The 121896-nt window shown below is 49.7% G+C and overlaps 2 protein-coding genes across 8 annotated transcripts in view; one reads left to right on the plus strand and one right to left on the minus strand.

The window, feature by feature from the left end:
• The window catches only part of UBE2H (ubiquitin conjugating enzyme E2 H), a 52970-nt gene extending 23185 nt beyond the window's left edge, over nt 1-29785 (plus strand). The window contains exons 2-7 of one of the 3 annotated variants that reach the window (XM_063323758.1): nt 4779-4855; nt 5546-5620; nt 17501-17540; nt 18249-18301; nt 22620-22748; nt 28865-29785. In XM_063323758.1, the coding sequence (XP_063179828.1) occupies nt 4779-4855; nt 5546-5620; nt 17501-17540; nt 18249-18301; nt 22620-22748; nt 28865-28989 (499 nt within the window). In that variant the 3' untranslated portion in view covers nt 28990-29785. Of the gene's footprint in view, nt 1-4778; nt 4856-5545; nt 5621-12042; nt 15184-17500; nt 17541-18248; nt 18302-22619; nt 22749-28864 lie in introns of those variants that run through there. The other 2 variants (XM_063323760.1, XM_063323761.1) reach the window with 2 other exon arrangements.
• A 16829-nt stretch (nt 29786-46614) lies between these two features.
• On the minus strand, nt 46615-121130 carry NRF1 (nuclear respiratory factor 1). Of its 5 annotated transcripts, XM_063323765.1 has the most exons (12): nt 120988-121078; nt 106074-106293; nt 101790-102021; nt 99167-99281; nt 96796-96922; nt 96083-96223; nt 88556-88714; nt 86594-86791; nt 84793-84894; nt 81394-81551; nt 77106-77230; nt 46615-48892 (listed from the first exon to the last, which is right to left on the minus strand). In XM_063323765.1, exons 3-12 carry the CDS (start codon nt 102010-102012, stop codon nt 48729-48731), a joined length of 1512 nt encoding a protein of 503 aa, XP_063179835.1. In that variant the 5' UTR covers nt 102013-102021; nt 106074-106293; nt 120988-121078; the 3' UTR covers nt 46615-48728. The 5 variants fall into 5 exon arrangements, with proteins under 5 accessions (XP_063179835.1, XP_063179834.1, XP_063179832.1 ...); XM_063323764.1 differs by lacking the exon at nt 106074-106293 and having other exon boundaries at nt 101790-102018; nt 120988-121130; XM_063323762.1 differs by lacking the exon at nt 106074-106293 and having other exon boundaries at nt 120988-121130.
• Between the last annotated feature and the right edge of the window lie 766 nt (nt 121131-121896).

The raw sequence follows: 121896 nt of genomic DNA on the forward strand, positions 1-121896 counted from the left end.
ACGAGGATGAGGGAATGGGAACTCAACCCTGGAACAGGCAAATCCACAGCGGCCAGTCTGTTTCTGACTGATGGCTGGGCAGTCTCTCACTGTCCAGATTTGAAAGGTTTTGTGTGTTTTTTGTCCCAACAGAGAATAGGCAAAATGCTTTAAATCACTTTTCATTCTCACCAAAGAAACAATTTCCTACGAGCTCAACCCTGAACAATAGAGCCTTAATCTTGATAGGGGGCTCTGGATGTTACTGTAATGCTAATATGTGTCGCGGTTGGCCTTTGCGCTTCTGGCACATTTCAGGCACTATATAGGGAGTCTGTAATCAGCTGCAGAAAAATTCCCTTCTGTCTCTCTCCTAGCAACCCCTTCTGAACTGATATTTGAAAATAAGCTTGCTTTCCATATCATCATCTAAATATTTTCGACGCTTACTGTCATTAAAATTCTCTTAATAATCTTGGGACTAAGATAATTTATCTTCAGGTCCTCGGGACTCCCTTCGAGTTTCTATGGTCTTAAGGTAAAGCTTTTGAACTTCTTATCCATGAGAAACCTGACTCGTATCCAGATTTTTCTCTTTTCTCTTGACTTTTACACTGGCTATATTTGACACAAAGTCAAATTAGTGTACTGAGATGATAAAGAGATAAAAGCAGCAAGGCCATAAGTCACCTACCTAGACTAGTAGTAGGAGCAAGCTGAGAGTCTTGAAAGGGATTTGGTTGTATTTTTGTTAAACGTTCTAGCGCATGTGATGTTTTACAGGCTGGTTTTGTAGCTCTGTAATCTTGACCCAATATATGCACGGTGTCGCCGTGTGCCCTGCTGTGGAAACAAGGCAGACTGCTCGTACCAGTATAAACCAGTGATTTGCCGCTAGAATCAAGAACGTTAAAGTCTTTATCCATTACCTGCTTGTTCCCATTCTGCAAATCTGAATAATGAAGAGCGCAGTGACAGAGAGCGTGGGCACAGAGAAATCTGTCTGGACAGGGCGCAGTAATACAAGGTGAGGGGTTTGTGGTCTTTCCCATAAACGCTGACTGTCTCTTCCAAGTCCTGAGCACTTGCAGGAGCACTTTCTGCACAGATTTACATCAGTACCGATGCAAGAGGTGGCTGGAAATCCTGGACGCGAACGTAGATACCCTGGGAGAAATGTGCGGGGGCTGCTGTGAACAGTCTGGTCACCTTAATTGTGGAAATCTTGCTCCAAATTCTTGATGTTCTTTTCCTGGGGCTTCCTGAAGCTGTACTCTGGTTTCTGAAGACCTGGAGTATTTCTCCTTCCTGGGAGCTGCTTGGGCTTTCTGCAGGATCTGGCACCAGGCCCTGTCTAGCTCTGAAGGCAGGAGAGGGGGTTTGTTGTGCCCTAGGCACAACTTGGGTTCCTTAAGTCTTGTGGGTCTCCAAACTGGCAACTCTTTCTTGGATCTGAGACAGCTGATTAATTGCTGGTGTGTTTGGAACGGGATTCATTTGGGATTTGGTTGTAAGATTTTTGCCTTATGGAAAAAATCGGTCTGAGCTGAGAAAATAGTTGGGTCAGAGCCTGCGTTCTTTGCTCGGTGCTACATCGCCCTCAGCCGTGGTTGAGCTTTCTCCAGGAACGTGGTCTGGGGGGATTGACCTCCAGACATGTCAGATCCCTTCTGCTGCTCCCCTGTGCGCCTTCTTTTTTCTGCTAGAGGGATCCCTGCTATGGCTTTGGGGGACGGAGAAGCCTTGAGGTCTGCCTTGGGTTCCAGGTCTTCCTGGAGTCCCGCCTTGTGCAATAAATCTTTCTTTTTCTGAAGACTTCCTAGAGGTGGAAAGAGCTCATCGGATGTGAATGTTCTTCTTTTTTTTTTTTTTTTTTTTTATTGTAATTGCTCCATGCACTCCTCCCGCTCTCAATCATTTTCTTAGTGGGATTTCAAGGTTTCAGATTCCTGGGCATTCCTACCTTTAGAGAAAACTTGGTGGATAGGGGAAGATGGTTCACTCCACTTGTGTTTGAAAGTTGGGCCTCAGGGGGAATTCGCTTCATGCCCAGGAAAGAGGGCTTCCCCAGCTTCCTCGGTTCTGCTAATGCACTTCCAGAGATTTCCCCTGTGTTGATACAAGGGCTTTATTGCTGAAATTCACTTTGTGTTCAGTCTGTCCCCAAACTCTTGTATCATTTTAATAAACGATGCAGTTGTTCCCAAGCACACCATCCGCATCCCAATACATACCCCTTTCGTGAACCTAATTCACTTGTTGGGGGGGTTTTGTAGGAATTTTAGGTCCTTGCCACAACAGGGAGAATAATCAAATATGGCACCACATTGCTTACTGGTATTTTTTTGAATTTGGGAACGCTAGGACTGCGTCTGAGTGCAGAAAGCTCTGCTTTAATTTATGGTTGGTATTAACTCATGGAGCCGAAGAGTGCATAAGCTGCAGCTGCTCAGGAGCTTGGTCTGAAGGTCTGGCCGGGAGAGCTGTTTTTTATTAAGTGGTACTTGATTTAGTCCTAAGTAAAACCGTTTGCATTTAACCTGATCCACGAAGCTGCTGTAAGTGTTAACATGCTTCAGTATTAAACTTTTCACTCTGGGGCATCATCGGACACAGTGAGTTTGTGTAAGAGCCTGTTTCTCAACCTGGAATAGTTATCCATTAGATGAGTGTGTACATTTTCGAAGGAACTTAAACTCAGTCGAGCCGATATTTAAAACTTACTCTCACGGTACTGGGTGATGTGAAAAGATCTGGTGACAAGTGTCCCCTAACGTCAGGTCTGAGGCAAGCTGCAATACTTTGGTGCTAAGCTGCTCTCCGCAAACCTGCAGGGATGTCGCTTTTCCCAGAGATGCCCGTTGGCTTTTGGCAGAGAAATGGCTTGCGCTTGGGGCAGTTAGGCATCGATCTGCCCTTTGTGAGCTGCTCCTGGGTGGCTGCCAGGTGCAGCGAGCTACTTGCCATTTAACTGTAGGGCAGAGCAGCTTATGCTGAACCAAGAAAAACTCTGGAGCCAAAACAAACCGCTATAAACTTTTCTCCCTCCCCATGAGAATGAGGGGAAGAAGGTTATTGCGTCCAAACTCTTTTGGAGCTGTCACTGTGGGAAAACTCTGTCCAATCTGGGAGTCATTGTACTTGAGGAACTGTAATAAATCCTGACGGACCCCGCAGATGGGACTTGGATCTCCTGCGTACGAGTACACTCACAGGCTGTCGGGGTTGAACTGGCACTTCTGGATACAGGAACCGCTCCTCTTAAAGTAGTTTGTGATTTACCTTAAGCAGACTTCATGGGTTGCAATGTGAGATGAGGGATGGGTCTGAGCTGAGAATTATTTGTTCCTGGTGGTAGGTCCCAGGCAGTTACGATCGTGGTGGGTCGGAAATATTTAAGCGAGCGTGTAGGTGTGTGCCCAGGCACATGAGTGCCTGTTTGCTCAGTGCCCTGAAGGTGCGAGGGGGTCTGCGTAATTGCTGCAAAGCAGAGAGTCTCCTGGGCAAATTTTGTGCCTTGAAAGCGGAAAACCTTTTGCATCAGAGTGAAGGATGTTGGTTGTAAAAGGGAACCTGGCTTCAGTTCCTCTTAGCCTGAGCGTTTCTGCCAAGCTGGCCGCTGTGATGTTAAGGATCTTTTATTAGATATTCTGTGCTGTTGCCCCCTTCTCTCCAATGGGGGCAGCCGCTGTGGTGCAGAGCTGAAGCAGTCTGAAGTTCAGGTGGGAATAAACTTTTGGTTTTCTCCCGCTCTGTTTTTTTTTCTGATGCTTCCCTCGTAATTCATATTAAGATTATTGATTAAAGGTAATTGCTGTAGGATATTATTCACAATCCATTAACCCTGATTTATAGCCGAATTCGTCAGCAGGCTAGGGTGCTGAAACATCACCATTAATTGTCTTAACTGAGCCTTACTTGAAATGAAGATTTCTTGCCTTTCTGTTTGTATTCCCTCCTTCCCAAAGCGCTGGTGCTTTGATTCTTTCCTTTAAATGTTGAGAAATACAGTTGTTCTTTTTGCACTGTAACAGTGCCTCACAATCTCGCCCTTCTGCCATCTCTCCGAAGACGCAGAGTTTTTTGGTCTTGCAAGTCAAATTAACATGAGATTGCCGTAATTTGCATTGTAGCTGTGGGAGGCCATCTGACAGCGCCGAAGGCAGCCAAGGAGAATTGAATTCATCAGCTCTCGCATTTGTCAGTGCAGGGACTGGGGCGAGTTCTGCTCCTCTAATCTGGGCAGGAGAGTAAACATTTAATGTGAGCAGTTGGCAAGGGTGGCTTTCTGCTTTGTGGCTTGTCTCCCGAGCGCTGGAAAGGAGAGAGATCTCTCCGAATCCTGGCCTCGCCTCCGAGCCTTGCCCCTGGGGTTCATGGCTGTGTGCACTGAGGCTTCGGAGCTGTTGCTGTTTCTGGATTTTTAGCTCCCCTCCACAGCCCAATTATGTTTCCGAATACGTTGCTGATAGGGACTCGGCATTTTCTTAAACTGGAGCTGGCGCTCTGCAGAAGTGGATGGAAAACACGAAGCAGCTCCGAGGGGAAGGGAGGCATCATCTCAGGATTGCTCAATGCCAGGGGAGGGATTCTTCAGTGTGTAGAATTGGCTTTTACGAACGTCATTGTGGTGGTGTGGTCACTTAGATGTGTCAAGACGTTTAAATTGCATGTTGTAAAATATTTTTAATATTTGGTTTTAAACTATTTGGTTTGACAGGCTTCGAGCAAATTACCCGTAACTGAGTAAATGGGTTTTGTTTCCCGGACTAAATGTTTTCCTTTACTTGATGTATCAGTATTGAGAGCAAACACGAAGTCACAATCTTAGGAGGACTCAATGAATTTGTTGTGAAGTTTTATGGACCACAAGGAAGTAAGTATATGACCCAGCCCTTCTATAACAACAAACTAATGGCTTGTGGTGGGGAACAGTGAAATGACACATTCTTCTGGAGTGGAAGAAGGGATGAGCAAATCTAAGTGGGGGTGAGAAATCAAAGGGTAGCAGTGTTTGAAGGCTGCTCTCTCAAGGGCGGGGAGAAATACAAGTGTGAGCATTAACGCTGATGAACCACCTCCCTTGGAGCTGAGCAGGGCTGGATACTGCCGTCGGACAGCTAAGCCCTCTGCTATGGCCTTCAGCACCGCTCTTGTTGATGCCTAGCTCTTCTAGACCTGGCTCATAAGTTTTGCATCAGTCATCTGAATTTTTGCGGAGTTTGTAATTAAGATGTCTTTTCTAGTGAGTAGATCACAAGTCAGGTCTCCAGTGTGCCTTAATTTAGTAACATCTCTAAAGGTAAGTAGATTATTCTAAAGTCTCTGTTTTCAGTAAGACTCTTGTGTCTTTGTGCCAAGATCTTCTGCAGTATCAGTTAAAAATCATGTATTTCTTGTCAGGCAGCACAGGAAAAAAGCTTTTACTGTAGGAGGTTTGATATGAAATCTTACCCCCTGATGGAACTAAGTATTATTCCAAAGATGTGTTTTGCTTAATGCTGTGGTTCTATTTATTCTCTCCTGCGTTACGAAGTGTCTAATACCTGCGTTTCTTTCATTGCAGCACCATATGAAGGTGGAGTATGGAAAGTTAGAGTCGACCTTCCTGATAAATACCCTTTCAAATCCCCGTCTATAGGTAACCAATAACCACTTTCAGTCAAAATCCTTTTACTGCTTATACAGGAGAGATGTTGTTGCTTGCAGCATTGTTGCAGGTGAAGTTGCTCCAACCCTCAGTGCAATCGTAAGGTCTTTACTTCAAGTCTGCAGAATGCTTTTACCGTAGACGTCCAGATATCACGTGCCAAGCCGAGAGGAAGCTCGGTCTTTTGGCTGAAGGGCTAGGAGCTGGAAATGTGATTTGGTCATATGTTTGCGTGTTGATGAACTGAGTCTCTCTACCGTGTGCTTTTTTAATAACATAGCCATTCGTGGGTAAGGTGCAGAATACCACAGTGGGTGCTGGAGCCTGTTTATATAAAATGACTCATGTAGTGTGGAGAGCAAAGACCACAGTGCATGTTTGTAATCTTGAGGTGAACCTAGCTTTTGGGACCTCGTGCCCAAAAGTGGATAGAAGTGAAGGCAGGAGCCGAAACCTGTGTCCTCTCGGAAGAGGTGATGCATATGCAGAAGAACGTAGGAACAGGGACCTATCACCAGAAAAACTGCAGCTGACCAGACTGGTCAGGCTTGTTAGACCTTCAAGAGCAAATAGTTTGATAAAGAAATGTTCTTTAGACTGTATCCATCCTATCTTTGTCCTTGGGTAACGGTGATCTAACTCAGATGTCTTCTAGTACCTAACTTTATTCCAGTCACTTAAGCTATAAATAAAATAGCCAATGCTGCTTGAAAAACTGGAGCAGAGGCATGAAGTTCCAAGCTCTCTCTTCTGGCTTATGAAATAAGTGCTGGTAACTCAGTGACATGGTGCTTCTCCGTCAGAAGGGTGTGCTTGTGGCTCAAGCCACCGGAGGACTCTACAGAATGGAGAAAACAGCTTGAGGAGAACTGATGAGGAAACTTGAGTATATGGGTTGGACGAGATGAGTCCCTTCCAGTATCAACATCCTGATTTGGAGTTGATAAGTATTGGTTGCTGTCTTAAAATAGACTCTTACGCTAAGAGTGCCTTCTATTTAAGATGTCTCTCTCTGGTGTGAGAAATAATGTGTCTCTTTCCAAATGTGAACTGTGCCTTTTGGGAAAGAGCAACAGTGTTTTTACACCGTCCTTTGCCTTTCTTTTTTTTCCTGTTGAAACCTTAACAGAACCACAGAACTGTGCATGCAGCTGAGTAACAATGCAGTATTGCTGCAGCTATGCGAACCCTCTTCTCCTTCCTCTTGAGTCAGCTCTGAAACTTGCTATAAACCTCTTAGGTTGCAGACTGTTTACGAGATGCACAGGATGTTATTTGGTGCCAGTCATTTTTCCCTCCCCACTTCTCATGTGCCACAAACCGATGCAGATCACGATACCGTCATATTGGCAATTTTAAATGTGGGCTGGCTACAGACAACTCTCTGAAAGCATAAAAAACCCAGTTTCTTTGTTGTTAATTGCTTTGGTGCTAGTTTACTCAAGATTATTTTTCTCTCTCCTTCCAGCGTGTGTCAGAAATTAAGGTTGCTTGAATAAAGCAAACAAACTTTATTTCCAGTAGCCTGTGAAGCTAACGCAGGTAAATGTTGGCCAGGCTCTCATAGGTTTGTAGTGCTGTTGATTGAGGTTCCGGTTAGTTGCATGGAAAGTGGTAGGTTTGACCTTTTGGTGGTTTGGCTTGGAGGCTGTTCAGTGCTGGTTGGGCTACGTGAGAGTAAAAGGCAGCCTGGGATCAGAATTGGCCCAGCTGCATTTTCAGAACTGACACCACAAGGCTGGCCTTTCTCCTTGTGAACTTGGCGAGGATGGTGGGTGGGTGCGGAGGGGGTTATTTTCTGCTCAAATGGCTTTGTCCTTTATAATGTTGTTTTTGCTCTCTACCTTTTAGTACGGTAGCTTTCCCACCATCAGCTTGCTTATACCCACTGTGTTGCAGCTGTCTCGTTCCAGACTCATTGCACCTTCTAGCATGCTTCCCTGGCCCTATGAGTCTCTGGTCAAGTGGCTGGAAACCTCCTCTTCTCTCACCGAGTTCCCCAAAGGGCTGGCTCTTGCTCTAGGGCCTGCCTTGCTGTCCGTTGGATGAGGGCTGCTGGAAGCGCAGGTTCCCTCCCAGGCAAAGCTGAGGTTTCAGGTTGAATAAAGAGTCGATGCTAGACGAGAGCTGGCGTAGCACAGCGGGGCTCAGCGCTGCTGCAGGGAGGAAAGAGCTGGGGAGTGGAAGCGCCAAGAGGAGCGCTAGGACCCGGGGAAGCTCCCAACCGGCTGCAGGAAGAGGTTTGTTTTTCTTTGTCTGGTTCCCATTTCTGCTGCCCCAGCCCAGCTTTATCTGGACAGCCAGGGGCTGAGTGACGTCTTGGCCCCTTCCTCTGGGCCAGCCCGATCTCCGATCTCCGCACCGCTGCTCTCGGAGGCAGACTCGGCGTGCGGTGTCTGATACCAGTGGTTTTGGCACTACAGATAGCTCCGGAGAAAGCCTTTGTCCCAGCTGAACTGGGAGCATTCACAAGCTTGTAAATGAGACAAGATCCTATTCTCTCCGGGACGCATCAAAAGAAGTGTGGCCAGCAGGGTGAGGGGGGGTGGGATTCTGCCCCTCTGCTCCGCTCGGGGAGACCCCCCTGCAGTGCTGCCTCCAGCGCTGGGGCCTCGGCACAGGAGAGACACGGAGCTGTTGGAGCGGGGCCAGAGGAGGCCCCGGAGATGCTGGGAGGGCTGGAGCCCCTCTGCTGTGGGGACAGGCTGAGAGAGCTGGGGGGGTTCAGCCTGGAGAAGAGAAGGCGCCGGGGAGACCTTCCAGCCCCTTCCAGTCCCTAAAGGGGGCCTACAGGAAAGATGGGGACAAACTTTTTAGCGGGGCCTGTTGTGATAGGACAAGGGATAATGGTTTTAAACTGGAAGAGGGGAGATTTAGACTAGATATAAGGAAGAAATTTTTTACGTTGAGGGTGGTGAAACACAGGCCCAGCTTGCCCAGAGAGGTGGGATATGCCCCATCCCTGGGAACATTCAAGTCTAGGTTAGACGGGGCTCTGACCAACCTGATCTAGTTGAAGATGTCCCTGCTCATGTCAGGGGGGTTGGACTAGATGACCTTTAAAGGTCCCTTCCAACCCAAACTATTCAATGATTCTCCCCCAGGCCTGCCTGTTCCAGTGAGTACGGGTGTCTTAACCCAGCAGTCCTCAGCCGGCTTGAGCCCTGGATAACACAGGGGTAGGAATTAGTGGGGAAGAAATTTGCCGTGGCAATCTCTGGTCTGTAAAGAGGTGGAAGTGAAGGATTTCAGAGGTGGTGGAGCCCATAAATGGACAGAAGGTCATCTGGAGCACACATGTAGCTTGTTTGCAGCCCTTCTGTTCTCAGCACTGCCTAGCTCCCACTGCGGTGATGACATGCAGAGTTCAAATTGTCTGTGTAAGTCAGTGGCTTGTATAAAGTATAGAATCCAACAGTTTCTTTTCCTTTAATAAATTACACTTTTATGCTGAAGCTTAAAGCCAAAATGCTGTCCTTGCAGCTTTCCTTGTTCCTCTAGTACTGTAGGCTAAAATTTTCTTTCCATCTTAGTAAATCTTAATGCAGTCTTGAACACGGCATGGGCTTTTTGCAGCAAATAACATGATGGCTTGAAGCATATCAGTGCGTTCTAGAAAGCTGCTTCTGAAAAATGACTGCTAATAGTTGCTTTCTAATCCGTTCAAATTGCTTTTATCCCAGCATGGCTGTGAGTATAAAGTACATGGAAACTTGGTGTTCTCTTCTAAAGTGCAACTGACAAACCTGAACAGAAAAGGTTTTTAAAGTGGGTTCCAAATTTGTCATCTGGAAAGGTGCAGACCTTTTCTTAAACCCTCGAATGGTGGTGGTCCTCTTTGCCTTTAGGGTCTCTCGCAGAAGCCTTTGTTCCGCGCGTTGGCTCTTCTCCTGCCAAATCTTTGCTCGCTTGTCTCATCCACAGCTCCCTTCTCAAATACGTGCGGCATTTGTTTCCTGCCCTTCTCAGGTTGGTAATTATTGCTGTAGTCTATTAAGTGATGCTGCCCCAGGGACAGTGCTCTCCCGACAATGCAGGTAATGCCTCTGCTTGAAGACCTAAACCATACTGGGATCTATTTGAAAAGAGCAGTTCTGGGGAGAGCTTCCAGAGTTTCATAGCGTCCTGCAGTACTTTTCCAGTATTTCTGGCACCGCCTGTTCTTTGCTTGGTCTTTGCTTTGTAATCAGACAGATCCCATATTGGTGCAGGATGAGCAAGAGCTAGATAATTTACAATAAAAATGGAAATGCGCATCCTAGAAGAACGCAAATCTGAATGGAGACAGTTACAGGGCTGTCGTGTTGGCTCTGGGCTTCAGTGGTCCCATTGAGATGCACTAACTCTGCTGTGATCCCTAAATATCCAGATCTTCAGGGTTGAAACAAACCTCCTGAACTTGAGCGGTTTGTTAGAACGAAACCAACTCCTGAAAAATACCCAGTTGCTTTCTGAAACTAGTGAACGCTGCTGCTCTTAATGCTTTTGTCAATTAATGTAAATATCCCTGCGTGCTTATGAGGATCCGAAGCACTCCCCTGCTAGATGTTTGGTTCCATTTTTGCTTGCTCCTAGACAATATGTTTTGAGCTGTTTATGATTTCAGTAACTCTGCTGGCACTGCTTCGCTACTTTTCCCTTCCCTCTGGGATTTAATATCTTCAGGGGAACTTTCTGCCTACTCTGTTCTGCTTTTTTCAAAGGGGAGTTGTGAAGTACTTAAAGTACTGTTTTGAGCTCCCAAGTCATGAGAACACTTTGTGTAAATTTTGTATGTTTTTAATCAGTCCGTACACCTGCCAAGAGCTGCAGATTAATGGTCTTTGATGCCATAAACAGGGGAGGAAGCGCAGAGCGTGAATGTCCTGCCCTGCTTAGACGAGAGGAGCAATAGAAACTTGTGGACCCGGGAGCCTGAGCTCTTACCTGAAAGCACTGTGGCATTTATTCTATTGCTAAAATGTGCAAAAATATTAGGCCAGCACTGAGTCACTCTGGTTTCTTAATAATCAAATGTCACAGCTGCAAAGTTTGCGTACAATATGCTCAGAGCCTCAATTTCTCAAATAACTTCTGTATATTTATACACAATTCTCATTTTCCTTCCATCTCTGGCCTGGTCGTCTGCAGATATCTTGCATTTCTATTTCACCTTTCTCCTAAGTGTTTTGCAAAACAAAATGCCTAGTATGTACACAAAACATATGGAAGTGTGTGTGTATTTGTGTGCGTATGTATATAATGAGATACTGTGGCAGCCAGTACAGGAATGAAGCAGCGTTGTTTAGCTCCAGCCAGGATTTAACAGATCTCTCCTGGCCTATGCTTAATTTTTCTTTTTAACTGCAGCTGCTATTTTTACTTTCAGCTCCTCTCTGGATTGCCTTACGTTTTGCTACTTAGAATTTCATGAGTCACTTATCGCCTGTGACCATTCTGAGCTTGCTCTTCCCCGTGTGTGTTGATCCTTATTCTGACCTATAAGGGACGTGAAAATGCTTGTTCTTTCAAATGCGCTTAGCTTTGTCTGAGGGGAAAGACGAGACACCTAAAGGTAATTTGTACCCCTGTCTCCGCTCTGGTCTGACGCACAACTGTGCGCCCTCTGCAGATTCCCTGCTACAGTCGGAGAATGAGAACAGACTGACAAAATGGGGTAGGTGTTTTCAGCCTGACTTGGCACAGATTCACTGCCTTCTGTGCCAGTCTCTGAAGCCTGGGCATCAGGTGATGGTGCACCTAAGCAGTGAGATATTGGGCAATTGCTTTGTGTTAGTTCTGCATTTTTTCCAGAGATTGCTGCTCTTAGCACCAGTCTCTAAGCTTGTGGATACTGCTTTTTGCTTCCACGAAGGACCACTCGGCGATTCACACTGAGCACGAGGTCCAGAGTTGAGAGCTCTGCCACTACTCTCCATCAGCTACAGCCATATTTTTCTGTCCTTATCTTTCCCTTGTGAAGCTGCCGCAGAATTATTTATGGTATTGTTTTGAAAAGCTACTAGAATTTGAGTATGGTAATATAAACTGTTCTACTTCTGCTGTTAGCAAGCTGACGTTACGCAGCACCGCACGCCACCACCGTGCAGTGAATGCCTCCACAGTGAGTGCACAGTGTTATATTTGACTCGGTTGTTAGTGCTCTGAATGGGCTCCTAACCTCCAAATTTCATAAGAAAGAAATCCTTGCCTTTGCCGGTGAGAGCTTACTGACCTGAGAGTGCCAGACAAGGTACGCACCTCCCAGGTGGGCAGATCCTGTGCCCTTCAAATGGGGAACAGCCACGCGCTAAACCAGCTGTCCCAGTCTGCAGAGGGGAGTCATAGAATTGTTGAGGTTGGAAGGGACCTTTAAGATCATCGAGTCCAACCTTTAGCCTACCCTGACAAGAGCCACTTCTAAACCATGTCCCTCAGTGCCCCATCTACCCTTTTTTTAAACACCTCCAGGGATGGTGAATCCACCACCTCCCTGGGCAGCCTATTCCAATGTTTAATAACCCTTTCAGTGAAAAAATGTTTCCTAATATCCAATCTAAACCTCCCCTGACGTAACTTGAACCCGTTTCGAATAGGTACTAAGCTGAGGACCGGGGCAGAGGTCTTGCTCTCCTGCCCTCTCCCCCGTCTCCTACCACGGTTTCTCAACCCGTGGTGCACGGCGGGCTCGTGATCAGTTACACAAGAAGGTAGTGCCTGAAATGAGTGCAATGTGGTTTTAAAAATAAAAAAACCCAAACATGTTCCCTTGCAGGCTTTTGGACGTTTGGGGGGGGGGGAGTAATAAACCTTGTTTAGACTAATCTTATCTGGCTGTTTGGCAACACTGCAGGAGTACTTGGGAGATCTTTTTCCATTAGGTAGGTTGTCCAGTGGTTAAAAAAAGCGGAGGAAAAAACACTGCTCTTGACCTCTCTGTGCTGTACATAAGCTCTTGCGTGCTGATCTCTGTGCACATAGTTCTGCCCCAAGCCTTGGGTGGTCACCCAAGCCACCTTGATTTGGTGTGGGATTTAAAACTCGCTGCATCCTGCTTCAGAGAGACTGTAGCCACCCTTCCCACCTCGTCAGCCAGGCAGTCTGAACCGTTTCCTGATTTGGCCTTAATCTCTCATTAAAAATAAAACTTTGAGGCTTGACGGTCTCACTGCACTGGGAAGTCAGGAGTGCTCATACACACTTGTCCGGTTGGCTCTTTGTTTGGCACCATGGTGGAATCTGCTGTCACAGTTGTTCAGGTAGAGAAGTGTCCAGCTGGCCTTATTTTATGAGCAAAGAGAGCCGACACGTGGGCAAGCAGTGGTTAGTTTGGGATGGGTAAGTGGATATAAATTAGCTCCCCTCTGGCACGTTCCCCAGAGACGGTGGGAAGTCCTCTTACAGTTATCGCTGGTATGGGTCAGCCGTGCAGCTGACTCTTCGCAAGAAGACGCGAAGCCGGGAGGCTGGGATGTGCTGTGTTTGCTGGCGTGCTGCTTTGCCTCCTTCCTGCATGTTTCACCAGGGCTAGCAGCACCGGCATCGCTTTGAAGAGCTGTGCTGCGGGGGGGAAAAAAAGTCTCTTTTGGGGACGTCTCACCTAACCTACCAGCTCAGCTGGCTGTACTTTGAGCTCAGATAAACAACTGACCACCTTTTGAAGCGCCGCTTGCTGGATTGCAGCCGGTTCCTGACTTGGAGGAGAAGCACCAGGAGGTACAGGAAGCTTTCTTCCGCTGTGGAGCTGTGAAAAGAGCGAGGAGACAGTCTCCAGCCTAGGTTTCTGATCCGTCTTATCTCCAAGTTTCGAGTCCTTTTGTGCCTGAAGGGTAGATGAGGGCTCTACCAAGGTAGGGGATGTTTTTTAGATCACAGTCCAGCCCTATAGGCATAGTGATAGGGGAGCAATCGATGCGGAACAGCCTCTTGCAGGAGTTTTCTGCCTAGAGGCTCCACAGGACAACCAGAGGTCCCTTGAGAGTCCTCAGTACTCCCCAAGTTATCCAGGGATTTGGGATCTACCTCTTGGAGGAGAACTTGCTGGCAGAACAGCTCGCGACAGCCCGTTGGTGCCGGCAGTGCCTTCTAGCCCTTTCTTGGGAGCTTTAATCTGCAGTTGTTCAAGAGAGACGCTGACATCAGCATAAGTGTGAAATTCCTCCCTGGTTCTCCACTGCGGTTTTGCTCACCTGGAGACCACGTTCAGCTCTCGTCCAGCCACAGGGCCCCATCCTCGGAGTGACCGCTTGGACCAAACTGTGAGTCTGTGGCCTGGAAGTTCAGACCCGTCCATGGTTGGTGCGTGCACGCAGTGAGAGAACTTCATTTAATGCTGGAATATGTCCAGCTGCTGGAGCTTTATGAATGTTCTTGTGTTTCCAGCGTCGAGGAAGATTGACAGCCTTTCAGTTAGCTGATTTTTAATTTAAAAATGTGCTTCTCTTCAAAGATTTTGTCGACCCAAGGAGCGATTACTCCAGGGCTATTGCTGAACTACCAGCATTTTTGAAGGTCAGCATCTGCATATTGGTCTCAGCATCTTCCAGTATCGGAACAGATGTGTCTCTCTCTATTGTGTAACTCCTTTGTGGATGTACAGGTTTTTTTCTGTTGTCACCCAAAGGAAAGGCTTTTTGTCCATACAGATTTTAGGCAGTCCTGCTTTACTTTCAAAGACAAGCCTGGATCTTGCTGTCCTTTATGGCGTGTGGACTGCAGCCACTCTGCTGCTCGAATTCTTCCTAAGCGTTGGTTATTCCAAGGTTCAATGTGAATATCGTTTTAAAATGTTAAATTGTTTGCAGCCAGTCCCGTACACAGAATCACGACTGCTCAGGCTGTGACTTTGGCTTCGTGCTGCAGGCTGTGGTGAGAACCCAAAATCAAGAGCCTGTCCCTTGGTACTCTTGGCGGAGCGCTCACCTTGAGTTCTGCGCAGTGTATTAGTTGGGGTGTGCCGTGTTCAAGACTATGGCAGTAAGCCTGCCCCAATGTTTATGCCGGCTTGGGAGATCTTTTTTTACTCCTGACTTCCTCTTTAAATTGGAATTTCATTTTTACCTGGGTGCTTATGCTTGCTTTGTCTTTTGTATTTGGAGAAATAAATACAGAGCGAGTCATACTGACTTATTGGAGGAATATTGGTGCTTTATCACTGCAGGTGACTTGACATTTCAAATAGAGGAGGAGATAATAGGTTTGAGCTTCTTTCTGGGTCAAGAAAAGGAAAAACGTTGAACAGAGTTGCTCTGGGCCTGGGCAGTTTGTGTCCGTAGGAGAACGAGACTGGGAGGACCTTGAAGAATTGCAACAACCTGGAAAACAAGGAGTGCGGGAAGAGGATGTTTGTGTTCTTTCTTGAAGAACAACTCTTTCATTTGCAAAGCTTGAGACCAAGGACAGTGTGAAAGAAGGGATTGTTCCTTGCCTGGATGAATGCAAAGATCACAGGGAAGAATTACAGATCTCTAGCACAGGAGCTGCTTGCGCAGACAACCTTAATCTCTTCTCCCTGGACATCAAGGGCAGCTTAAATGCTGAAGTGTGTGTATGAAGAATTGACCAAAACCTTACAGGTGGGTTTGCAGCACACCCTTGTCCAACCAGCTGCACGTGGCTGTGGTAGAAGGTCCTAGGAAATAGGTGAGATGCTCAGAAAACCAAAATAAGAGAAGGCAGAGGGATGCGTGCATCTAGATGGGTTAAAGAGAGTCAGCCTGTGCCCCAGATACCAGAACAAAGAGTGTTTAATTCAGCAGGTTTACACATTACCATCCTATTCTTGTTACCTGGTGTCTTCCCCATCCTCTCCTCTATTCTGCTTTATCAGAATCTTAACTCTTTTTTTCCCCCCCTAAGAGAGAGACGAGATTTAGAATCAGGATTGGTGCTCGCTGCAGCTCTCCAGTGCCGGCATAATGGATCCGTGACCTGATTTAAACCTGTGAGAGCTGCCATAACGTAAATATTTGATGGAGCTATGGCTTCCCTTTTTAAGCCTGCTTCAGTTTTTCAAGCTAAAGCATGGCAAAGTATTCCTGAAAGACACTTGTTAGCGTGGAGTTGTTTATGCAGTTCCCAGTTCTTCTTTTAGAGATTGTTCTGGCTTCGGGCATCATTTCAACCTTGCGTTGTATTTATGCAAAATCCGAGCAGTACAAGTAAACATGAAATTATTTTTGTGTCATAATACGTGGAAAAAAAGGGAGTTAAATCCATATGTCAGCTCTTAGCCCAGATGGGAGCCATGCTGTCACTCAAATTGTGGTCGCTCCTTGTTTGGGCAGACATGGTACACCAGCGCTACTGCAGTGCCTCACCTGGTGTAGCTCGATAAAGGCGGTGAAGGTGGAGGATTTGCTGAACGGTAAACAGTGACGTGTTTCTACACATCTTGGACTGCTCTGGAGAGAAAATACCTGTGTGCTTTGAGTCCCGGAAGGAGCTTTTTAAATGGATTGAGTCAATATCCCAGACCTAAATTTCTTACTCGTTTTTATAAACATAGACCTCTGTCAGGAGGAATAATCGCTATTAGCTAAAGTAGATTTCTGCTTATTGCAGAAAGGCGCAATTCCTATGTGGGCAGTGTTCGTAGGGCTTTACAGGCTGCAGGATGGCAGTGCAACAGAGGAAAGAAGGTTTTATTCTACCTTCTGAAAAAAATCGGTGCTAAGATCTGGAAGTATCTTAACCTGGGACTGATGAAGGGTTGCAGCAGCCCTGCTGGGCAGAGCCCAAATGATTTGGCCAAGCCAGCAGAAGTGTGTAGGAATACTGGCTCCATTTGGCAGTGAAATAACTGGAAAACCCAGCTTTGGATCCCTGCTCCATGACCATTCTGCGCTGGGGACGTGTCCCGCACCCAGGTGTTTGGGTTCCTCCTATTGAAAGGAAAGGGAGGAGTTTGGAAGCTGGATTCTGCATCCACTCACAGCCATTGTCTGAAGCACTAAGCTTTGCTTTTGGGGTGGACGGGCTTTACTTCTACAGGCTATGGTGCGAAGTATGATGTGTTACAATTCCTGGAATATCTTTGTTTTATAAACTGTATTGGTGGGAGAAGAGGGGCGTGTTTTTTGAGGTCCTGTCTGTCTTGAACTTGAGGTTAAAGTAGGCGGCTGGAAAACACGGCTTACCCTCGATACAGCTATCAGATACAGTCTTTAAAGTGTGAGGCATCTTCTGCGGTGATGTCGTAAGTCTTGAAACCACAGGATTTTTAAAAATAATTTAATTTGCCAGTCAGGACAAAGAAAGCACTGTCAAATCTAGAAGTCTGAAATGTGGACAAAGCCAAGATGAGCTTTCTTATTCTAGGCCTTGCGTCTGAGCTGTTTTCTTTTCTAGGAGACCAGAGGTACCAACTGATGAATGAATTGCTGTATTGATGCGAAACTTGAAGTATTGGCTCTCTGCACCAGTCTCTGCCCCTGAATGGCTTATAAATGTAGACTAATGTTGCAACTTCATAGAAAATCTTCGCTGGAAGACATTAAAAAAATATAATCTTAAAGCAAATGCTGAACTTTAGTTTTGCGTTTAGAGTTTATTCAAGAGATCCTTGCAGCTTTTAGAAACACTTCATCAGATGTGGGTGTTTGATTGTGCTGACGGGCAGTTGTTTTCAAGATAATACCGAACCACGAAACCTTTGCGGTACGGTTGTGCTGTAAGCAGAGGGTTTTGCTGAATTTCGAGGGAATGACGGAGGACCCTAGGGTCAGAATGTTGCCTGTGTATTTTAAAGGTTACATAGCTATATATAGCTAAAGCTGGGTTTTCTTTGAAATGAGTGAGATGAGTCCTTGTTCAGTAAATTCCAGACTTCTCTTGTAAAAACAAAAAAATCTTTGGCTGTTTTCTGCTATTTACCAGTGTGTCTCTTTGCAGGATTCATGAATAAAATTTTCCATCCCAACATTGACGAAGCGTAAGTAAATCCCTAGCGTGTGGTTTTTTTCTAAGGAGTTTGTCTAATTGTAACTGTATTTTGGCTTCACAATAATACGCTGATGAGTTGAATAATGCTTTCATCAGTGTCAGAGTCCCGAGAGAGGGATCTGATGGAAGTAGATGTTGTCACAAGCTAACTTTCAGGAGTAGTTCAGGCTGTGGACAAGACTGGAGAACTGCGTGCTGCAGACCCTCTTGCAGATGGGGTCGTTTTATTGCAACATGCTTCGTTTACAAAAAAATTCAAGGTTGCCAGTCCCCCTCCTCGTTGGCATTGTGCCGACTTTCTAGAAACAAGGAGCAGCAATCAGCTACGCTGTAGCTCCCTCTTTAGCTGGAGTTCACATCTCTACTAAAATTCTTTAAGACATAAGATGTTTTGCCACACTTTATTTCAGTTAAGATTGTTAAGGGGAGCCACCTATGCTTCAGTCTCTCCAGCAGAGCTCCGTTTGGACCAACTAATTCAGTAAAGGCACCAATTTACTTTCTTTTGTGCAGAGTACGAAGGTTCACGTAGTTAAAGGCTGCCCCTCTATTAACCACAAGAGAGGGGTAAATCATAGCTTATCTGAAACTGTGGGGCAGAGGCAGGGCAGGGGAAGGGAGGGGATAGATTACATTAAATCCCCAGAGTATTTGTGCGTGTGACTGTGTTTAATTCCATCCTTTCCATATGTTTCAGGTCAGGAACTGTATGTCTAGATGTAATCAATCAAACTTGGACAGCTCTCTACGGTGAGTTTGGCATTTCCCCGAAAGCTTATCACGTGAACATCCATATTTGGTGCGTTAACATAACACAGCTTGCTGGAGACAGATGATCTTACGCCAACTTTTTTTTTTTTTAACTGAAGTTTTAGACTCCTCACTGAGCCACGATCACGTGAAAAATAGGATTTTCATGTGAAAATACTTTCGTAAGCTGTCTGTCTGCCAGAGAGGCAAAAATATTCCATAAAGCTCACAAAGGATCACTCAGTTCGTTGCCAGACAATACCAAGCAACTGCACAACAGCACCCCACCATGATTCAGCATTGAAAGAGAGGAGTGACTGTATCTAAAGTGAAACCTAGTTCCAGCTGCCCCATCCATGTTCCGTACGTACATTCGAGCTGGTATTCTTTGCGCACAAGGCTATGATCCCACTTCTACAGAAGATGGCACCAGAAACCATTCCTGTTTGTCATGGCAGCATTGTTTCATTGCAGGCTAGGAGGTGGTATCGCATCTAATGACTGCACTGCGTACTGCAGTTTTGGGTTTCCCATTAGGTTGTTTTCTGGCTATGACTCTCCTTTTTAGAGATCTAAAAAGATCAGCTGGTAGCTGAAGACCCATTAAAATAGCATTTAGGGAAAGCTGAAATTGTTAAAAGGAATGCAGCTGAGTATCTAGTCTGGGTTGGCTGCATTTTAAAAATGTGAACTTCTTCAGATCTTCCAATTATGCTTTGTGGAAGAGTATTCAGGGAACGCACACATCAAATCCTTCACATTCTTCCACGAAAAACTGATTTTGCCTATGTAAGTTGAAGCTTTGAAGCAGTTGCTAGAGAGACAAGCCACTTCACCTTCCTTTCCTCACAAGGACAATTTGTAAGGAAATACCAGACTTGGTGAATCCTAGGTGGGAAATTGCTATAGCAACTTGTTGAACTTTAACTCCTCATCAGAATGCTTGAAGCCTTCATTTAGTACTTGCATGGCATACACTTCACGTGGCTTTGTTGTGAGACATCAGCATAGCCGTGACCTAGGTGGTGTTGCTAATGGAGGAAGAGGATGCTCTTGTGTCCTGGGAGGATCCGATGCGAGGCGGAGGAATTAAAGCCGTATTAGCAAACCAAGCCCTCTGCTGGGGATGAGCCTGCACGGTTGAGTCGGCAGCAGAATCCAGGACAGTTGCAGCATGGGCTGCTGTTCCAGTCTTTAAATGCCACCTGCGGAGTGTGGGGATGACTGGACAAAAGAAAATCGCTCCAGTGTAACTGTGGAGCTGGTTTTTGTGCTCTGGCAGTTTGGGTTTGCTTTGGAAGCCATGCATGGATAGCCTCCTCGTTCTGCAGCACGCTCTCACAGACGGCCACCGTGGGGTTTCTGCACTATTTCCAATTTCATGGGAAGGTTTTCTGTGAGAGGTTTCCTAATGAGTGCTGCTGGGTTTTTTTGTCATCGTTGTTGCTTGTAAAGGTAGAAAAAACAGCTTGGTATTTACCATGCTTGTGATGTATTAATAACAGCAGGCTTTCAAAAATCTTCTGCGTTTTTGCTTGCGATATCAGTGATGGGTGTTAGGCAACTTGAAGGTATCAGGTGTGTATTCTGTACAGAGCACCTTCCACAGTAACGGGTGAAAATTAGCATTAGAAAGTGCATCGCTTGACAGTCATCTTATTGCAAACGCCCCTTGCCTTGCTGCACATGCCTTGCAGCTGCAGGGAGGACACTGGGGTGCCTGCATTCGCTCTGCCCCTTCGCTCGGAAGTCATCAAACACTGGAGTGCCAACATCACCCCTTCGCTTCCAGGGCTTTGCCCCCTTGTGTGAAATAAGGGGGTGGCCCATTTGTGAACGTGAAATGAAAAGGGGGAAGTAATATTTCCCGGTGCCTCTCGGCACATCTGTGTTGTTTGGAGCGTCACCCCTTTAAACCGGAGTGCTCCTGCGCTGGCAGAGGATATGGGTCAGATAAGTCAAGGAGCAACTAAGGTGGAAGAGACCCAGAATAGCTACCAATAAATTCATGAGGACCTTGTGGTTAAATTCCCTCTCCTTCCCTAATGAAGTATCAAGTCCCTAGCGCTGTGCTTAGGCTTCCCGCACACATTCAACTAGTTCCTGCTAAGCCAATGCTGCTTTGGGAGATTTGGAAGAAAGGGGAAATCACTGAGTTGTCTTAAAGAAGAAAAATCCCTGCAGTGTGTCCTGTGAGCTGTGGTGGCCTCCCAGGGCTCTGCTTGCTCAGCCTACATTAGAGTTTAGTTGTCTAATGGCCACAAGAGATACTTGATCTAAGCCTAATCCATGGAGAGACTTCACCCAGGAGCAGGTGATTTCACAAACTAAAGTCAGCTTCTTGCTGACAGTGTCTGAACCAAATCCCCGGGAGGTTTACCTGATTTACCAAAGGCAAGCCACTACCAGGGCAGAAAATATTCTTATAGAGCTTTCTCACTGGTTTCTGTCGTCCCTTTTTGGATTAGGATTCTTCTTCCAGTTGCTGTTGTGCTTCATCCCCAAAGCAGCTGGTGGCATCTGGCCGCTCAGCGTGCCAGCCATGGCAAATTTGGTCAAGGCACTGAGTGCGCTCTGAAGCGCTTCGTCCCTGTCCTCAGCCAATATTAGAAGGGGCAACAGCTTCTGTATAGCAGAGCCCAGCCCATGGCTATCCATAGCCATCGATGCCATTGCTTTTTGCAGTTGGGTGGTGCAGCATCAGCTATAATGAACTCTACGCCCCTGAGTGTGTAAAGCCACGGCCTTTCCTCTTGCTCAGCAGGGTTTATGCTGAAGGGGTGACTGAAGTAGCCATAGCACAGTGTCTGTACGTCCCGGATGTGTTGATGCAGGAGGGAAGAACTGATAAAACCTGGAGGCTCCTTTAATCCTCTCGAGGAAGCTCTGAAAGCACACCCATTGGTAGATCCTCAGGGGTTGTAACATGGGGCAGTGGTGAAGCTCTGCCTGGATCTACTGTGCAGCTCTTTCAAGGCTGTATCTTTGCTGGTGATGGAATTGGAGCCTGGTTTTCTGTGGCTGCAGCCCAGAGCCACAGCAACCATTTGCACAGGGAGAGCACTTGGAGATCTCTCCCTGTACCTGCCCACCCATTTTTGACGAATCTTTAGAAAGTTAACAGCTCTGAGGTCCTTGCCCACTGTCAGATCTGGTTGAATTTAGCAGCTCCATGAGGCTCGACAATGGCTGGGCTCAGGAATAGTCACACAGCCTTGTTCCTGTAAGAGGCAGGTTGAGATGGTTGACTGCTCCCATGGGGGATCCTAGGGAGCGTTGGGCTTCCCTTCTGACAGCTCTGCTTGGACCCATGCTAGAGGAGCTTGGTGATGCTCATCCGCAGGCAGGATTTCTCTGCCACCAGGAAGGAGTCTCTCCCTTTAATTAGGGAGGAAAGGGGGATGCTGATAAAAGAAGCGCAGAATGTTCACAAACGAAACCCAACAGAAGACCCCATACAATGACTGCTGGTCTGCCTGTGTCGGCAGCTCTCCAGTGGCTGAGGCAAAACCTGGTGCAAGCCCTGCCCTGGGGGCTTAATCTCTGCTCTGTGTGGGTGTGCGTGGTCCTCCCGAAGGTCCCGAGGAGGAATGATGGCACAGGGCTTGTTTCTGAACACCCCCACTGCTTGTCGTCTCAGGGATGTGGGAAGAGGGTTTCGTGTATCCACAATTACTCATCGGCACCAGAAGTATGTTTCCTGTTGTGGATTATTTAGTGACAGATGCCAACTGGCACCAAGGTGTTAATGCGAGCTCCTCACATCCTGCGAATTGTTTTGAGTTGGAGGAGGGACTTGTTGGTTGCTCTTTCTGTTAACATAATAATTTAAAGCGCTTTGGAAGATGCTTTGTGCTTGAGATACATCAATTTAGTCACGTGGCGTAAGACGTTTAGTGATAGAAGGAGCCAGAATTAGGAGAAGAATTCAGTGAGAGGTGAAGCACAGTGCTTTGTTTTTCTTTTTTCCTTTTTTTTTTCATCCAGGGCTGAGCCTCAGTGGGAAACAAGACAATGGTGTCCTTCCACTTCTTTGCTTAACCCACAGATACCTCTATATCTACGTTGCTGGGATGTCAAGTAGTTTGTGCAGTCAGCTGAGGAGCTGCAGCACACCTCCAGCAGCAGCAGAAGCTCCCTATCGGCCCTGTACGCGCTTTCCCTGCTGCCGTTTCCTTCATTTTACCTGGTGCCCGGAGTTTCAGTGTGTTTGCTCTTGAAGCTTTGTGCTGCTGTTTCAGTGCCGGCGCTTGCAGGATGATTAGTCGGACTGACTCCAGGTCTGTGGACATGAACAACTGTGTTCTTTCCCTTGCAGATCTCACCAATATATTTGAATCGTTCCTGCCCCAGCTGCTGGCCTATCCTAACCCTATAGATCCTCTAAATGGTGACGCTGCAGCCATGTACCTCCACCGACCAGAAGAGTACAAACAGAAAATTAAAGGTAAGGGTGTAAATAACACATTGCGGAATGAGCGACGTTACTGTGATTCCACCCTGTGTGTCAGTTCCCATTCTTCCCCATCACAGGGTCCCTGTCAATTTTGAATTGGGGTAATCTGAAGTCAGGGGTGGATGAACTCCGGCTGCTTGAAGACTAAAGCTGGCGCATGCAGTATGTGGGGCAGGATTTTTAAGTCATGAGCAGACCCTAAGCAGGGAAGGCTGTAAGCGAACTGGGTTAGGATTCAACATGATTTTGAGAAATCGGAGGAGCGATTCGGAAGAGAAGGGACACGGAAAAAGTGCGAAACTGAAACGGGAACATCCAGTTGCACAATTATGAATAGAAAGCGACTTGTTAGCAGTTCTGTGCAAAGTTATCTGAGAGCAGCAATCAAGGAATCAGTGGTGATGCTGTTGCAGAAAGCACTTTTGTACTGTGACAGAGGAGGCACTTTCTGTAAATGCCAAGTGATCCTTCCTTGCTACTTCCTGCTCCAGACGAGGCTTCCTAGTGCTGCGCCCAGTTCAGGGACCACCATTTAAGAAAGCTGCAGACCAACTTGTAAAGTCTGGCAGGGTGTAACAAGGACAGATGGTCTTGAAGATGCGTCTTAAGAGGAGAGGGGGAAAGAATTGGGGGAGTTTAATCTGGAGGACCCAACGGGGTTGTGAACTTTGACGTGTCAAAGGTGCCTTCAAAAAGGAAAAGAATGATTTATCCTGTGATCAGAGTGAGCAGGATGTGGTCACAGGTGTTTACCTCGGCTGGGGGAGCCCAGGCTAAAGATTAACAGTGTCTGGTGAGGGTAGGTGAGTGCTGGCAGAGCCAGTGAAGGTACTGGTGTGTCTGCTCCTGGGAGGATTGGAAGGACATGTTAGACAAGGCTGAGGAATGGAGTCAGTACCTCCTTGGGATCAGGGAAGGCTGCTGGTAAGGAGACCCAAATATTTTTGGATAAGTCTGGCGACAGAAGGGCTGTCCTAGCAAGCTGGTATGTGAGACCAAATTGAACTATGTAAACATAAGAAATGAAATAAAAAAAAAAAATAAAGAATTCCACTTTAAATTCATGCTCTGCCTTCCCTGGAATCAGCTGCATGCAGACAGGAGCAGGGCAGCGTTTCCTGACATGAGAAGCCTATGGCAAAGCCGTGGACTTTATATCTCCCTTTATCCAGTGGACACAATCAGCATTTAATCCAGTGGTGGGAAATTTACAGCCTTTGGCCCAGATTTGGTCTTCAACTAAGTTTTTAAGAGACCATGACCACCTGATTATTTTTCTTTTTTTTTTTTTTTCTTTTTTGGTTACTGAATAACCGTAAGACTTGTTTGTCTGTGGGAGCCCTGCCAGAAAAGATTTGCAGGGCCTGTTCAGCAAGGAGAGCCTCCATGAGCGGCACGATCTAATCGTCTTCCCGGTGGGAAGTGGGGTAGCAGCTTTCCTAACGGAGCATCGTGAAAGCTCGCTCTTGTTCGGAGGGTGCAGTTATCCCGGAAAGACGTGGGATTTGGCGATGGAGTCCTTCCATCAGCTCTGCCACGTCACTCTGGAGTGGTTAAACCTCGAGTCACTTTGTTCTGATGCGAAATGACTCTTCATCAGCTGCAATTTTTGTTTGAGGGCGGAACTACAAATGAGGCCAAGCAAAGCTGTGATTTAAATACTGAGTTGTTCAGCCCACTTTGCTTGACTCCTCTGACAGCTGCATGACAGGATTGTAAGAACTACCCTGCAGATCTGGCCTGCCTCAGTATCTGGAAGTCCGTTGCCTGTTTTTTCATATGAACAAGCTTCCAGGCAAAATGGTTTGTCAGATAAAATCTCCAGGGCCGACACGGGGGGCAGTTTGGGTGTCCTCTATGCTTTAATGAAATAGGATTAAAAAAAGATACACCCTTGGCGGGGCGGGGGGGGGGGGGATAAAAAAAAATTGATGCTAGCCAACAGCAGGTGCTCCGAGGAAGATCTGAGGACATCCCTCAGGGAGGCTAAATGGGATAGTCTGCTCCCTCGTTTCCATCCCGACAGCCAGGTACAGGCAGTGAAGATGATCTGGAAGGAGTTTTAAGTGCTTGCAACATGTCTCATGTTCCATATACCCAAGGGTCCTGCCTCTGCTGTCTCTTCCCAGGCTTGCGTGACAAGTATAAGATAGAGCTAAACACTGTCATTCTTCATACTGTAGCGTTTTTAAAAATAGCCTTGGACATGTTAAAATTGATGCAATGGATTGTAGCAGCTTCTCTGCTCTGGGAAACTCAGTAGTGCAGATACATAATTTATTGCTGCTTTTCTTCATTTTTTAGTGATGAGTGCACAGAACAGTTGTTTGACATAGCAGTAGCGAAGAGATGGGTGTAGGCTTAGAGATGTGGCCCAAGATTTGTAGTTCCTGTAATTTTTGGTATGAGACCCAAACGAGTGAGGATCTATTGTGGAACGTGTAAACGTCCATTAATGTTACCAATGCGCAGCTGGAAAGTGCGATTCTTTGCATTAGAGCTTTCAGTTAGATCAAGTAGTTCATGCACACAGAGCCAAGAGCTCCTTTAAGATCTCCTTGACAGTCCTTGGTGCAATGGCTTGCCTGATCTCTGGCAAAAAAACAAAGGGTGGGCTTCAGATACGTAAAAATGGCTCGACATCTGCTTGTGTTGAGCTGTCGGGAACTGGTGCTTAACTCCACCGCGTGCTGCTTTTCTTTCTCTGTGGTAGATCTAATATGAAGACTTCTTTTGAGAGGGTGGCGGTGGTGAGTAACAGCAGCTGAAGGGTACTGGGGGGCAGGTTGAGTGTTTGCGGCGAGCAGAAGACATCCCTGGGAGCAGTTCTCCCATCCCATGTGTCAGCTCTGAAGTTCCAGTAGAGTCCTTTGAAACACCGGTATGGCTCACAGGCACGTACCAGCCACAGGGCGCAACCACATCTTGTTCTCGTTGCTCCAGGGTTTCAGAATGGATGGATCAAGTCTTTCTCTTCTTGATGTGAACAGGCTTCAGTGGAAGACTGTCAGTATTTTTTAGATGTTGCCATTTTCTTCCCGTAATAGACTGAAGATCCAAGTTCAGTACAGCATTCAGCACAGAAGCTCCCTGGAAGTTTGATCTTTCCCAGATTAAACCTGCAGAAAAACCCAACCCAGGGGCTTGGTAGCTTTCCAGGGTAGAAGGTGGCATTTTAAGTTTGAAGTGCTTCAAGTTGTGTTTTAGCTTGGGCTCAAGCAAGCCTTTTCCAACAGTAAGAAACAGTGGCTCCCATGTCCGAATCTCCAGTGGCCCAGAGAGCGCTTGAAGTAGTCAGTGAAGAAGCGCTACTGGCCTCCTGTCCTGCCATGGTCACTGGCTTGTGGCTGATGTGTTTGGGGACTTCTGAGGCAGCTACAGTAGAGGGAATGTATTTCTAAGGCGCCCAGTAGGGGGTTGCCTTTGTCATTCAAAGGACATCCAAAGTCTTAGAGCAAAGGAACTTGGGTTCCCTTTGCTGGATTGTGCAAGGAATAACAACTTCTCTGGGTAAACGTTCCTTTTCCAGAGAGATTAATTCTTGGAAAGCCATGGGAAGGGAGTAGCCGCTGCAAGGATACGGCATGTTGGCGTCCCATCTCCTTAGCTCTCCTTGTCATCTGCTGCCAAACCCACCTTTCTGTGCAAATTCTCCGAAGACACGCTGCTTTTTTGGGTCCCTCTCATCTTTAAATTGTGAGGGCTGTCGCACCGATTCTTCTCACTTTGCAGCGTCCACCTCTTCTGGGAGATGGTCCCTGCACCAAGCTCTGCAGCTCCTGTTCTCTGGTACAGGCAGGAGACATGATCAGGCAAGGCCTAGGCTCCATGGTGACATGAGGACCTTCCAAGAAGGGGGTGTTCTCAGTGGCCAGGACCTGAGGATGAAGCACAAGGCTGCTTTTCCGTTGATGCTACGTGGGCTCCAGCAGCCTGCGGGCAATCGGAGACCTTGAGCGCTCCGTGCTTCCCGGTGTTTACATAGCTGCCTTCAATACTTTATCAGCTCTTAACAAGTTCTTGTAAAACGGATTTGAACAGCTGCTTCTGTAGGCCGAGTGAGCAGGTTAATAATGTACATTAAACAGTTAGACTGAAGCTGCGTGCGTCATGAGACGGAGAAGCTGAAGCAAACCGGGCTCAGAAGCACCGTCCCAGCCAGCTCTCACAGCTTTTCCAGGGCGGCGCAGGTCTGCCAAGGCCACCAGTTGCTCCATCCTGGGAATTCCACCAGAAAGTCTTGGCTTTGGGTTGCTCTGCCCATACCCTGCTCCTGAACTTGGAGTAACATGTTTGGGCCCCGTGTCCCTATGTCAGATCCAGAAATGTGGGGGGAAAAAACCACAATGATGAAGACTTGCTGAGTATTTTCCCTTCCAGCAGGCTGAAGGATGGAAGGGAGGAGGGGAGGAGGGACGTCTTTAAGAACAGCCAGGCTCTGCAAAGCACAGTCTTTAAAAATTGGTGTTGTAGCACTCGGTTATCTGGCATTAGACGCGTCCTCCCATGGCTTTGTCGGTGCATCCACCTGCCGACATGGTACAGAATAAAAAGCAGTGATCCGTGCTCCTCGAGGAGAGATGCTCCCTGTGCTCCTCATTCTCTGGGAGGAATGAAGGAACATACAGTTGGGACAGCGGCTGGACTGGGATGTGACATTCACACTTCAGGCTCATCTTGGAGCACAAAGAGAGGGTGGTGTTCCCTCTTTCTTCTGTTTTTTAATTATTGCTGTTTGGAGGAGGCTTTGTTGTATTTTAGTACCTTCGTATGTGGAAAGATGATGAGTTTGCAACTGAAATTCCCCAACGGCAACATGAGTACGACACCCCTCTCCTCCCTGAAGTCCGTGACCTGCGGTGTGGAGGGTGTGCTGTTGGGATACTGAGGTTACATCACTTCTTCATACCATGAAGCTACTTTTTCAGGGTGAGGTGGAAAAGAGGAGATAAACAAGAGGAAGACTCGACGCTGAGGCTGAGCGCCCCTTCTTCAGCCCAGTTTTGTGCCAGACTTTGACCCCTGCTCCGTTCTGCGGACCTGCACGCGTGTAAGGAATAGGCTCTTGGATCTCAGAGGGGCCACTGCGGGAGCCTCCTGCAGCCGCAAGGGAAGGAAAGGGATTCCAGACTCCTTGTGTTGCCTTTTTGTTCTGTCCCTCTGCACGGAGGTGACCGTGGAAGCCGCACGAGCCACTGTTGGCAGCAGTTACTTTACCTGCCTGCAGGAATCCCAGTCAACCAGTTTTCCTGCTTGCTGTACAGCTTCCTGCTTTGCTCCTGGCTGAAGTTCAAGGTGTTGAGCTGGGTGCCCTCGAGCCGGTGTGGTTTGGACCCCGCTGTGAGACATGGTTTCCATCGGTCGCCTGCAGTGTGGTGGCCCTCCTCCCCGCGGAGGGCTCCCTGCGGGTCCTTCTCAGCTAATCCTACGGCTGCTGTCTGACGCGAAGCAGGTTGCAGGAGTTGTGCTTTGAAAACAGAGCCCGGGGCAAACCTGTGTTTATTTGAAGGTTGGGAAAGGGATCTTTTTATTTAAAAAAAAAAAAAAAAAAAAACCAAAGCAGCAGCTATTCCTGCCATAGTCTTCTGCTCTGCTTTTTCTGTCCATCCTTTACGCTCTGCTTGTACAGAGTTTAGTCTGGAAGCTTGGTCTGACTCTCAGCTTGGCTTCAGTGATGGTTGTTCTGTGCTGTCGGGTTGAACTCTCAAACCTTTATTTCTTAAAGTCAGGCTGTATAATGGTGACATCTGGGTGGCTTTTAGGCTTGTTCTCTAGGTCACCACGGTAGCTCCTGTTTTGGTGTTAAATCAAATCCTGCCCTATTAAGTGAGATGCACCGTACTGGGGAGGACTTAGGTTGTTTCCAGCTACGAGTGTGTGTGATGCTGACATAGGAACCTAGGGATCGTACTTGTTTTCAAGGGTCTCGCATGTCTCTAAGGTCTCCATCAGCTGTTTTACGTTGTTAGGCAATGGTTAGCCTTTGGTCTGAGAATTATGACTTAGCAAACAAGATGTGACCCGACCAGCCGTTAGTCAGAGTTCACTCATCCTCTCACTGTTGAATATGCGCCGCTTATACGTCTTTTCTTTTCTCTCACGCACAGAATACATTCAGAAATATGCAACAGAAGAAGCACTAAAAGAACAGGAAGAAGGCACCGGGGACAGCTCGTCCGAGAGCTCCATGTCCGACTTCTCTGAAGATGAGGCTCAGGATATGGAGTTGTAGTAGAAGAGGCAACCTGCTTTTCAGAGAGACTCTAATTTCCTAACCATGAGAAGCAGACTATAATATTCATATTTAAACAAAGCAATTTTTTTTATTACTAAACAAGGTTTTTATGAATAATAGCATTGATATATATATATATATCACCCTTTAGATCTTGATTTTTTTTTTTCTTGGTCATTTCTCGAACCCGAGGTGCATAGCATATTCCCACATTCCATTTTGGTAGCAATATGCAGCCCGAATGCATGCATTCAAATTCCATTTGGCCAAGTCAACTTGTGTGCTACTGAACTGTCAGCTAAAACAGCTGCCCTGGTAGGTAGGGAGTTAGCAAAGATGTTTGCTTTCGTATCGATGTTTCCAAAGACGCCACCTTGGATGCTTAACGTGGAACAGCGTTTTCGCAAAGTCTAAAATCTGGGGGATGATATACTAACCGTGTAGATCAGAACAGTGGAATAAAAGGTGCTCCTTCAGGTCAACCTTGCTGATCGTATTTTACGTGGAGTCACATTTAAAGAAATAAAATAATAAAAACAAACAGTACAAATGCATGGAGCTATTCAGAGCATTGAAGCTTAAAAATTTTGACTTGGATTTTAAGTCCGTTTTTATATGTGGACTCCTGCCTGCCCTTCTGAACTGTAGGGACTGACAACCACTGGTCTATTTGCTTTTGGGACTTTTGAACGCCTTCATCTGGATGTTGTTCACTTTCTCGGTCTGGATTACGAGCTGTTCCCCTTTTTGGGAGGAAAAAAAAAAGCAAAACAAAACAAAAAAAAAACAAAAACCAAACTACAAACGATGCTCCCTGAACAGTGCTTTGATTTAGCTGGAGCACATGCGAAGTCAAACTCCTACTTTGTCATAGTTTTGAAACTGCTGCCCTTTAATGGCTTCGAGTTTGCTTTGTTTTTTTGTTTTCTGTTTTTTTTTTTTTTTCCTTTTTTCTCTCGCTTGAAGTATGGTTAAACACCTCGCAAACACTCGCCATCTCCTAAGAGGGTCCTCTCGCCAGATGGATTAGCCTTGCTGAGAGCTTCCGATCCAACGAAGATTGGCCCATTGGCTGTAGTCCACGAATCCATCGGCACTGATTTTATTTTCCCTTTTTTTTCCTCCCCCTCCTGCACCAGCTTGGTAGCCATCTGCTTGTGTGTGTACAACAGGATTAAAATTTCTTAAAAAGTTAACAAAGAATATGATCTAGAAAAAAAAAAAAAAAATTGAGATGAATAAAAAAAAAAAAAAGCCTAAAAGCACCACTTGAGGAAGCAAGTGAATCTGCTCTGTTTTGTTTTGTTGGGGTTTTGTTGGGTTTTTTTCCAGGATGCTTCTGAATTGAAACGTTTGATTTCTCCTGGTGTCTCAACAAGCTGAGATTTTTTTTTTTCTATTTTTTTTTTGTTTTGTTCGTTTTAATGCTATGAAACCTAATAGAGTAAATGTCTACCTGGGATGCTGGTATACTTGAATTTGGATAATTGTGCGTTGGAGATTCAAACTAAGATGGATTTTTAAAGCTGAATGTTACCTGCTGTATTCTTTTGGGATTTCCGGAGGGGTTTGGACAAGATGTTTTAATTTGTGGTGCAACCTACAGGACAGCGCGCGGAAAAAATCAACCCGCCCTGAGCAACTCTGGCGCAGAGTCTTGAATGTCAGACTGGTACATTTGCCATTTTCCCAGAATTGTTTGGGGGGGGTTTTTTGTCTTTAGAAATGCCACCAAGTTTTGAGTCGTTGGGGTTTGGGAGGTTAACAATCCTGTTTCTAATTCATAAAGCACAATCAATTTATTTTTTTGCTTTTTTTTTGGGGGGGGGGGAGGGAGGGAGGGAGGGGGGAAGACAAAACCAACCTCGTCAAGTACCACTTTGCTTTAGCATGATTTTCCTTAATAAAAATATACAAAGAATTTCCTTTATGTTAATTACGGGCATGAAGCAAAGGTTTTTCCTCTCCTTTCCCCCCCCCCTTTTTTTTTTGTTTTTGTTTTATTTTTTATTTTTTTTTAATTTTAAAGCAGTGATGTTAGGGCTGTGGCTAGTGACTGTGCTGAAGTTCTCTATCTAGCATTTGTGGCTTGTCGGAAGGGTAATATTAACTATTTAACATGTAATGGTGTACTTAACTCTTATCTAGCACGCTGTTTTTCTCATTACTTTGGGGAGGGAGGGGCCACGTTTTGCTGGCACTGTTTAACTTGCTTACCTGCTGACCTAGCAGTTTGCTTGTGCTATAACCTTTACTGTAGGTGCTACTTAGGAGTAGAGTTAAGTGCTGGGTGGTGATATCAGTTTAAAAAAAAGATTTAAAAAAAAAAAAAAAAAAAAAAAAAAAGGAAAAAAAAAAAAAGCCGGGAAAAAAAAAAACCCAGAAAAATCACAATAAAAATTTGTATTTTTTCAATATTGTATAAAAATAGTGTTCTAATTACCTCATCCCCCCCTTCCTTTGCAGGTTTTTTTTTCTTCCCCCGTCGCTCCATCCCCTAACTCGGATTTAGGGCATCCAACCGCTCGCGCGTTTCCCCCTTCCTTTTGTGAAAGGTGTGTTCTGCTTAACAGGGATTCCCAAAAAAAAACCCCCAAAATACTGGTAAAGCCGCAGCTTGCCAGGGCCAGCTCCTGCCCCGGGGCTCCTGGAGCTTGTCCCGGCTGTGTGGGCCGGGGGCTCGACGGGTCTAGAGCCACGAAAACGTGTGTCCCCGACGCTCCCGAGCTGTGGCAAAACTCACCGCCCCGGCAGAGGCGGGGGAGGAAAACCCCGGCTGCCGAAAAATGTATGTAAAGAGTAAAGATGCTCCTTGGGGGCTGAGGTGGAGGGGGGTGCGCTCTGCGGGTGGGGAGCGCCTGCTCCTGGAGGCCGTGCACCCCTCTGCTGCTTCCCCTCCGTCATTTTTTTTTTATTATTTTTTTTTTTTAATCCCAAATCTCCCTTCTTCTCCCAAAAGAAACTTCTCTCCCCAAACAGTTTGTAAATACAACTACGCCTACGTAGTCTGGAAGAAAAGGTGGAGCCATACTGAAGCAAGATTGCTCTTTTTTTTTTTTCTTTTTTTTTTTTTTTTTTGGTCATCTTGAGGGTGCGTTCGTTTTGGCTTTTTTTGTTCAGAAAACACTGTTGGTGTCACCTTGTGCCCTGTCAGGGTGACAGGAGTTTCTCCGCCAGCCCGTGACGACCCCGGGTTGAGTCGTGTCCCCCCCCGCCAATACCAAAACTTGACGCAGCCCCTGGGCGCTGGTTTGGAAACAACCTTTGGCTTCTCTTCCCGTAATCTCTCCCTTTTGCCGTCGAGGTTTTTGCGTGACGTGAAAGGCCGAGCGGTCGTGTCCCTCGATGGTGGCGCCTGGTGCCTCGGGGCCGGTCGGTGACCCTCCGTGACGAGTTTTTCCTGAGACACGGATTGATTTGGCAGAGGCAGAAGGATGCCGGCGCGGACACAGGCTGGAGCAGAGCTTTGCCATCGGCCCGATATGGCACGGGCTCGTCCTCCTGCCTCCATGGTTGAACCCCAACCCATCTCTCTCTCCTTCCCGTGTCTACCCATCCCTCGACGCATGCTGGAGAGACAGAGGTCCCTTTCTTGTCCCCGGCGGGTGTCATCCCTCGGCAGGGACCCTCCTGGCAGACCGTCGGGGAAGGCTGGGAGGTGTTTTGACAATTTTCTCTTTTTAATTTTTTTTGCTTCTTTTTTCGCTCGTCCAAGTTCTGCTGGCACTTTAGCAGGGGTGTTTGCAGCATGAGAAATGGCCATGATTTTACTGCCTGTGTTTGGTACCTATCGTGTGATACTTGAAGAGATCAGGGGTGTTTTGCCCTTTGTTTGAGTCAGCTCTTTATTATTATTATTATTATTATTTTTCTTTTTCCTCCTCTCTTTCTTGCGTTGTTGATGTAGTGGGCACATCTGCCACCCTGACAAAATGCCTCTTCTCCAAGAGTATAACCTCTCCAATAGTTGTGTATAATTAAAGAACTGTAAACTTTTTTTAAAATAAAATATGTATATACCTTGAAGCTTGCCTGGTGCTTGATCGCGGAGGGCTTGGTCTTGCAGGAAAGACCCTGGGCCTTGCGACATTGACTCGACGTCCCACCAGGTCTTCACCCATGGCCCATCCATGCCAGATCAAGGCCGTTCCAGGACATCTTCTGCCTGGAGGTGACCTGCTGGAGGTGGAAGCAGAGGTGGTTGTGCACACCCAACGCGCCGATGGTAGTGCTTGGGGTAGCCGGCTCCTTCTCCAGCTGTTTGCAAGGGGCTGGGTGATGTCCTTTCGCGCCCAGTGACGGCGGCCACAGCACCGAAGCTGATTTTTAGGGTCTTGGGCTGGAAGTGAGGGATCAGTGTGGCCATGGGGACATCCATCCTGCCCTGTCCCTCCACCTGCGCAGCCTCGTAGGGTGCGATTTCTTTTGAGGTCTCTTCTTGCAGCAGGACAAGTCGTTACAGGTAACGCTGCCTGAGATGCCGCAGCCATCGTGGGAGTCGTGTTTGGTGTCCTGGGCTGCTAATTATGGAAGAGGTGGCTGTTTTCCATATAATCATGCATATTTTTGGCTTGATATTATGTGGGATTTGGGATAATGCGTACAGGGGATGCGACCAGGAGCGGGAGCAGTTTGAGGACCCCCCCCCAGGCTGGGTGAGCCAGGGCGAGGGGACAACAGCCTGGACATGTCGCTTCTCTTCATCCTGGTTTAACTTGCTGCAGCTGCTGTCCCAGCTTCGCCGGAGCTGAGCGAGACCTTCCTCTCCATCCTCCTCCTCCCCACAACCTTCCCTTGCTCCAGCCGGGGCTGTTTGTCACCCGTAGGACCCAGCTTGGGGACAGGGTGCTGGGTCCGTGTCATGCCAGTGCCACCTGCTGCCAGCACCCAGCCTGGCAGCCCTGAGCACCTTCGGGTGATGCTGGGTGCGGGGGCGGGGGGGGACGACGGGGGGACACCCTGTCCCAATGCCACCTCCTGGGGCCACCAGCCCTCTGGGCTCTGCCCCCCCCCGGGGAGGGAGCAGGGAAGACGGGGGACACCTTTATACCCCCAGTGCTTTGTCCCCCCCCACCTTCTAGGGGAGCTTTTAGGGCCAGCTGGGGGTGGCACTGTCCCCTCTCCCCAGCAGGTGGCCCCCGTGCCACACCAGTAGCCTCCCACTCTGCCCAGTACAGGGCAGAGCTGGCCCCGGTGATGGGTTCTCTCCCTGTCCCCTGGCTGTGGCCCCATCGCTGCTCTGTCCCCACTGTCCCCTGGGTGCCAAATGCCTCCATCCATCCATCCATCCATCCATCCATCCATCCATCCATCCATCCTCCCTCGGGGTTTTGGGCTCGGCTCGGCCTGGCCCGAGCTCCCGTGGGGCTATGGGAGGTGGGTGCTGCTCGGGGCGGGGGGGGGGGCTCAGTGCTGGGGTGACATGGGAGATGGGGACCCATGACTGGTGGCAGGTGCTGCTCGGTGCTCCCAGGAGCACCCAGAGGCCTCATCCTGCCCCATCTGTGTCGGTGCCGAAGGGCACCAAAGGGCAAAGCACTGAGCCTAGGACCACCCCCCGGGCTCTGGGTGCCATCTGCACAGGGGTGACATCCCCATGGAGCTCTGGGTGACATCCCTGTGGGGCTCTGGGTGCCATGCCCAAGGCGCTTTGGGTGCCATCCCCATGGAGCTGTTGGCTACTGCTATGGGACCTTGGGTGCCATCCCCAAGGGACTCTGGATGCCATCTCCAAAAGCCTGTGGGGCTCTGGGTGGCATCTCCACAGAGCTCTGGGTGCCATCCCTGTGGAGCCGTGAGCTTTTGGTACCTTCATCATAGGTCTTTGGGTGTCTTCCCCATCAGGCTCTGCTACCACCACAGGGCCTTGGGTGCCATCCCCAAGGGGCTCTGGGTGCTATATTGTAGGGCTTTGGGTGCCATCTGCATGGGGTTCTGGTTGCCACCACCACCACAGGGCCTTGGGTACCATTCCTGTGGGGGTTTGGCTGCCATCCCCATGGAGGTCTGGGTGCTATCCCCAAGGGACTCTGTGTGCCACCACCACAGGGCCTTGGGTGTCATCCCTCTGAGGGTCTGGATGCCATGTCCATGAGGCTCTGTGTGCCAACCCCATGGCCAAGCAGACCCTGTGACAGCAGGGAACAAGCCAGCATCAGCAGGTGCTGAGGGTTCTGGTCACAGCTTTGTCCCTGTGCCAGGTGCTGGGACCTTCCACCACGGCAACTGCTCCCCATCCCCCTTCGGGACCCAAAGGACCTCGGGGATGGTTGCGCACCCATCTGGATGCGACCCCGAGGGATGCCAGCACTGCAGCCTGGCCCAGGCCACCAACCCTGGGGGGACATGCACCTCCGAGCCCTGAGCGGGCACTGAGATGGGCCACTTGCTGTGACACCGAGGGTCACGGGGGACACCTGAGCCTGCTCCTCCTGCCCCACGCTGGCTCCAATTACGGCCTGAATTGTTCCTCCCGGCTGGAAGAAATGCCGTCAGCGCCGGCGGATCGGTGGCCATTACTAATGCATGATGCTCTGGCGGGAGACGGCTGTGCCCGACCCCCTGCGACGGGGCTGGACCCCCCTGCGAGCTGCCTGTGCCCCTTGGGGAGGGCAGGAGGGACAGAGCTGGGTTTGGGGAAGGGTCTCACTCCCTCCTTGCTTCAGCCAGGCCCCGAACACCGGCTCAGGGCGATGCTGGACGTGTCTGTCCAATGCGGCAGGCCAGGGCCTGGTCAACACACACCAGGCTGGAGCGCGAGCACGGTGTGGCTGGAGCTGTGGCCACGCTGCCAAACGGGACTTGCCCAAGAAGGACCCCACCATCCCTGTCACATCCCAGGAGACCACAAGGTGTCCTGCAGAGGACGTTCACAGCTCAGTGCATGTTTGCTGACAAACAGCTCAGTTTTCCCCATAACCAGTGGTTCTGACCCACTTGCAGCTGGCGGTTCTTCCTCCCCGCTTTGCTCCTTCCCAGTTTTTAGCTCTTTTTCCCAAACTCCTCTCCTTCACCCCCAGTTTTACTCTCCCCAGCTGGGCATGGTGATGCCAAACCTCGCAGCTTCACCCCTTGCCCACCTGGGACCAAGATCCACCTCAAAGCCGGGGTGGTCCAACCCACCGGGGCGGGATGCTCATCCCTGCGCATCCCACCTTGGGATGACACCCGTCCCATTGGGATGAACGATGGCGACCACCTCCCCATCCCTGAGCTTCAACCTTATTTTTAAGCTGGGATCTCATGGAGGGGGGATTTTGCCAGCACCGGCCTCACTGGTGCCATAAAACGTGCCGGGGAGGGCTCCCCGGCTAATGTACTTCGGTTGCGCTCCCTCATCCCTCCACATCAATATTGCATTATCGTTTCCATCCCCATCTGAGCCCAGCGAGGAGCCGCGGAAAGAAACCCGGCCCCGGCCGATCCCCCGCACCGAGCGCCGGCGGGTCTCAGCGCCGGCGGGGCGGCTTTGCCCGACCCCCTCCGCCTTTCCAAGGGCTCTTCCAGGTCCGACTCCATTAAATATTCGGTTGAGGAACAAAAGAAGATGATGTAAATTTTTAAACAGGGCCATTTGCTCTGCTCGGTTTACGTGGGCTGAGGCCCTGACAAAATTTCGGCTGTATCTTCGTGGAGCCAAAATATTGATGGTGCTGGGGAGAGGGATGAGCTTGGCGCCGAGGGGCCCCATGCCGTGCTTGGGTTGGCACCATGCAGGCCATCCATGGTGATTTCTGGCTCTTGGGGACCATCCTGGGGTCTCAGGGACCACTGCTGGTCATGGGGACCATTCCAGGTGCCTCCTTGCTTGGGGACCATCCTGGGCTCCTGGGGACCATTCAGGGTGTGTCCCTGCTTGGGAGCAGTCCTGGGGTCATGGAGACCATCCAAGGTGCATTCTTGCTTGGGGACCACCCTGGGGTCTCAGGGACCATCCCTGGGCATAGGGACCATCCAAGGTGCATCCTTGCTTGGCAATCATCATGGGGTCTTGGAGGCCATACTGGCTGCTGGGGACCATCTGGGGTGTTGCTCTGTTTGGTGACCACCTCGGAGTCTCAGGAACCATCTTGGAGTCTCCAGAACCATCCTGGGCTCTTGAGGACCATCCTTGCCACTGGGGCCCATCCAATATGCCTCCCTGCTTAGGGACCATCCCAGGCTCTTGAGGACCATCCCGGGCTCTTGGGGACCATCTGGAGTGCCTACCTGCTTGGGGACCATCCTGGGCTCTAGGATACCATCCAGAGTATGTCCCTGCTTGGGGACCATCCCAGGGTTTGGGACCCATTCTGGGGGACCACCCAGGGTCCTTCCTTTCTCCAGCACCACCTCAGGGTGCCACAGACACCAGCATCCTGAATGCATCCCCATCCCCAGCGTGGGGCCGAGCTCAGCCCCCATCCTGGATGGTCACCCCAAGATCCGGCATCCTCACCCCCATCCCAGCCCTCTCCTCCTCCCCTCATCCCTTCCTCCCTCCCCCTTCCCCCCTTCTCTCTTGGGGGGGGGGGAGGGGTGGGGGTGGTGCTCCCCACCAACACCCTCCCCCCCGTCCTTCACAACCCCAAAACGCCTCTTCCCAGGGGTTTTGACCCCAAAAAACAAATCCGGGAGGCACCAAGCGGCTTCTCCCACCCTCCATCCCGTCGGCCTGCGGCAACCCGATCCCGGTCCCAGCGGGCAGCCTGGCCCCAAACTGGTCGGGCTGGTTTGCGGCGCTGGAGCCCAGTGCTGCACACGCACTTTCGGGATGCGGGGGGGGGAACGACCTGCAGTGACACCCCCTCCCATATATATCCATACGTTTTTACATACTGTTTGCATCCGTGTGGTTGCGCGGGTGTGTGTTTGGGGTGTTTGTGTGTAATTTGTGTGTGTGGGATTTAATTTGGGGGAGCATATTTAATTTGGGGGGGATGTAATTTTCGGGGGGTGGGGGGGGACGTAATTTGGAGGTGGGTGCGCACCGTTGCGGGCCGTCCCCGTAGCTCCCGGGCTGGGGCAAGGTGGGGGGGACCCTTCCATCACCCCGGGGGGGCCAGCCCCCGTGGCCATCACACCAACCATGTGTGTCCCCCTCCCCAGCATGCACGCAACCGCCCCCCCCCCCCCCCCCCCCCCCACTCCCCGCCGCACCCGGCAGCGGGGTCGTGCCCCCCCTCCCCGGCTCCGTCCCCGTCGCCCATCCCCGTCCCCTCGGGGCGGGCGGCGGCAGCTGCGGGCGCGGCGGCGCCTCTCGGGTTGCGGACCGGGGAAGGCGGGGGGTGGGGGGTTGGGGGGGGGGGGTCGGGATCGTTTTCCGTCCCCCCGCCCCCCCCGCAACATCCCCGGGGGGGTTGTTTAGGGAGCGGGAAACCGGATCGGCGGCGGCGGGGCGGCTCAGGTGCGCGGCCGCGCTGCCGCCGGTGTCCGGTGTCCGACAGCCGGTGAGCGGCCCCGACGGCGGCCCCGGGGCGGGCCGGCCCCGGCTATAAAAATGCCCCCCCAAGGGGAAGGAACCGCCGGTTGAGGCTCAGCCTTTCCCGGCCCCTTGTCCGCCCGCCCGCCGGGGACGGAGCCGCCCGCCCCGAGGCCGCGGTGATGGGCGGGCGCCGCCCCCCCACCCCATGAAGAGAAGGGAAAGGGAAGGGGAAGGATGGCGGTGGTTGGGGGGGGTCCTCTCTGCCAGCTTGGGAGCTCCCCCTCCTCCACGCTGGGGGAACACTGGGTGGGGGGGGGGTCCCCCACCATCCGCCCCCCGGGGTGGGTGAAGGGATAACGCCGGGGGGGGGGAGCTACCGCGCCGGCAGCCCCGGCGGGGCGGCCCCGGGGGTGGGGTACGGGATAAGGGGTGGGGGGGGGTGTGGGTGGGGGGGGGTGGCCCAAGGTGAGCCCGGCCTCCCCTCCACCCCCTCCCGCCCCGGGCCCGGCTCCACCTTCCGGGGCACCTGGGCCAATTGGGAGCCGCAGGGGGGGTCCCCCCGGCCGGGCTAAGGCCGCCGCCGTCGCCGCTCCCCGCCACTTGGGCGAGCGTCGGGGCGGCGGGCGGTGGCGGGGACACCCCCCACCCCCCGGGGGGGGGGGACCGGGGGGGCTGCGGGGGGTCCTGTGTCCGTCTGTCGTCCCCCCCACCCCAGCCCCGGGGTGACCCCCCCCGTCGGGTCCCGTTTTGGCCGCCCGGAGCCGAGGCAGCGCCCGGAGCAGAGGTAAGTGCGGCCGCCTCGGCCCCGGGGGGGGTGTCGGGTCCGGTTGGGGCCCCCCCGGGGCTCAGGGACCCCCCTCCTTGGCCACCCCCTTCCCTCCTGTCACCCCACGCAGGATCCGGCCCCGGGACGGCGTGTCCCCCGCCCCCCGTCCCCTCGCTTTTCCTCGACGTGGCGTCCCCCCCCCCCCCCTCAACTCGGGCTGACCCCCCCCCCAACTTTTGCCCCCCTCCCAGTTCCCCCCCGCCCCGGGCTCCCCCCAAACTTCCGCCGTCGGGGAGGGGAAGGTGTCGCAGCGATCGCATCTCACCGGGGAGAAGCGGGTGACAACGAAATGGGGGTCCAGCCCCATTGCCCGCAGCCGCAGCCGCCCCTCGGCCGGGGGGGGGTTAATTTGGGGTTCAACGGTGTCCCCCCCCCCCGCCCCCTCGGTGCGATATGTCACCGCTTTGCAGCCCCGATGGCAGCTCCGGTGTCATCACATAGCGCTCGTAACGAAAACCCGGCCGAGGGGGACCCCCCAACATGGGGGGGTGCTGCTTTGTGTGTGGGGGGGTTCCATGCCCCCACCCCCCGGGGTAAGTACCCCCCTGTCCGCCCCCCGCCTCTGCCCGGGGCTGCGGAGAGTGGAGGGACCCCGGGGGGGGGGGGTCAGACATGTCCCCAGCTCTGCTTGGGGACACCGAAACCTGAGTCGGGGGGGGCAGGGTGGGGTCCTGCCCCGGGCTGGGGGATGCTCTGGGGCGGGGTGGGGGGGTGCTGGGCAGCCGGTGGGGCCGTGGCGGGTGTCTCCGGTACCGCGGCACGAATCTGCCCGAATTAGCCCTGAAACAGGGCTCCCGGCTGCAGGCGGCAGCTCCGGCGCTGTCCCCGTCCCTGTCCCCGTCCCTGTCCCTCTCCCCTTCCCTCTCCCCTTCCCTGTTCCTGTCCCTGTCCCTCTCCCCGTCCCTGTCCCCATTGCAAACCCCATCCTCGTCCCCGTCTCTGTTCCTGACCTCATTCCCGTCACCATCCCTGTCCCAATCCCGAGCCCCGTCTCTGTCCCCATTCCCATCTCTATTCCCATCCCTATCTTTATTCCTGTCCCCCTCTGCGTCCCCGTCTCCATCCCCATTACTGTCTCCGTCCCCATCTTTGTCCCCATCCCTGTCCCCATCTCCATCCCTATTCCCGTCTCCATTCCCATCCCCATCTTTATCCCTGTCCCCGTCTCCGTCCCCATTACTGTCTCCATCCCCATCTCCATTCCTGTCCCTATTCCCATCTCTATTCCCATTCCCATTCCCATCCTTGTCCCCATCCCCATCTCTGTCCCCTTTCTTGTCCCTGTCTCCTTTCCCTCCTTGTCCTTGTCCCCATCCTCATCCCCATCCCCATCTCAGTCCCCATCCCCGCCCCATCCCTGTCCCCATCCCCGTCCCCTCTCCCCAGCTGCCCGCTGGCAATGCCCACGGAGGGGGGACCTTTGGCCACACGAATCGCACCCCACGGCGGGGAAGACATCGGCAGTGGCCATGGCCCCGAGCCACCATGTCCCCTGCCGTGGTGGAGGCAGCGGCCGAGCACCATCTTGGTGCTGCCAGTGCCACGAGCATCCGCGGGTGACACCGGTGGCCTTTTGGGGTCGGGGACAGGATTTTTCCCTGCTGGACCCCAAAATGTGTTTCAGGGACCAGGTGACCCCCGCGTCCCTGTGCCGAAGGTCTCGGGCCTTGCGGCAGAGCCCTTGGAGGGGGCTGCCGGGAGCGGGGCCGGGGGGGGCCCCGGGGGGAGCAGCATCCGCAATGCGGCAGCTCCCAACGTCATGAGCCGGGGTGCGGCGGCTCTGCAGAGGGGCAGGCTCAGCCCCGGGGCCCTGGGCTGCCGCAGTGGCCTTGGGCGGAGGCAGGGGGGGACGGGGAACAAGGGGGGCACCCCCAAAGCTCCCACCCCCCCCACGAGCCCGAGTGGGATGCCGCAGCCTCTGGCGTGGGTTGGGGAGGAAGGGCCGGATCCTGCCTGGCGCTGTGCCGGGGCCACGCGGGCCGGCCGACGGCGGGGATTAGGCGAAGCCATCGCTTTCAAAGTCACGCCAAGGATGGCGGCGGGCTCGGCCTCGCCCGCGGGCCCCCGGGGACTGCTGTCCCCAAGCCACCGCGGCGCCGGGTTGGTGTCCCCCAGGTGAGGACGGCGCCGTGGCCTTGGGGGGCTTGGCGAGTGCTGTGGGGCGTTTGGGGGGGAGCTCCTCCAGCCTTTTGGGGTGCTTCGCCGCGGGGTGAGGGCTTTGCTGATGGAGCCCGAAAGGCAGGTGCCAGTGGGGGGGACGCGTCTGTCCCCGCCGGCGTTAAGCCCTCCATGCGCAACGCTCCCCACATCGCGGGGCTGGCCGAGCGCTGCTGCTCGTCTTTGGCCCCCAAATTTGAGGCCGGATGGGGTACGAGGGGTCGGCGGCTGCGTCCTGGAGGGGGGGGGTGGGGGTGTCACCTCCCGCCACCAGATCCGGGGCACCCCGAGCTCATCCCGGGGCCGCTGGGCTCGTCGGGGCCTCAGCTTCGTCCACACAAAGGAGACTTTGTGCCTTCCTCCTCCTCCTCCCCGCCGCCATGGCCGCTTGGCAGGGGCGAGCGCAGCCCCACGGGGGACAGCGTCGTGGCCAGCTGGGGGCTTCGCCAGCCACCCGGGGGGTGGGGGGGGGCGCTTTGCATCCATCTGAGGGGGTTCCAACCTTTTTTTGGGGAGGGGGGCGGTTTGCAGCCAGCTGGATGCTTCGCAACCGTACAGGGGAGGTTGCAACCTTTTGGGGAGGGGGTCTGCAACCATCCAGTGGGTCTGCAGCCTTTTGGGGGGGTCTGTAAACTTCTAGGGGGGGGGTCTACAACTTTCTGGAGGTGGGGGGGGGGGGGTGTCTGCAGCCTTCCAGGGGGTTTGCACCCATTTGGAGGGGCTGCAACTATCCAGGGGGTTTGCAGCCTTTTGGGTGGCTTGCAACTATTTGGGGGGGGGGGGGGGGGGTTACGACCAATTGGGGGGGTTACGACCAATTGGGGGGGACGGGGGGGGTTGCAATCTCTTGGAGGGGTTTGCAACCATTTGGGGGACTTGCAGCCGTCCAGGGGGTTTGCAGCCTTTTGGAGGATTCGCAACATTTCTGGGGGGGTCGAGGGCGGGGGGTTGCAGCCATCTGGATGCTTTGCAGCCCCGCAGGGGAGGTTGCAGCCTTTTTTTTTGGGGGGGGGGTTGCAACCGTCCAGGGATTTGTGACCATCCTGGGGTCTTGCAGCCATCTTAGGGGGGGCTGCGGCCGTCCGGCAGCATCCACTCCCTGGGGCCCAGACACCCGTGTAACCCCCCCCGAGGCGACGGCTGGGAAATGGCTTCCAAGGCCGGGTCCCGGCGTCTCCTCAGCCCCATCCCGCTGCGGCGCATCCCCAAAAATCCCGGCGCCCGGCCACCTGAGCTGGGGAGCGGGTTTTTCCCCATCTTTTTTCCCCACCCGTTTTTCCCTGGAGAAATGACACGGGGGGGTGGTGGGGGTGGTGGTGAGCATCTCCCTTCACTTTGTGGTTTCCAAAGCATTTTGCCGGTCGATAATAATTTATTCCCACTTTTTGCATCATTATCGAGGCTGAAGACCAGGCTGGGGGCGTTCGGCTCCCACTTACAGAGGATTTGGGGGGGGTGTGTGCGGAAATTAAGGAGGGAAAAAAAAAAAAAAGGATGTTGCGAGCTCGCTACTCCTGTTCTGTGTATGGCACTGGTAGAATTCACTGTGCAACCCCGCGGTCAGTGAATTACCATAGGGCCATAAACAGAGCAGAGAAAGACCCGCGAGCCCCGTGGGGCCGTCGCCGACGTCGCCTGGCCCGTTTTGGCACTAGCACATTTTTGCTTTTATTTGTAGCTTTTGAGCAATTATGTGTAGTGCCAATATGGGAGAAGGCGGAGAGAGCAGCGCCGGGGCTGGGGGACGGAGGAGCGTCGGGGCCGGGGAGGTGGTTTCAGCAGGGGGGATGCTGGGAGCGAGGGATGCTGCTGGGGAGGGAAGGTGGAAACCACCCGAAATTGCCGGGGCGATGGAGGGATGGCCGTCAGACCCATCCACGGGTGCCATTGAGGGGGTGTCCATCCCAACGTGGTGTCCCAGCCCGTGGCGGCATCTCGGCCAGGCCGTGTCCCCATGGTGGCCATCACGAGCAGGATGCGACCCCCCGCCCCGGGCTCCTGGACCAGGGTGGTGGCATCTCCCCAGCGTTGAGCGAAGCATCACCACGGACCTCTGCAGGGCCCGTGCCTGGGATTTTCTGGCTGGACAGGTGAAATTACATTTTTTTCCCCTATTTTTTTTTTGCAGCTCTCCAGGCCTGGCACCGTGGCTGCGTGTGTCTCTCCCTCACTAGTCCCCGTGCCAGGGCCTGGCTGCTGAGACGGTGCCGGTGGTGCCCAGCCCCGGGGCTGCCTTTGGCAATGGTAGAACTCACACTGGTGCGGTAGCAGGATCCGGTGGTTCTAGACTTGCCAACTACAGCCCCGGGGAACCGCCGCGGACACGGGCCCCTGGCACCCATGGGTGCAGCCGGGCACCTTGTGCCTCCCTCACTGTCCCACCCAGGGGTCTGCTGCTGGGTTGGGAGGGTGCTCGCGGGGTCCTGCTCCCTCCACTATGGACTGGGGAGGGAACGCGGTGGGTGTGTGTGCGCGCGCGTGGTATGGGGCAGGGGGGGGCTACGGTGATGCTGAGCCCCATCCCAAGAAGGGTTCCCAGCACCCCAGGGTGTCCCCTTGGAGGGGGGGTGGACAGGGACCTGCTGGATGCCGGTCATTGGAGCAGCGTGGCTGCGTGTCCCCGTGTGACTCCGGGTTTTTAGGGCTGATCCAGCCCCGTGATGCAGGCAGGGCAGCTGAGGAGGGGGGGGATTAGGTGGCCAAGTCCTGCCCCCAGCTCTGGATCCGGCCCATGGCCCTGGATCCGGCCCTGACCCAGCCCCCAGGTTCTGGGGAGGGGGGGGGCCGGGGGCGGGGGGAACTGAGGCACTGCTGAAGCAGCTTGCGGTGGCAGCTGCCACATGTCCCCCGCCTGTCCCCGGGTGCAGGAGGGATGGTGACAGCTTTTAGCCAGGGGGCAGGGGATAGGGCGGGAAGTGGCAGCTCTGGGCTGATATATTGGGGTGGCCGGGGGATGTGGGGGGCTATGCACACCCCCTTCATCCCCCTCCATCACCCCTGGGGTGCAGGGATGCCCCCCCCAGGGCGGGGGGCGGCTGGTCGGGATATGTAGGGCAGCGCTGGGTGATTACGGGGCTTTCGGCGTAAGCCCGCGGAGATTGGATCACGCTGGATTAGGCTGCACACTCAAATCATCCTCCCTGCGCCCGGAGGGGGCGGGGAGGGACGGACGGGGGTCCCCATCGCTCTCCCAGGGCAGGTGGGGGAGACACAGGCTGTCCATGTGTCTGTCTGTTCATTCATCCATCCGTCTGGTCATCCAGCTACCAAACATCTGGTCATCCAGCCACCCATCCGTTGTCTGTACGGCCATCCACCCCCCGTCTGTCCTGACATTGAACCATCCATTTGCCCGTCCATCTACCCATACATACCTCCACCCGTCCGTCTGGTCAGGCAGCCAGCCATTGCTCCATCTACCAGTTTGTCCGTCTGTCCGTCCATCCATCCATCCATCCGTCTGTCCATCTATCTGTCCATCCACCTGTTCAACCAGCCATTGATCCATCTATGAGTCAGTCTGTCCTTCCATCCATCCATCCATCCATCCATCCATCCATCCATCCATCCATCCACCAGTCTGTCCATCTGTCTGTCCATCCATCCATCCACCCAGCCATTGATCCATCTACCTGCCCATCCATCCATCCATCCATCCCTCCAGCCATCCACCTACCAGTCTGTCCATCTGTCTGTCCATCCATCCATTCATCCAGCCATTGATCCATTTACGAGTCAGTCTGTTCTTCCATCCATCCATCCATCCATCCATCCATCCATCCATCCATCCATCCATCCATCCATCCATCGCCCCAATGCTGGGCCTAACCCCCCCGCAACCGGCTTGTCAATGGGGCGCTGCCCCGAGGGGGGGGCAGGGGTGGAGCATCCTCTGCAAGCCCCACCCGCTCTGGCCACACCCACACAAGAAGCCCCACCCCTCCCAGGAGGCTCCATCCCCACCAGTCCCCTGAAGGAGCTGGTGCCACCCAGGACCCCCCCGCCCAGGACCTGGACCCTGTGGGGGACCACCCTGAGACACCCCCCCCCCCCGCCCGCCATCCTGCCCCTTCCCAGCTGCAGCAGCCGGGAATGTCCTGAGCATCCACCATCGCTTTTGGGGTCAAAGCCTGCAATTTGAGGCCAACTCCTGCAGTCTGGTGCAGAGCAGCGCTGCAATGGGGGGGAGCGGAGGCAGCAAACCGTGCCCGCGCTCTGGGACACCCCCCAATGCCTGGAGGACCCCCCCACCCCCCATAGTGCCCAAGCCGGGGAGCGGAGCAGGACCCGGCCCCACCATCCAGGCCACAGGGAGCGAAGCTGGCTGGTGCGCGGGGGCCAGCGCGAGCCGCCCCAGCGGGAGGCCCCGACCTGCTTATTAAAGACCGATTAGCAAAGATTAAAGCTTGGCGGCAGCGTCTGCCGAGCGGAGCCGCTTCCCCCACGGCCGCGCTGCCAGATCCGGGGGTGCCTTCAGGGACGTCCTGAGGTCCCCAGGGGTGCCCAGACCCCCGGGTCGCCCTCCCGGCAGACGCAGCATCTTTCGTGTCCGAGGACACTGAGCCACACCAGGGAGCTGCTCCCAGCTCGGCAGGGGATATCCACGAGCATCCAGGGGTGCTCCAGCAAAGCAGCCACCTTCCTCCTCTCCTTCTGTCCGTCTGTCCGTCCTTCCAGCCTTCCTCCGCTGTTTTTCTTGCCGCAGGCTACAAGAAACCCGCAGGATTCACGGCGCCGGAGCCAGGGCTGCCACCGTCCCGCGCCGGCGTTCAAATAAAGCTGCTGAAACCCATGGCCGCGCTTCCCTGCTCCTCCTTGGGGTTCCCATCCCGAATAACGTGTCCCGGTTTTCAAGGAATCCCGGGGGCGACAGCGCCTGGGCTCGGCGGCGGCTGCTGCAGCTGAAAACGGAGGAATTCACCCCAAAGGCCAGCCCAGCCCCTGGGTGGGGGCACGGCGCAGGGGGGGGGGGATGCCTCAAGCACCCCCACATGGTTTCCACCCGGCCCCAGGTTGCTGCTGGAAGAGTAAAAAAAAAAAAAGAGATAAATTGCACAAAGGAGGAATTAAGCCCCAAAATCATCCCGGCCGCGCCCAGCTCCGCATCTCCAGCCCCAGCGTCGTAGCAGGAACCAGCGTGGGGAGGGCTGGGGGTGCGGGACCGAGCCCCGAAACACCCCGGAATACACCAAAACCCCCCCAAAATACCCCAAAACAGGAGAGCCGGATGCGGGGGTAGACACATTTGTAACAATTTATTGAATGAGGCAATAATAGACACTGGGAAAACAAAGGGGGGTCCATGCTCTGCTACTTGCCTGGTTTTTTGTCATTTTTTTTGGGGGGGGGTGGGGGGGGTGGGAGGGAAGGGGGGAACCTCTCGGACTAAAAGAACGTCATTTCATCGCCAAAGAAACACTGACTTGAAAGCCACCGACATCTTCACAAGGACAATAAAAAAATAATAATTAAAAAACAAAATAATAATAATAATAATAATAATAATAATAACAACAACAAATTGGAGAACCAGGACTGTTTCTATGGAAAGATCTCCCTCCCCTCGTTAAAATACAGAAGAAACGTATACAAAGAACATTTGATATTTTTTTCCCCCATATAAAACAAGTAAATACGAGAATCTGAAAACTTCCTGGCAGGCGGAGCGAAGACGTGGAGAACTTCGTTAATGGCCACTCGGAAATAATAATAAAATAAAAAAAAAAAAAAAAAAAAAAAAGGAAAAAAAAACCCAACCCCCCCCAAAAACGCAAATTGAAAACCACGCACAACTGCACGCACCGGGGGCGGGGGGGGCTGTGGCTGATGGAGGGTTCGGCCCACGGGAAAGTCAAGTAAAATTTGACACCCCCCCCAAAAACCCCCCCGAGGCCTTTCCCTCCCCCCCTCCCCTTTTTTTTTGGGGGGGTGATGGGGATTAAAAGCCCCCAAAGCCGTGCTGGGAGATGCACGTAGGGCAGGACCAGGGGGGTGGCTTGGAGGGTTGGGGGGTGCAGAGGGGGTCCCTGAAGGGAGGGGTCTGAGCTCACATTGCCCCCCCCCCCACCCCCCCAACTACCTTCAAGCGACGGTTTTGTTGTGGGAACCAGATGCTGGGGACATTTTGGGGTCCTGGGGGGTGGCGGCGGGGACCGGGACGAGCCCGAAGTGGCTCTTTGGTGAGGAAAGTCCTGGGAACACGGTGGGTGAACCGGGGAAGTTGGGGGGGACGGGACACGCAGCCGGAGCCCCTCTAGAGGCGTTTCCACTTCAGTCTAGATCCACAAAAACGGGAAATAATAATAATAATAACAACAATAATAATAATAACAACACAGAGGAAGGAAAAAAAAAAAAAAAGACCAAAAATATCTAAAATGGCAGGTACGTTTCGAGAGCAGAGGAATAAGAACAGGTCTCCAGTGTGCACCAAGGGGCGCCGAGCGGAGCACGGCCGGGATTCTCCGCGGCGGCGCGAACGCTCCTCGAAGGCAGAGGTGGCCTCGCTGGCCGGCGCGGGGAGGGCGGCAGTCCCGCGGGCTCCTGGAAGAGCATCATCATCCCTTCAACAGGTTGCCACCCCCCTGCAGTCACACATGCATTTTTTTTTTTCCCAGGAGAGGAGCCTTTTCCGAACTCTTTTCCTTTTTCTTTTTTTGTGTGGTTTTATTTTTTTTTGTGGTTTTTTTTGTTTGTTTGGTTTTTTTTGTTGTTGTTGTTTGTGGTTTTTTTGTTGTTTTTTTTTTTTTGTTTTTTGTTTTTTGTTTTTTTTTTTTTTTTAAATATAAAAGTCCACTTTAAAATCTTTGAAACCTAATTTGCCAAGTGCGGACGGCGGAGGGCCGTGCCCGGGAGCTGCTGCTGCTGCTGCGGAGGAAGGTGCCGGCGCAGCCCGGGAGTGGCGGCGATGCTGCCGGAGCGGTTTTGGCCGAGGGCATCCGTGCTCCCCGCCGTGCCCCGGCCCCCCCGCCCCGTGCCTCACCCTGCTCGATCCCACGCCGGGGGGCGGAATGGGGGCTAAGGGGCTGCTTCGTTTTGTTGTGGGGTTGCTTTTTTTTTTCCGTTTAAATCTTCTCAGAATGAAAGCTCCGTCACAATTTGGCTTCTCACTCACACGAGAGCAGAGTGGCGCTATAAAAATGCACTTAACACGCTTCCTCTGCCAGTATTATTTTTTTCTTTTTTTTTCCTTTTTAAAAAAAAAAAAAAAAAAAAAAAAAAAGGTCAACAAAACCTTTGCTTCCAAAGCTGGGAGACTCAATGCCACCTGATTGCATCTCTGGAGAGGCGTAAAAAAATTATTCGCATAAGAGACGAGGAAAATCACCGCGATCCTGGCTCTGGGCATCGTCACTGTTCCAAGGTCACCACTTCCACCGCCTGCCCGTCCATGGTGACGGCACTGTCCGCTATCCTCGTGGTAACGGGTGCCATCGCCACCTGAACGGGGCCGTTGCCTTGGGCCAGGCTGGTCACCACGGTCTGGTACATGCTGACGGGGATCTGGACGAGACCTGCGGAGACAAAAAATAAATAGGATTGGGGTTGAGAGGGAAGGAGCGGAGTGAGACCGGCACAAAGGACGAGGCTGGTGTGGCTACATGCCGTGGTGTGGTCCCCAGAGGTTTGGGGGCTGTGTTCGGCACAGGGAGCGCTGCTCCGGAGATGATCCTTTGGATCGTCGGTGTATCCCCACCTGGAGCACTGCCTCCAGCGCTGGGGCCTCAGCACAGGAGAGACACGGAGCTGTTGGAGCGGGGCCAGAGGAGGCCCCGGAGATGCTGGGAGGGCTGGAGCCCCTCTGCTGTGGGGACAGGCTGAGAGAGCTGGGGGGGTTCAGCCTGGAGAAGAGAAGGCGCCGGGGAGACCTTCCAGCCCCTGCCAGGCCCTAAAGGGGCTCCAGGAAAGCTGGGGAGGGACTCTGGAGCAGGGAGGGGAGCCACGGGACGAGGGAGAAGGGTTTTACACTGGAAGAGGGGAGATTGGGATGAGATATTGGGAAGAAATCCTTTGCTGTGAGGGGGGTGAGCCCCTGGGCCAGGTTGCCCAGAGAAGCTGTGGCTGCCCCATCCCTGGAAACATTCCATATCAGGTTGGACGGGGCTCTGAGCAACCTGATCTAGTTGAAGATGTCCCTGCTGATGGCAGGGAGTTGGACTAGATGGCCTTTTAAAGGTCATCCAACCCCAAACTATTCTATGATTTTACGCACAGAAAGCCAGCGGTCGGGGAAGACACCTGCCTCCCAGCCAGCAGTGTCCGTGCTGGTGTAACCGTGCCTCGGTGGCCTCGCTGTGCCCAACTCACCCACCACGGTGCCACGTGGGATGGGAGCAGGGACGGGATGGGGTAGGGTTGGGTGGCAGGGTGGAGAGCTCAGCCCATGCTGGGCTGTCTGGCAGCAGGGAGAGAGAATAAGGTTAAGGAGGAAAGAAATAAGCAATTTTTGGAGGAGGAACCCAAAGAAGATGCCGGGATGGTACAGCGGGTACCTGTACAGCCAGTCCCCATGGGATTGCTCCCATGTTTTTCTCCTGCAGCCGTGAACGCGCCACCATGCAGCCCAGCAGTGGTCACCCAGAGATGAGGAACACACTTCTGAAATGCATTTTTCCACTTGATTTGCCCAGAATTGGGAATCCTGTGGCTGAACGAGGGATAAACTCGGCTTCTCCCCCCTGCAAGACCTCCATCCCCTCTAACTCTTTACGCCACTCGAACGCCTTCCCACTTTCACGGCACGCGAGAAGGATCCCACCGCTGTGCAGACCACAGACCGCCCGTCCTGCCCATGACCCCTGGTACAGCCGCCGGCCTCTCTCGAACACGATTCCCTTCCTCCAGCTCACTCTCCCTCTCAGGCAGGTCGTTCTGCCTCCGCACCTCTTATGAGGAAAGGCTGAGGGATTTGGGTCTCTTCAGTCTGGAAAAAAGACGTCTGAGGGGTGACCTTATCAACGCTTATAAATACTTAAAGGGTGGGTGTCAGGACGATGGGGCGAGGCTCTTTTCAGTGGTGCCCGGGGACAGGACAAGAGGCAATGGGCACAAACTGGAACATAGGAAGTTCCACCTAAACATGAGGAGGAACTTCTTTACCCTGAGGGTGGCAGAGCACTGGAACAGGCTGCCCAGAGAGGTGGTGGAGTCTCCATCTCTGGAGACATTCAAAACCCACCTGGACGCGTTCCTGTGTAACCTGCTCTAGGTGACCCTGCTCTGGCAGGGGGGTTGGACTAGATGATCTCCAGAGGTCCCTTCCAACCCTATGATTCTATGATTCTATGATTCTATGACGGGTGAAGGGCAGCGTGAGACCAGTGAGCCTTGGCCAAGCCGTACTGGCTCCTGGCACCGGCTGTAGGCACTCATACGTGCGTATACATGACATATACCAGAGATACAGGAAAACAAACCAAGCCCTTCCCCACTGATGGATGGGTCCAGCAGAATAGGGAACATCTTTTTCCCAAGGGTGGCTCAGCTACAGGAAGGGATCAGATGCCCCCGAGCTGGAGCTGACAAAACTTCGGGCGCGTTTTTGGCCACGGAGGAAAGCACTGCTGTGGCAAACGCGGTGAGCCGGGGTTAGCTAGGTAACACCAACCAGGGCGACAACAAAACAACGAGGCCCCCGAGGATATTGTGACGCGAACGATGAAAAGAGGTGGAAAAAACAGCAAGGAGCAGTGGCAACTGCTCGATACAGCTGGGCAGGGGAAAGGGAATAGCAAATCCCACAGGCTGGCAAGATCAACTTCATCTTTCTCTTTCAACATTATTTGCCTGTACCCACCACTGGCTTTGGCTTGGTAAAGCATGATTTAGACAAGCCAGCCTGTAAATGCTACCCTATATATGACATTTCTGAAATTAACAGCCCCCCTGTTGGGGAAAACAAGCTTTTAGGGGTCCACAAATCCTCCCAGGCATCAGCACAGGATGGCCAACACCTGAAACAGCACTCAAACGGTTTAAGACGGCAGGTTCCTGACCCAGGCTTTCCTGAAAAAGCAGTCCAATCTCTTTTGATTCAGGTTTCTGTGGCAGAGAGCAGATCTCTGTCCCGCCAAGGGCACTCGTTTAATAACACGAGGCGGCAGAGCACGGCTCGGTGTCCTCAGATTACTTACGGTACAGACAGGAAAGCTTACGAGTTAATCGTACTGACCAGGTGGGTGACCCCGTCAGAGCGCAGCATGCTTTGCAGTCCTTCGACACCCCTCCTCTCAGGATCTCAAAGCACTCCGTGGGTAGGAAAGTTCCAAGATCCCCCAGGCGAAGGGCTGCCCCACACCAGAAAGGTTATGTCCACGTTCATCCAGTTCACAGCCCAACTGAGGGATCTCTTGCCTGGTGAGATGGTTCAACACCGAGCGCTAGGCACGGCGTGGAGTCAGGAGAAGGTACAAAGCTTCCAAGGTGCTTTCTAATAGATGAGAGTTTTAGGTAACAAAACACTGAAACGAGACCTCATGCTCAGCCCTGTTAAAGACAGCCTCCTACCAGACCCTACAAGGAAATGTAGCACATCCCAGTTTACGCAGGTGCTGGCGCAGACCTGGAGATCTGGCCTGGGATGCACCTAAAATCCCCGCTCCAGACCAACAACCCAACTAAGCCCTTTGGGTTGCTGGGGTTGCTAGCCCAAAAGAGATTGCTGGAGCTCTCAAATGACAGTCTTGGCGAACCCAAAGATCAGAGTCCCCACTACCCTCATGGACCACAAAGCCTGATCCCCCTGTGCTGTCCAAACACGCGCGTTGGCCATGGTAGGGCTGCTGCCAAAGATGGATGCTACCAAAAGATGGCGAGATGTGAAGACCCATCCGGGGTCACAGCCCACGGCCAACCCAAAGACCCGAGTCCCCACCATCCTCATGGACCACAGACCACACAACATTTCAAAAGCCGATCCCTTCATGCTGTTCAAACGCGCCTTGGCCAGGGCAGGGCTGCTGCCAAAGATGGGTGTTATCAAAAGATGCCGAGATGTGAAGGCTCAACCAGGGTCTTCATTGATGAGTTTGTGTCACCCAAGGTTTGGCCACATCTTGGAGCGCACGGATGAGCAGGGAAGTCCCCGTGAGAGACGGCAACAGGCAGATCCCTTTCTGCATGGGATTAAACTAAATCGCCTCAGCATCTGACGTAGCGGCCTTCCTGCCAGGGGTGGTAACAAACCAAAGGAGGAGAGGGCTGGAAAGTCTGCTGTGCGTTAAAGCAGAGATGATCGCCCTTGGGAGAGAGACGATTAAACCACTGAGATACTGTAATCAGGTCTAGGATTGGCCCTGCGCTGCATCTGCTCAGACCTGCACCCTGATTAGCCCTAATCTAGCTGGCATATGTTAATCTAAAGCATGGATTTCAGACCCTTTCAATTGTATTAAAAACAGGAAATCCATTAGACAAAAAAAAAAAAAAAAACAACTTCTCGAGTCTTGGAAAAAATACGTTATCTGCAAAGAAAGTGGAGGCGTGCCGGGGTGCTCTGCGAGGAATGGGGTGCACAGGCAGGAGAGCCCCGGCCAAGAGAGGGAAGAGGGATCCCGTTGGATCCCACCCGCAGCTCAGACCGGCTCCTGCCCGGGGAAGGAGGACACCAGAGGTGATGAATCGCGCACCGAGCAGCGCAGAGCACGGCCGCGGGCTCCCCGCGAGCGGCAAGATGCAGCCAAGGCTGCGCGTTTGCTTCCCCTTCATGAAGGCACCCAAAAAGCCCCTCTGGAAGGAGCGGTGGGTGAGGCACGAAGCCCAAGCATCTCCATCCTCCTGCGAATCACCTCTTCCTGGCCACCAACCTCACCTACCTGCCAGCACCTCCTGTCCTTGGCAGGGATGAGGAGCCAGCTCCAGCCGGCCGGGCGCAAGGACGGCATCCAGGCAGGGAGCTGGGGCAGGGCCAGCACTGAGGTCCTGCCTCTCCCTTACCTGCAGCATGCCAGGGAAAGACTTTTTGGTGGAGGATCAGCTGGCTTTGCCAGGAAGGAAGCTGACAGCCACGGAGGGGAACTGGCACCGCGGCAGGGCGTAAGGGTGGCCAAGAGAGAAGGAGACCTGTGGCAGGTCTTAGGGGCTGAGATGGCCACCATGAATCAAAGGATTAGAGCTGGCCGACTCAGAGACGGCTGCGGCTGTACTCTAATGCCGGGTCAGACTATATTAGCGGCTGCATTTCAGCTGGGGGACTGCGACAGGCCACAGGAGATAATGAAACTGCTGTTTCAGCAGAGAAGAGGTTACAGCTTACAGAAGAAGGAGGGTAAGGGTTAGGCTCTACCTGTGACCAGAGAGCCACAGGATTCAGAGGCCAACAGTCATGCGATGGCTGACAGAGACATCCTACCTGGCATGGAGAGCAGATCAGCAGCGGCATAAGAACAACCATTTTGATCCTACGTTGCTCGTGACTGCATTAGACCACCACAAAGGACTCTGGGGGAGAAGGCCAGGCGGGTGGGATGATTCAGCGCCCTGGGAATTGGTGTCCAGGTTCAGCAGTGCCCTGGACATCCAGGACAGTTGATGTTCAGGGGACCAGGCTCATCAGTGCCGGTTTCTGCCTTGCTTGGCAGGAATCTCTTCACCCTTGAGATCAAAGAAAGTGCAGCACGAGGAAGAGAGACTACCAGAGCCTCCAACTGCTGAGCACATTGCCAGTCCTTCAGGATTTGGAACACTGTACTACTCAGCGACACAAGACATGCCTTAGATGCCTGGTACCTAAGGCTGAGTCCATTCCCCAAGGTGCATCCTTATCTCCTGTTCAGCATCTGGTAGTTCAAAGTGGCTCAAGGCCATCTGCTAAGGTGCTCAAGGTACACAGACAGCTAACTGGCCAAGCAGATCCACTCTTCAATGCTTCCAACTCCACGAACTGGTTCCTGACCATAGCTGAGGTGAGGTTACACTACCCTGGCTGTTGATACAGCTCATCGCTGTGTTGTTTGACTGCACCTGGAGACCGGTGCCAAGGACCCATTTGTCAGCATCCCACGTATAAAGATTATTTAGTGGATATCTCATTCCAGGTATGAAGCAATCATACCAGAGGTGGATGGAAGATGGGCTGGGATGCCAATGCAGATCCTACCACCATGAAGGTCCCATCAGTGAAGAAACTGTGACAGCCCAAGGCAACCTTGGACAAAGCTCTGTCTGAAGCTGGACTTTAAGCATCAGGTTGTGATCTGGCAGCAGATGGTATGAAGAGCCTGGCTGCCATATGTCCCGTGAATGTCTGGTATGCTCTCATTACGGCAGCAGTCTGAGTTTACAGCTGGATAGTCAGGTTCTGCAAGCTTTGAAATGCACCCTGGAGTAGAAAAGTCTTCATTGATACCAAGACAGGAGTCGTCTCAACAACCGGTATGGACAACATAGACATTCAGTGTAATACTTCTGAAAGCTTAACCCTCACATTAAGTGCCCGAAGACACACAGAATGTCTGGGAGAAACTGAAAAGTGAAAAGAAACTGAAAAGAAAAATCTCAAGGGACCTCTCAGGTGCCAGTCACTCAGTGAGAGAGATGTTCTCTTCCCAGCTGAGATGGGCTCCTCTGGTGAATGTCTTGGCACAGCCCTCTACACCATGGAAAGGCTGAACAGCAGGACCTTGCACATAACGTTTTCTGCCTCGCGCTCAAACAGGAACACAAGCGCAAAGTCCTGGGGGGTCAAGAGACAAGAACCAGCCCCATCCTTGACCAGACAAGACAACAGTAGCCACTGTCACCATCTTGAATATCAACTCAAGAAAGGAAACGGCTGCCGCCTCTTTCAAAAAGTGCAAAACCCTCTTCTTTGGTAGCATCAACTACAACAGAGAGCTGATCTCCTGCCAAAGCAAACTCCTAGGGAACAGCCTCTGGAAAGGGAGGGTGTGAGGAAGCAAAAGGCAAATGGCGCAGCATGACCATTTGGCTCCTACATCAGGGAGCCAGGAGTCTCAACCAATGCCCAGCTCTGCTCTGCGGTACTGCGCCAGCCTAAGCCCAGGAGGAGCGGGAAGGGAAGATGGTGCAAACCTTTTCAACACAGCTTTGGGGAGGCCGCTGAAGGAAGAATTTAAGAGCGATGTTGTTAAGAGGGAGTTGAGTTTATGGCTGTAAAAGCTGTGAAGCCACAAGAAACACCGCTCTGAGTGTGGAGGAGTAAGGGCCACAGGTCTGGAGTCACCAAGTAGCACAAAAGTATTTGCTCTTGGGATTTCTTTTATAGGGCAGAATAGAAAATGTGCAATGACTTCAGTGACCACCTTGGAGCCCTTGACAGTGCGTAGGATATCATCTGTTTTTTGAGCTGGGCGACGTAATCCCTGGAGGTATTTAAAAGACGGGTAGATGTGGTGCTGAGGGACATGGTTTAGTGGTGGTTTTGGCAGTGTTATGTTGATGGTTGGACTCGATGGTCCTAAACGTCCCTTCCAACCTAGGCAATTCTATGATTCTATAGTCTTATCAAAAAACCAGGACCTCTACTGAGAGCTGCAGGTCCCCTTCCAAAAGGACTCCACAGCCTGCTTCAAATCATCAGAAGCCAGGAGCCACGGTCAGCTGCTGCTCTTGGGGATCCACTGGCACCAGAATCATACTCAGCACCGAGAAGAGAAAGCAGATCCCATGTGATGGATGCCAAAGTTGGTGTGTCCTTCTCTGTTCTCTTGGACACCAAAATGGCGGTAAGTGTTGAAAGTTGCCTGGTTTATCATTTGCTTTGAACATCTGCAAGAACTGCAGAGTCAGGAGACCACTGTGGGTGGCCCTACAAGCCTCCCAGACCCCCGCTAGAGCTCCAAAGGCCCTATGGTGCTCATGCCAGCAATGGAGAAGGCTAAAAAAAGTGACATTTTCCACTGGACTTTCTTGGCTGTTGACCTCCAACTCACTCAGAGGACTTTGCTTGTTTCAGTATTCTCAGCTAGCACTGAGGGGAAACTACTACAAACTTTGCTTAGCACGATCCTACTGTAGCATTTTGCAGTAGATATTCCTGCAACTTCTCTTACCCTCCTCCGGAGGCACGGGGCTGAGCAGATCAACCGAAATTCCTGTGCTCAGGAATGCACTACAGGGCCCTAGCACACAGGTCAGCAGATACCATCTCATTGCTACATCTCGTTCAGAGCCAAAGGCGACTCTTGAAGACACGATGGAAGAATTCTCATAGACAATTCAAAATCAGCAGGGTGCAGGTTTTAGCGCACAAAAAACAAGCAAGGAAATGCATCGCTAGAGGACCTCCAAACAATGAAACGTTTGCCTTTGGTGGGCAGCACAATGAAAGGGCACTGGGCGTGCTTTGATCTATATACCTAGGAGAGCCTGCAAATACATCGAGACTGATGCAGCTCAGTTGGGAATAACTTGATCATCTCTTCCACAGCGGGATAGAATAAGATACAAGCTGGAAGTGCAGAATGGAAAGTTGCACTAGATACTAGAGGCGGGCAGCAGGGAACCCAGGCAACCACTAAACATAAGGTTAGCGAAGCTCTGGAGCAAAGTCTCCAACCCTAAAAGTCTTTTAGAGCCAGCTAAGATTGATGCTGGCTCGGGCAAGGGGCTGGTGTAAGCGATCACTTGAATTCCTTTCAGGCTTGTATGTGAACAAGATTTTGCAGGCTCCATTTTATGTAAAGAAGCTTTGATCCGCTCGGTCACCAACCGAGCAAATACAAGACAGCACTAGGACATACAGGACAAATCGGCTGGCACTAGAGATATTTCTTGACAGTAAACTTGGTTCGTAGTCAACCACGGGACATACCTCATTCTCCCACCCACGTGCAATTTCTTTTAGCAACATGGCAAAACAGGAGGGACTCTGTTACGCTTCACTGCTACCCATTTTAAAAAGGACAGTCATAAAAACAGGATATTGAGCAGCTCTGTTCCAGCTGATCGCAGTCACGTATGTGTTCTGGCAACGCGGCAGGTATCATTGCCTTCGAGAAAGGTCGCACGACCACCAGTACTTAAATAACCGCAGAGCAACCATGTCCTTAAACTGAGTCCTGGAGCAATGTCCATTCCTATCCGCACCAAGACAGGTAAGTGCAGTGCTGGAGACTACCTGGTGTGTAATTGCTAACACAAAAGAGCACTGTTCAGCACGCACATTAAAAGCTCCCACAACAGATTTTTATTAAATCCACATTGCTGTGCATGGGAAACTGGCTTGCCAAGATTTCCGGAAATTATCATCTTGACCACCTCCCTTTTGGGGGACTAACCCGAGAGGCCTTCAAGAGGGGGGAAGGACACGCAATGGGCATGATGAGCGTGTATCTTCAGAAAAACAACACAGATCTCTCTACCAAGTTTAAATCACACCAGCTAAAACGAGCGCTCTCAAAGTCACGTTACCCTGAAAAATCCTCTGACTGTAGAGAAGAAACATCCGCAAACGAAACGCGTCCCCTAAGATACGAGGTGTTGACATGACACCATGGATGGGATTTCACCCCAAGTCAGCTGCAGAAATCAAGCATTTCAAGAATCCTACCACACTCAATGGTGACAAAGGAAGCAGAAGACATCTCTTAACACAGGCACCTACTTTAAGATAAGACAAACCGTCTTCTGAAAGCATGCCCTCCTCTCTCTCTCTCTTCCCCCCCCCGCCCCCAACTACTGCTAGAGCATCAATGACTAACTCAAATTAGATGTCTCTTAGGACAAGATGATACTTGGAAGGATTTTCACCATCAGAAAAAGCCCGTGCAGGGATTTAAGCTCTGAGAACTTTCTAGGCACACAACAGTTGCAGTTCTTCCCTACACATCCTCTGTGCCATCCATTTCAAAACACAAACGTTCTACCAAATGATAATCTGAATAAGGTTGCATGCTGACTGCAAGAATACCTCAAGATCATCCATCACTTGTCTTTTCCAGAGCCATTCCGGTCAAAACCACAGCCAAGAGTAATGTAACAAGGCACCTGAAGTTTTGATAGCAAAGTTGAGTCATGGCAGCTCACAGATGGAGTACTAAACCGAGTGTTGCAATCCAGTAGGTTACACCATAGCCTTGACTCTTCCTTAGAACAGAAGATAAGGAGACAAAAGAAGATGCAACGTTTCCATCAACAGCTGCATGGGAGGTAGGAAGGACAGCCCTGGAGCCGCTACTTCCTTCCCTGCCTCCAACCCATCCTCATGATCACATCTCAGTCTCTCAGGCTGTCCAGACCGTCTCAGGCTGGGCATCACCTACCTGCTTAAATTGTCAGTGATTTGTTCCCTCCTTAGCCTTGGCTCCTCTTGTTCTATTTCAACGAGCCTTCCTTCTCTGCTCATTCAGAGCAACAGGAGCTGCTGTCTCAGTGACCAAGAAAGCCTGGTTGATTTAGGACCTCCGGCCCCATGCCATCAGAAAGGCACGGGCCAGGATGCAACACCAAGCTTATAGGGCTCATTCTTCCTTCCACTCATTTAACTTCAGCAAAGGCTGTGAGAGGCTTGGCATTTTGCATCGAGGTTTTAAACCCCAAGTTTGGATGTTTGTTTTTTATTTATCCCTAAGTCTCAGTCAGTGACCAACCTTCTTTCTCTAGCTGCGAGAAGACAGTTCATTGAACGAGCATCTTTGGTACATTTCTATTTTCTTCTTCTCTACAAGGAGGGAAGGGCCACAGCTCAGTCAAGATCTGAAACACTTTTGGCTTAATCTCCCTTATTTCTTGGTATTTCACCTTTGCCTCTAGAGGAAGGCAATCCGTCCTCACAAAGGGACCACTCGGTTACTTGTGGCTCCTTTCAGCAGACCACAGCAGGGCAGGTGCGTCCACACCTCCTGCTTTGTTCGACATACAATCCAAGAGAACACAAGCCCTCTCTTCATCCTGGAGAGAGGACCTAGAAGTCACCTCTCTCCCTTGTGAAATGACTAACAAGATCCCCAAAGAGGATTCCAAAGCTTCTGGGGGTTTTGAGTCTTGGGGGTTTGTTTTGGGTTTTTTTTTTTTGGGAGTTCTTTTTAAGTTGTAGTACTTTGAGACAAAACCAGTGGGGCTGGGATTCCTGATTTACAGGAGTCTCTGCTGCTGGAGGGGACAGCCCAACCTATCAAGTGACACACAGAGAGGGACTCAGCTATGCTCATGGAATTATCCCCTCTGAAACCCCAGCATTTCCACGGAAAGAGGAAGACCCCAGTGAGCCAACCTGACACCCAGACTCTTCCCTGGCACAGCAAAGACCCACGGTCTTCAAGTAGCGGTGGCAAATGTCTCCTTCACCGATGACACTTCGCAACTGCCACGCACCTCTGTCTTTGCAGCCCTTTCCTGACATACCAGAAGTCTTCCATCTGCAATCATCTGCAGCGAGGACAGTAACATAGGGTAAAACTTGCAATTATTTTTAACATTGGAAACGATCAACCTGAAATCCCAGGTCTTCCGTTTCATCCTCATTTTGATGTAGCTGCAAACTCCCACGGAAAGGGTGCTTGGGAAAGGAGGCAGAGCAGCAGTCTGGTATCCTGACGGTGGATTAGCTTCATGCCTTCAGCCCCTGTGTCCTACAAAAGGTCACCTGTCTCTCCCTCTCCCCTTCATGGGGGCTTGAGGGTGAATTTAGAGCTGGATAACAGGACCTGGACGCCGGCTGAGGCAGAATAAAGCTGTGTCTCTTCAAGCTCAGTTCTTACCTAGACCTCACACACTAGTGCTGGTCCCCCAGAGCACGTCACTCTAAAACCAAGCCAATCTGGTACATAGGAGAAGCGACAAAACACGAGGAGTCTCTGTGTCTACCTGTGAAAAGAAAGCTTTTTTACCGGACTCCACAGATGAAAGCTTAGCGAATAACCCTTCTAAGCTTCCTTGATCGGCTGGCTTTGCTGTGGAGTGAAGGGCACACCTGATAAGATTAGCAGTCTATCATGGTCAATCATGTATACAGGAAACACAGTTAAAAATAGAGAAAGTACAGCAACCCCCAGTGTCTGCTCAAGTTGGGATTCGCTTTTCTTACGACCTGTTCTCTGTTAACAAAAAAGATGGAGCGGACAGGTGTTATCAATGCAAAGCTTCTCCAAGTAGAGACAGGGAACACATAAGAATAAATTAGAGTCTGCTCCTCTTATGGACAGGTGGGCAATATAGCACCTTAAAAGTTTCTGGACAATCACCTAATAGGGATCCCTATTATATTTTGCCATAAATACTTTACTGACTTGCCTGCTATGCCATTAACATCCACAGGGGCTCTTCCAGAGGAAGAATTGTGTATTGAGATCGATTCTTACCCTGCCTTTAAAAACAGCCTTTAGGGTCCCGTATTTCTATATGGTCTTATTAAAGGCTACTGTGAGAATGAAGGCAGGGTACTACCTAAAATTGGTACAATGTTATATTACTTGAATAACAAAAGTCCATTTTAGAATGAAGTCTTTTAAATGGAATCATATACAGTTTTTAAGCGCTGAAATATCACATATTCTAATGAAGCTGATAATTATTTGGCAGAGTTTCTGCAGGAACAATACTCTGGGCATCCCTGCAAATCATAAATAATAACGTGCAAGGAGAATACAGCTGCATATCAAGACAGATGTGTCCACAGTCCAAAATCTGGGGGACTTCAGCTGGCAGAAGCGTGAGCGGTCACGCACACAAGCTCTCCTATCTACCCTCCCGTGCCGTGTGACACACGGGACAGCCCACTTCTTTACTTAGGTTTCTGCTACAACGTTCAGTCTACAGTTTCTTAAAGCTGATGGGTGCTGAAAGTGTATTTCTGGGGTTTTCTCTCCTTTGCGTTGCCGCTTTAACTCTGCATCGTGTCCGTGACCTTTAAAAAGCCAAATTTTAGAAATCCAAAAAATCACAACCTCCCCACAACCCCATCCATATCACCAGAGTACCGCTGCTTGAGTGTTATTAAAATACAGGCTCTGAGCCCAGCTCTGCTCCCGCTCCTCACTAATTCTTTACTTAAGTAACAGTTATGAGAGAGCCCGGCTTGCGTAAGGCTAACAGGATTGGGCTGTAAGATATTAGCACACCCCAGAGGCATGCGCATCTCTACCCCGCAGCGGCTGAGACAGCCGTTACAGGGCGCTTGGATGTAAATATATACCCAACATCTGATATCTTCCCCTTGAAAGTGTGAAAGGAAGAGGGAGGAGGAAAAAAAAAAAAAAAAAAAAAAAAAGACAGATAGATACAGCCCATATAGCCCCAAGAAACACCACACAGTCAGGAGCCTAAAGGAACAAGTGGCAATACCGACGACAGCCAAATCCCATTATTCCAAACTACCACCACAAAAATCCACTCACCTGATGAACTCTCTGCTAGGCTCCACTTGCAACCTGAATAGTCTGCTGCTAGGAAGCCTGACAATAAAATGCAAGTGTAAAAGGCTGAACAAAGGCCAAATACTACAGTTTGGGGGTGGGGTGGGGTGGGTGGGGTGGAGAATTAAGTGGGGTAATTAATATATGCATAGGAAATACATCCTTTTGCTTACCAGGTGAATTAAAAAAGTCAATGCCCATATATGAATAACGCTCCAATATTAGGCACAGTAACTTAAATAATTCTACCTCTATACAGAACATCGTGTGCATAAATGGGAGGTAGAGTAAGTGGGAGGCAAGTGTAAGATACTTCCAGATATTTGTACTGTATTTTACAAATATTTAGATGAATGGCTTAATTGGACCAGAGAGGCCCGATGAGAAACGGCTGCACAGAAGTGAGAGTAGTAAAATCCATCTCGGAGAAGCTAAGGCCACCTCCAATAAAGCTCTCCACTGTTCCCTGAGTAATGAGGGCTGAGAAACGAATGAGAAGCAGAAATGGCTGCCAAAGTGGCATTTCTAGGTATATCCCAAGAGCACGAGGCTAGAAAGTTCATGAAAATCCAGGCACTCGGCCTCGTTGGTCTCTGAAAGGAGCTCAATGTGTTTTTAAGGCTACGACAGACTCGGATCTCAATGAGTTTCACGAGTTCGTACGCTGCGCCATAGATCACATGTGAACACGGCCATTAGCATATACTACAGCGCGTTTAGCACATGCAGATATAAAGCAGCTATTGTTCTGGCAGTAAGGTAATACGTAACCAGATAGTCTCTGGCTTCATCTAAAAAACACTTTCCCAGCATTTCGCTGACTCGTTCAGCGGGAGCCTCTCCGCTACAACAGAGTGCACATTCATGGCCAACGAACGGGTCCAAAGTGATGGGTTCTCTCCCCCAGTGCCCCGCTCCCGGCCCCTGTGCCCTCTTCGCTGGGGGAAACGGTCCTCTTCATCCAAGAGAGGTGACATGAACACACAGCCAAACGAGGTGCACAACTTTTGGAGGAGGACAATGCCTTGGGAAGGCGTTCAAAGCTTTACCTTGCAGATACGGAAAGCTGCGACTCCGGTGTCTCTGCTGGAGCCTTACCTTACGCTAGTTCCTGCACTAGCTACAAGGAGGTAAGCACTCTTCTTTTTAACTCGGGGGGTGGAAAAAAGGACTAGACACACACCTTTTTTTCTCTTCTTCAAAGCATACCCTTCGGATCTAGCTATAAAAGCATCCCTGCTACAAACCGGCACACACCCTTGCTGCAACGGTGTTGAGTGTCACAGTGCTTTGGTGTCTGCAGCCTGTCTTCTTTACAGGACAAGGGACCCGTTTGGCACAGATCCCCCTCCTCCCTCTGCGTAGGACCTGGCCCATCCTCAGCAAGGTGAGCAATAAATCATGGCGAAGATATGGCTCAGACGGAGAAGGTATCGTGTAAAGAGCAAGTTTTTACAGTCCACATTCCTCCTTTTTTCGCACACCACCGTCTTCCACTGCCCGGGCTGCGCGGCAGGTGGGATGGGTTCCTACCTCTCTCTCCCAAGAGTACTTATTCTTGGTATGCTACTGCCTCTGGCAGATTCCTCCCTTTTAAACCCTGCACATCTGTTGATTAAAAAAAAAAAAAAAAAAAAAAGGCAAAAAAAAAAAAAGCTTGGACTCTGGCCTGGTGTCTGAAGGCACAGAACATTTGTGCATCCAGGTAGAGCCCAGGCCACGCAGGCTGGGTGGTAGGAAGCCTCTCCGCACACCAAGAGAAGCCAACGATGGGCACGGGGAGAGAAATAATCATTCGCATTGCAGAAACCAGGGGTCTTCCAGGTGTTTTCTCCCCATGGGTCTCACCCCGGGTGCGCAGGGGCCCGCAAAGGGAAGACTCGTGGCACACGGACCCACGCGGACAAAAACTGCAAGAAGACTCAAGCAGCCGCTTGTGTAACAGCCTGTCCCGTCGCTTCCCAGGGCAGGACAGAACAGGTCGGAAACCGCTTCCCCAGAGAGAAAGGAGCTGCGGTGGCTGGAGAATCCCTTCTGCTTTGCATCTGCCGTGGATGATTCAGACCGGAGTCCCACTGGCAGGCTGCAGGGAACGGCTGCTCTGGCTCAGACCGCAGGTCCACCCGGACCAGAAAGCGAGAAAGCACATCTCTTGACAGCAGCAAACAAGCAGAAAGCCTAAAACCCGGCCAAGACCAAGTTCTGTTAATTGGCAGCGGGACTTCAAACCTCCTAACACTTAACTCCTATTTGAAAGCGCAACTTGGACCCTTTTTCGCAAAGGCAACGTACCAGGAACCTCCAAGAAGATTTGGCTGAGGACATCATAAGGCATTTGCGGGTTAGAGCAACAGGAAACAACCACAGGCCAAATTCACCGACGGTGTATAATTGAACACAAACACCCCCAGATGCTGATCCCCGTGACTTCAAAGGAGTTGAACATACTATATTTATGCCAGCAATAAACCTCAGCTTCCATTAGCTATATGTTCACCATTTAAATGCGGTGGTCCTGTGGCGCACACACCAATTAGAATCCCCTAATGCTTGGAAGTACAAAGCTTTTTTTTTTTTTTTTTTTTTTTTTTTTTGATGGGAAGGGGTGGAAGGGAAGAGATCAGCCGGCTCAGGGGAATAGCAGAGAGCCTTTCACTGGGAGGTCTCGCATTCAAATCCGTCGTAGGCCAGCGGTAACAGATGGCCACTTCTGAAGGCTGTTCTGTAGCTTACATGAAATGAGGGATTGTCTCAGGCCACTGGTCGACAACGTATTGAAGCCACAAACACGCTGCTGGTGGTTTCTGGCAGAGACGGTAGAGAAACCAAGGGATTACACGGGTACGAAGCAACTGCTGCCTACCTGATCAAAGGCATCTCCTTTCTGGAGGGAATTGAGGCAAATTGCTGGCAGCTTAGGTTCCTGCGGGAACCTCTGGCTGCACAAGGCTGGATCGCGGTCTGAGACCACCCGCTTTAGCTGTCATCGGCTCCTCCGACTCGTCAGCACCAGTCCCCATTCTCTGAACTTCCCTTCGGACATGCCTGAGGTTTTGAGGATTAAAATCATGGGGCGGGAAATGGAGATGAGGAAGTTCAGGGATCTGTGGCAACAAGGAGGGACAACAAACCCATGGGGAGGGGAAAGTTTGCTATGATCTGCTGTAAGGTGGGTATGGGAATAACAAATAATACCATGATTAATTTTAAACCAATTCCAAGCTAGCGCTCCCTCTGTCTTCACCTTCTCAGAGTCTGCGGCTTCTCCAGGACACACTTTAACTTTCTGTGGGCAGATGGCAAAAACTCCACCAGTGACGGAGTATCCCTGGAGCAGAAGGGGGTCCACGCAAGCCACCAGGAAGTGTTACTCAGAGCGGAATTTGTACACATCAGGGAATAAATTAAGCCAACGGGTATAGGGGGGTGGGAGGAACAAGTCAAATTCAGGCTTAGAAATGCCACCTCTGGTTTTGAAAAAGATTCAGAGGAAACCACTTCAGGAGAAATTGTTTTGGTGGTTGTTTTTTTTTTTTTTTTTTTTCTTCTTGGAACCTGTTTCGCAGCTTCACGTCGACTCACGGAAGCACATGTGTGCTTCTGACCTGGAGAGCGTGCTCTGCAGAGGTGGCTGGTGTGGCTTCAAACGTACCAACCTCCTGATGGACTCGTGCAACCAAGGAGAGAGCAGCCTCCCACAGCAAGCAGAAGCCACCGTCCTGCTCTCGTGTGCTGGCCTGCCAGGGTCTGCAGTGCGGGGAAAATAGGGCGATTCCCCTGCAATCTTCCTGCACAGCTGTTTACTAGCTGCGGATTACCGCTGTCACATGAGCTGCTTTACAGCAAAGCCAAGCTGTCTTCATGAGCTGAGAAGGTCACTGGGAGACACGGGCCTCCAGGGACAAACACACCGCCCTCTACTGCGACCATGATTCACTTCCCAGAGGGACACCAGGCAGCAAGAAAAGCATTCCCGACTGGTCAGATGGCAATGGTAAATGGTTTTACCTTCAAGCCCCCTTCCCAGCTATCGTTAGGACTCACCCAGTGAAAGGGGAGAGAAAGGGTTAACTGACCTCAGCGTTAGCTAAGTCTCACGCTGTCCATTTTCCAGGCTGCAATCAAGGTGTTGGAAGGCTGGAACGGACCTTACAGTGACAAATTTACCTTCTCCTCCTTGTGTGCCCACAGGCAAGGACACCCCACCAACCTTTCGGACAAGGCCACCCAAGTGTCACCAGCCAAGGGATGCCACGATGGAGTTGCCTCTCCCCAGGCACTCGTGCAACCTGCTGACGCCTCAAAGCATAAATGAATCAATCCCATAGCAAGAAACGTCGTCCTCTTCAAACCCAAAATCTAACCGCTGAAGATCGGCGCCAGTGAAGAAGAATGAGTTTCACTAGGAAAAACAGGAGTCCGAAGGTCCAGTGCGGCCACTTGGGAAGATGAATTAAAACCTGCCGCCTTCATCATTCTGCCATAGGCAGGTCTGGTTGACAATGAAAACATTTCTGCGAGCGAGATGGCTCACAGGCTCAGCGCTTGCAGGATGAGGCCCTTTACTATGCCCCAGAGGCACAAGACAGATGGGGTTGTGCTTTTAGGCTTTAAAATCAGTCCCTGCTAGGGAGATCCCATGAAGAGGATAAATACAGCCACAGAACGATCCTCTAGACATGCTCAGAAAAAAAAAAAAAAGCAAGAGAGGAACACAAGAGGTCAGACCCTGCTAAGAAAGCAGCTGAGGCTGTTTTCAAAGAGGGGCAGAGCACTTTTTAAGGCAAAGAAAATGTAGAGCACCTTGAGCAGTTTGGAAATGTCTACACCGCACCGTGCGCCCGGGAAGCGGGAACGCACAGTCCGAAGAGGAGTCACGGAGTCATGGAGGCTGCGCTGAGAACAGAAAGCGCAAGTAGGTCCGCAGGGAGGAAACTTCGGTCCAATACGCAAGACTACGAGCTCTGTAAATGGAGACACACGCAAACCACGCTGCAATGCGCTGAAGGGCTCTACTTGGGGAAGCCCCAGCTTGTCGCTTAGTTTAGAGGGTATTTCTTCCTCTAGTGGGGTGCCCGGCGGGGGGGGGAGAGTTCACAAAACCCATCTCATTTCATAAGATGCCTCATAGAGTAACAACAGCTTGCTGGGATTTCAGCCAGCTTCCCATTTGGATCAGATTGCACCCTTCGCCCACTGACAGCCATTAAGAGCCTGGAGCTCACAAACTGCCCTCGGGTCAGACGAGCCTCCATCCATTCAAAGCCCAGCAACATTTTCCACAGCCCTCCAGCGCACAGCGGGAGAGGGTGGCTTCATCCAGCCCAGCTCACAGCCACAAGGGTACCTGCTCGGGAAGGCAAGAACTGTGCCCTGCTGTCATGAAACAGCAGATTGCAGCCCAGTTCTGCCATGACGTGGGGGTGCAGGGGGATTAGAAAGCCCCTCTCCATCTGCCCTGATTCAGTGTAATCACAGGCTGCTCTTTCAACTCCCCAAGCCCGCTCTTACATGGTGTAAGGGGTAAGAGTGGTACGGCACAGGTAGAAAACCATCAACAACATCCCCATCTTTGTCTGTGGTCACAGCACTTGCCCATCGCTACACAGATGGGGATGAGGGGATGCTATTTCTCCAAGGGCCATCCAACTTGCAAGCTAAAATCTGCACTGAAAGATGCCAAAGCTGCTCCACAGCAGGGACCATTGCTCATCCTTACCCCCAGGCAGCGAGGGGTCAGTTGGGACCAGTTGCAGGAGAAATGATACCCCACAACTCAAGAGACAAGTCTTGCTCCGCTCTGGGAATCATCTCGCCATGCCAGCTTGCAAGGAGGGTGAGCTGGGACCTCTCATTTGGGATTGCCTGGAGGAGCAGAAGGATGACAGAGATCGTGCCAGCAGGATGAAGTTGTCCTTGATTGTCTCCTGTCTGCTGTTAAGTAGGAAGGTCTTCCAGAGATGGGCTACAATATGTCTCAAAGGGCTCAAAAAGCTGAGGGGGATTTGCCACACTCGCAGCATAGGTTTGAATAAGTTGTTATTACAGGCAGAATTCATCGCACATGAACTTCATCCCGGGAGCACCGAGAAAGGAGCAGCAAAGCAGAGGCTGGTTTCGATCTCTGCTTAATCTACCATCCTCCCAGTTCAACGCTTATGGGTTTGAATGCTCGGATCCACAGTTGAGCTCCGGCAGCACAGATATATCCAGCAGGAATGGCAAAAAGCTGCCTTCCCCAGCCTGATGTTGCTCATGCACGAGTACCCACCACCCTATTTGCATGGGCGGCAGGAACCCCATGAAGAAGCTCTGCGGACATAGCTCTGCCAACCAAGCCTCTGCTCTGGGTTAGGTTAGGCACGGAGGAGGAGGCCTGGAAAATGACTCACCGGCATCTGCATCGGGTCAGGAGAGCGATGCAGAACTAGGCAGCTTCACAGAGCTGGTTTTCTGACTCCACCTGTGCCCTTTTCTTTAGGCCAAGAGCTATAAATAAAACAGCACCACGCTGAAGATGTGCAGCTTGTCAGGAGAGCACCTCCCTACCCTAACCTGGGGCCAAAGCACTAACAGACGGCAGCGCTAATGCGATCTGCTTGCAGGCAGACTACACAAATACCTCCATCCCTTCCCATCCCAACTCTTGGACTGGAAATAGTGGCAGGCAAGGAAGTGTTTGTCTATCCAGTTCTGTGCTTCCAGACATATTAAGGGAAACACGCTAAGTATACTGACTGCCATTCCTTTCCTCATTCAACCTCATCTCTTTTGGACAAAAGCTTGCCAAAGGTACCCATATCTTGCAGGCACCCCAAAACCACTGCTGTAACCAAACAAACTGGTTTAGGTCCAAAATCCTTCAAATATCTAAGTCTTACAGTCAGGGCACATATAAATTAGGGAGATAAAAAAAAGCCCACACTATACCATCAACAAAACAACCCCACCCCTCCCTCAAACAAAATCCTACACACTGCTCAATCATGCATTAGTTAAAATGAGGAGTGTACCCCATAAAGATGACAAGACACCTTCCTTCTCCAGCTCAGTGTTCATCTTGGCTGAGCGAGCATGGAGTTTGTGCAGAGCTGCCCATCCCCATCACCTTATGCAGACACCAGGCAGAACGCCCCTTCTCCAGCAGCAAAGGTGACCTCCAACCATCCATCGAGCCAAGACCCTGTCAGCCCAGACACCCAGATTCAGGGACGTTAGCACGAGGGAACCAGCAAAGCTCAGGACCTCAGTAACGTGGCTCTCAAAGCCAAGCGGTTGGGAGCTTCGTCACTATAAATTGAAAAAACGCCTGGAATTTAACGTGAACTTTGGCAATGGTAAAGTCAAATGAAAAGTCTCGTTAAGAGATGGAGAAAAGCAAAGTCCAGTGAATACAAATGTATGCCACATTCATCACTTTACCTGCCAAAAGGTTTAGCCTTTTTTCAGTAAGTGTCCTGCACTGAGCAGTTCCTTCTGAAACCATGTGGATTATTGGGGGAGGGTGAGAAGACAACACAGAAGCCTGGACAAATATCATACAAATACACCCAATAAATAGAGCTTCAAATTAAACCCCAAAACGCAATGAATTTCTAGGCAAGCAGCACATTCATTCAGAGCGTTCCCAGCCAGATCGACTTATTACTCTTTTGTGACGAAGGGTCACCATGGGAAAGAAGCTCAATCTTGGGCAAGTTGAGAAAGCAACAAGGCAATGAGAAAATACGGTCACTGCCGGCGGAGGAGAGAAGCAGGACAGCCATGCCAGGAAGGGCCTTGTTGAAACGCACCTCTGTATGGAAGGTTATGGAAGACACCAACCCTGTCTGCTTTCTTAAGCCCATGTTCATCCCCAGCCCAAGCCCGCGCTGCAGCTCGGCCAGGCGCGGTGGGAACAGCACCCACCACGCTCGTGCTGCCATCCTTCCATGTATGAAGCAACCACGGCCCTTTGCCTTCTCAGCCCTGAAGATCTCGGGCCAAGCATTCCTTAAAATCCGTCTGCCACAATGAAGCTGAGCCTTTATGGAAAATAAAAAAAAAAAAAAAAAAAGAAAAAGAAAAAGAAAAAAGAAAGTTTTCATCCTGCCTGCTGCTCCCGAGACGGCTGCGTTTTGGCACTAGAGTGGATGCATGGGTAAAACAATTGGGATCCCTCAAATATGAAGCTGCCCAACGCAGTCATTCAGAAGACAGATCAGTGAACACGGCGTCAGTAGATCTGAATTTTCTAAGAGAAATTAAAGATCAGCAGAAAAAAACTGAAGCTTTCTGTTACGATGGCAAAGATGGGAATTGCTTTAGGTTGTTAAGACCAGAACTGCTTTAAAGTACTGCAGCAGGCAGCTTCTCTTTTAAATTTATGGATAAAGACGAAATCCTGCCCAGTCTGGAGTCGATACCAGTCCTGTTTCCTCTTCCAGACCAGAACAAAAGGGAACATATTGCAACTACACTGAGAGAGGAGGGCTGCTGTCTATTTCTTTAAATGTAATGTTAATGCCTTGTAATCAGCTTTAATTTTTAAACAGACCCAGCCCTCCTGTCCATTTCCCCTAATTCAGGACACGTGGAAGGTAAATGGCCTATGCTTAAACCGGGACAGCATCAGCTGTGACAGCTGGAGAGCCTGTAAGTCTCAACTGCCTGATAACAGGAATGGATGTCAAAACTCACCAGGGGAGGGGAAACGGGGAGGGCAGGGGAGGTGCTGGAGATGCCGTAAGGTCATCAAGAAGCCGGGAGATGAGGCCAGACGGGGCTCAGCTCATTTACCGGATGGAAACTCACTGAACCCACCAGGACCCAAAGAAACTCTGTAAGCGATCAAACAGCGAAAGACTTGGCGGTGACTCCCCACCCCTAACGAAGTCAGCTTTGCTTTCTGGGTATTGCTGACACCTTCACAAACACGCTGAGGAGGAAAGACAAGTGTCTTTCAGGGGACGGCAAGAGATCAAGCCAGGAACAGAGCAACTCCTGGTGTCTCCCCAGGATGCTGCCTTCTCTCTTTGTGAGCTCAAAGGCATGTTTCAGAGCTAAAAAGCAGCCTGTAGGCTTCACGTGAGACTTGGACACAGAACAGGGGCACAAAACCACCTGGGAGGCTCACCTTGCACTCCTCCGATACCGCTGCCTTTGCAAAGAGGAGACCTGCAGGATATCATGAGGACTCATCATATAAAAACGTTTTCCCCCAAGGAAATAAAGTGACAGAGCCCGTGAGCCTCCCTACCCCAAAAGGCAAACTGTACCCAGAAATAACCATTCTGTGTCTCTGTCAAAGGGACTTACCAAGGTCACTCAGTACGTTAATAGAAGCCTTAAAGCCAGCAGCACTTAAGGGCCGTGGCATCCACCTCCAGCCTCCTGCTCTACTCAAACCACCCAGGCAAACTGTGCTGGGCTGCGCGAAGCTGCCTCCATGCAACACAACTGCACGTTGGCGTAGGTAGCACCTGGCTAGTGGGATCGAAGGGAAAATGCGGCCACCACCACAGTACGAAACGAACTTGTCTGAGCCACTATTTTTAGCCCCGGTTGGTGGGCAGACAAATCCTAATCGTCAGCGGCAGCCGCCTCGTCATCAGTCCCAAGATGTCAAAGCAAAGCCGCACAGCGCCCGGGACAGCCCGGCGTCACAAGGACAGCCTGAGCCGACTGCTCCGCCAGCGCTGCCCAAGATTAGTGCCCAAGAGTATAACGCAGGACAGCAGCAAAAGGCACGAGATCCATCACGATGGGTTTAAAGCAGCAGGGCAATGCAAGGCAAGCCGTGCCAAAGCGAGCAGAAATCATCTGTGCTGGTAAGGTTCAGTGCAAACGGAGCAGCGGTCCCGGGTCTCGGAAATACTTTGGCCCTCGTCCTGCTGGGAAAGACCCAGCAGCGCCATGCTGACTGCTGGCATCAAACCTGTGGCTGGTGTCCCAGGGTTAACAGGCTGCCCAGGGAAGTGGTGGAATCGCCATCCCTAGAGGTATTTAAAAGACGTGTAGACGTGGTGCTGAGGGACATGGGTTAGTGGTGGCTTTTGTCAGTGTTAGGTTGATGGTCAGACTCAGTGACCTGAAAGGTCCCTTCCAACCTAGATGATTCTATCATCCCAACGCTGAATATTCCTCACCACCAACACTGGGCCTCCCCGGACAGCCAGATGCTGACATGGAAAACGCGCAGATGAGGAGACAGCTGAGCTGCAGCCAAGCACCCCCTTCTCTACAGGGCACGCACAGGGAACTGCATGTACTTGACACAGAATACGCTCGTTTTAACTGAGGCTTATGCCAACATATTTTACTCAGAGTGCATCACGGCCCCATTGCTGACAATAATTCATTTATGCACAGTAATTTGTCCTCTAGGAAACACCTCACCCTGCTCCTGGACCTGAAAGGAGGTTGTAGAGAGGTGGGGGTCGGTCTCTTCTCCCAAGGAACAGGCCATGGGACAACAGGAAACGGCCTCAAGTTGCGCCAGGGGACGTTTAGACTGATATCAGGAAAAAAACTTTTTACACTGAAAGGGTTATCAAGCATTGGAAGAGGCTGCCCAGGCAAGTGGTTGAGGCACCATCCCTGGAGGTATTTAAAAGACGGGTAGATATAGTGCTTAGAGAGATGGTTTAGTGATGGTTTTTGTCAGAGTTAGGCTGATGGTTGGACTCGATGATCTGAAAGGTCCCTTCCAACTGAGGCAATTCTATGACCTGCTCAGCACATGAACCCAGGAACTCACACTCATCCACTTCAGCTCCCCTTGCTGGCTGCCACCGGCCCCTCTTCTCCCCTGTTGTATGAAATGCATCTTTAAAAAAGTTATTTTCCTCACTTATCCTTCAGATTGCGATTAAATCATACCTGTTTCAGGGCAATACTTCATTAAAAAATAAATCTGTTCCCACTGGGAAGACCCTACAAAAGGCACGACTCTTTCCTTCCTGTCCGCTTGGATGCAAGCAAGCTGATCTGCACTTTGCCAAGTTTGTGTCCATCTTCCCTGAAAAGGAGATCCAACAGGAAACAAAGAATTTTCTTTTAAAGAATGATATTTGCAGCAGATCAGCCTCCAAGCTTCCCCCCCCTCGTCTTTTGTATTTTTTTCTCAGGCAAAAAAAGCTACCAGTTACTAGGGGATCAGTGTCCTGCACCTCCCTGCCCTGAGGCATCCAAAAGCAGGAACAGGCAGTTCCCTTCGCTGGGTTTGCCCCATGTATCTCCCGCCGCTTTCACGCTCTCTAGGAGACACGCACAGCCCAGAGAACAGGATCTCGACTCCTGCCTTTCCCCTCCTGGATGTATTTTCAACTGTAAACAGCCTACACGGAGCCCGACGGGACTGGCAACCGCGCTCCAGGCCTGGAGGTCTCTCTGCTGCCGAGAGGAGGGTTCTCCATCTCCCATCTGCGCAGCCGAGGGTGGAGACAGGTTTCCACCTGACACCTTATTGCTTTCATGCGGGAAGCTCGGCAACCTCACCCAGGGCTGAAGGCTTTTCAGCACTTAAACCGCCTCTGATATAGAAATCCCCAACTGGAACAGCTCTTCTGTGCAATAAATTCCCCGTCACCCTAAATGCTGCTCCAGGCTTGTTTATTCTATGCTAACTTGCAAGATACGCTCCTGTACTGACGCCTTATTTCCTCTGTTTGCGAAAGCAGAGAGCTTGCTAATCCCCGTTGGCCCACGTCAGATTCCTAATGCTCTCCCCAGGCTTCCATCACAACTCGATAATCCTGGCTCACCCCCGGCCATTCGCACGGCTCCCTTTGGTTGTATGGAGAGCTGGGTTTGGATTTTTTGGATGACTTGGGGGGGATGGAAAAAGGCAAGACATACCGTAGGCTCCTCTTAGTGCCCACCTGTATGCCACCGCCAGGCACATCAGTGCTCCCAGGAGCATCTCCAGCAGCACAGGGAGGAGATACACAAGTAAAACGTGCTTTGGGGCCAGGAAAAAGAGCAGCAGTTGCCACATGTGAGGAATAAGGTGGACAAGCAAGGGCCCATTGGGTCTCTGGCTGTGCCTAGCTTAGGTCTGTTACGTCAATTCCCCCGGTCACAGCTTGATTTCACATCTTCCACTGCCACTTCTCTTCCCAGCACCAGCTCTCCACTGTGCCACCATGCCCTGGTTTTGAACCCCAGCTGGACCTTCCATCATACAACCCCTCTTGCCTTCAAATCCGCCCTTCAAAATGCTGCGCACTGAGCAAAACCGCAAATAACCCCAGGCTTGTGACGACACCGAGGCCATTAAACTGACTTTCCTCGGGCAGGGAGTCTGCTCTGTCCTTCACCGGGCAGCCCAGCGCAGGTACTGCTTAGGCAAAACCTTCATCAATATTTAAAGACGAAGCCAGGAAGCCCGTAGCCCAAGCAGCTTTCAAGCCTTCCATCAGATCAATGTCGAACAAAAGGCTGCAGTATGAGGATGCTCCAGCGAGCGGGGTCCAGACTGCAGGCTGGCACTGGCACCTCTCCTTCCCAACACCGATCGAGTTTCTCTCCTCCAGCCCCGGCAGGCTGGGACGGCTCCAGCACCAGCCCGTCACACGGATCTGCCCATAGCGTGCACCGAAAGCGGCCCCAGAGCGCACAGTTTCCTCTTACCAAAGTATTTTCAGTTTCCAGCCAACTTCAGAAATCAGGTGCTGCTACAATCCCCTTGACTTGCTTTGAATATTACTTTGCTTTAATGCCAACCACTTAAGAACAAAACATCTGAGGCTCAAACCATGGGGTCATCGGTTCCAGCATCCCGACTCGGAGCAGATGCTCCAGACTAGCAAGAAAACCATAATGCACTTAGCTAGTTTGACACTGCATGGGAGCAAGAGATCTTATTTCCCTTAGCTATAAATGTAACCGATCACAAGATTATCCGCAGCCCTTTTGCAGTTCAGCCACGCTGCCGGGCTCCCTACTCCCTGCAAGACTGAATTTAGCCCTTGCTTCCGAGACATCCACAGACATATAGAAGTTGCCTCTTTTTAGCCGTCTTGGTTCTCTCGTATCACTTAATTATTATTCAGATGCCAGAGAGCAGCTGGGAAAAATACCATATCAAGATAGAAACAAAAAAATTTTAAAAAAGAGAATAATTACATCTAATGACCAAAAATCAATAAGATGGGGATAAATTTATGTCCCTTTCAGGGAAAGTGACGTGGGTAGGGGATTGGAATCCCTCAGAAAGGACCTGCAGAAGGCTAAGAGCATTCCTAGAAAGAAGCATCTGTTGGAAATATCAACAAATTAAGACTTTGCAAGCAATAGCGAGCAGGGGCAATTTGCTGATTAATACCATTATGGCTCTGGAAGTCATCTTCCTGCAACCAATTGCACCGAATCACTCCCCATTTCATCTCCTCCCAACAGAATGACACGCCGAGCGGTTTGTCCCCACCGCATCAAATAACCGAGCACCGGTGTCCGGGACGATGCTCACACTCACACCCTGGGCTTCAGGGTACGAAGAAGGCGGACAAATCCTCCCGCGACCGTGCCAACGCTGAAAATCCATCTGCTCTCCGTCCCCAGACGGAGACAGCAGGAATGGATACTGACATCTCCTCCATCCCTAAGGGAGATATATTAGCTGGTTACGTAATAAAACTAACAGCATGGCGCTTCCAAGGACTACCTCGCCGACAAAGCCCTTCCCCTTAATACCACCGGAGATTACAGCAAATCGAAGAAGAGTGGAAACAAGGCGAGGGGCTGCGGGCGAGGTTTTGCACAGAGGAAATGCTGCAGTCTCTCTCCCCTTAATGCACTCTAAATCCCATCTGATTTCCAACTCTGCTGCTAAAAAAAAAAAAAAAAGAAAAAGAAAAAAAAAAAAGAAAAAAAGCCCAGCCTGCATTAAAATTATATTAACGCTGGGTGAGTGAGGTAGAGTGACTCAGGAAGGGTGTGGAGGAGGAGAGTTATTTAGGGGAAACATCCAGAGGAATCCAGACCATGAAAGCATTTTGGAAGCAGACCAAAAGGAGCCAGGGGTGCAGATCTGCTAAAGGACGCTAACGTGCTTTTGCAAATCTGATTAGTTGCTGGTTTTGAGCATCCAGGGTCAGATCCTTCCTTCGATAAACACACATCACTTATCCTCCTCATGCCGGGCTGCCGGCAAAGTGTAATACAACACAACCCTGCTCTTCCCTCTCAATATCAGATGCTTTCCCAGCTCCGAGGACAGGGTTTTCACTTCATTTCTGCTCCCTCTTCAGGCTGGCTGACTCCACAGCAAGCGACGTCAAGTCAAACACCCCGAGCAAAACTACTTTTCCCTCCACTGTCCCGTTTTTGCTGCCAACTAAACGTTGACGTTTTAAAAATATGTTCCCTATGAGATGTGGATATTGATGGAAGTCAAACTGGAGGTCTCATCTAGCCAGACTTCTGCTTTACATGCAAAGTGACAAGGCAAGAAGTCACCGCCCTGCCACCCGACTGCACCTCCTTGTTCCCCCTTTGACAATTAGAGTCCAAATAGCCCCATCCTCAAGGCGACGTTTCTTTACACCTTCACACTTGGCATCCTTTTTGAGCTTATTTTGACGTACCTCCTTCCATTTAATCGAAACAACCAGTGAGTTTCATCTCGGAACTTGAAAAGCATGGTAAAGGCATCAGGCAGAAGTACAGCACAACTGGAGGCAGTGGATGAAGCACCGACTAGACACATTCGTACATTCCAGTATCGCCTCTGGAACCAGTTTCTATGAATTTACTGTTTTATTCTCTACAAGATTATTTTGAATAACTGCAAAAGTCACCAGACTCGGCAGAAGAGACATCCAGATAACAGGGGAGAAACGCTACAGAGGATCCCTAGAACTAAGCCATTGACTATGGCGGCAAGATGGAAAATAAAGCAGGAGGCAAACAACCCGAGGCTGAGTGCCGAGGGATGACTGCGAGGTGCCACCCAAGCAGAAAAAGCGACAGTTGCTCAAGAGCAGCCACCAAAGCACACAAAAAAAAGTCCTGAGAAAGGAAGGAAATGAATGAGCAATAAAACATTGCTCACACTCTGCGCCAGTTCACCGTGAAGCGTTTTGGAGATGAGTTTCTTATGGCACTGACTAGTTGTGTTAGTTGACCAAGTCTGGTCCTACCTGTACAGATACGGAGTGGGGAGCACAATTCCCACCCAAAACCGAGGCTCAATAGCAAGCTGGCAGAAGGAGGAAAAGAGGAGAGCCACCAGCACTACAGCAGTAAACAACAGGTTAGTGCTCCCCTTTTGTTCTGGGCTTTTAAGTCACAACCTAGTTAGTGACAATCTGCAGTGAGGCAGAACTCTTTTACTAGTGAAAACTTGAAATGTCAAGTAAAAGCGAGGAAAAACCCCTAGCTAAGAGCAAAGGAAAAAAAACCAGACAAAGTAAAAGCTTTCCAGCGGCCTTACCATTGGCATCTTGGACTCCGGTAAGCGCTCCTACTGCTGCTGCAGTTTCACCAGACAGGACAATTTGTCCTCCACCTTGAAGAGTGGCTTCAGCAAGCGTGGCTACTGCATGGGCAGCTGCTTCACTGCGGGCACAGGGAAGGGGAGATAAGAATTAGGAAGACCAAACAAACAAATAACTCCAGTAGCATCCATTTTAACCAGGCACTGTATGTCAAGAGAACAAATCCAGAAAGGAGGGATTCTTACTGGGCCCAGATGAAGTTATCCACGGCAGAAAAACTACAGTGGAGGAGGAATATATGGGAAGAAGCTGCTTCCACTGGGTTTTTCCGGCTTGCAGATCTCTTAGTCAGAACATCCCTGCCTTCTTACCTTCACCTTCATTTTCTTGGGACTTTACTACAGCTTTCAGACAATCCAAGTAGTTACACCACAGGCTCCTCCCTGCCTCTGTTTTCTGGTACAAAACGCATTCTTTTGGCACCGTCACGTTCTGAGTCTCTACAGATTTTAGAGCTTTCCCCTTCATTACTGATTCCGCCAGTTCACCTTGCGCTGAAACAGACCCAGAGGTTTACCATTACCAGGATCACATCAGCAGCTCTGTATTTAGCCAAGATGGAGTACTCCTCCCCAGCCAAGTGGTTTAATAATTCTTTTTAATGAGTGATCGGTAGCTTAGCACAGTATTCTTAAATTTCTTCATGTGAATGAGGTCAGACCAAAGGTCCTTCTCGTGCAGCAACCCTGCTGTGAGAACAGCCAGTATCAGACATTTAGGAAGGAGCGTGTATGTTCCTTCCCTTCCTACACTCTCTCAGCTTCCGACAGTCAGCAGCGTATTGATTTCCTACATCAGAGACTGCATCTGGACCATCAGGTTTGATTCGACTAATCCCCTTTGAAACCCATTTATACTTTTTGCTTCCACAACATCCTGTAGCAATGAGTTCCACGTTTAATTAGATGCTGTGTGAAGAAAAATTGCATTCTGGTACTCCGAAAACTACTGCCTCGGTCTGGCTGGGCAGCCCTGAAGCCTGATATTGCGAGAAACAGAAAATAACCGCTCCCTTTTCGTTTTCCTCACGATTTCATAGACTTTCAGTAATCTCCTTCCCAAGCTGAAGAGCCATAGTACACTTAGTGTGCAAGGACTCTTCCTGGCTTCCAATCACTCTTGTCCTTTCCAGACTTTTTCTAAATGTAAGACATCTGTTTGAGTGGGGTAACCGTTTCTCACGCTGTCCAAGACGTTGACATACCGTGAGTCAGCCCAGGGGCCTAATCCTGGCTTGTTCTCCGTGCCTTTCCCTATAATTCCTAATATTCAACTTATTCTTTTGACAATATTTGCTCAGTAGTGAGAAAACAGTCGTGGAGGACAGTCCCCTGAAAGATTTCTGAACGGTAACTGATAACATATAGTTAGTTCCTCATTGGGTGGAGATATTTCTTCGTATGTGTGTCACTTTGCATTTATGGACATCGCATTTTATTTGCCATTTAGCTGCACAGAGTGCTGTGCGCATCCTTCAGCAGCTGTCCAGATTTCTCCAGACCTTTTGGACAACTATTAGCTACTTCTGGTGACCTACTGCTAGTCATAAAATTATTCCAAAGCTACCTCCTTCCTGCAGCTGAATCTCCTACCATTTCTTACTTTAATGAATTAAAAAAGCAGGTATTTTCTTTAGCACTTCCAGTGGAAAAGAGATCGAAGGAGCCATCTAGGAGCTTCCCCTAGGATGCTTTTCCTTAACTGCCCTTCTCGTTCTGTGGTAGACCAATTGACTCAAATATTTTCCAAGTACTTCCCACTCATTCTTTCTCTTTCCTAATTTCCTGCCTAGGTGCTGTAAACTTTCCAGCTACATTCACTCAGGGTGTATGTTCATTTCTAAATAGCCCCTCTGCCTCTCAGAGTAACTCTTAAACACCGTTACTGAACAAGAGTATTTTCCTCTTCTGCTTTCCTGTTCCCTTTGGCTAATCTCTCTTCTGAACCTGCAGCTGGGTGAAGGCAGTTATGCTGCAGGAAAGCCAACTACAATACAGCAAACCTGGGGTAAGCATGGATTTACTGGTGTAACCCTGTTTCCCAGACTTTGCACAGCACTTATTTGAATCCACTTTCAAGGGCAACTGAGCATTTTAATAATTTGTTACGGTTGCATCCCTGAAAATAATAATGATCTGCAGCATAAAAGCTTTTTCCAGTTACAGTGTGCTCCACAAACATTAATTGGTTCAAATCAATGAATTAATTACCCACCTCCACTTTGTCCTCTTTTACTAGAAGGCTTAATACTTCCCATCCTCAAACCTGACAGAAGCTGCATCATCCATCGTGTCATGCTGTTGGCAGATGTACTGCTCTACACGGGACTATGGAAGACTCTGCACTCTGCCAGTAGCCATTGGAACAAGATTCAGAGAAGGCAGCCTTCAGCTAAATTGGGCATAAAGTTTCCAGAGCAGATGAGCCACCAGCTTTCAAGGACCAGAACCTTGCCGAGATCTTCCTACAGGCAGGGGAAAGACCACAGTCCTACAGCTGAAAGCTAGAAGGAGCATTTTGCGGCAAAGGAAAAGGTACACCTCTTCCACATGGAAGGGTGTTAGAGGATAGTCACCCGGAAAGGTCTCCAGTAGCGGTGTGTAGACCGCTAGGGTCCTGCTGACACCCCAAGAGGGTGACAACAAGCTGGGAAGTAAAACATGAGGCCCCTCATTCCCACTGCAACGCTGCTACAGTCTTCACATCGCTCCTGTTTGAACAGACTTATCACAGGGTTTTCCTGGGTATAAACAGAGCCGATCCGGTCCCGAGGCACAGTAGAGCCTTGCTGAAGGCTCTTCCATTCATATTTTCTAGAAAACTCTTTCATTCTAACAACATTTATTTTTATCAAAGACTGAATTTCCTGAGCTAATGCAGGAAAAGGAACTGCTCGCTGCAACCCTAAGAGCTAAAACTAGTAACGACAGGATGAAATTAAATCCAAAAGCCCACGGATGTTCTAGTCCAGAAAAACTTCTAGAAAAAAACATAGAAAAATCTATTGCCTGGAAGCGTGCAGGATACAAATCCTGCAAGTCGGATTCCAGGGGACAGGGCTTTTTCCTGCAGCTCCATGCCTAGTTACTTTAGCTGTTCTTCCTACAGCATCCTAAAAAGATCACTTGTTTTTAAAAGGCAATTTTATAGTGAAACTATTAGCAAAAACCAACTTAACCAACCTCACACGGTAGCAGAAAAGAACGTATCTGATGGACCCGAATCTGGACCACAAAGAGAAGAAACAGCTCCAGGTATGTTTGTGAATCAGTTGCAACAGGAATTTGGAAGCAAGATGTTGCATGCCCCAAGATCAAGGTGACTGCTGTAGTAATTCGTGTCCGTAACAAAGTCTTGGAGCTTTACTCTGACCATCAGCAGTGTGGACTTGTGCCTTGTCCTAACCCACGGCTGCTCCGTCAACAGCCTCTAGACCAGAATCCTGGTTTGGATGAGGAAACTATTTTATCTACACCTCAGCTGTGTGAAACCCCCCGTGTTGCTGGGGCTGATGCCTGTGTTTCCTACGGTCCCTCCGTGCTCTCTCGGGGTGCAGCTGCGGTGTGCCACAGCCATTTCCAGTTTTTAAGAGCAGCGGACAAAGCTTAAGCAACTCCCCAGAGCTGAGCAAAGACCTGCTGCATGGACCTGTAGGGAACTACGCTGCAGATCTCAGTAACTTCAGTACAACCAAAAAATCTAACAGAGCTTGTTGCAAGATGAAGAGGAGCATTACTATTGCAGTTCATTCACGTTCTACTTCAGAAACACATTTGTGAGAAAAACACTGGCTTGTGGAAGAGTGTCTGACTTCCAAAGAGAGACTGTACTGCCACGCAACAGGGAAATTCAGCCTTAGCCTTTTAGTAAGAAACCATTAATAGTATTGAGGGAGACCCAGACCAGCGTACTTTAGAGGTGCTGTTAGCACATCATGACTCTCGCTTGCTTAGGAAGCTCAATTCTGTACAAATAATGTAATTTCGAGGGTACAGTTACTACCCATCTTTTCCTCTTTCAAGAATTTTCCATGTCAGCATTCTTCTGTCGTTACAGTGGACATCAGGAACTGCCCTGCAGACACCTGGACATGGGCCGACATAGGAATTTACTGAGGAAAAGCCTCTACTGGGACTGTACGCAGCGGTTTTTGCACCATTGGAGTGAAAACCTAGAAGGAAATGTCATGTGTGCATGCTTCAAGCCTTCATCTCACACCCATACCTGTTGAGTGCCATGGTAACAGTTGCTCCTTGTTGCATCTCCTGAGATGCTGCCACTGCTGCTTCTGCTAACGATGCCACTGCCTGCGTGGCCTCGGATGCCTGCGTCGTCTGGATAGTCATCTCACCCCCCTGTAGCGTTGCCCAGTTCTGCTCCACCTATGGGAAAAAACAAAAAGAAAGGCCCTAGGATAGGATGTCATCCCATGAATGCAGAGTTGCTTCCTAAAATGAAAGAACCAGATAGCTTCGAGAGGTCTTTGCAGAATCCTGCACATGCTCTGACTCTGAGAGACAGGGAAAATAAGGAGGAAGCCTGGGATCCACCTGAGAACATTGATGGACCCTACAACCCTCTATCAGTGGTGAGTAAGTTTCTCTATAGTCAGCCCGTGATAATAGTTGCTGTTCTCCAGGTGTTCAATCTTCAAATAAGAACTTTCGTTTTCTCACGCACATGGAAAGTGCGCCTCAAACATCTGTGAAGCCCCTCAACCTCCCGCAAATCCCTCTTGTCCAGCCACGTCCACAACAAAGCAGGCCAGTGTTGACCGTTGCTGTGCTCGGATCCCTGCCTGCCAGCCTGGGCAGTTTATGAAGTAGCTGCGTTTCTGCGCTGCTGGATCCCTAGCGTGGATCGCGTCCCCCAAGGAAACGGCCCACGCTTGCCTCGCTGTTCCTATTTGTTTGCACCCATCCGATGTCATTCTGGGGAACAGTCCATGTTCCCGTTCAGGATTTATTTGTACATCACTAGTGAACTCAGATGGGTTTGAGCAAACTGGAATCTCTTTGTGCGGCAGCAAAATACTTAACAGAAGACAGCAGATGGAAAGTACTGTGTTCATGTATCTCAGGTACTTTCAATTCCCTTACTTCAGACCTTTACGTAGGTAGGTTTCGTATTAAAGTTCACTCAGTTTCAGTCGCTCATTTTCCACCTAGCCTACATTTCTCCATTTGGGACTTCACAGCTCAGGAGATAAGGAGTGTACAGCCACAAAATCCACCAGGATGTGAACCAGAAACATGCATTGGACCAAAAAAACTAAAGAAGTGGAGGATGAAGGCCCATCAGCTGACAAATCCTACCGGCTGCTTTGCAAGATGAAGATCTTCCCTCACCGTCCCATCTCTGTTCTCATCCCCACAAACATTTCAGGCCACTCACTGTCTTGCCAAGACTCACAAATAAAAATGTCGTAGAAGGTGATGAAAAAACAGCCCTCCATTTGTTAAGAGAGAGAAAGCTAAAAAGCCCATAGAAGCAGAGCTGGCTCAAGGCTCCCCGCAAAAGGACAACTAAATGTTGCTGCCTTTGGGCAAGAAAAGGGTTAGTTCCATCGAAGGATGGAGAGGGAGAGAGAAGCTGTCGCGGCCCCACTCACATCTGCTATCACACACTCCTCAGCAGCTGCCAATCTGGTTTTCCAGCACTTGGGCACAGGCAAAGCTGGCACTTGTCGTAGCTCTTTAGCCATCCCCAGCCGTCTGATGTTCAAGGCAACTGGTTCATTCTCCTGCGCCCAGAGCTGGCCCTGGGCGGAAGGATCCAAAGCAGGGAGCAAGCAGTGAGATACAGAAAGGAAGCTGATTTTAGAGAAGGCAACGTTCTTTTTAGAGAAGGTGCAACCGAGTTTGAGTGCCCGGACAGGAAGAAGTTGCAGATGGCAGAGATCTCGAGAGAGTCGGATCAAGTTTGTGGTACTCGTTAGCCACGCCAAAACCGAACCGAAGCAGGGCTGAGCTGGGAAAGACACCCTTGCCGCCACCACCACGCAGAAGAGGAGCAGACGCACATTTTTTCAACTACACGGCAACATGCATTTGAGTGACAAGGGAGGTCTCTGCCTGTCACTGTGACGTTCGGTGCCCCGCAAAGATGCCTAAGCTTTTTCAGAACAGGGATGAAGTAAGGTCTGGAAAAGAAGGGGGGACTGTCCAGGTCCTTCTCCGCGCTAACGCAAAGGTTGTGCTGCTGAGATGCTAGCGAGCATCCCTGCTCCATGCTGCTTGGTGTCCTATAAACACATCGATTTACTCAGAGCTCACTGAGATCTTCCCACAGCAAAGAGATACCAGGACAAAAAACGTCCCTAGAGAGGCTGCCAGCAGGCTGCGGATCTCCGTGTGCAGAGAAATAGCACCCATCCCCAAAGCAAGTTTACTTTTGTATCTTTATTTTGAGAAGATATTCCTTAGACGTCCCGTTCACGTTAGGAATTAGACGCCTGTGTTCCCTTCCTTTATATTTGTACCTTTGAAAAATTTCTTTCAGATCTCAAGAGATATAGCTGGTTCTTGAAAACCCTCTAAGCAGCTCCAAAGTAATTCAAGGTCACGGCCACAGGCTCTTTCACCCTGGGTCTGAGATGGAAACAGGGTTTTGTGCAAAGCAAAGCTGTTCTGTGCTGCCACCTGTCGCTGCGACAGCCCCATCCAGGCAGAGGGGACCAGACCTCGTCATTCCTGCGCACAGACTCTCCGGCCAGAAATTCTGGCATGCAAAGGGGCAGAAAGTGCCCTGCAGCCTCAATTACAGGTGGGTTTGGGGGTGAAGAGGGTAAAAAAAAAAAAAAAAAAAAAGAAAAATTAAAAAAAATCTTCATAATCTTAAAGGAATGTTCCTTAAACACACACAAAAAACCATTAAAGAAAAAAAAGTGGAAAAATAAATGCGTGTAAATTTGAGATTTTGGGATTGAAATAGTCTGATCAAGTCCTCGAGAGAAACAACTCTGCCGAGTTGTAAAGCGGTGGAAGAAACTTCGACAATAAACAGAACAGTAACTCCGCAGTGTCTCCTGTTGTCTGTGCATTTATACAGCTCTCCCTGGGATTTACTTGCAAACCTCACGAAAAGCTGCAGCAAAGGAACAGTCCTGTTTTGTCCACAGATCGGTGGCCAAAGAATCACTGGATTTGCCCACAGCCGTGCGATATCCTTTGCAAGCCACAAGCTCAAAATATTCCAGGCATCACTCCAAACCCTGAACTGACAAACCAGCGCCCAGGATCTACAGCACATATGAAACAGTTGCTCAATATGAGTACGTTAATGTGTATTCGTGTAGGTCGTTAAGTCTTTATCTGCTACAGTAGACCTCACAAAATAAATAATCTATAGGAGATATCAAAAAAATTTATGAAATTCAGAACGGAGGCTTCCACCATAATTGCATTTGTACAGCCCTGAGTCAAAATGACAACAGTTCAGCACTTTCTACGTGAAATTTTACAGTCTTGTGTTCGCGTGTATTTTAACCCTTAACACAACACGGTGGGGAAACAAGGCCTGGTGTTTCCTGTGACCACTTAATTCTAGAAAATATTTAACTTCATTGAAGTTCAGATAGGGAAATTCTGGTTTGTGCACCACAAACATGACCCGGGTCCTTACCTCTCCATCAGTCACTGCCGAATAATTGACTTGTGCGACGGTAACTGTGGTAGGCAACTCTGAGGCATCGGCCAGCGTGGCAACTGTAGCACCAGTGCCGACCTACAAAAGTCAACAAAATGCAGTCAAACACACTTGTTATTGCTGGAAAAAGTCCGCACAATTCAGGCAAAGAGATACTCAAATGCTGCCAGGTTAAAAAGCACCATGCCCACAGTGAACAAGAGTAATTGCGGAGCTCACAGAAAATACGGAGCTGTCTCAAAGGGCCGTGGGAGGAAATCACATGTTACAGCCACGTTAATCTATGGCAGCTTCCAGAGTGGATATGGCCCAGAAGCAAGTTTTGCACAGCCCTCATGCTGTCCCCTACGTTCACGTAGAAGACAGAGTCCTCTCTATCCTCCCAGCTTCACAAACAGCAGCTGTGGGACACCAGTGCCGTTCCCAGGTGCGAGGGTGGTGCGCCAGTGGAGCCAACACGCTTCTCCCACGGGACAGAAGTCACTTAAAAAGCCACCGAGTAGTCCTGGATCAGAACATCCTGCACATCATCTCTCATTTATGACGCTCCTTGCTTACCCTTCACTGGGACTCTCGTCTCCAGGCACTTGCCAAACATTAGTTCATCCTCAATACCCCACTGCCTTTGGAAATTACCCCATTTAACAGCTGGGAAAAGACAAAGGCAGGGAAACGTGCAGCTTTGTTTCTAAGGAGAATTAAACCTATAAATGCTAGAAAGTCAATGGGATCTCAGATGCCCAGCACCTGACAGAACACCAGTCAAAGTAAAAACGTACGTTAGCAGGTGAGAAAACAGAACCAGCTTGGCAAGTCTGCCAGGCCTTGGTGGGGGGGAATAGAAAGCCGTAACAATCACTGAAAAGCTTTCTGTTGGGAAAAAAAAAAAACCAAAACACAAAAAACCTAAAACAAACTCACGCACCATGTTTTTATCATCATGGTTGTGAGATGAGAACAGCCAACAGAAAACGTCTGAGATTTTACCAAAAACGTGATGCTGAAGAGGGACAAGCCGCTGGGCCAGTTGGGTACAAGAGGGCAGTAGTGGTTTTGAGGCACAGGGGAAACAGGTTCAAATCCCACACCCACGAGGAGTTCTTGGGAAGTTTCAAGTGAGCACTTAAATTTTTGACATCCTGAGCTGCCAGAACCTGCCTCCCCACACCGGGAACACAGGGAAAACAGCAGCGCCACAGCCACCGCCTCAATGCACAGCCCCTTCTGCCCTGAATCCCCTCTGTAAAACGGCGTAAGAGGCATCCTTACCGCAGGGGCCATCAGGAGGACAAATATATATTTGGTGTGTGCAATATATATATTACACTTTAAGCGTAAGATGAAGAACAGGGGGCACAGAAATACCTAATGCCGTAGATGAAGCTATGAAAGGCAGTCCCACCACCTCTCCTCCCATCGCTCCATCCCATTGCCACCACAGGCGTTGTGTGGCCACATGATGAACTGTATTTGTTTGTAAACGGGTTTTGTTAAATCCAGGTCAGATCCCCGAATCGCTTGACTGAATAGCTGCAGAAATGCTTGTACATAACAGGAGAACTAGGGATGGGAGTGGGGAAGAGAGGATGAGACTGCTGCTTTGGGTGGGAGAACTGGGTTAACAAGCCTGCAGGCTAAGACATACAGATAAAGACAAAATTCTTGAAGGACAAGTTAAGCCACCAAAAGGAGTTTGCTCTAAACTGCCTCCCTGACGCAGGCAGCTTGATCCCGAGTCAGCCGTGCTGGAAACGCAAAGCTGGAGGGTTTCACTCACCTGGATGAGGGACACGGTGCCATCAGGGTTACTGAAGGTTTGTACCACTGTCTGTGACGGCACCAAGTGCGCTATACTGTGTGTGGTCGTAGTCTGCTGCTGTGTCTGCTGATCCTCAAATGCGTAGAGCAGGTCTTCGCGCCCATGCTGCTTGTAGCAGTTCTTCACGATAGTCCGCAACGCTTGGGTCCACGACACCTACCAGCAGAATGAAAAAAAAGAGTGAAGACTCAGCGTAAGTTTTCTGAACCACCACAGCTCTGCTACTGCTGTGATTTCCGTGCTTATCTTTACTGGGTTTTATTGAATCATAGAACCATAGAATTGCCTCGGTTGGAAGGGACCTTTCAGATCATTGAGTCCAACCATCAACCCAACACTGACAAAAACCACCACTAAACCATATCTCTAAGCACTATATCTACCCGTCTTTTAAATACCTCCAGGGATGGTGACTCCACCACTTCCCTGGGCAGCCTCTTCCAATGCTTGATAACCCTTTCAGTGTAAAAAGTTTTCCTGATATCAATCTAAACATCTCCTGGCGCAACTTGAGGCCGTTTCCTATTGTCCCACGGCCTGTTCCTTGGGAGAAGAGACTGACCCCCACCTCTCTACCCCCTCCTTTCAGGGAGTTGCAGAGAGCGAGAAGGTCTCCCCTCAGCCTCCTTTTCTCCAGGCTGAACACCCCCAGCTCCCTCAGCCGCTCCTCACCAGACTTGTGCTCCAGACCCCTCACCAGCTCCGTTGTCCTTCTCTGGACACACTCCAGCCCCTCAATGTCTTTCCTGTAGTGAGGGGCCCAAAACTGGACACAGCACTCAAAGTGGGGTGTCACCAGTGCCCAGCACAGGGGGATGATCGCTGCCCCGCTCCTGCTGGCCACACTGTTCCTGATGCGGGCCAGGGTGCTGTTGGCCTTCTTGGCCTCCTGGGCACACTGCTGGCTCATATTCATCCAGCTGTCGACCAACACCTGCAGGTCCTTTTCTGCCAGGCAGCTCTCCAACCGCTCTGCCCCAGGCTCATAACACTGCATGGGGTTGTCGTGACCCAACTGGGCGGCTTTCAACGAATTCTCAAACAAACCAAAGGCCCCAACACCTAATCCCTCTCTCCTCATCTCCCCCCTTTCCACAAGACTAAAAAAACCACTCTGGAGAACTATTGCGTTGCTGTGTACTGATACAGAATGAGCACATCTGGCCAAGGGAAAGTGAAGCTTCTCAATGAAATCTGTTTCGCCAGCTTTCAAGGAATTCTGACTAAGGGATTGGGGCCAGCAAGTAGAAAACCATCCCTACCTAGGAAAGCACCGACTGCCACAGCACCATTTCCAGCCTCACTAGGCATCCAACCAGACCTACATCAGCCTGCACAAGTCCTGCCACTTGGACACCCTGGTAGCTTTGATTCTCTTTGTGACAGGTTGGTAGAAACATCACCTGCATACAGGATCCATGGCCAGAATTGATACCCGAAACCTTTTCACTGAGTTGTCTCATTTTTTCCTGGCACCATTGCACATCCTTGACTGCTTCTCTTTAAATACAAGGTCCCTGCTGCTTAGGGTGGGACAGTATCCCTTCAAAGTCCTCAAGACACCACGATACAGACTCGACGATAAATGACCTGCATACTTGGAGAGTAGACTTGTCTCAGGCTGGGGAGGCTGCTTCATAAGGCCACAGAGGCCAGCAGGTTCTGCAGCTAGTGAAAAGGGCACCCGCTGCAGAAAGGCTCAAATACCTGCTCGTCACACCTTCCCAGCAGGGACAGAGCAGATCGAAGGTTACGCCTCTCTCATCTTATCGCTCTCCCAGGCTGAATGTCTGACACAAAGTCAAGGAAGGGCCGATGTCATCATTTCTTCTGTCACTCGAGGAGAAAGCTATTCCCACAAAAACTGGTTGCAAGCCCCTGTGCTCAATTTGAAGGCAGACAGACGTGGGAGATACATACCCGCTGCTTCTGCTCCTCTGTGCGGACATCGCTGCGAACGTTGGCCCATGGAATGTCCTCAGGCCACCAGATGGGCTTGCAGCTTTCCTTGCCCCAGCCTGGTTTCCCGCGACCTGTGGAATACTTCAGCATCTCGGGGATGAAAGCTCGCAGCTGTGCCTGGAACAAACCGCATAAGAGTTTTTTAAGAACTCATATCTCTGGTAGTTTTGAGGTGCATAGTACAGAATTATTACATTTAACTTCCATCCTGTTGGAACCATCAATTGGCCTGAGTGTGTCAGGAAGATGGACAAATACTTCACCATCTTCTCCCGAGATTCAGGTGAGAACAGCTTAGTAGCACGTGGAAGAGCAGACACAAAATTAAGTGACCCAATTACAACAGTAAGGCACAAACACAGGCAGCATTAACACACTTCATGGTTCAAACACTACCATGAAAAGAGCTAGCCAACCTGAAAGGGAGAAGAAAAACTACATCAGAATAGCACAGAGAAAACCCACACTCAACATCCCCACAGCGACAGGAACTCAGACGTGAGCTGACGTACATTTTACACAGGTGCTGCAAAGAGGATGGCGCTTCAGTGAGCCCCTCGAATGTAAAAAACTGGTCTTGCACATACACTTCTCCACCCCTGCAGAACATAACACACACTGGACTAATTTTCTGAATCTATTTTTAACTTCTGCCAGAGGGGGGACACCTTTCAAGCTGATTTTACTTCTCCTTAGCACCCATGGAAACTGGTCAACCTGTGACCGCCTTTACCATCAGGAGACAATACCTTAAAAATAGACCTGCAGATCAAATCAAACAGACGTGTCACCAGGAGCAAGTAATAGCCTCAGCGTTATCAAAGAGACTACAAAACTCACACGGGGTTTTATGACACATTTGGGTTTTGTACTAGACACTGCCTGGAGCCTCAGGAAAAGGCTGGTTCAGCTGCAGAAACAGAGCAGGAAGAGAAGCAGAGCTCACGACCACATACATCGGAGAAAACCATGTTAACTTAAAGCTAAATAGCTGCATTTAAGAACACCTCCCTGCACCCCTTCATAGCTTTAAGGGCAAGTTATCTGAGCTTGTGACAGTGCCGCTGGGAGTCCTTGGGCCACCTCACAACCCCGAGATGCCAGCACGTTCAGGGCTCTGGGGCACAGCCATGGAAGAGCGTGCCAGGGCCAGCATCGGTCGCTGCCACAGCCATGATGTGGTCTCAGCCAGCAGAGACACGGGTCAGCTCGTAGAGAACTTCTCACCCATCCCCGTTCTTCTGCCATAAGAGCATCCCTTCTCCCAGCCACGATCCTGCTTGAATGACATCCTGGTTCCAGTCTGGATCTTGTATCCTTTGGCTCCAAGCTGTAAATCAATTCATTTACATGCTGCCTTTTCCACATTAGCATAGGGAGTACGTGCTAAAGTCCCCAGTAACATCTGTCTGACAGAGGAATGGAGGAAGGTTTCAGAGGAACAGGAGACTGCAGATTGGCCCTGTGGTCTCTGCAAAACCCCTAAGCACACTGCTAAATGTGCTGGGATCTGCAGCGGCTCTTTCGGACACAGGACTGCTCTTCAAAGCCAGAGCCCAACTGGAAGACGTAACATGGGCCCTAGCTCACCCAGTTAAATAGAAAAATTGAAATGTGTTTTGGTAAAAAGAAAACAATTTCTTTGTATGCACGATTTACTACATCGCATACAGTTTGCAACAGTGGCTAGGGACTTCAAAGGCAATAAAATTCCAGTATACTTGTGTGTTCATATATAGCCTATCTGCTGCCCACCCTAGAAGAACCACCCCTGCTCAGAGAAGCAGCTGCATTTCAGTTCCTCCACTCCATGGACACCCTGAGCCATTTCAGAGAAGCTGTACCAAAACCCTGCATAATAAACGGAGGCACAAAAAAACCACTTTGGTGCCCTTTTTCCCAGCCCAGGCCAAGCCTGTCCATAATGCACCTTCCACTGCAGGGCCAACCGCCACCCTGACACGCTTCACGTTCCCCAGTTGAGGCCTCATTTATTCAAATAAACCTGCTGAGGGCACTGAGTTGCCTGGTGCAAAAACAGTTAAAAGCTCCTTCCCAGAATTGCTATCTGCAAGCCATGCTCCTTGTTACCAGATGGATTAATTACTGGTCCTAGGGAGTTCAGAGGCTCAAGCTACTCAAGGCACTTGTTAAGGAGGGTTTGTCTTTAATCCGCCGGGGAGACAATCAGCAGTGGCGTTACAACCTGCTCCAGTGCGAGGACTTCTCTAATTAGTGCCATAACGAGACCTCACCCGGGCAGCTCAGAGGGCTCTGACAGAAGCTACGGCACCGAGACAAAGACCCCGCATCTCTCGGGAAGCCGCTGGGAGGAACCGGTGCGACCACTTCATCTGGGGGAGACACGCGTTCTGCAGACTCCATCCACAAACCACCCGAATTCAACATCCGCTAAAAAAAAAAAAAAAATCCCAGCAGCTCACTCCAATTTGCACAGTCATGCACAGTCACCAGGTCTGGGAAGGGCTCATATAAGAGAAACTGTAAAAAATATTTCTTTTGCACCCTTTGGTACACAGGCTGAGTGCCTTCTAAGTGGTTTAACTTAAGTGGTAGCGAGCTAATTGTGATTCTACCATTTGCAATGGCCCAAAGCACAGACAACTGCACTCCAGTGCTGGGAACAACAAGCTGTCCTGGGCGCAGAGTACCCAGCAATGCTCTGGTTTTAAGATTTATGGCCTGCTAAGGAAAGTGGTTTCTAGACCGGAGCAAAACCCATGCTGGGAATTTTCTACCTGTCCCCACAGCTCAGCGACAGGATCTCCAAAAAGCAGCACCCGGGAAAAGCATAGTTGAGTCCACGCAGGACCTCGGCTGCACCTCAAAGTGGAAGAGGGCAAAGCAGCAACTGCAGCAAAGCACCCAGGTATTCTGTTCACTGGCCCTTCTTTTTGCCACAGCCAATTTTAGACTAAATGTCTTTTAGGTTTAAAAGTCCCAATTAATGTTTAAACATTCAGATTAAAAAGCCAGGCACCTGTCAAGGCAGCAACCAAGCTGTCACTATGAATTTCCTGCTGTGAAAACCCACATGGCCCTGACCGAACTCTGCGAGGTCTCACTGCTGGGTGCTTTCTGGCAGGCAGGGTGAGAGCGGGCTCACCGCTGTCATAAATTCATCACAGCAAAGACAGGGAAGAGGGTCAGCCTGGGCGTCCTCAACGAGAAGCGATGGCACTCAGCAGACACAGCACAGGAATCCAACGCAAAACTAACCACCTGGTCATCCGTGCAAAAAGCAGGAGGTGCCGTGGGTCTCCCCGCGGAAGTGTCTACTCGTGGATTTGCTCTTTATGCAAATCCTTCTTCTCTTCCACCCTGAAACTGTGCTCAAGTCGTAAGAATGAGCGAGTAGTTCTAATGTTTCAGAGTCACACTGGGGGGACCAGGCTGTCCCTCTCAGGATCACCACCTCCTAGCAGAGCTTGGCAATCTGAGCGTTGGACACGACTGCTTGTTCTTGCATGAAGGCACGAAGCAGGCTCTGAGCTTAAATGCTGTAAAAGCAGGCAGCTGCCTGCATGGCAGAAGTAGACACTCATCCTTGTATCCAATACCTTGTAGGGCTCACTACCCTTCCCACTGCTGGTACAACCAGCCAGTGCTAGAGCTCAGCTGCGCAGGGGACTCGATTCCTAACTTGGGGCTCCCTCCTCCGCAAAACAAGGATGCTCCCTCTGCCCCACGCCAGCGACCTGCTGGGAGAGCAGAAACACAGGCTGTCCCCATACCACACCTCTGACACGGACCAGAAGGGAGCATCAGCAAACCTTGTACCCGGGTGATGGGATCCAGCGCTGGGGGATCACCTCCGCACCTCCAAGGAGAGCATCCGGCAGCCACAAACTGAGTTTAGTTACCATCTTTCGGCTTCTCCTGCATACAAACTGTCACGTGCATAAAGGTATCTGCTGTTTGTGCTAAAGCTTTTTGCAGGGCAGCATGCAAACAGACGTCAAGGTGATTTTTGAGAGGCCTGGATAAACTTTGTCAGCTTGTATAAGCAGGCTGCAAATCGTTAAGTTTAAAAAACATCAGATTAAAGGACAAATCACCTGTTCAGAAAAGTATAAACAAATTCTAGTGACCTCAGTGAGAGCCGACTGAAGCATCGACCTCATCATTACCCAATCTTATTCCCTAATCATATCAGAGAGCAACCGAGAATGAGTTTCGGGGCAAATTCAGCTCTGACGTATAGCGTCAACGTAGACAAAGTCCATAAAGCAACAAGATTTCTCTGTGTAATGGCTGCAGGGTTAAAGCCACACTGTGATACGGGGGTTTTTTCCCCGCACAGCCGAGGTGGGTGATGCTCTCCATTCGCAAGTTTATAGAAGCATCTTTGCTCAGGCTAGTAAAGGCTTTATTTCCCTCAAGACCACCAGGGAAGCAGAGCAATTAAGAGGAGAGTTATTTTCATCTCCTCGTTGAGGAGTTCACGCCTCTACCACCTGCCTGCTGACACCTGCAGCTGCTGAAAGCACAGGCCCCGTTTTTCTGCTCCCCATGACACACCTCTTAATTGTGCTGCTCAATTTATATTTATAAATATTTTGGTTTTCCAGGGGGCTTTATGCAACTTACTCAGAAAACCTCACTTCTTGTTAGCAAATACAAAGAACTATACTGGCAGCTCTGGGAACCAAGGCTCCTACAAAAAAACCCCCGATGGCACCTCTAGCAGTGCAACAGGTTGCGGTGATGTCGGCGTCAGAGTTATCATCCACTCTCTCAAACAAATGTATTTCAAATGGCATTTGTGGCAAAAAATGAGACAGCATGGTGTCCTCATCGTATTCAGCATATCTGTGCTTTGTTTCTATTTAAGTTTACCCCCGAGTCTGGCAAAAACTCTGTAGCAGCTGGATGCTTTCAGCAACAACATCATCTCCCGAGCACCACATGCAGCATCCCACTCCTTGAAAGTTTTCCAAGACAGACCAACCTGCCGGGTTGTGAAAATCCACCCAGGAGTTGCGGTCTTGTCCATTAAATCTAGTGCTCTGTCCTCAGGTGGCCTGCAGCCATTCAAGGATCTCAAAGTATTTTTTAAAGACGTTTATAAAACATCATCCCTATGTGATATGCGGGGAAACCGAGGCAGAGCAGCGCTGGGTGCCCACAACACGGGTCCCCACCACAGCAGCTGGGCTGAGACAGCGATGGATAGCCAAACGGGGCACAAAGAGCACAGACTCTGTCCACAGCTCAGGAGAAACCTTCACAAAGCTGTTTCCAGTTACCACATTGTACTAAAAAGCCAAGGGCTACTCCTAACAAGATACTTGTTTTACCCTAATGCAGCATCAGAGGACTTGAAATAAGAGGCTCCACGTTGCTACGCTCTTGCATCAGCAGTTCGCACGCTTGCTGACCAAAGTCCTGCAGACCACGGAGAAGAAAAACCGTTTCTCACCTAACAGAGCCACAAGAAGACTGGGAACACAGGAGTGTTGGGGGTTGGGGGGGGGACAGGGAAAAAAAGCCCTGCCAGTAGCTACTGCCTTGGACTGGAGAGCTGCTTCACAGGTGGAAATGCAGAGCGATCAAACCCCAGGGGCAACTGGGCTTGGCCAAACCTTTGTGCAAGATTTCCTGAAAACCAAGGCCATGTCACGTTTGGAAGAAAAAAACCCCTCCAACCTTATTTTTAGTTTAACATGAAAAGTACTAGCATTTTATCCATAGAATTCTATGGATATTAGTATTTCATCCATAAAATAGAACCAGAAAACCACTTCAGCAACCTTTGATGTTAAAATATTTAATTTCCAGCTCTATCACAAACAATAAACAATATGCATTATAAATCCAGCTGAAGGCTTCTCTGAAGTGAGAGCTTGTCACTTTTATTGCTGCTTTGATGGCACGTGCAACATTAACAGCCAAACAGCTGACAGATCTTTTTATTGGCCCTTTTTTACGTGCACATATTCTGTGCGCTGCAAACCAGAAAAGTTTCTCAGATGTGTTACTGGATTGCAACAACCTCACATCCTGATCTCATTCATCCACGCTCATTTCTCCCTCTCTCTCTCGTTTCTTTCCACCACTCCACCAGCAGCAGCTCATTTGCTTTGTTCCTCCCTCAGAGCCCACGTGCTGTGGGTACGAGCACCTCCAGCTTCACCACTTGCACAGCGCTAGGATGGCCTCCCTCTGCCCGAGCAGATCTCCACACAGATGCCTCCTACCCCGTTTTACGCCCTAGGTGCCTCTCTTGCTGTTACTCAGCTTAATTACTGCAACAACACAGCTATGAAGAAGTCAGATAAACACGAGTGTTTTGTTTGCCAATACAAATGAACTCAGAGCTACATACCTGTGATCTTTTTGTGGTCTCTCATTTTACCTTAAAAATAAAATGTTTCCATTTTTTACTTTCCCATTTCCATGGGAAACTTAATGATACAAAACAAAGGCTGCCTGTCAACAGCTCTTGCAGATACCACCTTTCACAGTGGCTTAAAAATCTAGTGACTAAATTTTGCCTTATGTTGTCATGGATTAGGAATACAATATGTTATCAGCCAAGGCACCGTATACTTCTTTGTAAAATTTTATTAGAAGTGTGAGCTTGTCTGATGCCACCTAAGTAATGGAAATCGTGTTTTGACCAGAACGTGATTTTTCTGTAGAGCACAGAGGAAAACCACACATCTTTGCTCTACTACAATGCCTCTTTGTATGTTGCCCAAAGCCTCTGACCATTCCCTCTTGCTACTCCCTCTGAAGAAACTGGCTTTCAGCACTTAAAATTTGTTGCGGTGCATCAGATCGAGTGTATCCAGAGCCTCCTGCAAAACACACCTGCCTGCATTCAGGTCCTGCACCCCAGGAGAAGGAGATTTCCCTACAGATGATCCCTCCTACACCAAGGAAGCTTCCCTGGGGTGTCCCCTCCACTTCCTCCTAGCAATGAGGTTAAAGGGCTGGACCTGGAGAGAAAGGGAGTCCCCCACATCCCTGGCTCCCTCAGAATTGTCTCATTCAGGGTCTGATCTGGAGTTAAACCATTGGCAAGCTCCCCTCTGCTCCAATCCACAGCAGAAAACAGAGGAGGGAGCAAACTAGAGCATACAAGAAATGTCCAAGGAGGATAAGCCAAAACAGTACTCCACAAACAACCTTCCTGACCTTGGTGCCTAAAAATCACTACAAAGTAGAGAACAAATAGCTACCCTGTTCCTGGTTTATGGGAGGTGACAAAAACAGCTCAAAGGGGAACAGTCCCAGCAGCCTGAGCTCTAGTCCTTACCAGCATCACCTAGAAAATAAGCACCAATAACAAAGTGTCACACCTAACTACTATCTGAGCTGTTACAGCCCCACGGGAAAGAAAACATCAAATGCATCCCCTGGAGACGTAGACATAAACTCCACTGCAAACGAACAGGATGTGACTGCAAGATGCCCAATATCTCTCTCTCTCTGGTTCTGCCATCTCTGGCTGCTTACCTGGGTCATCTTGTCCACCGAGACGGGAATGCCATCGATGGTGAGGGGCGGCAACTCTGAGTTAACCTCCTGAGGCGCAGGAGCATGCTCTGCTAGTGCGGACTCCAGGTCTTCCAGAATCATGCTCTTGTACTTGCGTACCTGTGGGGAATCGTTAAGCTCAGATAAACAAGGTAAGGAGCCACCAGGAGAGGCGAGGGCAAGGACGCAGGGCCAGCCACCTTCCCCAAGGTGCTGCAGAACAGAAGGAGCAAACAACGCCACAGCTGGCAAGAAAAAATACCCACTGTCCCTGAAGACCTGGCCACATCGAAGAGCTGATGATGAAACATTGAGTAACGTTAGCAAGTGGAAGTATTTATGGGATTAAAAGAAAAGTTCTGAAGCAAGACTTATGGTCGGGATCTGCTCCGTTTACTGTCTGGTCTGCAAGTACTGACAGCTGAGCTGAGTTCAAACGCGTCACCCCTACCTGCTCCCTCTGCTTTTTAATCCAGGATATTGAACCCTGGTGAGATGTGCTAGGCAACCCATTCATACAGGGGACAGGACCTCAGTGCTACCCTCATGTCCCTACACTCTTCCAGTTCCATTTCCAGGGTTTTAAACATGACCTTCAGATCCCTACCAGGCTTGCAAGGCTGCCTTGAGCAGAACGACACGTGCAGAGAAGGTGAGCAATTTATTACATAGCTTTTCCTAAAGACACCTACCACATTCTCCAAGGGTGCAGCACCGAATACTTTAAAGACGGGATTGGGTTTGGAGGGCGAGATGCACAGAACGATGGCCTGCTGCCCCACTCTGGTGGTGTACTCATCCAGTGTGGCTCGAAGCTTCCTGAAACGGAAATATAAAACGCTGAATAAGTATCAGCTGAAAGCCCAGTAGAAACACAACCCTTCGCATTGTTAGCTCCCTTTGTTAATGCTCCCCATTTGTAAAGCAGGTGAGAAACGGAGCCCCAGCTGGTCAGGATCAGCCACGTATACCGCTTCCTCCGCTCCCGCAGGCCTGCTGCATTCCCTGCAGTCGCCCAGCGGCTCAAATATCAATTATTCTCCCTTCTCTCCTTTTTTCATTCATGTAAAAAGTAGAGAAATCACCAGAGCAGCAAAGCTAGGACAGCAAGAGTCTGCATATCCACTCTGCCACCACGTAAGTGTATTAGGTGTAAACTTGTAAGGTAGAGAACTTGAATGATTCAACAAAAGGGGACTGCAGACACAGGTTATTTTACATCCAGCCTCATAACAGTGCATTGCAATTCTCTAGTGCCAAAGGCCTGCTCAAACCAGGAACGTACGCCGTCAACCGACAGCTACACGACAGGCAAGAACCAGAAATATTGCAACAGCTCAGCAGAGGAAACCCAGGTATTCAGACACCTGCCACGTCAGCAAGTCCCTTTGGAATGATCTTTCCGTAGGAAGAAAATGTTCCATCATCTACTTTCTGCCTCTTACTCACTTTTAAGCAACGCAAGAAAACGTGTCAGAAATGTTGGCAGAACAAAGCAAAAGAGCAGTAGCAGTTATCACCAGATAACCTGAACGCTCTGTGAGATGATAGTTTAGTATTTGCCCTGGTCATTTCAGAACCTGCTGTTAGCAGCAGACACGTTGCCAAAAAAGCACCAACCCCACCACCAGCTACACAGAGATCTCCCAGAATCAGAAACTGTAACTTCCTACTCGATTCACAGGGGTGTAAAATATCAAGCACAAACACATCAAACTGATCAGAGTGCAAAAAAACCGACGCACTTTGTCAGTAACTTGCATGAAGTAAAATTAAAGTCGTTGCATAAAGGGAGAAGAAATAATTCCTTCAAATATGGAGTTTATTTAAAAATAAATTGCTCACATTTCAAGAGAGAAAAGAATTTGCTCTTCAGAAATGTTGCAATAAACATGGCTGGGTTTGCAGAGTTAGGACGGAAGGGAAAAACAGAATGACACTACAAGTCCTCTCCCAGGGAATATTATTTAACGCTAACCCTGCTCCACTTCGTTCCAGTTTGATCATCACGTGCAAAGAGTGTTGTGGAACTCAGCAGATGAGTAAGCAGAATATAAGAAAACGAACTTAATTTCTCATCAACTTTACAAGAGTTAGAATAGGAGAGAAGGAGAAAAGATTAAAGTCTGGCCATCGCTACTTCAGTGCAATAATGTGCACGTAGGAGGAAGGCAGCAAGTAAGGGGCTGACAAATACTCCAACTCTTGTGAGATAAACCCGTTAAATCCAAAACAGTTTAAAAAGCAAAAATTGCCTTGTTACAAAACCTATTAAATAGCACCAGCCAATATTTACAAATGTTTCCTGAGGAGGGAACTGCAGGCGATCTCTCCAGGCTTGCGGAACGCCTGTGCAGACACTTCAGCACCAGCGCTCCTAGGTGGCCATCAGGCGGGCAGACAGCCTCAGAGCACCTGGAATGCAGCACCTGAAGGGCTACTGAAGTTTGGTGTCTACAGAGCACATTTCTAAAGCCAAAGAAAGTATTTCAGCTCTGGCAGGCATCTCTCCTCGATTATTCTCCCCCAGCACTGTGCACTACGGGCTGGGTCAGTCTTCAGCACGGAGCTCACACAACGGGCTCTGCTGGCAGAGGAAATTCAGGTACACACACGCTAGATTTATTCACAGGATCATTTCGTAATGCAGAAAAGTCTTTTTTCGTTAGGTAGATAAGTCCTTTGTGCCACTGCAGATTTGGGATAGGGCTGTAGCTCCAGATTCTCAGGCCAGCTGCTGTTAAACCCACTAGGAATACCTTGCAAGGCGATGTTACCACGACAGATTTATTCTGTGACCAGCTTGGGTTAGAACAGAATGGTAGATGCCACCAGAACGGTTGTGTCAGTCCTGGTGATCACAATATCACATTAAAGATGATAAGAGCTGCAATTTAACCCATTTCTGCAAGCTAAAACACAGCTCTTGAGTTCCATAAAAGATGCCCAAAAAAATCCCCAAGCTGGGCAACTTCTGGACAGCACGTGGTCTCACCACGCACAGCACTGGAGACAGATCGAGGATGCAGAGTGGGGTGTCAGAGTGCAGGCGGGAGTCCTTACCGTAGCAAACGCGTCTGCTGCCTCTTGCGGATTGACGGGTTAGATTCAAAAACGTGTGGTCGCTTCCGTTTTTTACCCGTTGCCACGGCAGCAGCTGCTGCCATCCCCACAGGGCCTGGAAATCAAATCACAAAAGGTGAATCAGTACACACAGCTCAGGAACGGGCCAGAAAGGACATTGCCATTGTCCCCTCCTCAGGGAAGGGTCCCAAGGCTCAGCTCATGGAGCAGGGTGACCCAAATTCCCCGCTGAGCTCCCCAGCAGCTGGGCTCCCTCCTCTCCAGCATCAGAGAGGTGCATCAAAAGCCTCCATTCTCCAGTCTGGCAAGTCCCAGCTCAGTCCCAGGTGAAAGTCACATATTTCAGTCCAGAGTTTCCCTTGCAATCACATAACTGTGTATTTCATCTTCCAAACGTACTGAAAAACTCTCAAGTACGCCAAGACTTTAAACACATGCCTGTAATCAAGGAGATCGCGGTGGCAGGGAAGAAGAGACTGGATACAATGCCACGAACCCTGCTCGGACACTTCAACTACAGCATCAGGGGATCAAGGCTTTCCCCAGGGATTAACGACCAGCTCTGATGGGGAAGAAACTGTAAATCCCGAATCACCGGCAGCATCCTGGAATGGCCCCCTCAGGCACAGCAGGGACCACGGCAGGGCAGCACTATTGCTTTTGTGATCAAACTCTAGACACAGAGTCTATGTAAGGGGAAGTTTCATTAAGTTAATTAGAAGCGAACCAAGTAACATGCAGTGGATTGCACTTCTACCGGTGATCTCCAGAAATGAGTGCAGGGTCCGAGTCCAAAAGCCCTGCGGGTCTAATGCAGGCTCAAGACTTGCCTTTGATTCCTGAGCAGAACTCAGCTGCTCTGTGTGTAGTTTCTCCACATGTCAGAGGTGAAAGATCATAAAACTCACTGTATTTTTGTGTTTAACAAAGATGCAGCTACTGGATCAGTGGAAGCCGGTAGATGATAACAAAAGTAGCATCCAACGATATGTTTTCTCTAGGCAGCTGCTCCGGGAGACAGGACACAGTAACGGACAGAGCTCTGGGTGACACTACAGAGCCACGTTTTGTTAATCAGTAACGAATTACTCAAGTGCTACCCACGCTGAGCGCAGTAAGCACAGCTGCACAGTGCTCCAACGATCCCGTGCTTGTGAAAAACAATAATAAAAACACTGCCTTTTGGGGGGCTGGAAAAACATTTGCTCTGGGGAAGCGAGGAAGGGCCACGCTGGGCTCTCGGGCCCGTGCCACGAACTACATCCGCAAGCTCCAGGGTGCCCACCTGGTCAGGGGCTGGAGGGGCACCAGGCTGCCCCTGCACCGGGCGAGAGCCACCAGACCCCCTTCCTGCAACCACCACCTGGGACTGAAAAGCTTGTGTGCTAGAAGGGAAGGGGGTAATTAAAAATCCTGCAGGAGCTGAGGTTGGAAAATTAATAGGCAAAGGGCACGAGATGCTCAGTGGAGTGGTGGAACTTCACAGGCTCAGTCAAGCACATCAAGAGCTTTATTCCTCAGATAAAGTCTGATAAGGACTCAGACAAGCCTGTGACTGCTTATTTATCACTGCATTTTCCTACTAGTGAGGCAGATGCGCTGCAAGGCTGTCCTGGTTTCAGCTGAGATAAAATTAATTTTCTTCCTAGTGTTTTGGATTTAGTATGAGAATAATGTCAATAACACATATTGTTTTAGTTGTTGCTAAGTAATGCTTATATTAAGTCAAGGACTTTTTCAGCTTCCCACAGAGCTTGAGAGGGAGCACAGACAGGACAAGCTGGCCAAAGGAATATTCTGTACCATAGCAATCATGCTCGGTGTATGAAAGAGGGTTGGTCGGGGGGACAGGAATATGCGATCGCTGCTCGGGATGAGATGGGCAATCAATCATCAGGTGGTGAGCAATTGTACTGCATAATTTATTTTGTATATTCTTTTACCATTGTTATTATTTTCTTTTCCATTACTGTTCCATTAAACTGTCTTTATCTCAACCCACGAGTTCTTTTTTTTCTTTTTTCTCCGTCTTCTTCCTACCCTATCTAGGGGGGTGAGAATGAATGGCTGCGTGGTCGTAGTTGCTGGCTGGGGTTAAAGCACAAAAAAGGCAAATCTGGAGGACATTTGGGAGGGGCTTCACTGGAAGGAGCCTGCGATTCTGAAATACTTTCCCAGTCCAGATATGCCGGGACCCTTTGTGACATCTCCTTGGGAGAGGCTTAGCATGTGAGCTCCCTGGCTAAGCAGGCTTGCGTAGCACTCCTGGGTTATTTTTGCTGTTGTTTATATGGGCCTGAAATAAGCTTGCTCTTTGACATATTCAGTATTTTAGTTTCGTTATTTGAGGCAGCATTTACCAGGGACCATTTTTATTGTACAAACCAGTCTCTTATTCCCAGCACCTCTACATTACACACGATGCAAGAGTCAAGCAGCCAGCAGACCTTGCAAAGAAGCGCTATTGAAGTCAGGGCAATAAGGAAGCGTTCAGAGCATCCCGTGGGGTGACAAGATCCCCCACCACCCTCAAAGCGCTGTTTGCAACCTCTGCACGAATGCAATGTTAGGTGAACGACACTGAGCAGCCCGCTGACTTTACCTGCAGCAGCCAGGTGGGCAGTGACCTCATCGGCAGCCGTGGAGTTGAGGATGTCAGAGTCATCGTAGGAGGTGTCCTCCGGCGAAGACGGCGAGTCTTCGTCCGCACTCAGCATGCTGTGCTCTGTGTAGGTGGCCACATGGACCTGCTGCACCTGCTGGGCCACTGCGTGGGCCTCGATGGTGGCCATGTGCTCTGTTTGGGTCACCCCGTGTTCTTCCATCAATAGCTACTGTCAGAGGAGACAAAAACCACAGGAAGGGGTTACTGACATTGACGTACCATAAGGCAGGACAGCCAAAGGTTTCTGAGCCAGCTAGGTGAGCAGGCTGTGACCAAGAGGGAACAGAGATTACCTCTCCCAGTGGCAGTGGTCTTCTACGAGAGGGAAATAACGACTACACCAGGAGCCAGAAGAGAAACTTGAAGTTTAAGACTTTTGGAAAATCCATACTTTCAAACAACGTGGCATGGCACCCAGAGGCAGTCATCTTTGCTGGAGGAAAGGCCTTTAAGGACCTCGTAGCCCCAAGATTACGTGCCCCTCACCCACTACATATTCAGAGGTCTGACCAAAGCTGGAACTTATTTTTGCTACTTCAACATCTAGCTCGTAGGGAAGATGCTCAAGGGCAACACACAATCTCTCTCCTCCAACCTCAATGGCTCAGGACACAAAGGAGGATGCCAGTACAGAAGTTTACTGGCAGCAAATTGCGTTCTGGAGACCACTTTTGTTGCATTACTTGTTTAGAGTCCGGAAGCAGGCAAAATCATTACAATCCAAACACAAATATTACACAAAGCATATTTATTTAATGCATCTAGTGGTAAACCACTGAGCAAAGCAGCAGCTTACATAGTCAGCAGGGCACTGGACCACACACCATGAACATAAATCTGCGCAGAAGGAACAAGACAAGAAGTACGCAGATATTTTCAGTGTGCGTCTACCATACATTTGAGGAAAAGGAACAGCACATCCTTAAAATATTTTCAATCTACATTAGAAGAATTAGCACATCAACCCTCAAAAACAAATCCCTCAAAAAGAGATTTCCCAAAAGCCTCAGGGCAAACAGCAGAAGGAAAGAGATGATCAGCTGTAGGGAACAATAATATACCCAACAAATTCTGACCCCATAAGTAGAGCCGTTGAATTTAAAGCTCTTGACTGACACCCTCTTCATGGAAACCTATTCAGCTTGTCAGGAGGAGGCAGATGGGAGCACAGACACAGGCCACAGAGTGGCCTCCAATACACGGCTGGGTAACTGCTCTCTGAACTCAGACAAACCATTCCATCACACACGGCTTTGTCCTTCAAAAGCTTTCAGTGTTGTTGAACAGGGGATGAGGTAAGTTTCTAATGTAGCAGCAGGACCAAGATAATTGAAAGGAGACTTGGAAGGACCCAAAGAAGTCTGTTGTGTACTGAAGACAAAACACCCACTACCATGAAAACAACGCTGCATACATTACAACAACCAAACCATGCTGGTCTTGCCCTACTTCGGCCACACAGAGGGTGGTTGCAATCCATCACCTCATCTGGACTTGCCCAGCTGGCCAAGACTTTTGCAAACATTGTGTTATCCCTGAAAGGGCTGCGGGCAGTCAGACAGCCACCCTCTCCCTCAACAGATCAAGTTTCCCAACCATCACATCCTAGGGTTTAGGATGAGTTAGCTCCACGTATTCATTTGCAAAGTGAATTCATTCCTTCTGCAGTCGCCGTAGCAGCCTTGGGCTGCCTGAGAAGCCAAATCTGACTTAGCCACTTTGGCAAGATTCCTCATTTACTAATACAAAGAAATCCAGGTGCATCTTTCCAAAGCCTTACTGAGCTTTCCAGAGAGCCAAAACCAATCTCCAAAGCTTTTTGCCCTGCTGAACTCCGTCTGGTTAACTGATAATTCAGACCTTGGAGGCCAAGCTCCTCGGGTTGTACCAGCCTCCTGCTGCTGACCAGAGAGGGAGGCCGCAGCAACTGCCTTCTAACATAGACATCATGGGTTTGTAGCTAAAACACAAAAAAAGGGTCCAGATTACAGAAGGCCTTTATTTTCCACCTCTGGCTGGCTGGTTTCTCTCCAGCACTCTACAACTTCTAACACTAATCACATCAAATGAACGGCTTCTACTAAGAGACTGTAACTTCCACACGTAACACCAACTTCATTGTGGAGCATGAAAGCTAACTCCGTTAACTTTGACGTCTTCCTGGGGGATAGAAGCAGAAGGGAACTTTTTATTTAGGCAGTGGATTTTCATCCATGAGACACCAACAGTGCTTTAACGCACAGCTATATTCTGAACGTTAAGGTGATACTGGTTTGACAGTGGTTTGAGGGTCCCAGTTTAGAAGAGTCTGTCTGGTTTAAACCAGGGACCTGTACTCCCAACTGAGATGGGAGGAAGGACTTGGTCACATATTTAATTATGTAGCTGGCTGGTGCGTGATGAAAGGAAGAATGGTCTAGTGGCTAAAACAAAGAAACAAGTATCAGGGTACAAGTCCAGTACTGGAAGCTGCCCAGATGCTAAGGTGACCATGGCATCAGAATCACCCTCTGTACCGGGAAGGCTGGGGAAGAGGCACATCTCCTATATTTACACTCCCACTAACATTACTGCCCCAAGAAAATGAGCTTCCCATCCATGAAACACTAAGAGATCCCCTAAAAGGTCATAAATGGTACGGATGGGAAACTAAATTCAATCTGGGCCACAAACAGAAGTTTTCAAACTTCTGTTTTCTATCCGGGCATGCGCCAGCGGAACTCAAGCCTGCGGAACAGCAGAAGTGCTGTTGTGAGACTGTTACGAACATACTGAGGTTATGGCTAAAGCCAAATCACCTTCAAACTCACAATCCTCCCTAAAAGGCTGCCAGAGTTAGATGCTGCTGTTGTCCAACCCTGTTTACAACTCAGATTGTAATATTAGAACCATCCAAAAATAGCAGCGATTCAAATGCTGCCAGTAAGGAAGGGACTAAGATGCTGAGGTACACTGAAGCACACTGAAAATTTCTGGCTGAAAAAAAAAAAAAAAAAAAAAAATCAGCCGTCATCTCCTTCTAAGGAACTTATTTTGCCATCGCCATAGAAAAATGGGGAGTAAAAAAAAAGAAAAAAAAAAAAGATTTCAGGCAAAACCTTAATGAAACAGCTCAGCAAGCCAGGCCTTTCCCAAGTCACCATGCTTTTTCTGAAAGGGTATATTGCTGCTTTTCTCCATGGAGAAATACAACTGCAAGTATTTTCCAATAAAATTAAAAAATACATTTGTCTACAGAAAAATACGATCACAATATAACTGACAAAGCACAGTAATCTTTCAGCTCATCAGGAGACAAGACTACAAGACCACGAATGCTTCCGATCGTGTCTCCTTTGGAGGGAAACCTGCTTGAATGAAGAGGCAGTATACACCTAATGTCGCTAAGAAAAATGCTTTTTTTAATAAATAAAATTGGTAGTAGGCTGAAACTATGCATTTCTGAGTCAGGAAGTGGACAGCTGGGTATGCAACATCAATATTCCTCATGGGCAACTATGCAAATTTAAAGACACGTCTATTTGGTCTAGTTTTCACAGGCACACATCCTGCTTCAGTGCACGGCGCCTGGTTGAATTTTGGCATTTTTGGAAACAGCTATAAGCAACGACTGGGATAATCAACAGCAAGGTCATTGTGTTTATTTAAAGATGAAGTCCACTTGATTCAAACAAGGTCTAATAACCATCAATCTACTACAAACTCTTTCCTCTCTCCACCTCCCTTCCAAAGGAGTCCGAGGTACGTGCTGCAACGTCGGAAGGGCACTTGCTTCCTCGGTGGCGTTATTAGATTTCCTCACTTTTAAGCTTTCCTGTCTGTGTAAAAGTAGGTATAAGCTGGAAAAAAGGCAATAAACTGCTACAGCTCTTCAGTAAAAGGCGCAGCCTGGCCAACTGTGCACACAATAACACCACGAGCCCCCGTAATTCATTTCCAAGTGGTAACTTGGATTAATTCTAGTTTAACCTGAGAGCTTCATTCAATGCATGTTTTCTACTTTTCCAACTTCTGCGCTAGTTTCATACCTGCACGTTTTCCTCCCAGGAAATTTCCAAAGGTCTCCAGAATCATACACTGAAAGGGATGAAGCCTTATCTTCGAGTGTTGAAGCCTTGGGTAGTTATTTGTATATTCAAATTGTTCCCAAAGGATTCCTGCTACAAGTCAGGCTTTGTGGGCAAACACCTTGACTGGCAGTTTCTACTGGTGATTACCAACCTGTTGACATTGTTGTTGCCCCAGCCACAAATCATCTCTGTTACGCATCCGAAGGGTCCGCACTCGGATTTGAACAGGGGTTCAGGCACAGGGGATGAAAGGAAAGTCGTTCCTGATTAATTTTAGATTCATCATTCCAGAAAAGGAAAGTTTATTCCCGTTTTCCTTCAGAAACCAGAACAGTTTCAGGTGCAAGGAAACCCTAATGATACGATGATGCCTGCAAAGACAGTTGGTAGTTGTAGCTTAGTCCAGAAGCCTTGGATGACAGCCAGAAGTATTTTAAAGTCATTTAAAGTGCTTAAAAAAAATATGAGGATAAAGTCCCTCTCATCGCGCAGTGCAGTTGCTTCATGACTGTGTCAGAGGTTCCTTTGATGTACTGTCAACTATGATCAATGGCTGTTGACACCATCGCTGGAAGAATACCAGATGCAGGAGGAGCAAAGCAAGCTAAAAGAGCAGAAGCCGTACCATTCAAACCAGCACAAAACAACAGAAACCGCACACAAACCCCATAAATTCTACGTTAAATTTAAACCCACGTGGATTAAAATGAAGGTGTCGTCTGCTCAGTGTAATCTGTGGTGCGAATATAAAGACACAACTCGACCAACAGAAAACCACGTGGGTTATCCTACTGTAGAAGTTGTCCTCTACCACTGCCATCTACTTTAACATTGCTTCACGGGTGCTTTAAACTGAGCCAAAAATAAAATGTCCACACCAGAAAAAATGATGAGGTACACCAGCATGACTGGAAAAACTCTCTTACACGGGCAGGGCCTGGACTTATTTTTATCCTTTAGACCACTGAAGCGGTTTTACTTCACAGGCTGTAGAAGCACAAGACGCTGCCCTCTGAGACAGTCGTCACTTAGAGATGAGCATTTATCTGCTGGCATTTCAAATCATGAGGCCATTTTTACTAACTCATCCAACGCAAAGCCTAATTCATCTGAAACCCTGTTCGGATTAACAAAAAAATAAAAGAATCGTTGGGTCTCACTTCTTTGGCGGTTTAAATAATTTTAAAAGGATGCAAAATATGGATTATCTGAAGGAATACTGAAGAAGAAGGACTGAGACCCAGAATGTTTTGATGGAGACCTGCTCTGTGCTCTCCTGCCACCTGTGCTTAGACCCCTCCTAAGAAAGCAGCTACTGCACGAAAGGGAGCTCGGGGAACACAAGGGCACAGGTTCTGAATGAAAAAGAGGGTAAATTTAGATCAGACATAAGGAAGAAATTCTTTGCTGTGAGGGTGGCGAGCCCCTGGCCCAGGCTGCCCAGAGAAGCTGTGGCTGCCCCATCCCTGGAGGGGTTCAAGGCCAGGTTGGACGGGGCTTGGAGCAACCTGGGCTGGTGGGAGGTGTCCCTGCCCAGGGCAGGGGGTGGCACTGGATGGGCTTTAGTCCCTTCCAACCCAAACACCCTGTGATTCTACGACTCTACCATTCTGAAATGGGGTGGGAACAGCTAACTGCCTCATCAACATCCCAAACACCAAATATAAAGTTCTCATGTTCAAGTTTTGCAACCAGACCTTCCTTCTGCTTGGGCATTTCAGTGCTCACTCGATGAGCAAACCTCTCTTCCATAAGGCAACACCATACAGCCCACGAAATCACTGCGAAAAAGAGCGGGTTGTCTTTTTTACAAAACTTGCTTCTTCCTCAAATAGAGAGTTCTATATTTTCTTTGCAAATAATCCCAGCTGTCAGAATTCAGGCTTCATATTGTCCTATCAAGGGTATGGTATATATCTACCACTATGGGTAGAACACCATAAGCGAAGAGTTCACCCGTATTCTGCAACAGCATCCACATAAAAATGAGTATGACATTTTATAATTAAACTGCAAGAATTAGCAAATCATCAATAGCAAACAGAGGCCAACTCTCACGCAGCCTGCTCAGTGCACTATAGCACGAGCTGTCCTTACCAAAGGTTTTGGGAAGAATGAAATCCCACCCCAGCCGGCTGCAGGGCACTGCTGCGCAGGGGAACTAACCTTCTTTGATGGACGTCCCGAGCTGAAGCAGCAGCTCTGCCTTCCACGGTGATATAAGCAAAGATTTAGAAATTACACAGGAGGAAAGGCAGATTAAGGGACACACATACTTTTTCAGAATCCACTTTCCAAGTGATCAATGTCAGCAATTAGTTTAATAGAAACATTAACCTTTCCAGCTCCGAGTATCATCCCTGTAGTTGTTTCAGGCTGGTCGGGTCATCAACCCTCTTCTCTACCAAGCGATGAGACTCAGGACCAAGGCTGCATTACAAGACCCACCTAGCGTCCTCTAAAGAATTGGCCTTGAATTGCTGAAAAGATCTTAAATTTAGATTATACAGGAACAAACCAGATGCCATGGGAAGCCACAGTGAAAGAAGGAGCAATAAGCTTACATCAGCTCACGTTTCTGACCAAAGCCAGCCAGCCTGCATCATACCTCTCCTCATCCTTCTTTACCCTAAACACGAGGGGAGTCAACACCTAAAGCTACAAAGGTGCATGCAGAGGTCTCGGCTGGTGTCCACAGAGGCCCAGCTCTTCTGAGCACAGATGGGTTGTTTGAAAAGGTACAAAAGGTACAGACCAGCCTGTTAGCTAGCGATGGTCCCACCGAAACACCAAGAAGCCTCGCGGCCTCTCTTGCAGAGGAGGGTTTTCCCCAAAGCCATGCCTTGTATTCAGCATTCTTTAAAGTGAGCAGAGAGAAAAAAGGAAGAGACCAGCCAATGTCGTGGTTGCTTGGTTGGCTTGGGGCACATTAGATGTTCCTGGTTTTTTTTTTATTTATTTGTTTTTTAATTAAGTAATTTAGAGAACTTATTCGAGAAGGCCCATTCTACATACCCCCTCTCAAGAATAATCCCTCTGCCTCATTTCCTGATTTGTTTCAAAGGAATGGAAACACTCCTGTTTTTCCCTTTGGCAGCCCATTTTCTGTTTGATCCCCGCACTGTAGTCAGTACCAATTCCTTATCGACAGTCCTACTCCACACAGGAACTCAGCACGTAGTACTTTGGCGCTACACAGCAGTCTTGAGAGCAATGTAAAAAGAAAGAAAAAAAAAAGGAAAAAAAATATTCTGTTTCATCATTCAAGCTGGTCACCCTCCTCATGACTTTAACTTCAGTGAAACACTGCTCCATGTTTGGCAAGCTGAGGTTTTTTTTCAAGAAAATGTGCAACACCTCCTCCCTTTCTTCCACTCTTTTTGTAAAGTTGACAAGCATCTGGAGTTTAATATGCCCTTAATGGATTCAAGCCTCCGCTGTAAATAAGTCGTTTGCTTTGCATTAAACAACCGACATCACACTGGCACTTTTGTTCTCGGAGGCGATTGCGGAGAGTTAATCAACGGGGCTCCTGTGATCCGGGTGTGTTAATCCTTGTGCAGCAGCTCCGCGGGCTGCGGGGTGGCTGCTGCAGCCATCAGTCGCCGCCTGCTAAGCCCCTTCTTGCAGCTCTCCAGTGGTGTTCAGACACGTAGACCAGCACCTCTGCTGGAAAATGGGCCTCTAAATCAGGTTTTAGCCATCTGCTGCTCAGTTCATTCTTCCCCTGCCCCTACCTTGCAGGGGAGCCACGGTGCTTACTCGCTAAATGCTGCTTCTTCAACGATGCTGCGTGGAGGTGGTGACGACGCTCGGCGTCACCCTCGTGCTTGTCCCCATCCTTTGGCCGTCGCAGCAAGGCAGGAGCAGAGTTTCGCAGCACACATGGTAAAGATGCTGGCAGTGGCATGGGGGGCTTCACACATGCACCCTGCTGAGCCCAGTGGACCACACCACCCCGATTTATTTTAAGACCTACCAACTGCTTGCAGCTGCAACAGCTCATCTGCCCGCCTGCCACAGCAACCATCAGCACTGGTGTCATCTCGCGAGGAGGAATCTAAAATACCTTTGATGATCTGGGCCAACATGACGTGAAGGACTTGTTTCACTTAGCTAGGTTTCATACTTCATGTATTCAATCAGATTAAAAAGCACTTCCTATGCACTTAGTACATAAGAATGTTTTATTTAAAAAGCTATTTCAAACTTCCGGCTGTGTGTCTAGATAAACTCCAAATTCCCTGCAAAGGCAGCCTGGAATAATTCGTATGTGAAAACTGATCCAGCAAGAAATAAATCATTTGCCATTTACTAATAAAATCAAATCCTGTTTGGATGTAATTATACCTTTGAAATTGTCCGGTACTGCTTTTTGCTATTCTGGCACAAAGCCCTCTACACATTTTTTAAAGCAAGTACATACATCCTGATACAGCTGGTTTCTAACTGCCAGATTTCAATGGTTACATGAACCATGAAGAACTAACCTCATTCAGAAACAACGGCAACACAAACCAAGGAATCGTCCACCGTGATTTTCACGAAGATCCATGACTGAAATCACTGGTGTTCATCAAACCTCATTAGTCTTGCAAGACCTGTGCCTACCCTCCAATTAAAACAGTCAAAAATGGTCCGGTTTTGATAGTTCCTGAGACAGTCTGAATTAGAGGAGCTGCCAACCTCCCGCTGAGGAGAGGACAGAGGACAACCTTGAACGGAGAGATGGCCAGTCTTGGCTTGGGATTGTTTCTCCTCTATCTAGGACCAACACTGGCTGGCACCTGGACGCCACATCTCATGCAGAGATGTCCACCTCCCAGCCAGGCCTGACCTGCACGGACACAGAGCTCTTTCACAGTCTTTCCTGATGCTGCTGGTTAAAAAAACCACTTCCAGGTAAAACCTGAGAAATCTGAGGTCTACGCCAGCCAATTACAACTGCACTGGATTCTGCGACTGCAGCTAGCAACTGAAAACACACTGGAAAGCCCGCATCTCCCACCACTCAGCTGCGCTATGTACCAACAAACAAGATCCAGACCTTCCGCTGGTCTTTCCTCCTTGGGGAGAACAGAAAGAGGATGTTCACGTTGTCCCTAGCACGAGGTTTCAGACTCCCAATAGCAGAGATCTAGCTCTTTGCATCATGTCCACCTGTCACATTGCATTGCCATCTCTGACTGATTAAATATCATTAATTCACCTTCAGGATAAATTTGATACCATCCTTGTGTAAAACTGCCTAGAAGGAACTCCCACTGTCGGTTTGATAAAGAAACAACACCATTCCTCAGGGACAAGATCGATTAATATCTTTATTGTAACCACAACTCACTTAAAATGCACATTTAAATCCCCAAATCCTGTTTTTCCACGGCTGTGGAAAAAGCCTTCCCTTACTCATGCAGAGAATGTGCAGGTTTACACCTCAATCCAATAAAAAATGGGGTTTTTTTTTCTGGTGAAGCTTGTGTTGCTCTGGAAGCTGTGCAAGGTTTTAGATGGGACTAGCTTTCCGGGACTTCAGACACTGCTTCATGTCAGCAGCAACAACTGATACCCTGCACAAAGGCAAGATAAGACACGCTAGTTTACACCTCTCCTATCAAGATTGAAGCGAACATCTTATTTCACGCTGTCTCACAGTGGCACGTGGATGGTTGCCGGATGTCAGCAGAGACGCGGTAACTCAAGCACTAAGAGGAACTACAGAACCAAGCTCTCATTCCACAGCGTCCTCCTGTGGCATAGTATTAGTATAATGATCCTATTAATTAGGATGGCAAAAAATTCCCTACGCTACCAGCCTCAGCATGAGAAGACCTAAAATAAAATTGATTCTAGAAAACAAAACCAACCCCCCTTCTATTAGTGTGCTCATTTTATCAGCACCTCACATAAAAGAGCAAACACATCACAATGCAGGAAAAACTTCACACGCAGGAAGTCTGGAAAATAAACAAATATGATTTTACACAAACATATTAGGCATACAAACTCCTATTGGCTGCTGAAGTTTCTGCTGAAAGCCACCATTTGGCAATGTGATAGGACATTCATCTCATGACATATGACGCAATTTGCAACGGATCTTTTTTGCAGCTAAGCTAAACTTCACGTATTTAGCACCAAACAGCGGCAGGAGGCCATGTGCCGAACGTTAAGGATGAGGTGGTTTCTACTTGGAGACTCTTGTCAAGTTTCGGCACGAAAGCGATGGTGAGCACAGGGAGGACTTCACTGTAGAGCTCCACCAAGGCGAGCAGGAGCAGACGCCTGGTCTCCCTCCTGCCCGGGCCAGCAGGGAGCAGAAGGAGCACATCGGAGAGAACATGAAGCTCTCCAGGAAAAAAAACCACTTATAAATTACCCCAGCAGCTGAACTGGGCTGGACTGGTTGCCAAAGCAGTTTCTCTTCAGTTGCTTGCCTCAACCAGAGCAATGGTAGTTCACGGGGAATGCACAGCATGTAAGTGCAGAAGGACTCCACTTTTTTAGACTTTTTTTTTTTTTTCCGAATTTTAAGCAATTCACTTAAAAAAAAAAAAAAAAAAAAAAAAGAGTACTATGGTGGAATCAGTCCTCCCCATGAAGACACCGAGAAAAAGGCTAGCACACGTTCAGTGTTTGCAAGCCCACGGGAAGGGCACACCACCGCATCCCGGCCCACGTTGGCCAGCGAGTGTAATTCAAGACTGGAAGTCAAACTACACCGTAAAATCGCAAGCCACGGGGTAGAATTCTCATTTAGCATTCCTGTGCTTCCCCCAGGCTCTGCGGGTGTCATGTTAAACATCTTGGGTGCAATACGCAGAGGTGACTCTCCCTTATCAGTAACACCTGGGGCAGAACCTTCTTCCCTAAAATCTTTTGCAGGATGTGTAGTTCTGACATGAGTCTGGGAAACGTAACACATGATAAATGGCATTCTCAAAGGTAATACTTTGTCAGCTTACACATTCTTTCATTTTATTTAAAGAACCACACAGAAATCCCAATTTCAAATTATTTTTACTTTCTGGGCATAGCCCAGAAGTCATTTTAACAGCGTGAAGCGAGTTTAGTCATCTCTAGTCGATACAGATTTTTTAATTAACACGCAAAGCAGTCTTTTAAGAATTACTGACCCAATAAGCGCAACTGCCGAGAGAGCTGCTACTTGCTGATCGCCGACAGCATTCCTGGCACCGCACAACGGCACAGCCCGAGCCCCAACAGGATTACTGCCGAAAAGACAGAGCGCAGCCCTGGCCGGCTGCATTAAGGTGCAAATGTTCCCAGTTTTAATCCTCTTTTATCGAGAGAGAGGATTAGTGGTTATGCTGGTCTACCACAGAAAAACATAAAGGAAGCATGTTTTACCGAGGGATTCGAGCGAAAGGGTGGTGATGTGACACTCCACAGCCTCGTCCAGACCAAGACTTGGAGGTGTGAAGTATCACATTAACCCTAACATCCAGCTTGGACAAGGTCTGCTGTCTTCAACCTTCGCTAGACGGATCATCTCAAGGACTTGGTCCTCACATTGCTTTTATTCAACCGGATTTGCATACGGTAAATAAAGGCAGACGAGACAGCCCTAACCACATTTAATGATCTAACTTCCACCCTAAAATGGCAAGCCTGGCCCACCCCTCCTTGATGGTTCTGTTAATGATGCAGTCTTCAGGGAGATGCTTAATACGGTCTGCTTGATCCTAAACCCAGGATGAGTTACACCAGTATGACTGCAGCTGGTTTTAGGAGGGGTGGTGTCGCCTTAGCCAGATGAGGAAGGGTACAGGTATGCAACTTGTGTGTACAGAAGGTCCCCGGCAATGGACTATGCAGTGACAAGTTGTCCCAGACCACAAAAAAAAACCCCCAAAACACCTCTCCTCTTGCCGTTTAATATTCTTACTCTTTCAATTAATTTACCCTCTGATCCTGCAATACATACTGAGCAAACAAAAAGATTAGGAACCCACACCATTCTGTCTTAAAAAAAAAAAAAAATTAAATCCTGTAGGGAAAATACACACTACGATAGGATTTGTTTTCAAGATCTTTTCTACCTAAGTTTGGGTTGTTTTTTTTTTTTTTTTTCCTACAGCTGTTTAAGAGGAAGGAGTTGTGCATTCACAGGTCTGCAGACAGCCTCCGATATCAACTACGGTATCTGCATTCACACACGGAAGAACTTGGGAATTCTCCTCCAGGCTCACAAGAACAGGCATCTCGGGTTACCCTGTGGTGTCCTTTAGGGCGTCTGAGGTGACAGAATACAGCGAGGCTTGGTTCAGTGCCAGTAAAAAATAGGATACCTCCTCCTCTTAGCACCTGGAACTGGGAAAAAGGAAAGGACGGGTTCCTTCCCAACAGTTTCCTGCAGTTCAGGAACACGTCTGCTTGCCTGCCCCGCAAAAGACTGTGGACGAGCAGGAAGAACTCTCCAGCAAAACCACTGGAAACTGATGAGCAACGACCCTGGAAAGGGAAAGTGTCACCTCTGTAAACGAAGCGAGAAAACCCAGTGTGTGTTACCTTTGCAGCTGCGCATTGTGCAGGATTAAGATTTGTGTCTTCTGGGTGGGGGGGAAGAAAAAGTGCGTCTACAGCTCAACTAGATCAAAGAGATTTGTCTGCGAGTTATTTAAGTCTTAAGTACCTGCACGCTGGATTTAATGCTCGTTCAAACATTTTTCTCTCAAGTATTGACAAAGAGCCTGTTAAGCAGGCCACCGTGCTCTCCAAGCGTCCTGCTCAGTACTCGGCTGTCTTCCACACAGGCAAACCTTAAGACTTCAAGACCCAAACCACGTGTTAAAAGATGAAGCAGGGTTATAACAATCACACGCGCACATGAGTACATCCACTAATACTCTTCTCATTAAGCACAGTTACTTCTTTCTGTCTTAGTTTGAGAAGGGGCACAGGTCAGTATGGCTTACAGGAGCACTACTGCACCAGAACCTCAAACTTCCCACGCACGTGGAGAACATCCGAGATCATCACAGTTTTCCAGTCCTGACCCATCTTAAGTCAGCGCTCAAGCAGGGCTTCTCCTGCTTTGAATGCACAGCAGGGTGTGCAAATCCCACGGGAATTCAAAGTTGTCAGAGTTCCTGCAACGCACAGCCGTGTATTGGAAGATACATGATTGTACACTGAAAATGGACCACCAATTTTTATTTGCTGCTACATCTTGTACTTAGGTGTCCTTCACATTTCTTCACCACCACCACCTCCATATGCTTCTCATTATGAGGGTTTAAGTATTACAGCTATCACAGCATTTCCTTCTCGAGCAAGAGACCGAATTGACTGATTTACCTGCCAATTGCCATGAATACCCATGTTGCAGAAATCATAAGCCTGAAAAAAACCCAACTTGCAACCCAAAGCAACTACGAGAAGAGCTCTGAATCAGCTAGCTCTTTCTAGGCAGGAAAGAGAGCAGCACTATTTGAAGTCCCTTCTCCTTCAAAAGGGAAATCAGGAGTTAAAAGGATTTTCTTTGTGCCCAAGAAAGCGGCTGCAGGAGCAGCAGCGGGAGACACTAATGGCCGATGCCAAAAATAAACTTATGGGGAAAATAATTAATTTACACACCAGTCCTCTACAGAGGATGTTGCAAGGTAAATAAAGCCTGGAGACTCTGGGGGTGTGGTCTTGCAAGTATTTTTGACCCAGACTATGGGGAAGTTTTCCAAGCCTCGAAGTCATCCCCCATTTGATTACTTTAATTAGATGGTTATGTAATAAACAGTGGGAGGGACTCAGTTTCTTTTGGATTGCATTTCTTGGTCACACTGGTTGCAAGCAAGAAGCATGCTCCATAAATGAAAGCGTACTTTCGTGTTTTTCTGCTTATGTACTGGAAGTCAGATGAATTTTTGTAACAGAACTGAAAAAGTTGAGTTACCCTCCAAAGTCGCTATCAGTCTGCAGCATCTGAGCCATCCATTTATTATTTATAGGCAATAGAGACAGCACACAGAGCAAACAGATAAAATAATTCACACATCTGCCTTACACACAGCCTCACAGAGGCAGAAAATCATCAACACCCAACAAAAATAATGCAAGCGAGGAGGCAGAGGCTCAGAGCCCAGCACCGAGAGCAGAATGCACCTCACCATGCTCCATACTGATGAGACACCTGCTTTCATCCTCTGGCACAAAAATAGGCTCTGGTACCCACCGAAAGCAGCATGGTTTCTAAGAAAGGATGGAAAACAGGAAGAAAAGGGGATGCTGGACTTCACAATCCTACAGAACCAATGCTCAGATGGAATACACCTTCCATCTAAAGTGTTCTAAGAGTCTTTGTACAGCTACATCTTTCCTACAGGAGGAAAAAAAAAAAACCACACCATGGTATTTCATTGACATCAAAACGTCAATGCGCATCAGGATGCCTATCACTCTCCTACATGCTCCACCAAATATAGCCTCCACCTCCCCATTTTCTATCCGTCAATAGAAGGGACTCCTTCTCGGAGTTTGGCAGGCGACTCATCCACAACAAAACCAGAGCAGCCTCAGACAGAAGTCCTTGCCATAAGGCTAAACGCATCAGGCGATCTCCAAAACAAAGTGGGTGTGCAACCTTGATCACTCGGCCGTCCTCTCCCAGCTCCTCCCTTACTAACACTCCTGCCGAGAACACAAGGTCTGCTCCTAGCGATAAACTGTGCTATTCCCAAAAGGATAACGGGCTTCGATGTTTCCTAGCAAGTGGTGCCATTGCACGGGGATGAACGACTCCAGCCAACCTTCCCAATCTACCTGGCAACTGGGTCAGCCCCACCAGGTTTTGGGACAAAGCAAAGGCAACAGGGCCAGAATCAGCAAAACACTGCAGCTACTGAACCCCACTGCAATTGCTACAGTGGATATGGAACAGCCCTGAATTCTCCCCAAAGCAGGATGGTGCCTGGATGGTCCAGGTTTAGCCACCCACAGCACAAAGAGCCCTGGGAGCCAGCACAATTCTGGACCTCCGAACCTTTCTCCACACTCCACTGCTAGCAGCACAGCCTTTATGTTGGAAAGCAGCTGAGAGCTTCTGGTGGGAAAAAAGAGAAGATGCTAGTAATGCTCAGTATTTTATAGTTTGCGATACTTGAAAAACAGTGGGGTTGCTAGGACACATTCACCTGGTCTAGATTCACAGGCAAAACGAGCAGATGAAGAGACTCACAATAGCTGACACACAAATTCACTCACCAAAGCAAGTGACAGATCGGGGCAGGAGCGTGTATCTGCATTCAACAGTGGGAAGGTGAGAAACCATTAAACCGACCCTCGCACAAGTAAGTGCATTCAAAACCACAAGAGGCCGGACTACCTTTAAACGCAAACAAGCATTGCCCAGAGATCCTGCTAGAGACTACGTGCCACTCGACTCCTTCGTACGGAGTCTTCAGTGGTTCGTGAGACTTCCAGCAGGACAAGCCTTACTAAAGATCCAGAAGAGCACAATAACCAGCAAGAAAGCTCAGAATCTGGCGTGAAAACTAAACTGGAATAAGTGGAAACTTTTATCCTTAATTCTGATTTACAATCGGCTGTAGCCAGTCCTAATTTTAGACAAGCGTGCTTAACAAATGGCTATGTATCAAAGAGCTAATGAAGTTCATTAGAGCCGCATGAGTCACAACAAGTATCTGCTTCAAGTGCCACCTCAGCACCATTTTCCATCTTTCTACTACTGTAACTACTACGTAGTAAAAGTAAGATCCCCACCATGCAGTGCAACTTATTTAAAAAGATCAAGGGGTGTATTTTAAATTATTTTATTAAATAACTCAAGCACTGGGTAATTGGTAAGACAAAAATATTAACTATATTTTTTCACTATGGATCTCCTTCAGAAACAGCAGTAAGAAAAACAAAGTCCAAGGCCAAATTTACAGTACTGCTTGCACCAAAAATCATCAACACAAGCCGATTCCTACTGACAGCACGCAACATTCTTATGGATAAAAGTCTGTATTAAAATTTTCTTGATAAAAGGGATACAGGAGCACGGCAGAGTCACTGCACTCTGCTTCCTTCCTAGAGGATACTTTTCCAGCTCAGAGGAGGGTAAGGCAAAAAATGATAATTCCCAAAGCTTTCAAGAGACTGAGAAGCTGCCTGGAAATCTCCCTCAGCTGGTAAACGAAGAGCAGGTGGAAGCAGTAATGGAAATATTCCCAGAGCATGTACACGCACGTGGCAGCAGAAGTTTGACACGATGCAGCCTAGAAGTGAGATTTACAATAAAGGCGGCCCCAGTGCTCCCAACCTGGGCTCCTGCAGTCATTTGTGGTTCTTTATTTTCACTTACGAGGCTGAAATCTTCCAGGCTTGAGCTTGCCAGAAGTGAAACTGGCTGATGGAGGTCTAAAAAAAGATGATTCAGGCTCCTGAGTGACAGAAAAATTATGAAATTCCAACACTTCAAGTAGTCCTCACGCCAAAATACCTGCAGTCTGAAAGCTGACATCTGTGCAGCCGACCAGTCCTGGGGCTTTCATCCAGGGAAGTTGAGACAATTAACTGAAGTGCAATATTACAGTGTGTAAAACACCTGCGTGGCCAACCTTGCTCAGGAGCAAAGTGGCCTTTGCTCACTGTAGCTTAATCCTCTATGAACAAGTTTATGCCACGCATTTTCCCGATGGAGCTATAGAAAAGGGCAACCTCCAACCAACACAGCAGACGCTAAGTTCTCTCGCTGGTGTAACTGGTTTTTGCCAGGATGGTTTATTTGCTTCTTGAGGGAGGGTATTTCTTGTTCTAGCACGCTGGGCAGCACAGTTGGGATGGCACGGTCCACATCCACCACATAAACTCGTGTCAGGATAACTCACACGCTCGTGACACAGAGCGCGGCCAGGCCAAGTTACCTCGAAAGGAGCAGCCGTGCAGCCCAGCAGGTACAAAGTGAAACGCCGTGAGTTAATGGGGTCCACAGAAAGATTTCGATCCAACAGAAAGGCAGCGCTTTCACCGCTCCCCACCCAAAAACATATTGCCTACGCACACGCAAACCCGGCTCTATCCAGGCTGCCAACAAATGCCACTTTACGAGACCTGTGCTTCATTCCACCTCTATAACGTGAACGTACATCAGGCCACACACTTTGTACAGCGCAGATGCTATTGCGGCACGTGAAATTGTAAAAACTGCATAAAACACATACTGGACGAGGCAGAGGGTTCCCCAGCTCACTGTATTTATGGCACATGTGTAAGGGCCCACATTCATCGTAAAGCCTGTATATAAATGACGTGAGACTTCTGAAAAACAACTGCGACACAATAAAATATAACAAAAAACCAACTGCAATACTCTATAAAATAGTAAACACACACAGAAAATTGCATGAGGATATGAGATTAATTAAACACTACAACACTTATCCACAATGGACGAGATTAAAATACTAAAAAAAGAGTTAATATAATCCTGACCTTTCCACAGTTACCATCATCATGTAGTTCCTCTTTCCCCCTCAATGAAAAAAAAATTTTTGCTCCCAGTTTTACCATAGGCATGAAAATCTAAATTAAAAAGATGAACAATTTCCTTCTCATCTATTTCCCCAACACTTGGGCATCAAAATTTCAATATAACAGGTTTTAAAAACGAGCAACTGTGATGCAGATGAATAAGAAGAGAAGGTAAAGCTGCTGCTAAAGTAAGGATGAACACAAGTTGCCATGATGTCACGAACGAAACTCTGAAAAAAAAAACAAAACCAAAAACGACTGCGCACAGCCACCACAACACCAAAAATACTCTCATGGTGTCCGGGACAGGGGAAGAGGTCTAAAACCATGCCTGGACAGCAGCAAGGCTAACGCATTAGAGACAAAAACCAGAACAGCAATGCCCTTCCTAAGATAAAAATCCTGAATTCTGTAAATAACGAAGATGCTTCAAGTGGAGGGGCAAAAAGAAAATAAAGCAGAGATCTGAATTCTGAAGAGGTACATAGAAAACATCTCCCCACGCGATGGAAACTACCTCTAGCTGCAAGAAAGCTAAGACTTAGTAACCCCACACGTATGAAGACTTTTGAGCCGAATATTTCTGCTCTGTAATTATTATTTACACTAACAAGATCCTGAGCACCTCAGTCATGAAACAGGTCTCTCCTGAGCCAGATGTTGTATAACCCAAGAACAAAGAGACACGACTTATACCCCCTTTTGGGCATATTAGAAAGAAGAGGGGGGGTGGTGGTGGTAGAAATCTACTTGCATGATTAACAGCATTTAAACTCGCTGCCTTCCCAGCAGCAGCCCTGCTCCCAAACTCAATGTATAAAAGGGCAGCGTTGGCCCAGGAAAAAATAATCAGAAAACAGAAAAATAAAAGGGGGATGGGGAAATAAATAAAAGGGCAGGGAGGAAAAAAATAAAAGGGGGGAAAATAATAAAAGGAGAGGGAGAGGAAAAAAAAAAACAATAAAAGGAGGGAGGAGGAAAAATAATAAGAGGGGGAGAAATAATAAAGGGGGGGAGGAAAAAAATAATACAAGGGGGGGATAAAGGCAAGGGGAGGGAAAGGAGGGAAAAAATAAAAGGAGGGGGAAAAAATAAAAGGAGAAAAAAAAGGAGGGGGGGAGAGGAGATAAAGGGGGAAATAAAATAGAAGGAAACAGGAGCAAAGCCCCGCAAATGGCTGCAGCCGCGACCCAGCTCCCCTCCCCGGCGCGGGCCCGGCGCAACCTGCTCCCGCAGCCCGCAACACCCGCCCGGGCCCGACGCGTGGGCCCGGGGCCGGCCCGCACCCGCCCTCCCCTTCCTTCCCTCCCTGCCGCCGCCCCGCTGCCCCCCGGGCTCCCCCGGCCGCCGCCCCCGCCGCCCCGCCGGCCGCCCCCCCCTTCCCCCGTTCCTCCGGTGGGCCCCCACCCCCACCCCCGGCGGGGCCTAGCGCGGCCTAGGCGGCCCCGCGGCGGCGCTGAGGGGAGGCGCGGACGCCGGAGCCGGGGGTGCCTGGTCGGCCGGCGGGGGCCCCCGCGTTGCTGCGGCTGCGCCGGGGCTGGAGGAGCTGGGAGATTGCGCGGTAGGACACTCACCTCAGAGCGGCTGCGCTGCGGCGGGCCTGCGCCGTGGAGCCTCTGCCGGGCGGCGGCCGGGGAGGGAGGCGAGCGGGGACGCGGGGCGGCTCGCCCTGAGCCGCCGCAATGGCGAGCGGGAAAGGCGGGGACCGGCGGCGGCAGCGGCGGCGGGAGGAGGCCGGGGGGGAGAGGGAGAGAGGGGGGGAGGAGGAGGACGTATGGCGTCATAGCCCGGCGCCGCCGCCATGATGAGGAGGGCGAGGGCCGCGGGGGGCGGGCGGCGGCAGTGGTGGGGCCGCCATGTGCGGGAGGTTCGGGCGGCGGAGGGGCTGAGGGTGGAGGAGGCGGCGGCGGTGGGAAGCCGGGGGGGCGCTGGCGCCATGTTGGGGAGGTCGCGGCGCTTCTCTCCCGCAGGGAGAGGGGGCGCGGGGGGGTGGCGCGCGCGAGGGAGTGTCGGCGCCATCTTGGGAAGGTCGTGGCCGTTCTCTCCCTCCACCTCCCTCAGTGAGGAGGTTGCGAAGGGGCTTCGAGCGGCGGGCGGGAGAGCCCTGAGGGGACGACGGCCAGGCGGAGGGACCCGGCTTGGGCTGCGCTGGATCTGGCGCTTCAGCCAAGCGGGCTGCCGTCGCAATCGCGTTTTTCTGTGGAAAAAGGAAAAAGTGTGTTTAAAACCATCCCAGCCTGGGCTGCGCTGGACCTGGCGCCGCAGCCGAGGGGGCTGCGGTCCCAATGGCGTTTTTCTGAGGAAAAAGACCGTTGAAAACCATCCCGTCCCAGCCTGCACTGGACCTGGCACCTCAGCCGAGGGGGCTGCCGTTCGCAATTGCGTTTTTCTGTGGAAAAAGCCGGTTTAAAACCATCCCATCCCAGCCTGTGCTGAACCTGTCCCCTCAGCCAGGCGGGCTGCAGTCACAATCGTGTTTTTCT

This window comes from Chroicocephalus ridibundus, chromosome 1 (genome assembly GCF_963924245.1).
Source record: "Chroicocephalus ridibundus chromosome 1, bChrRid1.1, whole genome shotgun sequence".
NCBI lineage: Eukaryota > Metazoa > Chordata > Aves > Charadriiformes > Laridae > Chroicocephalus > Chroicocephalus ridibundus.

Coding starts and splice junctions, on each gene's coding strand:
- NRF1 (XM_063323764.1), bottom strand. CDS start 102,012: ATGGAAGAACACGGGGTGACCCAAACAGAGCACATGGCCACCATCGAG. Junction 99,282..101,789: donor TGCCCACCTGGCTGCTGCAG/GTAAAGTCAGCG, acceptor TTTGATTTCCAG/GCCCTGTGGGGATGGCAGCA. Junction 77,231..81,393: donor GTTACCATGGCACTCAACAG/GTATGGGTGTGA, acceptor CTGTGCCCGCAG/TGAAGCAGCTGCCCATGCAG.